Genomic DNA, 144179 nt, shown 5'->3' with positions numbered 1-144179 from the left:
ATTTCCAACAAATGTTGTCTAACCTGTTCCTTATATAAGCACTGCTGGCCTGGGTAGCTTCAGAAATTATTTGAAGTAATAGGAATAAAAATTACAGGTTTAGTGCATATGGGTTTAAATGATTGCATCAACTAAAACTGGTCCTACACTTCCTCAGGCTAAGTTATTTAGATTCTTGTTAAACTAATCTATCATTTGATCTGACTTCTTACCTGTCTTTATATTTTATTTTGGTGTTTGTCAGCAAATCAATTTAAAACTGAGAGGCACAGAGTAACAGCCAGAGGACTGTTCTGCTTCAGTAAAAGACATTTCTATAGAAAGATGCTCTCATGATGATATAGATTGTACTGAAGAATTTTTGCCATGCAGGTGTTTTGTTTTCCAAGCTGGTGTTGTAGGTCCAGGATATTTTCTTGATAAGACACAAGCAACTGAGAAATGCTATTTTGCATTTTGCAACTCTGCTTCTCCTGTCTGATTTTTTATCTCAAGGAATATTAGCATGCAAACACACCCAACTCAGTGTGTGAGTCATCTTATTGAAATGAAAGACATGACTCATTCAGGCCCATGCGACTGGTCCACACTGAGCAGGAGTTCTGAAGCTGGAGAGTAGGATACATTCAGCCATGAATCAGGAACCAAAATTATTCTGAGTTGCGAGCTCCTGAAAACTTGCCATAGTTATTTCTGAATTGCTCTTTGGGAGGGAGAAGCAAGACTTTTTTGAGAAGTCAATAGTAAGGACCATAACTCCAACGTACTTCTAAATGCCTATGCTGTTTAATTCTGTCAGCATTAATTTGAAGGCCCTTTGGTGGGGACTGCAGCGTTGACTACTTTATGTCAGGGCTAACCATTCTTTGGCCACAGCAGGCTGATTTTGTCACCAGAAATGCCTCCATCTTATTGGCAGTTTTCCTTGTCCTATGTTCCTTCACATCCACATGAAGTAAGATTGATACATACTACTTTTTAAGTCTTAGGATGGAAATCCAGCCTGTGTTCTTTTGCAGCTTGATTGATTAGGTGTTTACGTATAGGACTAGAAACTATTTATAGTCTTAGCCTCCCAGCTAAGTGCCATACAGTCACATTAAAAACACTCAATAATTTTATATACTATCAAAACCTCATTCTATTCAGAAAATTAACATGTTTCTTTTCATACATGTTTGTACATAAAATACATGGTTCATACCAAACAGATTTTGTTACAACTATATGTAGGACATGAACAAAAATTAAATTCATCAAGCAATGTGCTGAAATATTTACATTGAAGGGAAGATTCTGAGACGTTGCACTAGTATTAGTTGTTATATAAATAGTGACACACCTAAATCAAGTCCATTTCAGTAGAACTGTGAGGATTTATGATGACTTACATGTTATTCCTTAGAGTGTGCTAGCACAGAAGGAGCAAATGAGAAATCTAAACCGTCCTTTTGTATAAGGCAAAACCACAGCCATATACTTGGTATACCTATAGCTGCGTTCAGCTGTTTCAGTAATGGAAAACTTAAGCTAATTCATCTTAAAGACTCACGTGGGATTCTTCCTTGCAAATGGATATCCTTAGGTTGACAGAAGAAACTTCCGCCAATTTTTCATCCCATGAAATGACTGCTTTGTTGCCAAAAGACCCCATTAGTCCGGGGCCGTTGGTGTAATGCCTGAAGTCTGGAAGTACTGAAATTGCTCGTGAGGACTAGGCTAGCATTGTCAGGAAATGGTAAGCTACACAAGACAAAGCTTATTACATTCATAATGTCCTCCTGAAGTGCACAGTGCAAACATTAGATGCACCTCAAAATGCTAACCATGTAATTCCTTACTTCTACCAGGGTCACAAACTAGGAATCTACATTTTGGTGCAACAGAATACTTGAGGCAGGTCTTGGGAGCACTAACATTCAGAAGGTGTGCTTTCAAAATGAGTTTGAAGTATTATGAAAAAAGGTACAAAGCATGTCTAAGGAACAGGAAACTGTCTCAGTAAAGTAATTTATTGATGTTGTTTACACACAGATTCTTCTCCACTTAAAAGTGACTAAAAGGACTGGATTTAAAGATATGCCATGCTCAGGGCACTTTTCATGGGAGGGTTTTAGAAAAATGGAGATGATAGAATATCCTTAGTGTCATGTTTTCATCAGTTTCCATACATCTGTGTCTTTCTAGCAATATACTTTGATATTCTTCAACACACTATCACATTCCTTTTGATACATCTGCAATCCTAAATGTAAAAGCTATATCTATCTCCTTTTATATATATAAACCTTTCAAGTATACTAAACTAAGTTGCGAAGTGAAGAAAAATTCACTGCATTTTCACAATTTCCATGGCAAATCCTAACGGATTATGGATTGGAGGTCAGTTTCTCCTAATATTTTTGGATCAGTGATTTTTATGAAAGTATTTAACATTAAAGGTTAACTCAAAATCCAAGCAGCACAGTAATATTTGACTGAGTTTTACTATTGAGCTTTATCAAGCAGCTTTAAGGTTAGCTTAAAGTCAGCACTGAAGCAGAACATTGTGTTTGAGTTTGTGGGTTGGATAAACAAACATGTATTTAAGTTTACTGGTATAAACCAGGCCACTGATCTCATTTACAGCAGTCTAAGATCAGAAAGAAGCTCATGTATTTATTTTTTCATGTGGTCTTCATTTATAATTAGCTTTTACTTAGCAGCGTTTTAGCAGTCCTTTCCCATCTTTGTTGTTATTCCTTTATCTGAGAAACCACAATGTGGTAACTGCCAGCAGGCATTGAACGTAGCAGGGTTTTATGCCTCTGTAGAAGGATGAGGACTGAAAAAATCCCAGCTTCTAAAATCAATGGCAGAACCCTTGTCTGAGCCTTAATACTGTTGCTGCAACAAAGCACAATTATATCGGTCTACATGTTTACAGTCCTTGTTGTAGTATATCTCCTAAATTATTTATTTTTCTTGGTTTCCAGCCAGACTAACTGATGCATTACAAACCTCCTCCGAGGGAACATTCACATTTTACATTAAACACCTGTGAAAACATGGTTTGAAACCTAATTTTCCTCCTATTCTAATTGTTATGGCCCTAGCCTGAGGCAAAAGAGCATCTTAGGCCCCAGAAGTCAGAGTTGGGTAGGCAGCCTGACCTTCCTCTGAGAGGCAGATTATGACTGAGTGTAGAAAACTGTTCCCAATCTCTTCTTAATGGTCTCACCTCTTACGTGCTGGGACTGTGAAATGGAAACTCCACTTCTTGCCTGCTTTTTCTAGGCTCTGGTGTCTGCGCCGATACTCCAGCAGCTGAGATCAGGGACACAATGTGGTTGCAAGAGCAACAATCCATTAGGTTTGCAATAAAGATTTTGCCAAAGGCTTGGAGTGTCTTCTTTTTCTTTTGAAGGATTCAGTAGCCCTGAGCAGGCTTAGCGGGCACTTGGGAACTCATAAGAGCTCCTCCACATCAAACAGCTTAGGAGATAGACACAGAATACAAACAAAATGATCAGACAGGATAGTGAGGGCTGACAGGACTTAGAGAATGTAAGTGCTGACAGGAAAGCACATGAAAAAACTCTGTATGTTCTTTTCAGTCCCCTTGCCCCTCTCCCCTAGTCACAAGAGGTGCTGTAAACATAAATATGCCTTTTAGTACTACTTAAATGGAGTTATACAGGCGAAGGTACGAGACACGGGGTAGGGGACAGGGTCTGTGCATGAAGGAGCCTGTACCCTCCACCCACAAACCTTTTCTGCGCCTGAGGGCAGCTTTTCTATAACAAGGAGGAGCCTCTAATGCTTTAAGAGACAACCTTGCACACAGTAAATAAGATTAGTGTGTTTGCTAAATATGAATCCTGTGTGCAGAGCACATCTCTACAGGGCACACAGCTTGGGCAAGTAGGAGTCCAGGTGCATGGCAATTTGATCTTCTGAAAACAAACATTTGCAAATTGCACCTCTTACCAGGTTCAACAGAGCCAGGATAGCTGTGTTAAAAATATTTAGATGTGTTGAAACTATTTATTGACTTTGAGACTGACTTAAACTGCTCATACATTGATACCCAAAAGCATGTGTTTAAACTAAAGTTATTTAGTAAACCTGGTTTAAATGATATTGTTAGATAAAATCAGAAAAAGGTTTCCAAACCTGATCTTGCAAAGACATAGCAGCACATGGGTTTTAGTCATATAAGCAGATGCTTTGGTCTGCCCCCTTTTGACTGTATCTTGGGCAAAATTGTGCTTTCTGCAGCCAATAAAACCCAAAGGAATATTGGCAGATGGTTACATACAGCACTATGAAAGACACAGAAAAGTTATACATGTCACTGGTAGACATCTTGAGGCAAAGACATCCACAAAGCCTGAAAGCATCCAGAGAGTTCCATTGCTGTGCTCTACAGCTCATCTTTTCTTTAGTGCAGATATTTACCTGGATTTAGAGTTTGTGAAGGTGGTTGGTTGGGATTTTGAGCCATCTGTACCATTGCTGCTCAGTCTTCGTTATAACAGTTTCAACTTCAACAGTTTTCACTGGGCTAGAACGATTCTTTCAACTGTCAGGCTCGCCTGTACTTTGCAACCTCAAAACACTACATAAGCATTTTGTGTTGGATTTATTGCCTCCATCTGTCCCTTGAAGCATTTAAAATTACCTTTATAAAATACGCATACATTAAATCAAACACATTGTACATTTGAATTAATCTGCTTTAAAGTGCTTTCCAAGTCATCAGGCAAACCAGAAAATCTGCAAACCCAGCTGTAAACACATAACCACATCGGCAGCATATCAAAGATATACCAGGAAGATGTTCTCAGCCACAAAATACAGTCTTTCCCCATTATTCCTTCCAAAGTAACACAACTGGTTATGTGAACCATTGTAGCAACTTAGGTAGAGAATTTCTTCTTCATTAAAAAGCATCTCGAAAGCTTTCTCCAACATTGAACCTGCTGTCTTTATAAAACCCCTATGTAGTGTTTGTTTACTTGCTTGTTTGCTTCTTATGATCAGAAATAAGGCAGAAGGGTTAAGTTAAATGCAAAGGGAATTAGAGCCAAATCTGGGATTTGAAATAAATTTTTTTCTCTTATTATACCAATTCAGATTTTTGTGAGTTCTTTTTCCCTCTTAAAAATTTAAAGAAGATTGTGGGGTTTTTATAAAGTAAGTTTGTACAACAGGAAAAGTTCTCAAAAATTGCTTCATGTTTTTCACAGTTTCTTTAACATATTCTGAAATCACAGTTTCAGTATAGTTTGTATCCCCTCAGGAAATAACATGTTTTATTAATGTACAGACACCTCGTACAGCTCCAGGAAAACGTTATCTTTTGTCATTCTGTACAGCCCCACTAAACATTGTCCTTTCTTCCCCTTTTCCAGTCCATAGTAGTGGGAGGTTCACCTCTGTTTTTCTTCTTCTTCTGTCTCCTTTCTGGCATTCTGCCTGTGGCCATGGCACAGCAGGCGTATATTATTTCTCAAAGCGGTTAGACCCATTACTTCAGGCATGCATATCTCTTCAAATTAACTTCTCCAGGCCCCTGAGCAGCTGCTGCTGCTTTCTCACTTCAGTGCCAGATGGGCAGCAGGCACCAGTTCTGAGGCAGGACCAGCTGAGATGCCATTCCATCCTCAGAGCGGCAGTGCTGGTAAGTTCCTAGCTGGAAACTGGAGAAGCTAATAAGCTATATTTTTTTCATTAAAATTTACTTTCATTCTTCTTTATGTGTATTATTAATAATTATCTATAAGACAGGACTAATTTGGTGCCAAAGGAAATACTGAAGGAAGTATGAACATGTATGTATAATTCTTTCATGGGTTCTGAGTGCAACTCCACACCATTCCAGCACAAAATTTGCCTTAATCTGAAGTATTTCTAATTTTCTTTTTCACATGTTAAGGCCTTCCAGATTAGTCTCACATCTAGAAAGACATACTAGAGTATTAATTTTTTTTGCTGTGAAATAGTTACCTTATCCTTCAGTGCAGAAAGAAGACCAAGTTACACTGCTAAACCAAACATATTTCATTATTTCATTATATTCTCAAGCACACTATATGGTTTATAGGAACTAATGTGCTATTTGTTAGTTATGGGTGGAGTAAGACCATAGCACACTCTATTATGAGCCTCTCCATTCCACAATAGCTTATTGCAATAATAAAAAAGAGGCTGTGGTGCCTTTTTTTTCTTGACCTATGATATTATAGACATTTTCTGTAGCATATCTCTTGATCCAAGGTGCTTAAAGAGAACTGCCGGGTTCCTGCAAAAGCCTTTACTTCCTCACAAAGCAGATGTTGTAAACTGTTTTCTTCTAGATCGCCTTCATCGATTGCATCGCGGACACATGCTCCAGTAATGACAGAGATATAAATTCACTCTAGTGTGAATTCATGGGCAAACTGAACTTACTGTCCCTCAGGACTTGTATGGCCTTCAGGAGCACTGACATCAAATGTGCAGATACCCCAACCTGTGAAGACCCAGTTCAATACAGGTAACATCATTTATTTTGGTAATGTCAAGGAAATTTGTGTTACAAATGCAAACTACTTGTCTGGCTCATGCATGGTTAATTTGCTAATAGAGGTTGACAAGTATTGGGGAGGATCATGTCTGTCTTATGTGCATCCGTGGCATTAAACTGGTCTTGGAGATTTTTGGTTTGTACATTTGTTTTACAATAGCTATTATTATTTTTCCTGGATTTTTTTTTTTCTTTCTTTCTTGCATGGAGGTAGAAATGAAGTATAATGAAACAGTTCCTTGAAGAAATTGGAAAACTGGCAAGAAAACTGGATGTGAGGTGTTGAGCTCCTTTTGAGAGCAGAGATGAAGTATCTTGGGTCTGTGTAAGACCTTCAGTCTTTAGGATTTCTCTCTCTTGTTTGCCAGTTACTCCATCCTTTAAAATTTGTCATGAACTTTAAACTTTCAGCCCTTCAGATGTTTCATGTTACTTCAATACCTGCTACTCCTCCACTTGAGCATTTGGCCAAAACTTGCTGGGCAGAAAGCAAACTACATTTCTTAGGCAATACCTTTGGAGATGACTTCAGGATTAAGACAACTAATCATAAACTTGGTGTGTAGTGATAAAGTCAATCCCAATAGCTTCCCAAGAGGTACAGGAAGGTTTTTGCAAAGTTATCCTTTACAGACGTGCCAAGTACAGGAACAACTCATTACACTGGCATTTGGAATCCATGAAGCATTTATTTATTTCTACTTGTATTGATTTTTTATTAGCATTTTATTTAGCTAAGTTTTAGCAGCCCTTTCCTATCTTTGTTGTTATTCCTTTATCTCAGAAACCACCAATGTAATCCAGTTGCTCAGGCCTGATTTTCCCTTGGTAAACCCACACTGACTGCTCCAAATCAACTTCCTCATCAGAAGACTTTGTTTGCACTGTATATCTTTGATATAACATTCAGCAAATATTTAATCAGAGTATGCTTTTATTGCTGCTATGCCTTTCTCACCACATATTTGATGTTACAGTAGATATACCGTGAGCACTGAATGTCACCAATGAACACAAGCAGGGCTGGATCTAACCCTGATCCAGACCTGGGGACTGTGGTGTGTGTGAGGCTTCACACTGTGTGTCTGAACCCATGTACCACATTGGAAGAGGCTAAAGAAGGACAGACAGGGAGAGGGAGAAGGTTAAGGGCCCCATTGCCTGTCTCCGCTCCTTCTGCCACCTTGTCTCTTCCAGTAAATCCTAACCGCAGGGTATTCTCCTCTCAATAAGAACTATTTCTGTAAACAGATAAATTGAAGAAGAGAGATTAATACAAACTCTACACAACAAGAAGTTACATACCTGAACAGTCGATTTGATTCAACAGAGCATTGCAATAGATAAGTTGTCCTCTTTGAGGTCAGAGGTTTTGCATGAGCAGAAAAGCAGGGAAACACACAAGCAGTTGGGCTTACCTGGTCTTTGGTGTAACAGGAGGCTGCTTCAACAACAGAGGTAATAAAGTCTGCTGCAACCAATTACAAAGTTTCTAATTATGAAGGATTATTTAGGATTTTCCCCAAGGAGTTCTTTTTAAAGAGTACTGGAGATTATCTCTGAAGACCTCTTCTAACCTGTTGTACTTAAAAGCATTCCAGCTTCTCAGATGTGCCGCTCAAGGGAGCCCTTTCTATTTTATTGGAATCCACTAGAGAAAAATAAGCAACAGCCAAATCATAGAAAGGTTGGGTTTTATTACTTCACATTACAGCAATTTGCTGTTGCTAACCTCATTGGAAAATTGCAGGGAACTGAAGATGAGTGGATGAGCTGATGCACTGGGGAGTAGAATTGATTGATGGTAGGGAAATAATGAGAAGTCCCAGGGAAGCACATGGCAGAGAGAAACTTCAGCAAAAGGAGAGTTTTAAAGAGAAGCATTTTATTTTTCTTTTTTTTTCTTTTTTTCTTTCTTTTTTAAGTGATACATTTTGATCTCCACAACTTTGACTAGGTTATTTTCAGAGCACAGAAGGCCCTTATTCCTGCATTGAAGTGGAAAGGCTGCGCTTGCCACTGCTGGAAACAGCAGTAGGATTCACAGTTTACCCGGAGCTCCTAAGAAAGTAGGTTCACATATGTAGCCTGTATTTCCTTCTGACAATGTAAAACCAGCTGTTTTTAAGCTGTTTGTTAAGAAAAGTCTAGAGTAGGTCACCTGTGCTTGGAGAAAGCAGATGTATATCATGTACAACTGGACAATAAACTGCTCCTCTGCATGCCAGCATTTAGAGCAGAGCAAAGTAAAAAGCCCCAAAATATTTCCCCACCTGTTTCCTGCCCTCGCACAGGCTGTAATAGTCTCTGTGGTTTGGAAGCAAAACCGAAGAGGGAAGCTTTGATTTCAGAGCAGCACAACACGTTCAGTGTGGCTACAGGGTCTGCTGTGCCGTTGTCGTGCAGGAGAGCAAAAAGGTTTCCTTGCCATCATGAGACATTTGCAGATTTAAAATGTCTGTGGCAAAGATCACCACTTTGTGGTCTGGAACACCATCTATGCTTTACCATGAGCAGAAAAGAAGGAGGATCTGGTCAGCCGGGGGGACAAACTACAGGGCCAAGGGATTTCTCCTTTCTCAGAGCTCAAGCAAGACAAAAACATGGCAAGGGATGACGAAGACGCTTCATCCCTAGATCTCAGAGAGGAAAGGACAAGCATGCTGGGGCATTAGAAGGGGGAAGCCAGCCAGCCTGTAGCCGACCTTTGCTTTCAGGGGAACTCAGGAAGTGGGTGAACTTTCTGGTTCTTCCTCACTGCTGACGTATACAGACAGTACTGCAGTAAGACAAAATAGTCCTGTTTCAGTGCAGAGCAGACCAAAATTACTACTATACCGAGGTGACTTAAACTTACAGTTGAGTCTTATGCCTTCTCAAGAGACTGCACACAGGAGCTCTCTTGAAGGGTTTTTCAGAAGCCACGTCTTGGATGCTGCAAGTCCCTTGGCAACACTGCTGTCAACAAATAATCACAAAGTCACTTGACAGTGTACACAAAACTCTCTACTACGACAGCACATCCTAACACTGAAATATATCCCCCAAGATATGGAGATAACTTTTCTTTTAAAACTTGGCTGGAGGCTGCAAGGCAACTTTAGCAGTTCTGCAAGACAGCCTGTCCTGCTCGTGCAGCTCTAGAAAGGGGAAGCAATTGTAAAGGGATTATTCCCAGGGTTTACCTCAGACATCACTTTTCAGCCCAACTATGTAACTAAAAAAAAAAAGGAAAACGAGACGTGCATCATAATTAAGATGTTAATTATGTAATGAGACAGGCTAAAAATAAAACAGGAAATTATTCTTCCATTTTTACTTCCAGAGTTTTTATTAGCTAACCAACACAGGCCAGCTCCTGAAAAAGCACCTGTTTAACAATTGGACAAAAATCAACAGATAAATTTGAAGGCCATCTCCTCAGCAGCTCTCATGACAGACTGTCTTCAGCATTCAGTAAGACTCCTTTAAAAATGTTAAAAAGTCATTCTATCTAAAGATTTCATGTACCTTTTAGGAGAGAGTCAAAGTGAAACTCATCTGCCTAGAGCTGATGTGACCCTGCAATAATTTATAATGGCTGTCCTCATCTAACGTTCAGAATATCAGCATGCCAATCAGAGTTTCCCGGAGGGCATATTATTAATATTTTTTAAAAAGTCTTGGGTTTAGCTGTATTATATACGGTATGTCAAGGACTCATCCTCTATGGATCTCCCGCAGCCCAGCAACAGGGGGTCTTCTGAGACTGCAAAAGTGTCCACTGTGATTTGCTTCACCACATGGGAGGGAGGAGAGGGAGATGCTATTAACCATACAGAAAGAAGAGTAAATTACTCCAATTACAGTGGCTTCCATACGACAAACCCTGAGCCAGTTTCAGGCATGCAATCGGATGCTTAAGCTGCAGTGAATGGAGAAACACTCGCACTCCTCTCTCTGAAGTTCAGTCACTCCCTGAATTAGGCCAAGTTCCCTCGCAGGAAAAGCCCCAGGAAACAGCAGCTCTAATTGCATTGCCCAGAGAGATATTGACCATGGTGAGCAGAGACAACCATGAAAGAGACCTTTATACAAACCCTTAGTCTCTTGCCTGTCTCTAGAGATTTTTTAGAAAGCTTACCTGTTCTAAGTATTATAGGTTATACAGCTTTATACAGCCATCTTTAGTGCTAGGGATTGAAAAAAAATACGAATATTGAGAGAAAAGACCAGTGAGAGAAAGAGCAGTGAAATATAGCACATCCAAAAGAAGATGTGCTTGTGTTTGATTTAGATTCTGTTGCCATTTACATTTAAAATAATCTGATTAGTTCAGGTTATTCAGTACCTGGAATGTTCTCTTTACTGCTTGCCAAAAATAACCTATTAAGCCTCATTCTTTGTGATAAAGGACACCAGAAGGGGAAGCCATGAAGAAAAAGGCAGGAGTGTAGGCTCTGAGAAATACTCAAAATACTCAGCAGTGGGTTCATAACATTCCTAAGTCCACCTGAAGCCTACAACAAACCAGGATTTCTGGCCTATGAACATGAGAAACTTCAGGAACCGCTCGGCTGGGAATGATGGGCAGGACAGGTCTCACAGGAGTGCCAAGTGGTGGAGATGACTGGACCCTTGTTGTATCCATAGCAAGGGAGAAAGTGCAATTTTGCCACTTACTGAGTATGAAATTCTAAGTGAAACAGAGTGTCTTGATGCTGTTTCCCAGCTGGCAGAAGATGTTTCCATGCATAGTTCTGTTCATATTTACTGCTATGCCAACAAATGTGCATCAAATGCCTTTCCACTGCTGCTTTTTTTCTCAGAACTTCTGCCAAACATTACAATCAAATTTTTTTCAGTGCTTACAGACAGTTTGAGAGTCTCTAAACTGTAGTTCCTGTAATATACACACAAAAGCAAAAGAAAGAGAGGAATAAAAACCTCTTGCCTACTTTGATGGGAAAATTGTCTGTGCAACAAGGAAGTGTAAGTTCTTTTATTCTTTTATGTTTCAACAGCTGCGATACTCATGCTCTGCTAAACTCCAGTATTGCAAAAATGCAACAACTTCACTACAAGAGATTTTGCTGATGAATTGGAGTGCTACCCATCTAGTTCTGAAGCTGGCTTTTCCAAACCAGCGTGTACAACTCATTTTGTATCTGGGTGTAGAGATTCTTGCAGCCCCAACCACAGACTCCATCTTCCGCATGTAATGATCCTTCCTCATATTCTCTTCCTTATCTGATCAAGAATCACTTTAATCCTTCAAACTAAAGATGGAAATGTTAATTAGCACTAATCAGATTAATATATATGTTACAGTTACACAAAGGACTTGCCAGTGGAACCTGGGAAAGGAAGTGGGAAGGAAGTAGTGGGCAAGAGGAGAGGGTTTATTTGTGGAAACCACTTTATAAGTACCAAGGACACCTCTGGTTGCTCTTTCCAAAGTAAAAAAACAGAGCAAAGATTTGCATATGGACCCATCAGCCTGGCTGAAACCAGTACATTTGCCAAATAATTGGGCCATCTTGGGAAACTCTTTCACTGAGTAATACCCTCCATTATACCGTTGTTTTCTCGTGTGAGTTACTCAGTAGAGTGAGCAGAAGGAAAGGGTCATTGAGTGAAGGAGGGAGAAAATCTCCAAGAACAGGGAGAATCAAAGGCTGTTACACACTGTCCAAGTGCAAAAACTCTTTTGCTGCAAGGAGCACACAAAACTCAACCATTTCTTTCCAAATAACTGTCTTGTTCTGGCTGGATATTAAGAGAAATAATGGTAGAAGAGTTGTGGGGCAATGAAGCAGAGCAGAGCTGTGGCACCCAAACAAGACAATTTCAGACTTATGCAGGGAAGAGGGGAGGCTTGCGTTGGCATGGAGTTAACAAAAGATGGTGAGGTGATGTGAGCAGAGTAATAGGAAAACACTTTATCCCAACAATCCTGTTCCCACTAACACCATACATGCTATAGAATATAGAATATAGAATATAGAATATAGAGTATAGAGTATACAGTATATAGTATATTATATATTATAATGAATAGTCAGTCACTATCTTGATAATAAAAGATAACTGTCTTATCCTGTGGCTGTAATGTAAATGGAGAAGTGCTAACCCAACTGAAATTTGTGCAAGTGTCATCAGAGGCTAATCATACCCTTCTGTAAGGGTCTGTTTGAATTTGCTTATTTTGGAAACAAAGCAAAGCTTTAACTTCATTTGTTAAAACTGTATAGGCAGCAGAAGTAGCCAGTATTTTACTCTGCCTCATGACCTATTAGTAAAGTTCCCAGAATCAGCAGATTTCCAGACGCAGAAGTTTTAACTGGTGACAATACAAGGGACAGAAGTGACTTGTGGGTTGTGAGATTAAAATTAACACAGCATAGTTGCGTTCAGTCATCACTTACGATAGTACAGATCTAGATTAACATCAGTATTAAATTTTAATCAACAAGAGAATGAGAGATTAAAAGCACTTTACTTTTTCTGGAAAGACACAGAACAAAAAAAGTTAATATTACCTTTCCCATGAGATTTTACATCAGCAGAAGTGATGGGAGAATGTGGCTACTAATTCACCAGCCTTAGAATTAATTTCTAAACATTATTATTGTCTCCACTGAGATCCTCAAATTACTTTTGATATAATCATTCCAATTACTTCAAGCTGTGCAGCAATCAGAATTTGCAGGAAAATTCTGACTCTTTGAAAGTTGTGCTCATTCTGAATGCAAACAAAATCAACTTTTTATAGTTTCTTAGAACACAAGTTTGTGGAGAAGATGCCATTTCAGGAAATTTGAAATGCATTACCCTAAGATAATTAACGGGCAAAGAGCATTGAGGTTCAAACATAACCATTTTTTTTTCTGAAAAGGATCAAAATTAATCACACTGACATTGTTAAAATGCTTTTCAATTCTTTTCATCATAGAATTACATGAAAAGCAATGCATTTTTCAGATGGTTCAGTTTTTAATGAAGCTTCATTTCCCAAAGGAGAAATTTTCTTACAGTAAATTTCTTACCTTTTTATATTATCCATTGTTTTATATTCTCTGTTCATCTGAAATTCAACTATACAAATGCTGAAGACACTTGTACCATTAACACTACCACGTTTTCTAGGTATGAGTCTCTTACTCCATCTGCCAGTACAAAAGTGTATTACAACGTAGATGTTACAGCTCTATATGTGGTAATTTATGTACTTGTTTAAGGGTTAAATATTGTCACCAAACCAGACCAGTAAATGCTGCAAATCTACAGTGAACCCTTTAAATCTAGTTTTGTACATTTGAAGTGAGTGCTGGCTAAATGAAGCCGTTCTGCTTTTTAAGAGGTGATCAGAGAGAAATGAGTAGATTAGGAAAAGAAGCTTAGCTAAATAAATTAGAAGGGAGGAATAAGACTTGAAGTTGCAAAATACACAGAAAGTATCTCAATTAACAGGAAAAAGCTTTTTAAATAAGGAATGTACTTGGAGTGTGGTGAAAAAATTAATTGGTTCTCTTTAGTTTAATATGGAATTAGAGAGGATGGAATCGCAGTGCAGACCTGTTGTGTAATTTCCTTGTCTATTCTTACAAATGACGTGGATGGCGATTTGCTTTAGCTGGACGTCCATTTTCCCAAAGAAGAGGAAAAGAACTAAGAGATAATGCTCAGCTGTAGGTGCAGGCAGAACGCAGCAGGGCCAAAGGAGTCAAAGCAAAAGATTTGTGGGTGGGAAACTGTCAGAGGCAACCACTGACAAATATTTGCTAGGCTGGTTTGGGTAGATTCAGACCCAACATCTGTTCTGAAGGACAGGAAAGAAACAAGTGTAAAACAAATACCAACACAAGGATCAAGGCTTATTTGCCAGAGATTACAGGCATTTATTGCTGACCACACACGTGGAACTCTGACCTTTGGCAAGAAGATGTGATTAGGCAAGAGTACACATGTTGCAGCCAGTGTGGCTTTCCCACTGAAGGAGGATGGAAGAAGCAGCAGCAGCTGAAGTCCACTGAGGTCATAAGAGGAGACCCACACCTTCTGTCTGTACATGTGTCACCTGCAAAACAAGTAATACACGTTGTCCTCAGGAGGAGGAGAAGCTGCTCATCCTCTCTGCAGTGCTGGCACCTCACCAAGTCAGGGAGATCTGAGTAAGGGAGTAAGATCTGGCCACAGCCTCTCCAGCAAGACCAGGGTCTTCATCTTCTGCAGCCGCATCTTTGCCCTTAGTTTAGATAGTCCAGAGTTAGCGTAAGAGTCATTCCCAGACTCCCACGGGCAGTGATGATGTTCTGTTACTAAGGGCTGCTTTAGTGGCTTAAAAATGTCTTGCTGTCACTTACTTCCTCTTCAAGTGAGATCCACCTGATAAGTACTATGTTTACTCTTCAGTTGCCCGTATATTCCTCATTGTTGACAACATAAAGCAAGAAGGGGTGGTAAATCTTAACTGTTAGTTAAGGCTATGCGGAAATTCAAGAACTCTGCCTCAAGTGGCCAGTTTATTTCCACATGCAAGAGCCAAGGACCACAGCGCAGACCGTTTTAGTGTGAGCTACAGAATGTGAAAGGGTGGTTTATATAAGTCATCCACCAGGCATCCTTAATCCAGTGTGTGTGTTCCTCTGGTATGTGCCACCTCCCAGGCAGACCCCTGTTTTCCACATGTGTCTGCTGAGCAGATAGGCAAGATGGTCAGGACTGGGATGGTCAGGACCAGGATGGTCAGGACCAGGATGGCCCATACAACATTTTGCACAGTGTGAAGCAATGTGGTGTGTGGGAAGGAAACTGGCATGGGGATGGCATGACTGTAGAGGCAGCTGAGGGGAGAGACTCCTCTGGACCAAGGCCCTGGGGCTGAGGGTCTTGTCTGCTATAGATAAAAGAGAGAACAGCTGGCATCCTGCAAATGTTAAATAAATAAAAGGGAAAAAATACAGCTGCTGTACATCTCCATAAATTTTCTCACCCATACAAGGATTTCAGGCATTAAATACCCTCTCAGACAAGAAACTGGAATTGTCTAAGAATATTCATATCAACAAATCAAGTGCTGATTAAAGACAGATGGGGAGAGGATTAAATATGACACTTTTGTACATTTTCATGCATTGTATCCATAATAGATTTTCTTCTTATAATCACCAGAATTAAAGCTTCCTTCTCGTAATCTTATCTGACAATTCAATCACTTTCTACCTTGAGAAGAAGAATGAGGAACTGACAGCTTTGAGTTATTAAAGGTGATCTGGTTAAACACACAAGGAGAGCGGAGCATCCAACAGACCGTGGCAGCTCTGCAAACAGTGCACGCACGTGTTGTCATATGGCCAACGGGGAGGGTGCTCTCTCTGTAAGCACTTTCCCTGCTTTAATTTGTGGTTTGTAGAAGCTGTTTGATAGTCCATTAGTAGTTATCTCAGGTCACCATCCTGTTAACTGCTTTCATGGTTTAATCAAACACACCACAAATTACTACTAACCCTTGTTCACGCGCAAATTCTTATCTGTGAGGAAGGCTTAGTGTGAGCAACGCTCTTTGTGCAGATGGAGTTTGTACATCTACACATTGTTTTCCACAGCTCTGATCTAACCTGTTCGTATCCTTTCAATTGTAGAAATTTAAATGCAAAATGGAGGGAAAGAAAAGAATACAAGATGGGAACCAGATGTGACTGATAAACCTCTTTCCATGCACCACAGCTCCCTAAAGACTAAAAAAAAAAAAAAAAATTGATGAATGTCATGCAGAGGGGAATAGAAAACTAGATTTGCACAGCTTTGAATCTCTTGCTTTAATGACGTGGTAGGTAAGATTCAAAATTTCTAAAGCATTCAGTTTCAGAAACTCACTGGGAATGACAAAGCAAATAAAACAAAGTAGTTATGCTGTTGAAAGCACCTTCATGCTGTTCTGTTAGCTTACAATTCTGATTTTCATTTAAATGTAATAAGCTCAACATGAGTTAAAATGAATGTGGACACTATGTTTATACTTCAAAATATAAATTAGAGATTTATAAACTCTGTTTTCTAAAAAGGTAATATAAATTTCCTGTTCCTTTTACATTTTAAGGGAGAGTGATCTGAGTATTTGTCAATGTCATTTTAATGTATTACAACTTTTGTCAAATGCATTATTAACAAGTGTGTGTGATGATTTGCTTGTTTAGTTCAGAGCAAACACTTTAATGTGTAAGGTTGGAAATTTTATTCAAATGTTATTATCCTATTCAACCAGCTCTGGCTGAGAACCAGAAGAAGGCATGTTTGCTGAAACACACTATTCTAGCACTTTAATTAGGAGAGACTGGAGAAAATTCCCTAAGGGTTTTGGTTAGACAATATTAAGCTGTGGTATAAAAAATTAAATCTAAATTAACAGAGGAGCACTCCCTCTGTGGCAGATTAGAGTTCAGACATGAACTGCATGCCTGCAGCCTGGGTCATTTTGCTTGAAAGCTGAGAACAGTTTAGGTTTTGTATGCTTTTTACAGAAAAATTGCAAAAGATAAGAAGAGAAGAATAGCAGATTTCTTAGATTTAAGTTAACAGTAGGCTATTTAAAATAAAAATCTGAGAGCCATATGCTATTTAGAGACTTGATAGTGGGACCCATTGGAGGCCAAGGGGCACGGATGGCTCTGACCCCACTGCTGCTTCTGTCCTGGTTTCTGCAGTGCAGCCTGCGGCAGATGTGAGCACAGCAGTTCCTAAAGCTGGAGCCTGAGCTGTACCTGATCTGTAGATTAGTGGAGTTCAGCAAGCCCAGCTGTTAATCTCCTGCTTTTCAGGAACATGATATGTATAGTTATTTATGCTCACATTTATACTCATGAATGTAAAAGCAAATGTGAAGGGAACAAAAGGAAACCATTAAAGTAGAAAGAAATTGAGACTCGTGGGAACTCTGATTTCCAATTAGAAACACTGCACATCTATTACAATTTTAGCTCACAGAGGTTAATAGAAAATGAGATCAAAGGCAGCATGTGTTTACCAATGGTAGATCATGCCAGACTAAGCTTCTTTGATGTGCAAACACGTCTGAATAGGAAATGCAGATCTCATCTATCTGAACTTCAGGAAAATATTTGATGTGCTGCCACTTGGGACCATATCTGTTAGATGAATAAGAAAGAAACCCATAAAAGAACTGTAGAAGTGCCTGAGATTTGGAATGGGGCAGATGACAATCTGATTCTGCTGGAAGGAAAATTACTATGCTAGAAGGAGGTTAGCAGTAGAAATCCTTGAGGATTTGTGGTGGGTTTAGTCATCTTCTGTAACAGTACTTACACTGTTTCTCCTCCCAGCAAGGGTTCCTGAGGTTTTTGGGGTTCTTTTTGTTTGTTTTGTTTTGTGTTTTTTTTTTTTTTTGTTTTGGTTTTGTTTTGGTTTGGGTTTTTTTTTGTTTGTTTGTTTGGTTGTTCTTTTTAACCAGATGCCCCAGGGCTGCTCAGCAAACAAATGCAACTCTGCCCTGGACCCCAAGCTGTGTCACTCAGCTCGGGGGAGCCTGTGTCACAAGCCCTTTCCCTCCCTCCTGGGAAAGTCCTCACCTGGGCTGCAAGTGTTTGCTCCAGGGGGCCGTTGGTACCCCACAAGTGCAGGGATGGTGGTGCCTCCCATTTCCCTTGGGCATGGACACTTTCAGAAGAGCTCTGCAGGGCCACACAAACACCAGAAAACCTTTTGGACCTAAGTCCAATTGATAGCACTGCCAGGTCATCTTTCAGCTGCTAAAGAAAATAGTTTCCTGTGTTGGGTGTAAGCAAACAATGAACATAGAATGATAGCTTTCATTCGTAACCTTAAAATGTTATTTTTAATTGAAATTGCAGATGTGACAAAGCAGAAGACTGCTGTATCATTCAGGAGGAACTAGAGGACCTTTGAGCATGGAGTCACAGCAGTGTGATGAGCTTCCATCAAATATGTTGTAAGACCATGCCCTTTGAACCTACAATGAGATTTGTGTTACAGACTGGAAGTTTGTTATTCAGGGAGATAATGGACCAGTGGTTTATTTTCAAAGCAGCAAAGGTACCTAGAAGGTATTGTCTGAGCTACTTCTAGCAAAAAAGAGGAAACTTACTATGACATTTTCCTTGTGAGCTCCTTCTGGAAGATGGCATAAAACTCTTGTCCTTTGCTTTGGAAAAGAGAAGCAAACATGAACATGCAGAGAAGACAGACATGATGAGGGAACTAACAGCTTCTCTTAATGAGAGAAACACTAAAGAGTTTAACTTAGTCTAGCAAAATCAAGGCTGAAAGAAGGAGCAATTGTTCTATGTAAAGCTATCAAGACCAAACCTCAGGGAAGGAAAAAGCATTTTAGCTGACACAGCACAACATAAGAATAAACTGGCCATTAATATTTTGGGGCTGGAAAACAGGAAAAAAAAGTTAACTATCAAGGAATAGGGTTGTCTCCCAAAGAGGCAAATAAAACCAGATGCAATTTTAGGACAGCACCTAATCAGCAAATGGAAGGGCCACCTTGAACACTGCCATCCTGCAGCAGGGAAAAGAAGCCGTAAGACATTTCTAATTTGCAGCTGGACATAGAGAAGCCCAAGGGATACTAATTGCATGGCTGTAAGTAAAAATAGCTCTTCTCCTCTCACCAGGAGAGACTACTATCTAAGCACAGGCTATTAACGCTGGGATTGAAAGGCTAGTCCTACATCAACAAAAGCTGTTTCTTTGCTCTGGAGTTATAAGTGAAACTGGAATCAACTCTCCTTAGCTCCTATAGACCCACCTGCTACTGCTCCTCAGAACAAAGAAAGGCAACAAGAGCAAGAAGCCCACAATAAGAAACTGCTTAAGAGTGGCTGGACTACTGCTCGAGGGGGCATTTCATCTGTGCTGCCTTGGCTGTGGCTGATGACAAGTTGCTACACTTCTGATTAATTTCCAAGCCACAAAACACTACAAGCGTTGTGCAGACCACAAGATGGCACAGCTGTAGTGGCTATATAGAACTGGATATGGAAGGCTGGCATCAACAGAGTAAAAATAAAAATTAACATAGTATTTAATATCGTTTAGAGATGGGGGTAAATGAGCAAAAAATGTCCTGCTCTGGTGACAAAGCTCTTCTTTCTAATGAAGTGTTCTCTGGGCCTATAAACAACAGACAATGCTGAAATATTTTCAATAATCAACCGCTTATATGTTTAAAAACAAACACAAAAGAAACAATAAAAAATTTCAAAACAGAAAGAACTTTGGAACAAGGAACAAGTTTTGTCTGAGATGTAATAGAATCCTGTGACTTTAGATTATATTCAGTCAAGTGTTACAATGATTATGGAATAGTCTTTTAGTGCATTTTTTTTTAAGCTGGAAAATTCTTTAATACCAAGAAATTCTGTCCCACAGACATTCCATTTACAACCACTTTCAATTTTTGAGTAGCAAAGGAATTTGAGAATAATCCTTAATTAGTTTTCAGATACCAATGACCTTTTGGTAGCAGTCTTTTTATGAAGCAAGGCAATGAATGCACTCCATGAGTCAATGTTAGTAATGTTGATTTATGGGATTCAGATTCACTGCTCCAAATGACCCAGAAAGTATTATGGAAATTTACCCCGATAACTACTCTGGCAGTGTATCACAAGGAACTGGACAATATAGCTTTATTTTCTCCAGGATATTTGCTTTTATTATCCCTTAACTACTGAGGAGATGATTTGAGGTAAAGAGAAGCAGACATATATTGAGGACTGTGCAGGGAAGCAGAATTTCATTACGTTTATGTTGTGGGGTTTTTTAACAAAAAATGATTTCTGTCATTCACCAGTGAGTTCTGCCAATTGTCCTGCAGCTGTTCAGCATCCATCATAACAGAGTGAAGATCTGTGATTAAGATTTCTAGGAGTGTCTGCAACAAAAATATTAAATTTCCATCTGTTTATGTGCTGCCATATTCATCAAGAATTTTCACAGATTGATATGTGTCCATCAGAAATATCTGTATCTAGTCATCTAATCAATATCCAAAAAGGAATAAAATATTAACTTTATTAGTCAGGTCCTCCTGTAGAAAATCAGAATTCCTGATTAGCATCCAAGTGAAAAACTGGCATTTCCAAATTTGCTACATTTCATCCAGGGAAACTATTCTCTGACTTGGAGAGTGAGGAGATTCACAAAAGCCTGCATTTTTAAAAATGAGATCTGAAACTCTGATTAGCAAGTTTGGAGTTTGGGTTGACATCTTCCTTATTTCAAGTGGGAAATGCCTGTGTCTGTCCTTGCTGTGCTTGGTGTAATACTTATTAATACAAGTAAGTAAGAATTTAAGTCACTGATGTTCACTAATAATAATGAACATGATTTTCAAAACAACCTGAGGGATTTGAACACATAATGTTCTTCCCCCTCTAATTCTTCCCATACTTCTGTCATTATCGTCCCCTGCTGTATCGTGTCTACTTTAGGACTCAATCTGGCAAACACTGAATGCAGTTCCAAGATGCCCGTAATGATGTGGGGCGCTGAGTCTTCAGATTAAAATCTTTCCCGGGGAAAAAATGCACACTTAGAGCTCTCTAGAAAAAGAAAAGGAAACATAGAAGAGGAGACAAGAAGGAAAAGGAGAGAACAAGTGGTGACTGATGCCTACAGCTCTCGTGGTAACTGAAATGAAATGAGTCAACTTCTTATCTCCTGCTGTCACATCCTCTACTCACACCAGCAGCGTAGCTTCAGGAGGCTCTCCAGAGCTCAAAAGGCTGACACCAAAGAATACAATTATTCTTTTGTTGTCTTAATATAAACCAGCACAGAAACAGACCTAAGAAGAATAAGTGTCTATTTATTTTTTAACTGAGGGTAATATCTTTAAAATTTAAGAGAGAGGATAAATGTGCCATGTAGAAAACCCAGTCTTGCAATTCTCATTAATTTTAATGCGATTTGTACAATCAGTCCCTGAATGCTAAAAAAATGCCTCTCACAGTGAAACACATACAATGTCCCTTTTTTTAATCACATCCTTTGATGACTAAGTTTGTGTATTTTGGCCTTTGTAGAGAATATGCATGCTAAAATGCTGTTTACAGTTCCCTGTTACTATTGCAGTGAGTGAGCACATTTTGAGATCATATGCCTATCTGTAGAATTTTGTTTTCCTGCCCTGTCTGTATATACTGATGAGGTTCCTCCTGATCCTTCCCTTCTCCAGACTGAACAGTCCCAGCTTGCTCAGCCTCTTCAGGCCAGATGTGGCCCAGTCGCTACTGATGCACCACAGGGCATGATACAGGGACCAGTACTGTATAACATCTTCATAATTGACAAGGATGATGGGACAGGGTGCACCCCCAGCAAGTCTGCAGATAATTCAGGGATTCACGGCCTCCTAGGCACTCCAGTGCTACTAAATTATTTGTCTAGGACTCTACAGAAAGTCTGCAATGTGGCCAGGATTTTAACCAGAGAACTTCACATCCTAATTCCCCCCTCCTTTTTTGCATTTTGTTGCACTGTTCTCCTTAGCCTGGGACTGAACATGGTAACACCTGGGGAGCAAACAGAGTGCTTGTCACTTCAGGCTCTGGTAATACAAAGTTGCTAGAGATTTTTTTGAAATAAGATGGTTCCATATCTACTTTTTTTTGCAAGAATTCGGTCCTCCCAAGAAATTTTCTGAAAGTAAAATGGAGTATCAGCTATAATTGTAACAGTATGATTGCAAACATCAGTCTAAAAGACCTTGAAGAGCCCTTGGCTTTACTCCAGGTGAGAAGGCCCAGACGTGCCACCAGCACTGCCCATCGCAGGGAGAGGGGTTGCCCGCAGCAGACTCTGTGAGTGTGGCTTTAAGTGATGAAACCGCTGAGCTAGAATAAGGCAGGTGGCTGTTTCTGAGAGCAGAATTTCAACAACTGCCACAGGTTTTCAAACTAAAAAGCAAAGAAAAGAGCTGCCATCGTCACGTCATGGGATATGTATACTGCAGGAGCAGTAGCAGCCTGGGAATTGGAGAGAGAGAATTCTTCATTTCACAAAGTTTTGGAATAATACAATTTTTTCTAAAAAATATTTCCAATTTTCTCAAATCCAGCTATCAAAATGAGCTTGAGATACTCTTCTCAGATCCATGATCTTGTTATTGGATTCATGTAATTAAATCCCTGCTGTATATGAAGGATGATGGCCTACACCTAGGAAAATATTTGAATACCTAAGGCAGAGCTCAGGTGCCGAAGCTTTGCCAAACCTCAAAACCATGACTCCACGTCATATGTCTCAGACAGTCTCCCCCATTGCTGTACTCTCTGTGTGCATATGCACTTACTTCTGGCCCAGTTGTGATGCAGAAAGCCTTTGGCATTTTTCTCAGTGGCAGTCCTCAAACACTTTTTATAACAAAACTTGTTACTCTTAGGTTGGCATTGGTGGGATAGTACATATGCAGAGAAGAAACAGGAAACAGTGATTATTTACACATCCCGATAAGCCTGAAGCATTTGAATAAATTAACCAGAGTCCTAAAATTACTCTGTAGTCAATGGCTTCTTCAGAGCAAATCTAGACCAGGACCCTAAAGACAGGACTTAACTCTTTGGCGGAGCCTCACTCCCTTCTTCAGCTGTATGGAAAACTGTCTTCTCAGTTTTAAAAATATTTGACAAATAATTAGTGACTAAAGTTTTGCAATAAAAATAACCTTATAATCTCCGTTCTGAAGAGAAAAGGAGCTGTGGCATATGGACTGCTCAGGATCATTATTTATATCTGAGTCTGACAGGTACTGTGAACTGGACTTCTTTGGGTTTGGATTAAAAGTGAAATTATTTTTAGCTGCAGACTAACAATAGCAGTTTCCGTCTACCGTTTTTGTTTTTTTTGGGGGGGGAAATATTGCAAACACAAAGAATGAAAGTGCTTCTCTACTGTGCTGTTGCATTGTTATGCTTCTGATTTCTCTGTCATGTTTTGATCTCTTCCTTTATTCCTTTTCTTAGATCTGACTAAATGTCTGACTTCACCATCCAGCCACACAGCAGGCTTTTTCTCAACATGAGCCGTAGTCTCTGCTTGATGCCCCATTACAGTCATTTTATTATGCTACTTGCTTCCAAATGCTCCTGCAGGGCTGACCACAAACAAAATGTGCATAGGAGAGTTTGTGTGATATATTAATTATCATTACACATCTCATGCATTTCACATGTCCCTAAAAAGTTGTTCTAAAAGCTACAAAATTGCCTCACTCTACATATGTGAAAAAAATGTGTTCTACGTCCTGCAAGGAACAACTGATATTCCAGGTACAATGATGTGCATATAGTTTACTTAGACACTTCTAATGCACTGCTGTGCATTACTGGCCCAGAACTACGTAATCTTTACTGTGTTTATCTTTATAATGATACTGTTATATCCCAGGAGTTTTATGATCCTCCAACAGATGGAAAAGGGGCTGGGAAAGACACCGAGATTCATAGCTGCTGGTCTAAAGTCTTCTTGATATCCCAGGCCTGGCATTTCCCACTAACTGGGAACAGTCTGTCAAGGGCACCAAACTATTAAAAAAAATTAGGCTTGGGAACATACATGAAAACTGGATTGAATGAGTAGATTTTTGGTGATTTTTTTCCAAATATTTGTAGGAAGAACATACAAATAAACAAAAAGAACAAAATAACGTTCTGGTGCAAGCTGTATGGTTTCCTCCTGCAGGAGCTCTTACCAATGTGGAAGCCAGCATCTCCCTGAATTCCTCATGTGTCATTATGGCTTTACCTTTCTTTTCCTGGTGATTTAGAAAAGAGCTCCAATGCACACAGACTGCATCCAGGTTCAGCTGCTGATGAACATCCTACATCCCAGTTGCCTACACTGGATTGCTGTCGGAGTGCACTGTGGCTCCAGGGAAACCTGTCTCTGGGTTTCCTTTACACCAGAGTGGAGGGAAAGGGGGAGGGGAGCAAGGGGCATGAGGGAGGACTCAAGTCTTGTACCAGGAGGGATCAGGATGAGGATAAAGTGAATTCCCAGAGATGGCAACTTCAAGGTGTTTTTCATCCGATGAACTAGAGCTAGCCACGTACTCCTGCATAAGTGGTTGACCTGACGCTTTTCATCACTCCTTTTGAGATTCAGTACATGTATCCTTGCTTGTATCCTTCAGTATATCTATCCTTGCTGCCACTGGCACAGACACAACATGGAAGGGGACTCCCTTTTCCATCCTCACAATCCCATTCCTGGAAACACTGAGCTGTAAACATACTGGCTGCTTAGCTGGGTCAGGTTAGTCCATGTGCAAGACACAAAAGGAAAAGGAAGGTGAGCTCTAGCATCCTCTGTTACTGCTTCTATAACAAGCCATGGCCACACACATACTAACCCTGAAATTTCTCTGTTGTTACAGCCTAGTGATCTAGAAAAGTCAAGAGGGAGCAGCTCCTGAGTACTCAAACTGGAGCATGTTTTAGGGTTGACCTACAAATCACCAGACCAGATGTTCAAACCAAGATGAAACTACATGTTTTGAGAGCTGAAGAGAGACATGTTACTATGCTAACTCAACTCTTTTCATAGGTACCAATCCACTCCTACAGTCAAAAAATAGGACCATAAAGCAGATCCATTTCCTCAGCCAAGAGCAAACAGTACTTTTCACCACAGACTCATGGGGTACCCAAGCGTGGAAGCTGTTCTTCTGCTGGAAAGGTTATATTTTGACACAAGCATTATATAGTGCTTTTCCTGTCATTTAGGGGCAACACGTGTAGCTAACCATCATGGAATGATTTAGAAACTTGATTAGACAGTTAGGCAGCTTGCATTTCCTCAGTAAAAAGGAAGCTTTTCTGTCTATTTCAGCGCTGATGGCTCTTGTTGCACAGCCCACTGCACAGTGAGCGTAAGGTAGCACTGGCTGCCAGTTTTCACTTGTTTGTTTTTCCCAGATAAAAGGTCAAAATCATTAAATACTGACTGAACACTTCATTTCACATGAGCAAAGATGTTGGTACAGTAGGCTGCTTTCTAAATAAAAGTTTAATGATGTGACACAAGGCAAGAAAAAGAGCAAGCACTTTTAGGTTTATCCTCATCCACAGGCAGAACAACTTTATTTCTTGCAGGAGATCACAAGCAGCACAGTTCTGTGGCTGCAGAAGTGAGGGTATCACTGAGTGCCGACCTCTGCTGACCTCACCTGGGAATGTCACAAAAGCACCATCCTCCCTTGAAGGCAGCAAGTCCCGTACCCATACTCTCACATCACGGGGAACCACGCAGCCACATCCCCCTCTCCTCTGCCTCACAGCCTCTTGCTCAGAGTAAGAGGGAAAACACTGAATGATGAGGGAAGCTGGTAAAATTCAAAGCTTGCATCCTGTTCATGTTGTGAAAATTGAGATATTACTTCAGAAAATTTGAAAGTGGTATAAAAAGGTGTCACCAGTAAGTTACACATACTGTTTGCTCATCTGAACCTGAAAACTAAAGTCTCTAAAAGTGATCACTTAAATAGTACAGTCATATTTCTATGTCATGCAAAGGTGGTTTGCAGGTAACTTTTTAAATAATGGAAATAATTCTTCCTAGTACAATAAAAGGCTTATGACCTATTTTTGCTTCTTATGTTTCAAATTTTGCTCTAAAAATATCAGGATTACACTTTTTTTTTTCCTTACTGTTTTTAGGGAAGATTACTCTAGACAAAGTTAAAATATTCACAGTGAATGTTAAGACTAATCAATGGGGAAAGATAATGGTTCTTCAACCCACATATTTTCCTTCCAAGATAATAGTCGATCAATAAAGTTAAATATGTAAATTATTATTGTTGCTGTTAGTATAACAGTTAACAAAAACAAGTCCCTCTATAGTCTAAGGAAGTTTTTCCTTATTTCTACTCACCCTTCTGGCTCTTGAAACAACTTTTGGATTGTTTTCTTCTTTTGTCTCTCTGGAAAGAAATACATTCCAATACTTTCATCACAAAAATCTTTTAGTATTATTAAAAAGCTAAAATAGCCTGAGATGATTTTTCCATCTCTTTTTCAAACCATCTTTAAAAATTTCTCACCCTGTGAAATTCCTTTTCTTTCCTATTGGAAAATCTCCCCTCTCTCAGGTTTTCTGAAACGTGGAAAGGAAGGCAAAAGAAGCAGGAGCACCCACACACAGCAAGTCATGCCACAGCCAAGACTTTTCATACATTAAGGTGTTTTAAAGGAAAAACTTCCCTCTAATATTTGTCGTGGAGGATTGTATCGTCTATAATAATTTATAGTAATATATAATGTATAATATAGAATATTATTGTAATGTATAATCACAATGCCATGCACTGGTGGTGCGAGGCAGCAGAGCAAAGACAAAGCCCCTGTTACACGACGTCCATGCAATAACCTCTTGGCACGTGTCTGATATAGCACAGGGGTGGGAGTTTCCCTGAGAGCTGCTCTCCCACTCACCTTGGCATCCTCCTCCTCCCTGCCCTCACCCCAGAGCCCGCTCCTACCGCATCCTCCAGCCCCCCGCTCTCTCCCCTCCAGAAACACCAGCACTCCCATGTCCCCACAGTCCCTGATTTTTGGCCAGAACACCTGGAGGGGTATGTTATATTTAAGGACCTAATTTTCAACCCTGAGCCCTTTCGCAGAGCGCCGTTTATCATGGTGTCTGCACCAGCCATGTGGAAGTACAGTTACACCCCATCACCCCTCCGCACCGCTCGGACTTCAAAGCGTGTTCGGTCTCGGGCCTTGCGGTTCAAGAAGGGTCTCCCCAAGTGACCGTATTGAAGGGCAAAGCAGCCAAAATGATGATGAAAACGACGTGGCAGACTGCAAGAACCAAATTTCTTTCGTGGAGAGAAAGCAAGCCTCGCCGCGAACACACGGTAAAGATGCAACAAGGCGGCTGCAGAGCAGGACGGGACAAACTCCCCCAGCACCCTCGGGGGTGAGAAGCAGCAGCAGTAGCCTCTCCTCCCGCCTCCTCTAGGCGGCTTTTCCCGCGGCAGGCGAGGCGGGGCGTGCGGCTCGCCACCCCCCCGGCAAAGCCGCCAGCCCCGGGGCCGGAGGAGCGGTCGGTCCGCCCCCGCCATCCCCACCGCCTTTCCCGGCCTCGCAGCTCTGGGCAGGGACGGCAGCTGCGGCGGGCGGATGGCGGCGGAGCCGGGAGCGGGGCTGCGCATCTTCCGCGACGTGAGTACTGGCATCCGCTACACGAACCCTCCCGCCAGCAAAGGCGGACACTGCAAGCGGGCGGGAGGCGGGCGAAGGGAGAGGGGGCGTTTGTTTTGTTGTTTGTTTGTTTGTTTGTTTTTTGAGCCGTGATTTTCTCTCTGAGATGAAAGGGGTGAAGCCCAGCGAGGCTGTCAGCCTTTCCTTTTCCCTTTCCCTTTTCCCCTTCCCCTTCCCCTTTCATTTGTTTTTTTTTTAATTGTTTTTACCATTTAAAATGTTAATGAGGGGAATGAGTTTGCTTCCGATGGCGTGCATGTATGAGAAGACCAGGTTAGCAATTGGGGATGCTTAGGAGAGGCGCTGACTGATAACGCTGTCACTTTTGAAAAGACACTGCTTGGATTTTTATTTTTTTTTCTTTTTCTGGGCTTTTCTCTGGAGAGTGTCTGGGTCGATATCAGGGTGATGCTGAGCCCTTCAGCTCGGTAAGGGAGAGCCCAGCGAAGTGCCCTCCTGTGCACTTGACCATCCCACCCCTCAGGGCTGCTGTGCTTCAGCATCACCAAGGGCTCAGCATCTCACAAGATGCAGCTGTAAAGTTTTTTGTCTAAGCTTGCCTAGCAGAGCACTTATTGATCCAAGGCAAGTTCTGCATAAAAAACAGACTCCTGCTCAAAGATCTCCAAAATATCCTCTGTCTTGATGAGACCTACAAGTCTTCAGACTAACTCTACAACCAACTCTGATTTACTGCAGACAAACTCTTGTAACGGGGCTAGTCCACAATATCAGCTGGAAATAACATGTTCTGAATTAAAGCTTGTATTAAGGACTCTTTATCTAAATATCTTCTCTAATGTGCCCACATAAACTTCCCCAATATCTTCCCAAAATAATTTCAATCAGCCTCCAATGAAAGCCATATCTGTTCTTCTCCTGATTGCTCTAGGCTCCATGAGAAATCATTTAAATTAGACTCTCTGTTGACTTTTATAATATGCATTCAAGTGTACAATGAAAAATGCAGCTTTTTGGTCTTGCAAATTCCTCTTTTAAGGGAAACCAGACAATTACACGCATACCATACAAAGACAGAAGAGAAGCCCAGGTTGTCAGGAAAGAGATAAGACATTCAAATCGAGCCAGCTCTCCAGTTTAACTCAGCACACTGGGTTGGGAAACCGCAGATGGTCAGAATATCTGATAAATTGAATATCTGATAAACTGAAAACTTTTCATTTCACCCACTGTGAAAAATTTATTTCAAATGAAAATTATTGGTTTAATTTTCAGCAATTTCTTAAACCAGTATCAGGTTCATGTTTGTAGAAAAGCAGGTACCATTCACAAAACTGGTGAAAGGGAGGGAGAGGGGCTTCTGCCATATTCCTGCTCTTGCATTTGGAGGAAAACCTTAAATTCAAACCTAGTCTCTGTCTGATTCAAAGCAGGGACCGGACCCTTGGGGCCCTTCCTGCTGTGGGAGTACACTCATGTCATAACTGTTTGGGGGCGTGCAGCTCTCTGATAACCCCCCAGTGAAGTTCCTCCACCTTGTGTAAACATTAACTGCATATTAGACCGGGCAGCAAGAGACTGGCTGTAAGGCAACACAGAAAGGGCAGGCACTGAGGTCTCAGTCCCACTGCGAGCTGGGCAGAGATCTAATGAGAGCAATACCTGATTTCTAATGCAACCTCCTCCTGCTTTTGTGTCAAAGTCCCTATCAAGTGTCCAAGGGATTTTAACATTTCTGCAAGGTTTAAAAAAATAATTGATCTAAAATTAAAATAGTGATAATTAATAATTTTTAAAGATAAATTACTTATGCAGAAACTTTTGCCACCTTTGACTCATATTTATGGGGCACTTATAATTGACGGAAACTCCACTGCCAAGGCTAAGCAGCCGGTGCGGCTACTCCACACAGAATTCTTGCACAAGGTGTGGGCTGCGTCACCTGCTGTGGCTGCAACACACGGTGTGGCTCTGCATGGCCCCCTGCTACTCGTGGCACAGGTCACCAGTCATCTGTTAATATTGCTTGGGTCCAAGCTGGGCATATTTACCACCTCGCTGAAGCACATGTTGCTCTTTCCCTTCAGAGGTGCTAGCACATGTGCCACAGTGGGCAGCTCAGCCGTGCCCTTGCAAGATGAGGAGTGGGACATGCATCTCCCTGGGGACACCCACTGCTCCCTTTAATCAAGTGTAACTGGGCAGAAGAAAGCCTTTAGATCTCAGAGAATCATGTTTATCCACCCTCCCCAAATTTCACAAATCTCTCTGCTTCCAGCTGAAACTGCAAAACCTTTCAGCATGCTGGCTTTGCCCTCTCTATTAACATATAGTTACCAACTCCAAGGCAGCACCAAGTCCTATAGGCAGCATGGTGACAGGTACCTTGATAAGCAGGCTGTCTTTTCCTTCAGGTGACACAGAAAGAAAACAAGGCTACTTGCCAATGAGGTAGAAGAAAGACCAAAAACAGTTACCCAAAAAAAACCCACCAAACCTGACAGGAATCTGAGGCTGTATTTTACTTGTCTTTCCTTTGGTCTGCATTTAGTCTTTTAGTTCTCAGTAGGAGAAAATTTCCAATTTAAAAGTAAAAATTTAAAATGCCTAAACAGGCCAATCCTCACACTGAAAAATGAGTTGCAATATATGATCTATTTGGATATATAGCGAGGGAAGATGATATCTTACCAAGTTTATTTCATACTTTATGTGCTGTAAACTTGTTCCAATGCAAAGTTCAGCTTAGAGACTGTCAGTGAAGTCCTGGTTGTAAGTCACAATTTTGTTAGTTCCCTGCCAACCCCACCCAACAGAATACAGCCGTGAAGATGCTCCGACAGAGCTTGGCACCTGGATCCTTGCGTTTCTCATTTGGTTTCACTTCTAGGAGCAGAGCAGTTATGGCATGTGCTGGAGAAACTGTTGAAATACTACTGGCAGTTTGTCAAACGAGACAATATCTCCATTGCCTTCAGGTCTCAAAAATATTTGTGCCCATTTTGAAACTACTGATATTCATAGCAGCAATAGAAACTATATTTGGGAGATTTGCTTCCTTCCCTTCTCTAAATTTGTTTGTAGCATTGCCCAGATGACTCCCTGTTGCAGCTCAGGCTGACGTAATGATGGGGACTACACCTGGAAATGTAGCGGGATCACCAGGTGCACATATTGCACATATCTCATATGTCATGTGATGACCCATGGCTGGCACCTTGTCTGTGCCACCACAAAACTACCTCATCCTGAGAGCAAGGAGCTAGCAAAGAAACCGGAGGATATCTCCTCTGTCACTTCCACTCCTTGACCCTGATCCCTTCTCCAAAGTGTGGATGAATGTGGTGGTTCCTGTGGTGGGACTACAGCTGTGACAGGCGGACACGCCAGTGTGTCCCTGGCGGTAGACAGGGCCGGTGCCTCTGCATACAGACCTGGATGTGTTGGTGCTGTGTCCCCCGCTGATGGCAGGGCTGGGCCTGGAAGGCTCTGTCACCTCTTCTCATGGGATGCGTCCCCCAGGATCCTTTCCTGAGAATTTGCATGAAGTGTTACAGACTCTTGCTTATGTATTCAAGTAGCTTCTCCAGCAGGTACCGTTTACAGTGGGGAGACAAGGCAGACCTGCACACCCGGAGGGTAAGCTGGGGTCATGTACAGTCTTCATAGCACAGAAAGGATCTACAGCAGGCACCCCCACCCTGCCCTTGCCTTCCCAGATTATAAACCTCTATGCTTTCTCTCTTCTTTCTTCTGTATCTGCTTTCTACTTGTTGTCAGAACAATCCTCAAATTTGCTCCCACACATCTGATCTTGCTGCCTCCTACACTCAGTCTGATCCTTTCATGATGCCCGGCTCCTCTCCTGACTTATCCCTTTGCTTCCTCCCCCCATGCAAACCCTGAGTCTTTCTCACCATCTTAGATGCTCAGTGCATCCCCCCAGGTAACATCCTTGCTCTGCTTCTTTAAACCACATTTTTCAACCTCACATCCAGTATCATGGTAGCCATATGGTATCAGGTTTTGTGCCCAAACATCGTCCTTATAAGCCATGCACAAACTAGAAAATAAAGCTGGTTCTTATTATGCTCTTGGTTTTCTGTGCATACAGCACAGGAGGAGTTAAAGAAAGCAATACTCAGGGAAGGATGAACACACACTAGGGGCTGTTCAATTTTATACAGCCTTGTGAAAATATGATGTAGAGCTCAAACTACATATGCCCAGTAAATACAACACTGTGTGCTATTAACCCATACCAAACAAAAAAAACAAATAAACAAACAAAAACCCCAAACTAACAAACAAAAAACCCCACCACCACCAACAAAAAAGTGATTCTGTTCTCTCTCTCTTTTTGTTTAGATATTAAGAAGAGCAGACAAGAATGGTAAGGCTGGTCACGTGTCTTCCCCCTCCCTTTGGAAAAAAAAAATCCATCATTGATTCAGCATTTTAAGTCATGCTTTAAACATTCAAAAGAAAAACCAGCCATCCCTCATGCTATTTTATGTTTTCTACACATTCAATGTAATGTATTTTGTTGTGTGCTGATCCTCCCTGTGAGTTCCTTCCTTATGGGCAAATCTTGTGCTTTCACAATTTGGCATGTGTGTTTGATTTTCACTTTGGGTGCATGTGGGTGTTTTATTGGTAACATTATGTTCACAAGAAGCTTTGAAATACTTGTTGGTAGTTCCATTCTATTACTTTTTAGAAACACCATAGGCCATATCCAGCAATCAGACTTGTTTCTTACATTTTGCAGTTATGTATTTGTTCTGCTTGTCAGTAGGCAGAATAAAGCCTTAAATTCAACTCACGTATTTGAAACACAAAAGTCATAACTTTTTATTGTCTTCTTAACTGAAAGTTTTTCCTTCATGCTACTGAGTGATTTTCCTTCCACATTTATTTTTTGCCTTATTTAAATTCAGTAAGTTGGAGCATAGTACCGTAAGGCTTTACAAATACTCCCATTTTGGCCACAGCAGGGGAAGGTCCTTGCTGTAAGGACCACAAGTGTGTTCACTGGATTTTTTTGCTGTTACACATAGTCATGGTCTTGAACCTGACTTTAGCTCCTTTTCCCATCTCAGAACTGCTGCACAATTTTGGTCAAGTTACAATATCACTTTTGTGCCACATACCCCAGCAGAGAAATTAAGCCACTAGCATGTCCCTGCGTCACACAGAGTGAGAGATACAGTGTGCCTGAGGCTATGAAGAGCTTCTGTTACCATAAAAGTATTTATACATAACTCAGATAACCAGAGTTACATCTTTCAGGATGAGAAGGAAACACAAGCTCACAATTATTTAGCACTGTAATACTGAAGTATGGCAAGAAAGGAGATGCAACTTCTTGCAGAATCATGGGCCAGACTTGTGTCTTCTTCTGAAAGCACTGAACAGTGTCAAACCCACAGCTCAGACAGGTTTAACCCTGACAAGCAATTCCCACTCGATCTTCAGAAAACAGGTATTGTGCAGGTGTGATAGTGTACTCTCAGATAGCTGAAGGCAAAGGGATACCATCAAGAAAATCAAAAATGATAATAACTTTCAAGGAAGAACTATTGGACATAAAGGGGCTTCCATACACTTTGATGTTATAATATAACTGAGTCTACTAAATAACAGTTTACTGTTGCTGAGATGGCAATCCCACCCCATAGCCCACCTCTGGCAACTATTCCTGCCCCAGCTCATGTGCGGCAACTGGCACTTCCCACAGAACCATGGCAGGCTCCTTCAAAGAGCGCAGGGGCCACAAAATCCATCACTGAGAGGTGGTTGTTATGTCTCTCAGTCAACTTGCCAGTGGCTTGCAAGGGCAGGGATGGTGCAAGCTGAATCCCAAGGTAAGGGCTGGGATGGGAGGAGAAGGACCCTTCAGCAGTGCCCTACCAGCTTAATTACATGCCAACCACAGCCAATCTCCCCTGCAGACCTCCTTGCAGTGTTTGGAATAGATGTTTATGTGTCTACCCTGAAGATTGAGGTCGTCGTCTTTCCCGCAGAGCCAAAACGAGCCCCTGCAGCTTCAAGTCCCTGTCCTGTACTTGAACTCATGCTCTGTCCCATCCCTGGTGGATCCACAGTGGTTTGGTGGTCAGGAAGTCTTCCAGTCCTCATGGGGGTTACTCCACAGTTTATTACTGATACTTTGCTATTAAAACAGGGGAAACAACTTACTTGCTTGTTCCAGAGCAATATGAAGCCACATCGGCCCTAGAGACTTTGGTCACTGGAGTTCATACTTATATATGGATCCTTTACAACATGGTATTGCGAGGAAAGTGGCTAAGTTCAGTCGCTTTAGTTCTATTAATTTAAGGCCATGAACTTGAAATTATTTCAGCTCTTATGTGCTTAATTGTGTTTGCTCAACGATCAGCTGCCTGTGGGACTACCACTTTGCTAAGACAGCATTGCACAGTCTCATGCAACATTAATAAGTAACAGATCTGTTTTAAGGCTGGGAAGTTAAGTATCTTCTCAGAAAGGTTATTGGATATGTGAACACTTACCTAACATGTTTAAACTGTTGTCAACAGCAATTATTAGCTGACTAGGATACTTGGACTTTTAGTGTCACCTTTCTGTGCTACAGGAAACCAAATGTTGGCTTACAGTAACAAATACTTGATTACTGTCCGTGGCACGCTCCTGTTAACTCATGCACTTTCAATAGGACTCTCTCAGAGCGGTGAGATTAAATTTCCACCCAAAAAATTATCATCAAAAACCTTGCTAGATGCTTGACAGCAAGAAAAAATACATCCAAAAAAGTGGATCAAGCTGATGAATAGGAATATTATAGAATCATAGAATCATGGAATATGTTGGAAGGAATATGAAGGAAGACCTTCAAAGGTCACCTAGTCCAACCCCACTGCAATGAGCAGGGACATCTTCAGCTAGATCAGGTTGCTCAGAGCCCCGTCCAGCCTGGCCTTGAATGTTTCCAGGGATGGGGCGTCTACCACCTCTCCTGACAACCTGTTCCAGTATTTTTGCACCCTCATTGTAAAAAATTTCTTCCCCATTCTTTCTCCTGTCTCCATTAAAGGTGACAGCATTCTTACTATGATTGTAGGGACTGTGGGCTTTCATGTTAGCCTTCCACAACAAGGAAAGACAACTATTCTTGCAAAGACAAGATAAAATAAGAGATCAAAAGAGCCAAGAAATCCTGCTGAATTGCTGTCACTCAAAAATGCTAAAATGATTTATGACTGCTGGGTTTAACTGAGAAACTCCTTTAACAGTCATTTGCCTATTTGAAAGAAGCCATGCAAATCTTGTTTTTTTGGGGATGGTGGCTTCTTTCTTTGCCACCCCAAACACATATATCATTCTGTCACCCTCCTGTTTCTGGAAACATCAGTTGTGCACAGATTCCACAGGAGCATCAGCTTCATAAACTCTACCTATAGTTATTTCATGGCTGAGGAGATCCATTCTATTATGGAGCAGGTCCACACTCCTCCTGTAACTGGAAAGGTCGTGTGATTTTCTTAGAAGGTGAACAAAGCATAGGGAAGGAACATCACATTTCTAAGAAATATATGGTTCCTAATATTCACAAAAGCAACAGAAAACCCTAAGGGAAAATAAGGCAATTTCTTAAAGGTGAGATGTTGCACATTGACCTTTTTGGAAATGAGAAGTTTCAGGTTTGCATGTCAAAATGAAGTTTTGGCCAGGTTTACTTTACAAAACCCCACACATTCAAAGGAAACCTAATTTGGGAAGAAAAAAAAAAAAAAAAACAAAACAGAAAAAAAACCCAACAACTATAAGGAAAGCTCTTCATTTATTTCATTCCTTTTGCTATTTAAAACAAAACCAAACTCATTAAATTCCTGTCAAAAAGTAAAATCTTGTCCATAGCCAGCAGTGTCAAGAAATGTGGAAAACTGGAAAAGTCAAATGCAGTCTTTCCTAATCAAGTCAGTTTTTTACCTCACTCATCTCACAGGTGACAGTGGTTGCCCCACACACATGTGACTGCAGTACCTATATGTGCTTATCTTCCTGCATGACGTGTTTCTCTTGCTTTCCTATATGCTAAGAGGGACATGGGGTATCCCAGGGGCCTTGCAGAGATTTGCAAACAAATGAAACAGTATCAGTTGTTGGTACATGTCACCCTGGGGCCCTGCCTGACCATGCAGCTTTGACATGTGCCCTGGTAGTGTAGCCACATGATATAATTTCCCCCTGTTATCACAGGAATGGAAATTCAAATATAGACTATGTTGCAGAAGTGCAATCACAGTCTGACTGTCAAAATGGAGAAGAAAAAATTGTAATAATCTACTGAGAATGCAACTCTTGATCTTGCAAGAGTAACAGTTTTCCTTCAGCTGAGGGAAGGTGCTTCAGCCCTGATGGTTCAACACTGACCAGAATCAGAGAGTACCACAAAATAACTGGAGAGCAGTGTTCTGCCTTTGCCTGCATCAAGGTGGGGGTCATTTCTCTTCCCATCCTCCTGCGGAAGAAGAGGGCCCTTTTAGCAAAGCCCTTCTACTTTATCATCTCCATGTGCTTCAGATCTGTTCTCTTCTGATGGTGGAAACAAATTACCCCAAGCCTGGTGACTTGGCTGTGGGCTTGCCTGCCTGTGGGCTGCTGAGTGTATGCACCAGCACAAGAGCTACCCTTTAATGCATGAACCTTCTCTCGTGTTCTGGGAACATGGCATGTCCTAGCATTTAAAACTCTGCTTAGCACTTTTCAGCGTGGAAATAGCCACCCAGTCAAACCTGGAGGGAGGAGGGAGTGACTCCCAGCCATGTCCTCCAGAAGAAGGATCTTCTAGCTGTCTCTCTTCTCCACAAGTCTAGAACTGGTATTTGATTATGGCCTTGTTCCAAACTTACAGCTTCTGCTCTAATATGAGAGGTTTAGAAAAGATTGTTTGTGTATAGATGCTCTCATTGATTTGCAAATACAAGTCAGCTGTTATGAAAAAGCACTGGGTATAACTATACCTCAAACATCATTAAAGACCCTCAGAGGAAGATATTTGAGAACAACATAGGTAATACTGGCTATAGAAGCAGAGACTTAAAAAACAAACAAACAAACCAACCAACCAACCAACCAAACAAACAAACAAACAAACAAACAAACAAAAAACCCCACCGAACCTTAACCGTATTAACCATAAAGAACAGTACGCTGCAGGCAGTCAAGAATGACTGCAACCAAATGAGGGAAAAACTGAAAATTGACTAAACGAGAGAAAAAGCTCCAGAAATGGCCAAACCTGAATGACAAACACCCAGAGCAGACTAGCAGCAAAATGTTTTCAATGCCAAAACCAGCACATTTATGTCTGGTTTAAATTTTTTTCTGACATTTCAAACAAGCACTCACTGAAAGCCTTTTCTTCCCCTCTAAAAATAGATAATTTATAATGTTATTGAACTAGAATATGTAAAATGAAAAATACAGTCAGATGAGACTAATCTTCTCATTCTATCATATGTCTTCACTCAGCACCCTCTGATGTCCATGGTACAGCACAGGGATATCAATCACACTTTTAAATGTAGAATTCTAAAAATGAATAAGAAAGCATGATAATATATGCAGTAGCAAAATTGCTGTTGATTGCAATGATCTGGGGATTTCAGCCTAGCTCTAAAACCATGGGAACATTAGCCTGACAAAAAACTGTGGGTTACAAATAAAAGATTTTTTAAAATAAGGCAAGTGCAGCAGTAGCATCCTATCACTTCCACCAGTGTCAGTGACCAAAGCACTGACATACACATTTGACATACACATCTGAGCCACCCAAAAAGATTTCCACAGAGTAAACATAAAGCCATGGAGTTACATCCGCATGATGATCAAGAGGAAATCTCACAATGCTCACTCTGAAGTCAGTTTTGTTGTGATCAAAATAGGTGTTTACATATACATTGTTTATTGACAGGACCATTGCAGGGCAAACACTGACTTTGCAGGTGAGTCTTCTACCAGCTGCATCTACTCGTGTGTCTCCAGGTGAGCTGAAGACAGGGTGACCAGCTCTTGTATGGCCTTCCTTGAAAGAAACAGCTATGTGCAGGAATCCCTTGGGGAAGCTATCTGCACCATGTTACCCAGCAGCACCAGGTTTGAGCTGCCCATAGTGGCTGCATTTGAGCTATACATTTACTGGATGACTTTACCCAACATATATTCTGAATAGGAGCCAGACACAAATCTTCTGAACGGCAGTGTGGCTGATTTGAGCTCCCAAATTTTTCAATCGGTATTGGTAAAATGGATTTGTAAGGCAAAACCCTTGCCGCACAACCTCTAGGAACTCTTACCATGCTGCTGTTTGCTTACTGAGCATCTGGCTCCAATGCAGACACCACCCTGGCTCCTCTTTCAGAGCCCAGGCTCTGCCTGGGGTGGGATTCCCCATCCCATCTCCCTGTGTCCTTCAGGTGCTGCAGGGCTGGACTCTGCACTCCAGATTCCAAATGTCATTATTTCTATAAAGATAAAATGCCTATTTTTAAACCTAAGCCTTCTCCCTATTAGGCTAGTCCCCTTGGGACAACTTGGTTATGTGTGCTAAGTTTTTTCAGCATAATGGCTCAAAATCACTATTTCTGATTATGTTAGTACTTCGTACAGATCACAGTCAATGAAAGCTTAGTGCATTTGCTCAGAATCTTTAAAGCTTCAGCCTATGTCTTTGCTTTTTCTTATGCAACCCCTCATGCCTGGGACCTACTGGATATTATCAGCATACTCTTTGGCACACTGAAAATTATTATTTTGGCAGCTCTTCCTTGGTCTGATTCCAGCTTATGTGCTGTATGCCAATAAATCAATTTTTTTTCAACTTTTTGCATCTTGTTCAGTCTGCCCATGTCTGTTGTCATGTGTGTGTCCCCCACTACCTCGTTTTCTCTGTGTATAAGGCAATATCTTTTAGCACTCAAGTGCCCTGATCCAAACGTTTTACAGCAGGTATAGACTATCAGTCCCTTCCAAAAAGGCGAGTCACACAGCAGGTCCCCAGGAGTGGGTGAGCTGGGAGCAGGACCCACATTTACACAGCCTTCCCACTGTGGGACTGTGGCCTGAGTGAGGTGCTTTAAAGCTTTAACTTCTTCAAAGGCAGCCAGGTTTCAAAAAATCCATAATGGGCTGTCACAACTCCCACAAGGGATTTAGGAAGCCAGCTCCCATTGAGAACTGTTAGGATCTGGATGGGGTTGTTTTTTGGCCCTTGTCTTTCTCATGGCCAAAGTGACAGATCCATTTTGAGCACTGTCATTTCTTAGTCCCTGTTGTACCCTCCTGGGGCACAAATACTTTCTGCCACAGGGGATTTTTCTATTTGGTGGTTTCGCTTCTTGTTATCTCTTCTCCTTTTGCTAATTTTTGCCCTATAAGGGCAGAGAACTGTGCTCGTGGAGCCCCAGACCCTAAATAACCCAACTGTGCTGGCAGTGTGCATGTTGTCAGCCTGGAGGCAGGCTGGGCACCACTTGGTTGGGTCAGGACAGTGCCATAGGCTCTGCTTTCCAATCCCACCCCACCAAGGTGAACCCCAGGATGAGCTTTAGGCCAGTGGGGTTTTTCCTTCCAGTTGCCATAAACTCTTACATGTGGCTCCTCCAATTGCCATAAGCCCTAGGGCTGCCATTTGGCCATAGAAGCTCCATGTGATGTGGCTCCTGCTGTAAAAAGACTGCTTTGGTGTCCTCTGAGGAGCCCACAGGCATGTTTAGCTCCTGGGAAAGGCTCCCAGTCCTAACAAGAAGCCCAAAATAGGTGGGAGTGGAAGCTGTTTTGTTGCCCTCCAGCATTTACTGGCATCTCTGCAAGACATCCTGCTCCTGTGCATCACCGTAACTTCTTTCCCTGCCTGCAGACTCACTACTTGTCACCATCTTTGGGTATGTAGACTCCAAATATATATATGCCCTTGTTCATTATTTGCTTGGTATCTTTTTCCATTACTGAAGTAATCTTTCAGTGCAAAAAGAGAGTATGTGTGTGCCTTTCCTTCATCAGATATGCTGTTGTCTATTGAAGTCATAAACTATCCAAACTGTGTCCTGGAGATTACTCATGTTTCTGGAATGGACTGGCTGGGGGATATCACTTGGTTCTGTTTTACACATAAAAATATCTGTTCAGTAAAGAGGTGTATTTTACTTAAATAAATGTAAGAATGTAAATGTAACCCAAAGGAAGACTCTTCTAAAACACCATGTAAATATATTTCTAAGCTTGCAACCACTATGCAGGGAGATTCATTTTATTGTTTATAATTTTGTCTGCCAGTCAGGAGTGTTTTGGCTTCAAGGAGGACAGGCAACTGCACCTGTTTTTGAAGACATTCTGGTTTTGAAATATGTCAGAGAAGATACACAAAAGCAAGCAAGGTTTGCCAAACAGCTTCTTTGAGATAATGTTGCCAAGGCAAACACTGCTGCAGGTTGATTTATCTGAGGGATGCATGGCTTCAGAAAAGTTTGTCTTTTATGAGTCATCCACCCCCTATTACTTTGCCAGTGTCATGGATTGAAGCATCAATTATACAGGTTTCCACTCAGCTGCTCTGAAGCACTTAAACCAGACAGTATTTATCTGGGCACTCAGAGGGCAGTGAGGTGTGCCCCAGGGATGTGAGGCTGAGGATGTGTTATGCAGACTTTAAAATAAAACCTGTTCTTGATGCTTGAAGAAAAACTTGGTTAGGCATATGTGTCTGCAATTAAACAGCACAAGGAGCACTAGTTAGGGGTTGGGTCTGAGCTTCATCTGAGCACCGAGGAAGTGTATGGGTGGCCTGGGCCACCGGCAGCTGAGTCCCCAGCTGCACTAGCAAAACAGTTATACAAAATCAGAGAAATGCTCTGGAGAACCATAGCTTTTTTTTAGTAAATGCAACCATATGAAGTCTGTAAGTAAACAAATAGGTTCAAACCTCCTTGGGTTTTGCCAGCAACAAGCTCAGTGATGTGTCAGTCAATGTCATTGACATTCAAAATGTTACTGGGAATAAATAGCAAAAGGCAATGTCTGCTCTTGGATGATAAAATATAGAGAATAGTTAAAGTGTCCAATCTGGCTGTTGGCAGATCATTGATTTTCTGGATTGATGTAAAGCCAATGATCCTGAAGAACAGAGATAAATGGACAGATGTTTCAGGTTTTGTGTCATACCCAGGCTGTTCTATGAGTAAACTAGCTTCTTGAGTATAACTTGCACGTAGATCACGCTTCCCAGCAAAGGCTAAAGCTACAGAAGCAGTTTGATTAAACAATCGATTTTAGCTGTATGAGCCAAAGGAAGCTTAGCTGTGAAAAGAAGCTCCTTTCAACATGGTCAATATTTGATATTCCTTCTCTGTAACCAGTGCCAAATGGCAGATGTATTTAGATTCTTAATTAGGTAATCATGGCAGTTCTGCCAAAGAAAATTGCCTACCTTCAACCCAGTATTGTGCCATTTTGGTTTTTAGTTCTTGTATATCCTGACATTTAATTTTGATCATAATAATTATTATCTCCAGCTACAATCTGTCTTTTCATATTAAATGTTTCAAAATGTTTTTGCTGAATCAGACATTCAATTTGTCCAACTTTGAAAACTCTTGAAGATTATGTATTTGAAGCCATATAAATTATGAAATAAGAGCAAGTAAAAGAGTGAGGAACCTCCTCAGCTCTGTTTTTCAAATCTGTATGCTCTAGTAAAACACGTAGTTACAGGATTCAGATACTGCCTTTATAATAGATTTTTCACCACTCTGGAATTAGGCAGCAATATGTTGTAGATTTATCTGGTGCGTAGGACATCTTAGTCTTACCCTCCACAGTTGTTTAGTGGCCTGTCAGTGATTCAGTATGTTAATGAAGGAAGAGAAAGAGCCATGTGTACTTAAATTTAGTGCTACCCAAAACGGAGTTACAAAGTCTTAAGCTCTGAAAATATTTTCTATGCTTCATGCAAAGGCTCAGTCAGTTTAGCTAAATTATTACTTAACTACTATTTAACCATTCCAGCTTCTTCTAAGTAGAAGTAAGAGATGGATATTATTTCTCTGGCTTTTGTTTGCTGATTGTTAATCTCGCATTTGAAACTCATTCAGATACACTAGTCAGTGAGGAACAATTTGCCATAACTGTTTTCATGCAGTTATGGTTTTGCCTCATCCTGACCCACACACTTCTTCTGAAGTCATGTCTGTACACCAAAGAAAAGAGGACAGCTGTTCTTCAGGACAGAAGCAAATGTTAGCTGTTGCTGAGGGATCCCTGGCCAAATCTCAAGGACTTGTGTTGAACCAGCTTTCCATTTGTAAACTTCTTTCTTTAACTTTTTTAACACTGGTTGGTTTCTTGTATCACCTTCTACACAATGTCATTCAAAGCTCTGTCCAGGATCTAGTTCGTTTCAGCAACCAGAATTATCTTGCATTTCTTCCTTTAATGGATTCCTTGATGATTTATTCTGATGATCAGAGGCCAGAATTAAGAGAGTCTAATGCTCTTTGCAACTCAGAGTCCTACTTTCAAAACCAGACAATGACCTAAGTCAGCCACTGCTGTCACTGCTGTCACAGCCACCCTGTGGATGGGACAGGCTGTCCAAACTGTGACACATTTTATCCATTTCTGACATCACTAATCCAAAAAAACCAAACCAAACGAACAGAACACATAGAAAATCTGTAGTATAGCACCTTCTCTGGGATTTTGAGATATGCGTGAGCTGAGATACAAATACAATTACTACTTCAATAAAATGCTGTAGTATTTATTGAAATACCCTTTAGAAAGCACTCACAGTTGTCCAGTTTGATCTGACAAAAGGGGGGTAGAGCCTCAATTTGAAGTGGCTACATCCTGAAAATACCAGATGAATTAATCTCTGCCTAACACATCTCAGCTCAAGGATTCTGCCTCATATAGTCAAGGGCTTGCTATAATTAAACCTGAATTAAGAAACAGGTGAAACCAACTCAATTAAATAATGTATTAGAGATTGTAATAAGGACTCTCTCCTCTTGAATTAATGTGCATCCCATTATTGTTCTTCTAAATGCTATCATATGGTACTTCCCCTCCCTCTGAGTCCCATTAGTCCTGTAGACACTTCTTAACTACATGAACATGTTATTGATGATGATCAGGATGCATGTGGTGATGACTGATTTTGTCCCAAACATCAGAGAAGAGCAAATACTTAGAAAATAAAAAGTCAAATATCTTCATAGTTGGGCTTCACTGTATATTGCATGGCCTATTCAAACTCCATCTGAAAATCCATTTGAGGATTTTGATTGACATCTGATGTATGTCCAAAACAGTTTTTTCATTCCTAAATTTTGGTATAATTCTAGACAAATTACATGTTGGCAAATAGAAATTTATGATTTTCTACGGTAAGAAAATGAGCTGAAATTCTTTCCACTGGAGGAAGACACAAAGCTGTCTTCCTAGTCCATGAAAGTTGAACTTTTAAAAATTTATTTTGTAATTTCACACCAAACATAGAGCTTTTTGAGAAAGATATATTTTATAAAGAAAGAGAGAATCAAAATGCTGCAAACCAGTGCAGTGTATTGATTAGTGTCCTTAGAAGTGAGCTGCTATTGAGTTGTGCACTTGAGTCTGTCTCCCATGAGGAGGCAGGGAGCAGAGGAAAGAATGAGGAGAAAAAGAAAAGGGAAATAAAAGGATAGCTTTATATAGCTGAAGAAATTTTCACTCAACCAATGTGTTCCTTCAACAAATGTTTGGGTTTGCATTTTCCTGGATTTTCTCTGGCCCTCTCAGTCTCAGATCTTCCATGCAGAGGTGAGAACGTGGGCAGGGGAAGCATGGGGCATGACAGGGAGAAGCTGCTGTGAATGGGATCAGTACACAGTTGGGTTGTACTGATGTGTTTGTTGGTAGAGACTTACCCAATCCAAACTATCTTTGCTTGAAAGATGAGAATGAGGAAGAATACCAGGGTTGCTAGGCAAACTGAGAACTCTGATACAACATCTGATGCACTTAACATCATGTTCTTTATGTGTCTTGATCAAGTATGCAAAGTTTTTACATTTAGTGTGAAGAGCGGGGTTTTTAAATGGTTTCCTTTTCTACTGCATGAAGTAAACAAGCAAAACCATAAGTGAAACTAAGGCACTTTCCATTTCTTCATTGTTACAGATGATGGAAAACTGTCCTTTGATGAATTCAAAGCTTACTTTGCTGATGGAGTTCTGAGTGGAGAAGAACTGCATGAACTTTTTCATACAATTGATACACACAACACTGAGTAAGTGACTCCTTCTTACAATCAGAAGCTAGACTGTGTCAAATGTCTCTAAAGTGTAAAAGTGAAGACTTTCTAAACCTTGTAGAAATACCTGAATGTTCCAACAAATGTGATTTGGGTACCGAGAACACGGGGTGGAAATGGGATGCCTTCTGTGTTGCCCACCTATGACAGTAATGGGTCTGTGGCTTCCTTGAGGCTTGAATATAAGTACCTCAATTCTTGACATCTCTTCACTTGATTCACTACCTGAGATGTATACTTGGAGGAGATGTTGAGCAGGTAAAAAAAGTAAATGAGGGTGTGAAGAACCTCATATATTGCTTTCCACGTAGCCAAACATGTGCCATTGCATTTTCTCTTAAGGTAACTTTTCCCTATCTACAGTGATGAAGGTGGATTGAAAACTGGATGAATGGCCAGGCCCAGAGGTTGATGATCAGTGGCATGAGTCTAGTTGGAGGCCAGTAACTAATGTTGCACCCCAGAGGTCAATACTGGGTCCAGTCCTGCTCTGATCTCACGTTGCTGTAAATCAGGCATAGCCTCCCCAGAATCATCAGATTTAAGCTGTCACAAAATGGAAGTGTGGAATTGGACTCCTAATCCCAAGGCATCCAGTAAACCATCCTGCTTTGAATACTGCTGGTACTAGGATGCAACAGAGATATAGGTTTCCCAGATGTATCAGTCTCCTTAACAGACATCACAGGAGAAGCAGCAATATAAACAGGTTATCTCTTATCATAAGAAATGAAGAATAGGCAGTCATTATTTCCCTAATTTCCTATATTTCCCTAATTTGTCAAAAGTACTTATGTGCTATAAATTCAAAGCAGAAGGTTGCAGATTCTGCTAAATAAATAAGTACTGAGTACAGAAGAAATAAGTGTAACATTTTATTTTCCTCAGGTTTCTTAAAATCAGTGGCAAAGACTGGGAAACAAATAAGATCTTCAACAGATACAATGCATGCAGTCTACCTAATCCTAGCAAAATGAGTCACATGCTTCTTAGAACACCATGGGAATTGGCTTAGCAGATTAAGGGCCTTCACACAAATTTTTAACCCAGAGTCAAAGACTCATTTCAGAGCCAAAGACTCATTCATAGAGCTTTGGACTTCCTTGCATGTACCACATATTTGCATCAGAGTGGTTTTATTTTACCACGATTCCATTTGTCTGCATTTGTCAGGGAGCATCCTAATAAAGACAAATATCCTTGATGACTATGTAAGATTTCTAAAACAAATAGATAGGGGTTCTAAAGCTATTCTTTAATTTTTATTTGTAAACCTTTTTTAAAATTTGTAAAATATTTTTATTTGTCAATTTTTTATTATTTGTAAATATTTTTCCTCTTTAACACAGAATATCTAGACCTGAAAAACATGTAGAAAAGTGAAAATAACATTGCAGTTTCATTTCTGGGAGATAGGCACATCTGAAGAATAGGTGAGACTTTGCTGAATGCCACAGTTACTAGCTGAGAGCTGGTAATGAAACTGGCACAGCAGCCATCTGAGATAGATCATTCTCACTGTCCAGAAAAACTCCTGTCAAAAAGCAGGGCACGAAAGTCACAGAGAATATGTACTGTGAAGGAGCATATTTTTGTGTATTTAAGGGAACTGAACAGATAGAAGACAAAGAAAACCTACTAAATTACCTTTATCAATCAGAAGATAGGGTGCTTTCTTCTGACTAGTTGACATTTGTTATAGAGTAAAACCTACATATAGATAATAAGAAAACACGCTTAAAGCTTACATTTAAAACAGCAACAAGAAGCCTTTTTGAGTGGTTTTTCATGAAGTCTTTAACCCATAAAAGGCTTAGTGCCTGACTTTGCAGCTGAAAGCATTCTACACTGCTTGATGTTTAACAGATGCAAATACATTTTAAAGGCTTTCCCCTAGCACCTTTGAAAGCTTTTGAGAACCCTGTCATCAGGCAGGCAGCAAGATGGAGCATGCCAAATATCAGGTGGATATAGCAAAGAAAGACAGCTTGGACAGTATAATATAAATTACTTGTTAGTGTAACTTTCCAGCAAAAATCACATCAAGCAGATATAATAAGGAGGCAAAAACTTTACTCACTGGCATTTGCTGAAAAGGGCAGGTTATGTAAACTGTCTCAAATTAACCAGCTGGCTAAGAAAAGTAGAAAAATATTCATTGAACCCTGGGAAGTTTTGTAATGTAAGCATTAGGAGAATATGTGCATATCAAACAATCCCCAAACTACCTATTTTGTCATGTTTTCACTTGCAAATTACCCAAGGGAATGAAATTAAAATCATGGTTTGTGCCTATAATTCCCAAGTAGTTTATGGCTGTCTTTTATTGAGGGAGGGTGAAAAATTCTACTCAGTTGTGTATCTAGTAGGAGAAGATTTGCACAGATTATTTTGTCTCTCTTATCCATTTAAAATACAGACTCTGTCAAACTCTTGGCAAATCACTTATCTTCTCTCTGCTTCACTATTTTCAAAATGCAGACTGTAGTTCTCTATCCCAGAAATAAGTACTGAGATTACGCAGTGGTTTACACAACGCATAAATGCCTTCAACATATGGTGAGGCAAGCATGTCAGGATCCACTAGACCGTTTATTGGAGTAGGTCAAGATTTCACACCTAGGTTGTCACAAGAACAGACTTCGAGTTGTTTCCACCTGTGTTAAATCTTTTACCTCTGCCAGCATTGAAAACCTCACTGTCCATGTACATGAGTCTTTGTATCTCAAAACCTGAAGACGAAGCAGTTGAGGTGGCCTTGGGGTGATTTCCATGATCCACAAGCTCAGGAAATCTGATTTCCCTTCTCAGTTCTGCTGCATCAGTCTTTTAAAAAAATATTCAAACATAAAAGACACTGTCTCAACACTTTCAAGGGAACTAAATTAACCAGGTATTAAAAACCCTGCTAGATGGGTCCTAATGTCAGTATTGTTGAAGAGACATTTAGAAGATTATTAACTTTTAAAAAGACCAAGCGAAGCTAATGTAACATACCTGTAACAGAACAGAAGACTGCTAAAATTAGCAATTACCATTTTCAAGGTGATAGCAGGGGCAAATCACAGTGGGTTTAGCTTTCCAGTAGTTAAGGTTGTGTCTGCCTGACTATGTTGTCTGCACCTTGTAGGCAAGTGTTATCTTATTACAGAGTAAAAGAAGAAACAATTGGTACTGCAGTGACCATAATCATCAGGAAAACAGATTAGTAGGAAACAGTTACCACTGGATAAAGTTTCCAAAAGATAGGTGCAATAGGAGCTAATTGTGCCAGGATTAATTTATATGTAAAATTTCTCTAGATCCCAAAGCACAGGTTATTCATCCAGGACAGAACATTGCTTCTACTGAAAATTTGTATTAGCTAAGGATCTTTCCTCAGTAGATTTTTTTGACATATATTTTGCAATTTATGAATATGCTTATATGTAGACTGATTAATTTTTTCTTTCTATTTCATAAAATGTACACTATCTTTTTACAACATTTACAACATTAAATAAATACTGGTGAAGACACATCATACTAATTGATCGCCTGATTATTTTTAAAATTCCATTCCTTTTTTTCCTTTTGATACAGCCTGGAACAAATATATAAATTAATATACATTGGGTAAAAAGTAAATTAATAATGATGCTATCACTATCTAGACAACCAGATTAAGTGAAGTAGTGTGTTCATGCAAAAAGAAAGTATTTTTTCTCATAGTTTGGTACTGCTATGATGTTTTACCTTTAATGAAGGTGTTTTAATACATGAATTGTATTTGTAAGAGCTGGCAATCAAAATGATAAATTGTTAAAAGTTAGAAGTTGTGGAGGAGTCTTCTGTCCACTGAACCATAAGCCAATACAATAATTAGTTTTAAGGTCAACTACTGGATACACAGAGTTACACAGAAATTCCCCCCATGGGGAGAATACCTCACAGATGTTCACAAGAAACAAGAGGACATGCACCAATGGGCCACTGTGGTGACCCAGTGAATGTCAGTCTCCCAATTTTTAATCAAGGCAGGGAGATAATACCAAGAATTACATTATATTTTAAATTAATTTTAATGTTTTTCAGTGAAAGAAGCAACTTCTGATTATTCAGAGATACTGTGCTTCAAAAGCTACATAAAGAAACAGTAGACTGCTTTGATTAGACCATACAACTAGCATTCCTGATGCGTAATTAGCACAAGGTGACTGCTTTGGGGGGTGGCATAGAATACTTCCTTAAATGCAGTTTCCAGTATTGTCATTACCTCAGATTGAAGCTGAAAGCCAACTAGGCGTTTGAGTTCCACTGAAAGTCACTTCTATTTGGTCTTTCCAGGATCTCATTAAACTTTTGAGAAATCCCTGTGCAATCACTTACCATCAAACAGTATAAAGAAGCTGTTATGGAGGGTCCCCACTCAGACACCCTCACTCTGCCCGTGTAAGATAAGGCTTTGTGTGGATGCAGCAGGGATTAGGTCTGGGCTGTTACAACCAGGTCTCCAGGTTCTCCTTTCCTAGTATGCAGCACTTGGCACTTTCATCTCCTGCAAAGCAGTGTCTTGTATTTAAAGACTCTTAAAAAAATGAAACCATAGGCAAGAAATCAAGAGAAGTGATTATTAAAGAGTTAAGTTTCAACCTAGAGTTGTACAGTGGTCCCTCTCCTCTTATTCATAATGGTTTAAGTGTTTTGCAGATAGCCCAAAAATAGACATACTATAAGCACCTGGGCAACATCTTAAGATCTGTTGAAGGTATCGAGAGGACAAGGTAGATCCCCATAGTGTGTTGGGTGGGAGCCAAACCACCACAGCACAAGGTAGATCAACGTGAAGGCATGGCTGTGAGCAGGGAAGGAGCAAGAAGAAGAGCTCATCTTTCCCCCCTGACTTGACAGATATTTGACATGACATCTGTGTTACACACATGTAATGTCACAGTTGGCAGCTTGTCAGTTCTTGTCCTGAGCCCTCAAAAAAACCTCAATGCACTCTATGTGAAAGCTGATTTAATGTTTTCAGAGCTTTGTGAGGGTGAAAGAAGCCCAGTGTGGTTCCTCGCTCCTCTGTGTCCTCTCCCCAGCCTCATCTCCAAGCCACATAGTGCTCAATGAGGCTCTGCAGGGCTGGTGGGAGCAATGGGAAGGGTGTTGAAGGCAAATGCAGGTGATGCAAAAGCACAAGAAGTCTTTCCTAGGGCTGACAAGAAGAGTGACAACACACAGTTCACGGAGGATGCGGTCTGCAGGTTATAGCTGAAGTAATTCTGAACCTGAAGACCCACATGCTCTGCTGTCTTGGAGCATCCTCATTATTAACTCCTTGATCAAGTGAATGTGAAACACTGGCTTTGGTTGGGTAGCAATTTGTACTACCATGACAGAAGTGTAAATCACTAGACACAGCTCAAGGCAAAGGCTATCAGTGACTGATGCTCAAAGCCATCTGGAGATAAGAGAGGTGAGCTGGTGATGTTAACTACAAGAAACACTTTATGTTTTCAAAAATTGCAGGCTTTTACAAAGCAATATCTCTGAAGTTTAAGGCTGAAGAGAGGAGTAGAGTTGTCTCAGCCTTAAGTATTGTGTTTCTTAACATATTCTCCCAGGCACTATTTTTAGGAGCAGTTTGGAGCACAGAAGTGTTTTACACATTAAATAGGTAGAATCATCATTGAATGTAACTGGCTTTTTCTGACTTCCAACTTGAAAAATATTGAAACTTGAACGTGAAAAGACTGTTGTGGTGTTATTTCCATTGCTATTTCATTTGCTGGCCCTTTTAAATCACTGAATCATAATGTATATGCCAAACCCAAATCTGAAGATCACCTTCCTCCCATATTTGTGTCTAATCAGAACAAAAGTGGTGTTTTTATTGTTAACTTGGTATTTCAAGTACTTGAACAATGTGAACTACCTAGTTTGTATCTTCACATTTCTTTGAGCTCTCACCTGTTTTCTAAATCCAACGTGGGCACATGTTCAGTGCACCTGTCTGGGGGTTGTAATACTGCTGAAGAAACTATTAAAACTCCCAATTATCCCAACTCAGAAAACTAACTTGTGGTGCTAGTGTTTTCTAAACAATTAATATATTGCATAACCTGGACTTCATATCTGTCTTTACTGAATGCTTAGCAGCTTTCATGAAAGACAGTATTGCAGCACAGTTCAGCTTCAGAGGGAGTAGTTCTGCAGAAATATAGCTGTTTTGTTTAGATATGTTATTGCTCGAATAATGTGCTCAAAGTAGAGAAAAGTATCGGTAGCACAGATCTTTTTCTCCATGGAGAGAAGTATGCAAGAAAAGTTTGAAATTCATGGCTTATGGGATGAATGCTTTTATAGCTAATTTTCTTGGTAAATGTGCCCCTGCTTAATTTTAATGTCAACTCTGATGAGCCCATGTTTCAGCAGATCATGAATCCCTGACATGGTTAGCGGCTTAGTGAATAGGTTTTAGCAGTCATTGCAGATGTAAACCTCCCTTTTACTCCTATCTTTCTCTCTTCCCTCACTTCACTCATAACTTTCATGGAAATTGTTTTTCCGTAACAATATCCTCAGGGAAAAGGTGTCAGAAGATAATGAGAACATTTGGCAAAGTTACAAACTAAGAGATATACAGAGGATCTCAAGGGGATTCAGTCTGCAGTGCTGCTGGAGAGATGGTGTGATAAATGCTTCACTGATTACTGACTCATATGAGTCAGTGGGGAATCAGATTTGTTTTTCTCACTTTTCTCATTGGTAAAATGACGCCCTCAACCAGGACCTTAGTTACAAGGTAGGAGGGATGAGGCAGACCTTGAGTACAGGCAACCTCCCAAAGGCAAGGAGGTCTCATTAAGCCTTTGCCTGTAGCACAAACTAAAGAGGATAAACTATGCACAAACCAGAGATGAATTTGGTAAGGACCTGAGAGCCTTGGTCACCTGTAAAGCCAAGCTTATGGTGGGCATTTGGGGGAGTCTGTCATGCTGCATGTACCGCACACGTAGGGATGGGACTTGGCAGTATGGACAGACATCTAAACTTTCATGTGTATGTATTGGCAGAGGGTCTAAGGGCCCGCAATAGTCAATTAAGTCACCTAAGAAGTCACTGCTCACACAACCTTCAGCACTGTTCCCCAGGCATAAGGCCTTTAAGATGCTCCTACCTGAAACACCAGCCCTAGGTGGACAGAATGACACTGGAGAAGCAGCTGGGACATGGGTGGTGGCAGAAAGGCTAGAGTATCTGAAACAACACTAGATGCCTATCTTATATCCAATTACTCAGGCTCCTGCTAGCTAGTCCACTGAAAACCCCCCAGCTCCATTAAATACACTGGGGTTCATTTGCCTGGCAAGAGATTGGACACCCAGCACACGTATGGACATCTACGTTTAGGACTCAGCCCCAAAGCAACCCACCACCTTCCCACCTGCCCAGATCTTCATTAGCAGAGCCCTGGTTCCTCACTTGAGTCAAAAGAGAAACGTTGAGATCACCTGCCCTAATAGCAAACTCCAAAAGATGTTGATTTCATGCCTGAGAGCAAGAGGTTGTTTGGCATTATCCTTGCAATAGTGAGAACCCATCCGACTCCATTAGCCTGCAATCCAGTATTGTGCACTGCAACTAAAATGAAACACATCTTATACAGGACCACAGTGTTTCCTTCAGTAGTCTGCTTGTGAAGATAATAATGACAAATCTGCAGTGGTTTAACAGCCATGTAAGGATAGTAATTATCTCTGCCTTGGATGGTTTTCTTTTGTTTCAGCTGGAAGGCATGTTTTAGTCTCACGCTGTTGCTGATTTATCGCAGTTTAATACAAGTACAGAGGAAAAAATAATTAACTTCTAAGTACAATGAAGAAAAAAAATATATTATTAAAACCAGCATGAGATACAGACAGGGTCTTTACTTAGGTGAACTGTAGGTGAGTGAAAAGTGTTTTTTCTGAAAAGGAATTATTGAATGCAAAAAATGCAGGGGGAAAATAACACATTGGGTTTTGTCCATTTTTTAAAACTAGATCTTTTAGAGTAAATGAGAATTTCAGGCATATGGTGCAGCACTGCCATCAGAAAGGTGTGTTTGCTAGTATGTAAGAGATGTAATTGCAGCTATTGGCTTTAACTCTCAGACTTTTCAAGACAATAGCTACAGAAATCAGTTTGGAAATGAAGTACAGAGTAAAGGGCAAGATACAGGTCAGAATGAGCTGATTATACACTTTAGTATTTCATGACTGAGCACAAGTTCACCGAGAATGATTTATAGAGTCCTGATGCTAACAGATTCTCTGGTCACACAGACAGGCTGCAAATAGAGTTGCTTGGAAATTTTCCATATGAATGGTTATTTTTAATGGGAAATTCAGCTTTCTGCTGAAAAAAAATGAGAATCACACAGGGAAAATCAAATGGTAATGAGTAGTTTCAAATGCATTGACCTAAACGAAGCTGACCTAGAATGTTTCATTTTTTCAGAAGGTATTAATAACGTTGGTTTCCTAGCAGTGAGCTCATTGCTAATGGTAGGTATAGTCTGAGGACATAGTCCCTTCCATAATCTGGGTTTCCCAGAGAACCTCTGCAGTTTTATCATCTCTATCAATATGTGCACTTCCAAGGAGTTTAATAAACCAAAATAAACATTTTAATTTGCGTAACAATAATTAATTTAATCTCAGTTTCAAAAAAGTCAATTTACCTTTGCACAGTCTAAGTAACACTTAAACTGCTCAGTCTCAAATCATGTTTCTACTTAATGATAGGAGATACCAGCCTCAAACTTTCCTCCCTAAAATCAGATTTAGCAGAGATATGCACATGGGACCCAAAAAAGAATTGGTTCAAGCCTTTGGAATAAATCCTTCTGATATCTGAGAAAGAGGACAGATCTGAAGAAGAAAGCATTATCCTTTTCTAGATATGATAGTCCTGGCAATGAATTTCCTAAATTAGGTTGATTCATAAAGTCTCTCATAAACAGGGTGTTTCAAAAATGTGGACCAAATTTCAAAGCAGTATATTTCATGGTGGTAACACGTTACAATTACATAAAAATTTATGAATGGTTTAATGAGTTATGAAGTTTTAGAAACCTTTTTATAAATGCTCTGCGTTCCCCTCACCTGCTTTACAGACAACATGGAGACAATAGTTGAATTACATCACAATAGTCGCTAATGGTGGCACAAACATGGTTTTTGAAGTCTATCCACAAGAAAAAGTTGCAGGCTGTCGTGTCTGGGGATCATGGAGGCCAAGAATGTAGCGTCGAATCTTGGGGTCCCGTGCGATCTATCCAACGTTGAGGCAGTGTGTCATTGGGCCCATCTTTTTGAAATGCCCTGTAGTATTGGATTATTCAATAAAATAACTGCTTTAGATGCCAGAATCCATCCTTTATATATGATTCCTCTACTGAAGAGATGTCATTACTTCTTCTTGTGGTCCAGGGAATATACGCAGATCTTCTGCTGGTACTTTTGCCTAGAGGTGCCTTTTGTCCCAGAGAATGGTATGTGTCAGGTCAGCAATGGGGCTGTGGATTGGTGAATTCACACCAATGGACGGGTGGAATAGCTTTAACCTTCCCTCCTTCCTGGCTGACCCCAGCCCACAGCTGACTGTGGTGCAGAGAACAAGAGTGTGATCACAGCTGCTTTGCACCCCTACGTTTTGGGCCACTTCCAGAGGTACCACAAATAAGCACTTTTGCCGCAATCCACACAAGTGAATTTGCTGTCACTGAGCAACAGGTCTGATCAGCTTTGCAGTGATCAGGACTGCTCAGTGGGATATTTGTAACAGTCCTTTAAAAACAGCTCATGTTATTAGGTAGGGAACATTTTAGAAACAAAGTCAGACATGTAGAGGGACCGCATTTAGTAGTCAGAAAGCAAACTGAGAGATGAAGTTTAAAAAATGATCATGCTGACATGGCGTGAATGCATTTGACTGCACTGTGTGCTTATCAGGAGTGGAGCTGTGGTACCTGGATATGAGTCATCCAGCAAATATTGCAAATAACATGTTCAGCATTTTCAGATTACAAGTCTAATCCTAAGCATCCTTGGCATACGTACCCACTGAAATGATGAAGAGGTGCCCACTATAAACCTGAGTATTGAATTGCAGAAACGGCCCTCTGGTGTGCACATCACTCCTGCACTATTAAATATATTCCAACCTTCTTTAATTGCTGCTGTAACATCCAGCAGGGAGCTCAGTATTGTTTGTATACAGAAAAAGAATTTCTAGCTTTGTTCACGACTGTGTTTGAAGCAGCATATTATTACTGAAAGAATGAGATAATCAGTGACACAAAATTATAGTTTTACTGCCTAGAACAGCATCCCCTTCAAATAGGATGCCAAGAACAATGGAGCCTCAGAGGGTATTTATAATAGAGAAGGAAATACTATGAGTACTCTAGACTGAAATCCACGCTTTTTATGTCATTTCTATGCTCTGTCACAGGCTTCCTGAAAGCTGCTGCACAAATCACTTTGGACAACAATTTTCTTGTTCTTCAGGTGCCCAATTCTAACTGAAAATGAATTCAGAACCCAAATGCTTTTCCATTTTACGCATAGTCCATTTGCAGCTGCATCACTTCTGTCAATAGGACTAACAGCAATGTTCTGATGACAGAAATGCTGAATGCCTCTGAGCCCCTCCCTCCCTACATTGCTACAACACTGCTGAGGATACTGCAGAACAAGGACCAGAATGGATTTTAACATGACATTTGAAAAGAGAACATTAATTTGACTGGCTAACAATATGAAAGACTGTTTTAAACACAGTTATTAGGCTGTACGTTAAGAAATGCAGAAATGTCTTTTACAAAGAGAAGGCAGATGACGTAAAGAGGCACAAAATGCAGGGACAAAGAACAAAGAGTAGGCATCATAACAGCAAACTCCTGTCATTTAACATCATCATATTCTGTCACTGCTTTTTGATTCAGTCAATTTTCCAGCTTTCAGGGTTTCAGTTTGCATTCAAGGTGTGAACATCTGGACTGTTCCAAAAATTACTGCTGAACTGCAGAAGTGATTGGTCAGACATGATTGATCATTGATACCATAGTGATCTGTGGTGAACTGCCTTACGGAGTCACAGACACTTTTTCCCTTCACGTGGTTTGTTGACCTAAGAGTTAAGTGTCTCCGCTTCAGCAACAGTTCTTACAGACTATGAATTTCATTATACCTGCCACCAAGGTCATTGGAAAACATCAGATGCAAGTTCGTTTGCAGCCATCCGACTTGGTCTATTCAAAGATAAGGCCACCTTTAGTTAATAAAGGTTTAGGGAAAATCTCATTTACATCATCAATTAAAAGCAATCATAAGTTTTAATAGCCCTGAGTATGCAAGTTTGTGACAACCCAGGGTCCTGCAATTTCTGTCTATCTCTCTGATAAAATAAAAGCCAGATGTATGGAAGTTAGCACTGGTGAAAGTGACTTTAAGATAATACTGTGTCATCACTTTATTAAAAGGTCAATAAAAAAATCCCATTAAAAAGATAAGTGAAAAAAAATCCTAAGTGCAATCAGCCATTCAATATTCACCCCTCAGCAAAATTCAAAAAGGACACACATGCTTTTAAGTTTCTTTAATAATCAGTTTCTTCTTCTCCTTGGAAGAAAGTCAATATGCTAACTTTCAGAATTGAGCCGTAGGTCAAATGTTTCTTCTTTTGACTATTAAAGGCTCAGAAAATATTGCTTAAGAGAGAAAATACTGCTTAAGAGCTAATCAAGATGAAATCTGAAGTAAACAGTTTTGAATTGTATAGAATACTTGCATATATTTATGTATTAGTGTTGGCATGGGAATGTGGCAATACAGCTATACTTTTCACATCACTAGTTTTGCTGAAGTTAGTACTAGTGAAATGGTTTTGCATGGCCAAAAAGTCTTAGAAATTAGGTATGCTGATGGGCTATGTCTAGTTTTATCTTCCTACTGTACTGTGTCTCCCATGAAGGACTACTGCCTAGCCAGGATCACAAACAGGAGAAAGTTACTGCATTTTCCCTCATTTAGCATGGAGATCTGAGCTCTCTGAGCCATGCTGTCCAGCATCACAGCCACAGAAGAGGAGTACACGCAGAAAAGTGGGGAAAAAAAAACAATTTCTGGTGTTTAGATGGAGTTCTGCCAGCACTGGGACCAAATGCATAAAGCCTGAGGAGCAGTAACTCTGCACCATGCTGCACGAGGAACTTCAAAGATGGTTGTTGGTGAGAAGGAAGGTGCCAGTGGAAACATGATTGGGAAAGGAGGACACACCTGCAGCCAGTTCCAGAAAGGCTGCAGCACAGCTACAGCCACTGGCTTAGGACAAGCCTCCCTAAGCAGCAGAGCAAGACCAGCCAGGGCCAAGCACTCGCATCTCCTGCTACAGCCCAGGCAGGGGAGCTTCACGACCCAGTCAGGCTAATATTTTAGTTCTACTGTTTACCAATCCAACAAAAAACAGTATTGAGCTCACTAACCTTCTATATTCTTTGCTTTCCAGCAATCTTGACACAGAAGAGCTCTGTGGTAAGTTCCTTTTTGGTCAAGAACATATTCTATATCTGTGGGAGCCTTGCACAAGTGAACATGCCATGTGATTTTGTTGTTGTTGTTGTTTTTGTTTGGTTGGTGGGGTCTTTTTTTGTTTGTTTAGTCTTTGTAGCTCAAATACAAAGTAAATCTCATTGAAATAACTCCTGGGAAAATGCAGATGGCTTATAATCTTTTCAGACTCTGTGATCCATCACATGCAGAAATTACTTGGAAAATATTTTACCTAATCAGTACTTCTCTGAGCTTTAAAATTTGTTCTGATGTAAAGACAGATAACTTATTTTCCTTTCCTGTGAGATATTTTTTCTAGTTAATTCATCACTTTCAGAGGTACCAGTGTTTTAGCAATTTTGAAAGAGATTGTCATATTGGTACCCCAGTGGAGAAAAATTCATTACTTTCTTTCAACATGAGCCAGTGAAAACAGCAGTTTAACAAGTTTTATCATCCTTCATCAAAAAAAGCTCCTATGAGGCCTAGAATCTGGCCCAGTGACTCATTCCTGGAACCAATTCTGGGCTGTGAGTCTTTTCCCTAAAGCACTAAACCTTACAGCACCTTATTTCTGCTTGCAGCAGAAAACAATTCACAGAAAATTTCTGCAAGTCCTCCCACAAAATGTCAAAAAAAGAGTTATGGTTGAGGTAAAGATGGTAGCCTGATTAATTTTCCAATAGACAAGAATGTTGAAGACCTATAAAAACTGTAAATACTGCCAAGTTGAACACCAGCTCACTCACCCACAGAGTAACTCTAGCCATGGCCAAGAACCCACTGAGAGACACCTCAGCCTCTGGCTTACAAATATATGACAAGAGACTCAGCTGAAGTGAATTGGGCTATGATGACTTATGCTGGTTGAGAATCTGGTCAAAATTATGTAAGACTGGCCAAGGAAGACAGGTGTTTACTGCTGTTGATGTTGCACTGGAGACTTATAAGTTTGCTTAGCACCTGAGCCCTGCAGCTACCTCAGGCTGGCCAGAGGACTTGGTGGGGAGTCTCAGCCTAGTGCTGCCTCTATTTACTGTCTGTTTTGATTAAATATGGGCTGCTTCAGCTGTCTTTTAAATCTTCCATAGGTTGCCACTAGGGTGTTTCTCATCTGTCATACTGGTACAGAGTTCGCTTAACATATGTTGAAGCTAGTGATTATACAGCTCTTTTTGAGTTATCTTAGTTCTCAGAAATGAAGCTTCACTTCCAGGATACTAATTCACAGTATGTTTTCATTCTCAATAATTTCATTCAACCTCTCAGCAATAACGGGTTATGTCACAGGGCTCCTTAAACCTTATGCTTCCATTATTCCCCTGAGAAACTCACACTGGCATCTTAAAATCCTCAAAGTGTTGTTATTTTTTATTCTAAAAAGCTGCTATCTAATCTAGTTCTTCCTGTCTGCTATTTAGATGTTGTTTTTCATGCTCTTCCAGGTGATCTGCTATTTCAATGCCTTGTCTAACACAGTCTCTAGCTTTAATATAATTTTTGTTCTATGTTTTTTCCTTTCTGTGGCTTCTTTTACTTTGTTTTGCTGCACTGAACAAATGGGAACTCTGGTCATGGTTTCCCAGGTTTGCTTCCTCCTCTTGCTGTAATGCCTCTGACTGAATTATGCCCCCTGATTTTACATCAGATCTTTCTGTTAACATGTCCTTTCTTTGAGCAGCTATGCAAGGACATCCTGCAACTTATGCTATCGCCATGATTTTTATTAAAAGTATTTTGCATGGATAATATTTGTTGTAAACATAATCGCAGCATCTGGCACTAGAAGCTTATCTGAGCAACTCATGGTTTCTTTGCTTCTCAGAGAGAAACAACTGGTCTCAGCTGACCCCAACCCACAACAGCCCCCACTTGATCTTATCTCCAAGGGCTTTGCCAGAATTATTCATTTTTTTGTCAATGTAATCAGATTTACTACATACACAGGAAAATTTCATTTCATGCTAGTAACTGTAAAGTAGACCATTAAACTGAAAATCCAGTTAAGAAAGAAAAGATAGATATTTTGAAAATAGGTCTGTTTCAGCTCTCAACCTATATTTTATTTTTGGTCAATTTAACAACATATTTATTGAAAGAAAATGTTTTGAAATACTGATTTTGTTATTTTAAGTACTCCGGGAATGATTTTGATGGAAATAGTACAAAATTTTAAAATAAATTGTACTTTTCATTGTAACTCTTGCTAATTTTGTATATTTAAATCGAGAATAATACCATAACTGAATTCAGACTTGATAAAATTTCTATTTAATGAAACAATATTTTTCAGATCATTAATATGTAACATGGGTTTTCTTCTTCTTTTAGAATATTTTTCCCAGCACTTAGGAGAGTATGGAAATGTTCTGTCTGTCTTGGAAGACTTAAACATAACTGTACTGAAGGCAATGGACAAAACAAAGAAAGTAAGTAAAAACTCTGACATTTTCTTTACATTGTATGTTTTGTTTATTTGAACATGTATCCAATATTTTTCTTATCTAGATAAAGTTAGTAATTTGCAATTAAGTTCTTCCACATAATATATGTTTGCAGCAAAAGTCCAGTAGGAAAAGTCTTGTGAAAATGGTTGAGTATCAAAGCCATAACATTCTGTCTGCAAAGTATTACAATTTGGATATAATCAAAATTGTCTTTGAGAATGATCTGAAGAATGTTCTGCATATTGTCGTACCAATAGAGGGTTCCATGTCCCATGCCACATGTGGATAAGTATTATCAGCATATCAATATTTGAAAATAGACCAAATTTGAAAAAAATATTCCAAGTTTTCAAAGTAGAAAACATGTTAGTAAAATATGCTAATGACTTAAACTATATTAATGGTCTCTTCTCCCAAGTAGAAAGTGATAGGACAAGAGGAAATAGCCTCAGGTTGCACCAGGGAAGGTTTAGATTGGATATTAGGAAAAAAATCTTCACCGAAAGGGTTGTTGGGCATTGGAACAGGCTGCCCAGGGAAGTGGTGGAGTCACCATCCCTGGAGGGGTTTAAAAGATGTGTAGATGCAAGAGTGCAGTACTCACACATTTTACATAAACTGCCAAAATAAAAACCTGAAAGTTTAGCTTATTTATTTAGAGCTTGAGACAGTAAACTGAATGTCTGTCTGTTCATGCTGTGCATCTTCCACTCACAATGAAGTGAATGTGCACTGACTCAGTGCCTCACTGGGCTGCACACTGAAAAGCAACAGATTAGTTTATTCTAGCTATGCATACTTAAGGAAAAAAAATAACCATGTGCATAAACTACTGCTAAAGGGCAGGACATGTCATCTGATAACTACAGGAAGTAAACAGAACACAGCATTTAAGAATTACTTCAGGAGTTAATTACAGAGGAAGAGCTCCAGTAGACTAATCAGTTGTAAGAAGTAAGCATTGGCCTGACTAGGAAGTGCATAAGAAAATCTGGAATACTAATAAATGTTTCATTTGTCTGCTTGAAGAACACATTAAAACAAAACCAAACCAAACCACACTATTTCTTTGATTTTTGTTTTCCTGACTGAAGACAGAAGTTAAATGGGTTATCTTTCTTTCAAGAATATCACAATTGACTATTCCTTAGAGGTGGCAGAACTAAAGCAAGGCTAGCAATGGAAAAAAATACTTTTAATTCCAATTAGTAGATACACTGTGTGAACACAGTAAAAAAATTGTGTCCTCAAATATTCTAAAATAGAGCTCTCAGCCAAGGATATGCCCAGCAACTATGACTTTGTATAGAAATTAATTTCTCAGTTCAAACATGGGATTATTTTCAACAGGAACTGAGTTCTTAGGAAACAGATAAGTTATGTGACCTGACTACCTGATAAATCCTTGGAATGCAAATAACAAATTTCCGTCTTAAATAGTCTGAGCTGTATTGAAGTCTAAAATCTGGAATATATCCACCTAAAATCAGAGCTGTGAGTGCAGCAAAAGCTAGTTAGCATATTTAGATATCATGGATAAATGATGTTAATCATCAGTGACACACACTAGATGTGATGTAGCTCCTAGCTCTAGTTGACTCTCCAGCTCAAACAAGCAGGTGGTCAGAAATGAGTGGTCTGGTTATGAACAGCCACTGGCATGTATGCAGAGCGAGGCTTGGGTTTCCACTCCTAGTAGAGAATAAAACTTTGTCAGTGCCACCTAGTCCCTTGAATAGTCACTGAGTATTGGAAGCATTTATTACTGTCATGCAAGCCATCACCTAGTTGGAAAATTCATACATAGAAAAAAGAAAAAGCCCAGAATTGAAGACCTACGCTTTGAGAGCTACAAAGACATAGTGTATCTACAGCAGCTGGGACAGCTTCCCATGACCAGGACCAAATTTCCAAGGACCAAATTGTCCTATTAAAAACCAAAATTGAAAACTTCTCAGACTGAAGCTGAACTCCACTAAGCAGAGCATGGGGCTGATTATGGACCCAGTCCTGTGGGTTGCTGTGAGCCTTCGATCCCCTCTTACTTTTTGTGAATTTGGGAAAGCTCAGCGCTTCTAACTATCAGTCTTCTGCTAAACTTTCCCAGAGTGCATGCCACTACAGGTAGGCAGCTCATTCAGTCTTAAATATCTGGGGGCGTAAAAAAAGGAGCAATTGGCACTTCCTCCATTTTGTTTATCTAGTTAAGAGTCAGATAAACAAGGACCACTCAGTCCGTCCTATAGAAAGTCCCTGCTTTCCTACCAGTTCACGTTGCCCGTACTCAGTAGGCACTTTGCACAAGAGGCAGCTGTGAAATTGGAGCCCTAGTAGAATTGTTCAGCTTTGGTTTCCAAGGAAACCCCAGAGAAGGAAGATGTGTCGGTCTTCAACAAAAAGCTGAACAGTGGATCAGAATGTCTGAAAAATCTAAATACTTAATCTAGAAACCCTCCTTATTCCAGATATAAGTAGAACTAGACATTTTAAAAACCCTAAATGTAAGTTAATACACTTTGTTGTTGTTGTTGTGCCTTGATGTAAGTTTGACAATACCAAAGTGTGTGGCATTATTTGACTCATACCTAAATTTAGTACAAAAGTATGCTCTGAATCACTTTTGCACATGAAATAGATTTGACTCTTCATGTTGTCTTGTTTCAGTTTTGAAAATCACATGCATTAATGAACAAATACCTTGGGGTTTGTTTACAAATATTTCCAATCTGTTCAGTCTTTAGTCAGAAAGATCTCTCACCAAGAGCAACTGGAGTTTGCCTTGGCTATGGACTCCTGGTTTTAAATCAAGATCAACAAAATTGTACCCATCACTCCAAATTATTTCCACGTGTGGATATTTTTAACCCAACAAATTAGCAGATAGATGACTCCTGCAAGTTAATTGCAGCTTAATTTCTGTGTACTCTATTGCCCCCTGTGGTTTGAAAAGGTTGTCAGCACAGCTTTCCTGAACTGAGCTTTTCTCCAGTCTTCCAGTCCTGTGCTATCTGAAAGCGAAAATATCGAGATGGGAGAAAATGTACCAGTGTGTCAGCAGGTTCAAGACACTTGGAAATGAGCCTTCCTGTCATCACTCTGGGGCCAGATTCCTCCAGCCTGGGCAAACGAAATAGCACCTGGGAAGGTGGTGTAGGAATGGTTCATTCTCTGTCGCTTGAAGGGAAGGTGCAAAGCCAAAAATGTAGAGAAATATAGCAAAGAACATGTTTCAGCAGGGAAAAGACTGAGTTGCATTTGTAAGAATAATATTTTTAATATAAAAGACACCTCACCAGGGGATGCTGTGGAAGCTACAGCCCTTCTGTTTTGGTGTTCAACTTCTGTGTTTTATCCTCACACAACATATCTTAAGATTTTCAGAAGAACTTATGGCAATTTGATATTTGATCATTTCTCTCCTTAGGATGGAGAATCTGCATGAGTTGCTTATACAGGAGTGGTGGGGACATGTTATTCATTGGTGTCAATTGTTCTTGTACCTGCCAGGCTGATATTTTCCTGATCAAAGTACAAGCTCTGAGATAGTTTTGTTTATCTCACTGCTTCTTCATCTTGCACACAGGAAGCATTAAAAATTAAATACTCAGCAAAACTTCACAAACACATTGGAAGGCTTGTTTCCTTAAGCCTTCTTTCTCTGACATCTTTTACAGTAAAACACGGAAGCATATTTAATTAAAATATTTAATATTAACTTTTTTATTACCCAAATAAACATAACATTATCAGCAAGATGTATTACATTCCATAGCTTGCAGTTAAATATAAATAAAATGAAGTGAAACTTTGGAACCTGCAGCACAGAAAATAAAATCTGTCACTGAGTAATGATGTAGATAGATAAAAATAGACCAGGTTTTTAAAGATGCTTGACATTTTGGTTCTATTGACTTGTGAATACTGAAAATCAGAAACTTACAGACTAAAGAGCATATCTTCCTCACGCTATCAAGCCATAAAATTATTGCTATTTGTCAGCTATTCAGTAAGAACAAACTTTGCTCTATTGCTTTTATTTCTGGTATTGCAAATGTGACCTGCTGCTGATGATGAACTATTCTGTGCTCAGTAAACTAGCAAAAGCTCATTTAATCACCAAAAACATAGTTTTCCTATGAAATGAAGTTGGCAATATGGAAGTATTCAGGGATTTAAACAGGCATCTAGTGGTACTTTAGAAAACCTGGGGTATTCAGGGGTGTCCAAGATGTCTGCATAGGCCTGACAAATAGCCCACAGGACCTCCAGGAGATCCAGGGATAGGAGGAGACCCTCTTCTGGGGCAATGACTGGAAACAAGGTGGGTCACCGTAGGTCAGCAGATTCCTGCTTAGGTACTTGAATAGCTCTGAGGTCTCTGAAGGGTTTTTTTCCAGAGGAACCGTCTCACAGTGGTGGTTAAATAAATAAATTAATAATAATCATCATAGTATGAATAAGTTATAAAATGTTATAAAACATAAACTACTATATAGCAAAATAGGAAGAAGAGGCCAAGGGGACGAGGTTTGTTCAGCCTGGAGAAGAGGCTGAGAGGAGATTTAATTCTACTGTCTAAAGAAGGGTTATAGAGAAGACAAAAACACAAAGTCTTTTTCAGGGATGTATAGCAAAAGCATGAGAAGACAGATGGTATAATGTCCATCCTTGGAGATGTTCCAGTCTCATCTGACATGTCCCTCCCCAAGCGGCCTGAACCAGCTTTGAGGTCGGCTCTGCTCCGAACAGCGGGCTGGACTAGAAGACAGCCAGACACACTTTCCCACTAAGTTTGTGAAGCTCTTGCCTAAGCTCCCACCCATTCTGAGAAATTTCAAAGTTATTTTTTGTCCCAAACCAGTTTAGTTTGCTTGCCTCAAGTAATTGAACACAGGTATCTCCCTCCTTCCCCACCTCAAGGAGCTGCTCTTCTGATAAGTGCACCAGAGTGGTGTCAGGTCCCCCAAGGGGAGGGTATTGGAGCTGGTACCAGGGCTTGAGAAGATCAACAGAGTTGCTGAACCCATAGTAACCCTGAGATGTGGACTCCCTTAGGAAATACCTAAACCCCGCCTCCTCTGCCTTTATAAAAGGAGAAACTCTTCTGAACCTTTTAAGACAGCCATAAGCCAGTTTTAAAGACCACGGTGACCTTTTCTACAGGGAAATCACTAATTATGTGTATTTTCAGTTGCATTAATGGAAACTCAAATCTTAGCTGCTCACAAAGGTCACGCTTGTCTCTTGATGAGAGAGATGTGGAAAATTACCCACATTCATTCACAATCAGTAAAACTAACAAGCAGAATGATATGTTAACACAGGCTTAGTTCATCTGGACTGCCCAAAATGCTGTGCACTATAATGTATATGCTAATGAACGGTAATTTACAGCTAATGAAATTCAAGAAATAGGCCATTTTTCTTGTTTACATGCAGACACTATCAGTGGGTCCCATTACTACTTGGTGGTGCAGTAAATACAACACAAATGCTGGGCATGCCAGTTAAACTGATTCTACCATCACATGCACTTAATAAATTGATAGACGTTTTTCTTCATTCAGAATTAAAATTTTCTTTCTTCAAGCGAAATCTTGTACCAGTGTACCTTTAATAAAATGCAAATGAAGGCCCTTTTCTGTAGGAAGTAGAGTGGTGAAACAATAACAAAGCATGACTGGTAATTCGTCAGTGCTGAGAGCTGGAGTTGAAGTTTATGTTGAATTTTAATAGACAATATTTTTCCCTACAGGACTTAAATTGTAATAATGCTGACAATTTTTATATACTGAATACCTTCTTCCATGATCCTTGAAGAACTTCAGAAGGAAAGGTAGAAGTAGTTGTCTTTCAGCAGGCAGGAGTCAAAATTGCTCAACATTGCTGTAAGCCCAGAATTGCTAGCGTCAGAGACATCATTTTAAAAGAAATATTGAGTAACCATTTGCCCAACTGGGTGCATTAAGAGAGTTAAGTAGTTCCATATAGAAGAGTTGTAAACACCAATATTTGGGTAAAACACACATAAGGAAAAGTCTTTGATAATTCCAGACTCCAACAGATGATGTTAGCATCCTGCCTGCCTAGCCCATCTTTGCAAAAAAGCTCTGTGTACCTAATAACTCTAAGCTATATTTAAAGACCACAAGGACATTTTCCATAGGGAAGCCTTTAAATATAGAACTTATGAGACAACAGAACAGGAGAAAAAAAAAAAAAAAGCTAAATCCTGGTGCAATGCAGAAATCTCCGTAGTTCTGATGAAAAACACCATACCATGACTGTGAGCAGGAAGCTATATAGAGGTGTCTTTAGCATTTACTCTTTGGATACCCAGAATTTTAAAACACTTTGATTATCCCCCTCAAAAAACTTCCAACAAACAGTCAGTTCTGTCATGTTTCGTTCACTTATTTAAAAAAAAAAATGGCAAAAGCTAAAAAATAAAAACATACCCTGGATTTCCTTTGCAGGGCTTTATTTAGATGCCCATGCTACACAGATTTGCACATATTGTTCTAACATGCTACAGAGAATCAACATTTTTGGAAATTAAATGATCTCTGTCAGGTGCATCAAAGTTTTAAATCAGTTACAATAGACACAATTTAGAAGAAGAGGAAAAAAATCAACCTTCCTATTGCATAATAAGTTTTAGTAATCATAGTGGTTGCCATAAATATTATTTACAGGACTGGTATGAATCTCAGGTATTCATTCAAAAGACAAACACTCTCCCATGGATATCTGTTTCTAAAATGTATAAATAAGAAAGTATTTGTTGGAGAGTGGCTCATACCTGAATAATCCAAAGACAGAAGAAGTAAATATAGGACTATGAAGCTCCTGGCTACATAAGTAACTTCTAATGATTCATGAGTGGTTTAACATCTGAGACTTCTGCAGCAGAGATCTTCGAATAAGAACTAATTCAGTAACATGTATCTTGAAGAGATTGCTCTCATTTGAGAGCAAAATGCTTATAAAGCTATTATCTTACAATCTTTTATTTTACATTTAATTTTCAAAACATCACATATTTGTGCTCTGATTGCAAACACATACATGCAAAAATTCTGAGAGAAGGCATTTCGACTGTAATTCACATCAGGAACAACAGGGAAGAGCTAAAAAAAAATCCATATGCATTGCCAAAAATACTCAAATGGGTTCTCAGCTATAGTAGGAGGCAACACCATTCAAATATCACGTTTTCTTTAAAGCTTGGAGATAACAGACCAACATCTATCTTCAGATGTGGTGACTAGAGAAAACATTCATACAATGTGCCTCATATTTTATGAAACCCTTTCAGAAAGTATCGTACCCAAAGGCTTTCAAGATCAGCTGAGTGGGTTTTGTGCACACATACAGACTTAGAGCACACGAAAAATAGATACCAGGATGCTTTCATTAGAGTAAGAGCCTAAAAATTCATTCAGAGTTTAAGAGATGCAAGTCCATTTTCCTTCTCTGTTCCTAATGGGAGCTCTACACAGTAAGCAGAGGCTCTATCATCTCTATTACATTTATTAATGAGAAAACAAAAAAGAAGGTGTTTATATTATTGTGACCCCCCTCACACAGCATTACCTGCATGTCACCACAGAAGTGGGTTTTAGAGATCTGAGCTTTCCAGAGACATTAAAGTCAGCCCCATCCATGGAAATATGATTCATTTGTCCAAGAAGATGGCAGGCCTAAGAATTTATTTCTGAAATTATCTACACAAAATAGTCATATTTTTTAACATATAAAATGTATTTCAAATATCATTACACAAAGAACCACTACAGACTGCTAAATGTAGGTGCAAATTTTCTAATAACCAAGTGTCCTGGTTTCAGCTGGGATAAAGTTAATTTTTTTCCTAGTAGCTGGTATAGTGCTGTGTTTTGGATTTAGTATGAGAAGAATGTTGATAACATACTGACGTTTTGGTTGTTTCCAAGTGATATTTATACCGTGTCAAGGACTTTTCAGCAAGAAGGCTGCAGCTGCCCAAGAAGCTGGAAGGGGCCACAGCTTGGACAGATGACCCAAACTGGCCAAAGGGATATTCAGTACCATATGATGTCATGCTCAGTATATATTTTGGGGGAAAAAGATGGAAGTGGGGGGGTGGGAGTGATGGTGATTATCTTCCAAAGTAACCATTATGCATGATGGAGCCCAGCTTTCCTGGAGACGGTTAAACACCTGCCTGCCCATGGGAGTGGTGAATTAATTCCTTGTTTTGGTTTGCTTCTGTGTGTGGCTTTTGCTTCACTTATTAAACTGTCTTTATCTTAACCCATGAGTTTTCTCATTTTGACCCTTCTGATTCCCTCCCCCAGCCCCCTCGGGGTACGTGAGCAGCTGTGTGGTGCTTGGTTGTCAGCTGTGGTTAAACCACAACACCGAGCTCCAACTCCAACATTTAGATGCATTTCATGTAATTGTGAAATACATAAATTTGTGGTTCAAAAATAATTAAACAAATTAAAGGAACAAAAATCAGTCAAAGACTGTTAAAATCAGAAGGCAATCTCTCCAGCACAAGCAGTCCTTCAGCCAAACTGCTGGTGGAGTTTTCCAAACCTGCATCCCTAAGCACATGCCCTGCTTGAAGTCTATTCCCGTAATCACTGTCAGAGACAGGCCAGTGGGCTAGATAAACAGCTTTTCACAAGAGTAGATCTGAATAAAAACGTTAAATTCACTTCTGCAGTTGTCAGTCATTTATTGACTTTTCAATACTTAAGAAGTGATGTGGTACTGCCACCAACTGAACTTAAGAAATGCAAGGAAAAGGGTGGTTTTTTGAGTACAAACTATGTTGTGCCACTGTGTACCTGTCTCAGCCTGGATGGAATCAGTGTCTATAACTGGAAATTCAGAGGTCTTTTCATCCAGAAACATACAGGTTGCTTGTGTGGTCTGTATGCATAAGCACAAAACCATCCAATCTGCTTCCTTCCTGAATGAAGTCTGAATCTCATCTCACATAATTCTCACCAAGGAGGCAAATCCTTAGCTTATTTTTTTCTTGTAATTTTTAGGACTATCAGGAAGCTTCGGATTTGGAGCAGTTTGTAACTCGCTTTCTTTTGAAGGAAACACTGAACCAGCTTCAGTCCCTCCAGAGCTCCCTGGAGTGTGCCATGGAAACCACGGAGGAGCAGACTCGGCAGGAGAGGTGAGCGAACCTTCTGCCCAGCTGCAGTGACAGGGCTGAGGGGCTGGGTCACGGTGAACCTCCAACACCGTTTTACATTTCGTCCAGCAACCTGACCTAGGGAATAACGTGTTGCTGTTTATTCAGTCTTTAAGCTGAAGGGGTCAATGTTTAAAGTTCGTATTTCACTTTTTTAGCTGTTCTTGTCATCCTAGTTCCTCTGCAGAGATGCTATGAAACTCCTGTGACACTCCCAGACAGACACTGACCTTGAGCTTTCTCTCCTTGAAAGCTTTCTCTCCCTGGTTTATACCAGCTTAACCTTCTTATCCTCTTTTTGTTTGTTTTTTGTTTGTTTTTTTTGGTTGTTTTTTTACTTCTCTAATGACTAGCAACCTCAAAACAAATAATTAGTAACAGCGAAAATCTGGAAAATAATTCAGTGGTTTCAATAGGTATTTCTCCTTTTTTAATTCAAAGAGGAACATGCAAGCACATTCTTTTGAGAACAGGGCTGAGAGCTCTCCCACAGGTTTTACCTCATGAAGTCTCTCCTGTGTTTCTCTGTAGACAAGGCCCAACAAAACCAGAAGTGCTCTCAATTCAATGGCCAGGAAAACGCTCAGCTCGAAGGCTTCAAAGGAACAACAGCCTGTCGCCAAATAGCCCTCTTTTTAGCACAGGTACGGTATTTCACATTTTAAAGATATTTAAGATGCATACACACTCATCTAGAGAAAAAAAATGTATGTATCTTCCTCTCAAATGCTTAATTTATACGTGGTAACTAAGACACTGTATTGACAGAAATCAATCTTCAATATAATATAGAAGGTATTAGCTGAAACTGTAAAGAAAATAAACACATACACAGATCTGAACTGATAAAAAATAAATACCTTCTTGTGGGCCAAACCGTGATGTAATTTTGGGGCTGTGGGTTGATTCAACATTTCTTAGGTAATATTTGTAGCCTGCAGATAAGAATGAAAAGGTGAAGGCTATAACTTATACAGAACCAGGTTCTGTATAAGGAGGAGGAAAAAAGAGCTTTTCTTTAATATGATTTTTTTAAAAAATCGGAAAGAGCATTTCTTCTTTGGAAAACATGAGGGGGCACTTCAGTAAACAGGATTCTTTAGACACAGTGACATTAAACATGAGGTTGCAATGAAGACATCTTCAGACTTAGTGATGTCTTTCAGAATCAAAGCATGAAGATGACTAAAACACCAAAGTACATGGTGGGCCAAGCCCACTTCTTGACCGCTCATGCAGTTCTGACTGCTGGCAGCCAAGTGCTTACCTCTTCCTTTTTAACCCTTTTTTGAAGACCCTTCTGTCACTCACATTGATGACTCACTTTCTGCCACTCACCAAATGATGCTGTTCATTCAGCATAATGATGCAAGATTATGTTTGGTCCCCTGCTGTGAACTGCTGGTGTTCATAAGAAGGAAGGTCACACGGCCTTAATCACAGGATGTCCTGAGTCGGAAGGGACCCACAAGGAACATCGAGTCCAACTCCTGTCCCTACATATGACAACCCCACAGTTCACACCATGTGTCTGAGGGTGTTGTCCAGTCTCTTCTTGAACACTGTCAGGCTTGGGGCCGTGACACCTCCCTGGGGAGCCTGTTCCAGTGCTGCACCACCCTCTGGGTGAAGAACCTTTTCCTAATGTCCAACCTAAACCTCCCCTGGAACGTCTTCCTGCCATTCCCTTGGGTTCTGTCATTGGTCACTAAAGAGAAGAGTTTGGCATCTGCCCCTCCTCCTCCCCTTGTGAGGAAACTGTAGACCATGATGAGGTCTCCTCTCAGTCTTCTCTAAGCTGAACAAACCTGTTGCTGCACTCCTAATTGACACAGTTCAGAAGGAACCTATACGTATGCAAACTGTACCAAATACTCTTACTGTATTCATGTAATTTTAAAGAGCTAAAATCTTTCTACACAGCTATTCTAACAGCTAGCTAACAGCTGACTGCTTTCCTAGACAAGATCTGTGTCTTGGCACTTGGTCTTCCTCCTTACTGCCTGCTGCCCACATGCACAGTAACGCTGAAGATGTGAATACAAACTCAACACTCAAGCCTTTGTACTTGTTCAGGTGAAGCCACACTCTGCCTCCTGTAAATATCACACCTGTGGTATGTCCCCAGCATGAGGATTTGTCTGGTCAAGACACTGTCCAATGCCACAAGAACTCTCAGCTGAAAAATAAGCAGGTTAATTAATGTGCATATCAAGAGCATGTGTTGAAAAATCTTCCCTTTCGGATAAACAACCTTCCTCTCTCCTTAGAGCAATCACTTATGTACACATTCACATGGTGGGTGATGCCAGGAACTGCTTTCATAATGCTCCTATCTGTTTCCTTGAGTATTATCCTTTCCACCTAATAGATAATTTTCTTGAGACTTAAGCAAAGCAAAATTTTCCAGAGACTTGAGAGATTCTCAGAGATGCTTGTGGCTTTGTAGAACAACATTTTCTAGTTTCACCTTTTCTATATGACATTAGGTGATTATACAGTCACAAGTATGACTGCAGTAGAAATGGAGGGCTAGGAAGCCTTCTGACAGGGTCATGCCTTATCTGTATAAAGAGACAAAAAATAATTAACATCCAGTGTCTTTAGTCTTTCCTCTGCTGCTGAATTCCATGACTTGGGAGAAAAATAGACACAGGAAAGTTATTATGATGAAACATAATCAGTCTTGAGATGGTCAAAATTTGCAATCAGCACAAGCAAAAATTACACAGCTCAAAAACAGAATGTTATTCTAGAAAAATCTAGTATAGGAAGGATCAGTCCTAAGAATCATATTGCTGAAATTCACCAAGCATCTAGGAAGGCTGTTTGCTTGGAAAGGTAAAGAAGAATCATTAGCAAGGGACATCCAGTTAGTGTTATTAAATCAGCTATAGAGACCACTGCAAAATTATATACATAGTTAATGGACAGACATATGAAAACCCCTAAGCCAGGATATTGCAAATGACTTAACAAAGCTGAAAACCCCTCAGAGTGTAAGTATAAAAAAGAGGTGTTTCAGCTAAATGAACCTTTTCCGAACAAAGAGAAAGCCCTTTCTTCCCAATGCATGCGAGACAGGAGGCTCTTTCAGGAATCCCTCAATATCAGGTTCCTGAACGTGCCATGCCAAAAAACTAGGTCATTTAGCTGCACATGTACACACAACTAGTTCTTTTCTGCAGTTCCTAAGAATGTATTTTTTGAATCGTGAAGGAACATATACACTCCTAAAGTTCGAATAATCCTGGAATCCTGCTGGAAGCACCATGGCAGGACCCTAAGGACAGCGCCAGGCTGACCACAGCAATGTCCTTGGAGTCGGGGCCCTACAGCAGGTTTGCTGTCTCTCTGCAGGAGGAAGATCCCATCGCCTTGGCTGTGTTGGCCATGCCAGGATATTTAAGACAGTCTTGACTGTGATTCTTTCACCTTCACCAGGGGAAAGAGGAACTGCAGAAAAGACACTGCACATGGTCCCTCCATGGGGTGTACTTGAAAGGAATCCTAGAGACAGGCTTGCTTGCTCTTACTTTTATAGAAACTTTCACATAAAGAAGATTAAGAAATGGCAAACTGAGAAAAATATTAAGATAGAAAAAGCTTTAACGCACACACACATACACTGTCCCCCAGGATTATTTTGCATTTTGAGCAGAAGGCGCTCAGGTTATGAGCTGCTTCCATCTGCAGAGAAGAACATTCCTTTCTTCAGGTATCAGCACGATTTCAAAAGCACTGGCATTAATCTAGAATGTAGTTTTCACTCTGTATTTGATTTCTATTTGATCTTAAAAAGAAAGAAAACAATTCATATAGTGCTTTCTTTTAGTTACACCTAAATGAACATTGAACTAGCTGCAGTACAATCCTCAAGAAGCAAAATAAATTGTAAAGTAAGCTATTAATGAATATTTTTATAAAATAAATGAATACACTACGTTCCAGCATTTAGTAATATTTTATAAATGTTAATTATTTATATTTTTCAAAGGTTGGATTGAGGAAGACAGCCAGTGGATGACTCAGATAAACAGACTGCAAAAGCTGATTGACAGGCTGGAAAAGAAGGTATGTGTTTATTTTCACCTGCTTCTCCTCTCATTTTCAGTAAAGCAATCCTTAAACCACAAATGCTTTCAATGCCACAGTCCTTCCAATCGATAATGAGTGAAACTTCAATATTACCTAAGAGAGCTAACATTCATTAAATACCTACATATTCCTTTCACCATATTCTCTCCTATTTCATGAAAGCATGACATGATTTTCCCAAGCTCCTCTTTCCCCTTCGCATCACCACAGATCCAAAAGTTGCATTATTCTATGACTGGAGGATGTTACTGTACTTAGTTATGCTTGTTTTGGGGCACATGGGACAAGCCTCTCTTTTCACAGTCTGATTTTTCCTCTTCCTCTCCAAACTTTCCCACTAAAGCTTGACAGAAAGTTTTGTTTCTTCCTTCTGCATCAGAGAATACTAATTTCTTAAGACTGAAGCACTTCCTTAATAAGTACAGTTCATCCAAAAGCTGATGCAAATCCCATCATCCCGGCCGGGAGCCTCAGGAGCCGCTCCAGCTCAGGGACGGCACCGGCCCCAGAGCCCTGAGACCTCCTGCAGTTCCCACGCCAAAGCAGAGCCCTCCGGGAGTCCGACAAATGACCCGTCTGATCCAACGATGTTTCCCAGGGCTTCTAAAAACCCGAGTGCCATCTGTCTGTACGGAAAATATCTATTTCTTTTGTTTTCAATCAGGTTTATTGCTACACTAAGTTTTATAAGTAGGTTTATGTCTGTGTGAGGTGATTTTTTTTATTTTTGGAGAAGAAAGAAGAGCAGAAGAAAAAGTAAAGTATAAATTCCTGTGTCATTCTCTACATAAAGTGTCCCTATTGAAGGGCAGATGGACAATTTCAGATAGGCGCTAAGGGAGTGGCTGAATTCAGGGGATTTTGGGACTCAGAGTATTTCTTCCTCCTGGTCTAGTAGAGGCGAGGTTTTCGGTTGAAACTCTCTCAGATCCAGGAGCTGCTCCAGTCCCAGTGTGGCTGATGCTGCCCCTGCCTGCAGGTCAGTGCTCACCACGCGTGAGGCTCTGCATGTATCCCAGAGATGGGGATCCACGCACACCAGCATGGGTGTCTTTGCACCTGCAAACAGGCAGCACCTGCAGAAACACAAAAGTGCAACAGCCCGATCCTGTTCCTTCTTTCCAGCTGATCAGGATGAACATTCCCCTGTGAATGTTGTCATGGGCTTCAAGTCCACACAGTAGTTGTGGCTGGACCCACAGCCCTTGCTGAGGCATCAGCTCAGACCTTGGGTCCTGGCAGACAAGTGTCTCTTCCTTGCCCGCTAGTCCAACTTGAGTTCAGTAGAAAATTATATACCTAGAAAATAGTTAAGTAAGGGATTTAACAAGAAGACAGGCTAAATGGTGGTGATCTGGCACAGGGCTCAGCAAGACAAGCATGCTGACCTTTCTCTGCCATTGCTCCCTCCCAAATGAACAATCTGCTCCTAATTCTTTTCCCCTTTGGTCCCAGTTTCGGACCAAAATTTGATATTTCTGTGATCTCAGCCTTATGACTGATTAGCTGCATTATCAATAGTCACCCCAGCACTGCTGGCCTTGCAAGACTCTGTTCCCAAAATGGAGTCCAGTTCTCCCTTTGGTTATCCCTCAGGTCTGACAGTCTCTCGCATCACTTCTCCTTAACCGGCTGTGAAATCTGGCCATTCCTCGTGGCACTGTCTGTAAAACTTCTATCAGCTTCTCACTCTGCTCCTTACTATACTCAGCAGCTACTCATGATCTGCTCAGTGCATTAAGCCCCTGGCCAGGGCAGACTCATCCTCCTGCACACAGCAGCTTCCTCACAGAGGTCATTTCTGCATGAGAAAAGCAATTACACAGCAGTTGCCACGCCAATGACATTTTAGTAGCAACTTGATTTTTTCTGAATAGCTGTAAATTGTATTTTGAAATGTCCAAGCCCATAATGAAATGTAACTTTCTCTTTTAGTTCAGCTTTACTCCCAGTTCTGCTTCGGAAGCAGCAGCTCACTGGCCTCCCACAGTGACCTCCCAACGTGGACTGATGCCAAAAGCAGTTTAGGGAAACTTAACTTTTAAAAGAGTGTTACTGAAAAAAGAAACCTGGCATACACTAATAATGCAGTGCAAACATTACAGGAAGCAGCCAACCATTTTGTAGTATATAAACGTACAACAAGGGTGTTCTAAAATGACTCAATCTGCTACAGATGACAAAGAAACTCAATTTGAAAAGAGAAACAGTGTCAGGGCATAGACCTTCCATAATTATCTCCTTATCAATATAAAACTTGATTAATAAAACACAGCAATTAGACAAGCCTAGTTTTGCCAATAGACAGACTATACTCACTTTTGCCTAACTTTGCATTTCATTGACTTTGTATCTCACGGTCAGGTCTAACTGTGAGAGGTGAGAAGTCCACCATTTGTGCAGCTTCTCCAGGACCAACTCCTTTGGTTGGTCTTCCCTTGCACCTTCTTTCCGGCCTCTGTGAAGTAAAAAACCCAGATTACTAGGCACACAACTCAGAAATCATAAAACTTCTAGTTCAATAAAATATCCTAAGGTGTATTTAAAAGGCTGTGAGAATTCTTTTGTATTAACAACAGTTCTCCCAATTTTATTAGATTTTACACTTTATTGCAGGAGATCCCTGTGACCCATGTTTAAACAGCATCTAGCAAAACAGCATCTGGGTCATGACCGGGACAGGCATGTATTGCAAAAAGGATGTCAGTACCTCTTAGCAGTAGATCGTCAGTCCATCTACTCTGTTATGAAGTCAAGTCAAGAAAAGGCAAAGTCAAGAAAAAGCAAAACTGATTGCTCAAATGACCAGTGACTTCAAACTTAAATGAATTAAGCAGAAATATCAAGTGGTAGGTCAGCACTTCCCACCTGGGATGAGGCTGTTACTTGTATCATCTCTCGGCAGTAACTTCACCATTTTTAGCCCAGCCCATGTTCCAGGTTAACCCATCACGTTCAGCCAAGTGTTACACTTCAGCTGTCTTTCAGCAGCTATACTAAAACTCTTCTTTTTGACTTTGCCCTGAAACAGATTAGCAGGATCACACAATCACACTGAGAGGCAATTTCACAAGCTACCACTCCTCAGCTGAGCTGAGGTAGGACTGAGAAGGCGGCACAAAGCCTCGGCTCTGAGCTGCAGTCTTGGTCGGTTTTTATTTCATTTCCAGGTTGCACAATAAGTGTCTGGTCAAGCTCTCATCTCCACACTGGGCTCCTTCACTCATGCTCAACACTGAGTCAGTCAATGCATCTCCCTTATGAGGAAAGGCTGAGGGAGCTGGGTCTCTTTAGCTGGGAGGAGACTGAGGGGTGACCTCATTAATGTTTACAAATACGTAAAGGGTGAGTGTCAGGAGGATGGAGCCAGGCTCTTCTCGGTGACAACCAATGGTAGGACAAGGAGCAATGGGTACAACCTGGAACACAGGAGGTTCCACTTAAATTTGAGAAGAAACTTAATCACAGTGAGGGTGACAGAGCACTGGAACAGGCTGCCCGGGCAATTTGTGGAGTCTCCTTCTCTGGAGACATTCAAAACTCACCCAGACACATTCCTGTGTAACCTCATCTAGGTGTTCCTGCTCCAGCAGGGGCATTGGACTAGATGATCTTTTGAGGTCCCTTTCAGTCCCTGACATTCTGTGATTCTGTGATGCCCAAGCGCTCATTACACAGAACTGAGGACTGTGTGCCAGTGCTCACATGCTCCGAGGTCACAGCAGGCTGTCTGTGTAGATTTACTTCATGTGTGCAGTCCTGTCATGTCTAATGACATAATATTACTGAAGAACTTGTAGAAATTATTTTTAACTTCTTGAGGGGGCCAGCAAATCATCCCTTAGTAGTTCCTACTGGAAAACTAGCTGGTGAATGGTTGGTTTAGTGTTGTCTAACTCTTCTTCTATCTTCTGTCACAGGTGAATTTAACTATGAATTAATCCCATAAGTCATCCTTTTTCTTTTTATTTTTTTTTCCTGAAGTTCTGAAGTTATATATACTGGAAAAACTAGAATTAAGTTTACTCTAGTCATATACTGGAAAAACTAGAATTAAGTTCACTCTAGTCATCCCTTTCCTCTCTTTTTCCATACTTTTCCCCAGAAAAAAAAAATGCACTGGAAGGAACAGCCACAGGAATATGTATTTTTTCTCAGGTTTTTTATCTGCAGTGACAAATGAGCTGGGTGTTTCCTCCCCGCCTCTCCCCCATTTCATGCCCTTCTATTCACATTGTGCAGAAGAGGTTCAGCTGCACAGCGGTAACTGCGACTGGTGCTTGGCTCCTGCCGAGCTCTGCTGCTGGTGCAGGTTCCCTGTTCATTTGAATTCTGCCTGCACACCTCATTGGCTTCTCAGCGAGTACTGAATTTGTGTTAGCAAATCGCCTGCTACCTGAGGTTAATCAATCCCTACCCAGCTGCAAGTAGGTTTTTTTAATCTTTGTTACACAAGAATTGTTTGCAATGAGAAGCAAAGCACCACTAACGGTGCATTTTACTCCAGCTGCTTGTTGCAAAATTATCTGCTTCTTCTCAGGCATATGGATATTTTTTAGAATATCCGTATGGCACTGGGTTAGAGGGTACTGCGTGTGCCTAGCATGTAACTGATAATTTTGTGTGCATTACTATATGGTGTTTGTATGAATCACTGACTCATGAAGCGTGCAGCCAGTTGGCGTGTTAAGCAAGCACACTGCAGCCCCACAGATGCCTCTTCTTGCTGCTGCCCAGTCTGTCCTCAGAAACAAGTGCAGCAGTTCAGAAACCTGACTTGGAGCAGAGTGCACGTATTTTTCAATGCTGGAAAACAGTCCCTTGCAACTATCTCCCCCCCACCCCAAAAAGTTTCTGCTGTATAAAGGTTTTGGTGCCATAATCATAGCTGATAGTTCATCTCAGATTACCATCCTTGCTCATCTCTGTAGTCCACCTGACAATTTGAGAAGGTCTCTTCTGAAGGTCTTTTCTGAATTAAACCCAACATACATTTGTGAGCAAGCGGATTTGATACAAATGGAAGACTACCTGCTCAGCTTTATAACACAGAACTGCCTGTGTTGGATTTAATAATTTAAATGTGCAGGCTTCTGCAAATAATGCAATGCTTGTGTTTGGGTTACAACTAATAAAGAAGGGATTTAATTATAACTTCTGGAAATAGAATCTAGCTATTGGAATAGTTTGTTAAAAAGGTAAGAGCAGAGTGCAGCTGTATTCTATTCTCTTATATTTCTATTTTCTTTTCAACTGCCTGAAAGGACCTAAAACTTGAGCCATTTCAAGAGGAAGTGTTGGAAGAAAATGCAAAATCTGTAAGTGCTTTTCAAGATTATGATTTTTGACATTTGCTTTTCAATGTCAGGTAGTGAGACAGCAACTTCACCTGATCTCTTCTGTTAAAAAATAATAAATAAAGAACCACCATCTTCACTTTTTCCCAGTGGTAAGAATCCATTTTAGTCAGCAAAATATATTGTGCAAAATGACAACACAACAAAACTTAGAATATATGGGCAAAACGTTTATATTCATTTTTGCATTGTTTTCAAATGATACAGTGAGCCAAAAACTTCACTCACATAGAAGGAAAAGGTGTCATTAATAAGATTTACTGAATTTCGCTTCAGTGTTTATGTGCGTATATCTTCTCAGCTCCCAATCACCTGACGCTGCATGCATGCTTTAAATCCTAGTTGTACAGTCCCACAACTGCTATAGGAAGCCTTACCAGCAAAGATGGGAGAGTATCTAATGTTAAGCAGTAACCAATATTACAACTTACAAAACCAAAACCATAAACAGAAATAAACTTACTTTAATTAAGTTATATCCCAAGATCAAGATGCATTTTTCAAATACACTAGCATTCCTAAATTCAGGGCTTTGAACCTAACAAAATGCAAGTCAAATACACATGAAAAAATAATCATAATAGATGATCCATCAAGTTCCTTATTTCATTACAGGAGTTGTATTACATTTTTTCTTTTTTAAATGAGATTATACAATATTGCTAGACAGGCTGCTTGTGAAGAAGGGATAACCCACGAGATAACAGTATGAATAATCATGGCAGAAACAACTCAAAAACTGGTACAAGAGGTGAAGTTGTATTAATTAAGAAGCTCATAGACTTTCTTCAAATATTTCATTAGTAAAGTTGACAAGCTTGCATTAGCTAAACAATAATAATAATAATTTGGGATGAATAGGTCTCCTGTACTGCCCTGTGTTTCCATAGTCCTTTTTATAAAGATTACTCATTTTTTGCAGAAAGTTGGAGGAAAAAAACACTCTCTGTTTATCATTTAACATGGGCTACCTTAGGCATCTCATTCAGGTGTGAGTCAGAGCTCTAAAAGGTAAAAGACCACAAAAGCATCTCATCCAGTGTAACACTGCATCCGGTGCAGACTGTGGCAATATACTCTTGTCTCAAACCTCATGCCCACTTGCACCCAGGTTCATCCAAGGAAATGCGCTGACTTTATTACTGAACATTTCAAAGATCAAAATTTGCTTTGCAGTCTTCCGAAAAGACTCTCACATCCCGGCTTTGGATGTCTCTTGCTTTCTCTGGAGTGGGCACTCATTTTGGGTGTTTCCATTCTGTGCCTCAGCCTGCCTCAACATAAGAGCCACACTCAAGCATTTCTACTTCTCCAGAGTGCTAAAACAGGGACAGCAAACCTCGAAGGAACTTTTGTGGGTTTTCTTTGATGATTGTGGGTTTTATATGTTTATAATAGACTTTTCTGAGTTTATAGTACAAGGAATTCAGAGTATGATACAGCAGTAATATTGTCATGTTTTTGTATCAGCACATAATGATTGTTCAGCGTCAGATGTCTGTGACAGAAGAAGAAATTGAGGAATTCCGGCTTGCTCTGAAGCAGTACGTGGAATCTGCTTCTGCTCAGGGTGGCTGCTTGCAGTAAGTGCAACGTTATTGTCTTTGGTCCAAAGGAAGGAATGTAGTCTGATTTCTTGACTAACTATTAAGTGGAGCTGGATTATTTACGAAGAAAGAATCTGTAACATCTTCTTTCCTGGCTGGTTATGCATGTGTGTAAGACAGCTTTTCAAAGACAACTAAAACCAGAAAGACATGTCAAAGCAGGTGTGCAGACTTTAACTTGTATCACAATACGACAACACAGGCTATGCCAAAGATGCTAGACAATCTTTTAAGGCTTCTCAGTTCTGCAGCTCATCAATTCACAGCTTCTGGAAGCTGTGAATTGTCACTCCTTATTGGAAAACTCATTTGCGATCCTTCATTTGTGCTTACTTGGCAAGTGAGCAACTTATCAACTTGTTTGCCAGTGCTCTGCTCGGCAGCTTTCAGAATCTTCCCTTTAGGCTTTTTAAAATTTTCATTCATAATACAGAAGGGGAAAAATTAAAAAGCAAAATTGCCAATTAAATAGTGTATTTCTGCTTTGCTTCCGTTAGAACTAATAAAACATTAGAATAAAACAAAAGAATAAAGTTTAGTGAATAAATTTAGAATAAACATACTGGAGAAAGCTACTACTCTAAACACTACAGGCCATTACGAAATAAGTATTTGTATAATGCGTATACAATACAAGATCTTCCTATATATTCAAAGGCTTCAAAGTTTCCTTATCACACCCCTAGTTTATAAACCTTGTTGCTATGAGATTATCACACTTCAGATTCTATCAGTAGTGTTCACACACACCAGAAAAAGTAAATTAAGCTGGAAGTAGAGTAACCTTTTTTACAGTAGTTCACTTGTAAAGGCAGAGATGAGGAAAATAAAATTATATTGTCTGCCAAGAGCTGGAAAAAACATAGAAAAGAAGCCTCCCCGGCCACCTTCCAAAACTGAACATCCAGCAAAACACTCTAGTGGCTGGAAACTTGGCAGGGGAAAGAAATTACATGACTTCAGAATGCAACTTAAATGATGGCAAAACGTTTCTTTCCCACATTTACAGACATTTGGTAAATCTGTAATGCCACCTACCGGTTGCTTTTTACTGTAGCTGTCCATGGCAGACTTTTTTCCAACAGTTCTTGATATTTTTGCTATTTTACAATGTACTTCCACGTACAGCAGGAGAAAACCAATAAATCATATGACTTATTGCTTATTACAGTATGAGATATGATCTGAGACCAGTTTGCAAGCACATCAGTAATAGTAAGATCAGCAATCTCACACTTGGGTACTCATAGAAATACAGATATATATGTTTTGTGCTGTACATCTAAACACCAATTCGAGTACTGAAGTGCATTAAGCACCCTAAATGCTATAAAACTTTTATGTTCAGGAAAATAAATGGGATGGTTCTGTGCAAGTGATCAGCAGAAATTCCGTGGGTCATTTTTCACCCATGATAAATTATTAGCTGAGTACTATAAGTAAATAGTACCCAAGGGTATTATTTTAAAAGTGTATCTGCAGCAGACATCAGCCTGTCTGGTTTTATACTTCAGTAATGTTTGCTTTCAAAACAACTAAACTCTGTTGCTTTGATGCAGCTCTCATACAAAAGGATGACTTCTCACAGTGTAATTCTTCAATGAAACAGCACAAGTTACTCTATAAACTTCCATGAACTGTTCTACAATGTGCAATATGCTGTATTAGCTGATCATCCCTGAACCACAGTTGTTTGATCCATTTTCTGTATTATTGATTAGCAATTCTTTAGATAGATGACACTATTAGAGCGATATGAAAAATTAGTTTCATAGAGAAATTAATTGTAAGCACAGTAATATAAAATATTAATAAATTAAAAGCCATGAAAATTCTCCAAGAGTTCATTTGTTTGTTTGTTAAAAAAGCTCATATAATTTGCAGTATATGATCACTTATTTGATAAATTTATTATTTGGGTTGGTTTTTTGTTTGGTTTGGTTTTGTTGTTCAGAAATCACTGCATTTGGTTCCTACTCATAAGCAATTTGGAATAAGATATGTATGTCCAATAACTTTGTCATGTTTGATTAAATTAGTTCTGTCCTACAATTCTTAGTGTTTCCATACAGAAGCTTCCAAGTGATTCCCGCTTCATTGTTTATGAGTTCTGGAAGAACAGCAATGCCTGGAATAGGTAAGTTTTGGGGGTTTTGTTTGTTTGTTTGTTTGTTTTGGTAATACAGACAGTTTTGAAGTTTAGAAAGCAATTGTGCAGCAAGACTGAATATAAATTCCTTTAAATACTGCTAATGGATCTCTTGCTAATTATATCACAATCAATATTGCAGGGCAATACTTCAGATCCTAAAGACTAAAATATACTGAAACATATAAATAAAAATGCCAGAAAGACAAAGCTAACTTGAATAGCACATAAAAAGTCTGAAAGCAAATAGAGAAAGCAATGGCATCGGATGTTAGTTGATCAGAGCCAAAAGACTAGGGAAATGGCAATATTGCTACAGTTTAGTGACAGTGAAAGAAATAAAAGGAGCCCATGAGTGAGACAAGAGCGGTGCCATCCAGTAACACACCGAAGCATGCAGGCAGTCATGGGGAGCTCCTCCAAAGCTTCTCAAATCCACATCACTAAAACCCATCCAAAAGATTCCAAGGGTGTCTCTTTTGGGCCCAAAATAGAAGTTATAATGATTAAAAGGCCTGTCAGCTGAATTATAGCTTGCAGCAGGCAGATGGTTAAGAAATGGAGACAAAAATATTTTCTTTAACTACATTTACTATTATTAAAAAAAAAAAAAAACACCACACACACACAAAACCCAACCAACCAAAAGAAAACCAAACCAAAACAAAAGCAAAACTAAAAAAAGTGCAAAACAAAACAAAAAAAACCCAAACAAAACAAAACAAAAAACAACCACAAGAACCAACCAACGAACCCCTGTGGTCCTAAATCGGTAGACAGAAAACATTCCAAAGGAAGACGGAGAAATCTCTTGAAGCTGAGTTTCTTTCCTTTTGGACAAAACTTTCAGGAAGACTCAAGAACACTTGTAATGCATCAACACTACAGTGGGTCACAACCAAGAGATGAGCATCAGAGTCACAGTTAACTGTACAGAAAGAAACCTGTGTTTAATAGAATATGCAAGCGCCTCACAGCTTATCTGGTCTCCTCTGCCACTATCACCATTGCCGGAGTCTTAAAGCACAAAAATCTCTATTACAGCATCAATTGTAAAATTTCTGATGCTCATAAAAAAATTTAGCTGCTTTAAAAAACTTGGTATCTTCTTCTTTTTTACAATAATTTAGCCACCTTCAAATGAATTATAGCAAGACATTCCAAAGAAGTAATGTGGACTTCTTGAAAACTCCAGAGCTCATCACAACAATGCTGGTCCCTGGTAAATATCCATTTTTCACAATACTTTGTTTGTTCCATGTGAAGAGTTCTACTATATTAGTGTGTTCTATACGTAGGCCCACTCCATAGTATCACCCTTAATCAGATCTTCTTTAGCAAAGTATGGAGAAGAAGGGGGCTCCAAATGTTTTCATTTTAAGCACAGAAATGTACACTGCATCAGCAAGAATAATACCCACAGTGCTTTATCTTATATAGTACAAAGATACGCTAGCATATACTATTTAAGGAAATATCTAGAAGAAACAACACTATTTGTGAATAGTAAAATAGATTAAGATTTTCAGGCAAAAAAATGCTTACTGTGGAGGACTTCAATTTAATCATCTGACACAAATCTTAATTACTAATAATTGATATTTACTAACCAATTACTGCTATGCTATGTTGAAACAGGGAAAAAAAACAAACTGCTTTGAAAAAGCAAGCTGTTAATGATTCCAAATTACTATTTCTGACACAAACCAATGAGCCTGCAAAATCTTCTTAAAGAAATTATAGTTGAGAATGCAAGACGAAGCAAAGCAAACGTCACTCTCACATCTACAGAGGGAGGACAGCAACAATTTTATCTTGTGCAACACAAATCTACTACAATGAAACCCCATTTTCCCTTATGTCTGAGTACGGACTAAATTTAAAATAATAAAACCCCACCCAGTAGAAAAAAAAAAATTACATGGTTGTATACCCGAGCTTTCTCTTTAAAAGAAACCAGCCAAGACATTTTCAGACCTCATGAACCTGATCTGAACATGCAATTATATGCCAGGGATTCTTGCAGTATCAGGAGATTGCACTTAATGAACCAAGAACCCTTCACATTTTGTATCTTACTGAGAAATTGCTGGATATAAGACAAACTTGGCTGTAGAAAACAACACGGCCTTTTCCCAAACTACTTTGTGTCCAAGAGCTAGACCAGGTATGACCCAGGAGTGTTCCAGAGGTGCTTTACTCACAGGTAAAGTGCAATTAACATAACATAAAATAAAATGTAAACATCATTTATCAATGCCTAAATGTAGACATGTCTGAAATGGGATTCCAAATGCTCATTAAAGCATCCACTCTGCCTGCTAAGGAGGATTTCAGTCCGCAGCTCTCCATCCTGGCAGACAGTTGCCATAGAAACCACATTTCTCACTGTGCAGCCTTGCTGGGGTGGGGGTGGGCAAAGGGGAGTAACGTATTCACAGTTAGTTTTACAATTTTATCGATATTCTATAATTTAGAAGTCTGTGCAGACATTTGAACTTTTGTTTCATGGAAAGTACTTCCCATTTTTGAGCTATACAAATCATATTTGTATTTGAAAGACAGAAAATGTTCATGAAGTAAAAAATGATGGCTGCAATACTACCAGTACACTTTATGAAAGAATTTTAGACACCTTGAAGTGACACCAGTGTAAAATTAGGAAAAAAACCCCAACCTGTCTGCAACTAGCACAAGGATAGGCTCCATTTTAAAAACAAATTCACCCTAGCTCAGACACATCTACAGTTTTTTACACACCTGGTTAACTAAGAACTGAAACAATTCTAACTCGTAATCTGAATCTGATTCAAAGATTACAACCCTAAAATCTTCACTCAGCTGATTAATTAAAATTAATAAGGATACACTTACCTAAGAATGATTCAGAAAGACATGGGATTTCAGGAGTGTTAGATCCAATATTATCTTAAAGCAAATTCATTTGCCATCAGTTAGCAGGAACCACAGCCTATTATGATCACTTGCACACCTGTTAACTGCCCAATCCACCTGGCCAATCTACCAGGATGCCATGAAACACCCAGTATATCTTCAGTGAATCCCCAATCTTTATGTAAGATCTGGACTTGAGGACTCTGGAGAACCTTTTGCTGAAAAAATTTGAAGTTAGGGGAAAATCATTGAACGTTTATGACACTGTAATACATGAAAAAAACTGTTAAATTGGCAGGTTTGGGGTCAAAATTCATTAATCCACTGATGTGTCAGAGACTTCTAGGCTTTCATAGCTCAAATTCCAGTAAGATTCTTAAATCTTTTCAAGATTCTTCTTCAAGAATAACATTTTTCAGAAAAATGCCAAAAGTGGAAGGCTTTATGGACACATTCATAGAAACAAGTTGTGTTCATTAATTTAATCCTCAAACCGTAGTGCAAAACCTACTGAGCCTCGAACACTCCTGTGCTAAGGGGACTCAGCATCTCAGATACAGTCACAATTCCTTCCTTTCCTTCCTATCTCTCCATATATCTTGTTGTTCCTCTCTGCATAAGGTTCAGTTTGAAAAGGGCAAAGGTTAAGGGCTGTGGGGAAGAAGTATAAATGTCTATAATCTGGTGATTACAGATCTTCTTTGACAGAAATTACAAGTCCATCAGTTCTCTTACTTTTGGGGCAAAACACTCTTAATTCCTAGAGTTGTGCAAAAGGAACAGCACTAGGTTTGAATAACGTCACCAGGACAGAAATCCATTAAAGGCAGCATAACCCCCCAGGGGACACAGCACTCACCTGAAATATGGACAGACATAGTGGAACAGGAATGATGATTTATGTGGTTTGCTCTCTGGGATCTGGGCACTTAACTCTATGCAGTCACACCTATGACACATTAATGCTTCTCTGGATGTGATCAAAAAGAAAGAGAAATTCTTGTGCTAAAGCCACTGCCCCACCAGTTATACTCAGCTCTCCTAGTATTCTAAATATTCTTCTCATGCCTAGAGAAGTTTTGTCCTTGAAAGTATGCAGCTTTCAAATAAAGTAGTATTAGCTGCATATACAAATGAATTTTTCTTTATCTATGTTACAGCTATTTTATTTAGGATTTTTACAAGAGGTAGAAAAATAAATGCTGCTTGTGATAACAAGTAACTAAATAAATTCTCCTCTCTTTCAGCATCGTGGTGGGTCCTCAATAACAACTAGAAGCTGTGGTTCCAAGTAATGTTAATGTTGCCTTGTTTTTCATTACAATAACATTCATATTGCAGTGTACAGGTGTCCTGGGTTATGAATTTATGATGTGACTCTGTTGGTTATTATGGATGTGATCCTTTCTATTTTAAAATATGGATAACTGCACATTTATTGCCTTCTCTTATTGTGACTAATTCAGTGAAATGATGCATTCTAAAAGGTGACATAAGACAATTATGCTGAACTGTTTATTGAGTATATTCAGTCCAAACTGTCACAAAAAAGTGCATCTTGGCTGGTATGACTAAATATTTGTGCAAAGTTTTAGTCTTATGTTAATAAACAATTGATATTAATGCTGCTGTTTTCTCCTTTTACAGAAGAAACATATATGAACATGAACAAACATTTTCGTAAGTAACTTATGCTTCAAAGAAGCTTAAGTCATTAATTAGTAGAACAAACATAGGGACAACTCTTTGTGCTAATACAGAACTTCAGTCATACAGGAAATGTTTTGCCTATGACAGAACAAGGCAGTACCATTTTCTCTTCATCTGCACATGACCAAGGCATTTTAGCTTCCATTGTATCAATGGAGTTATGAGGCAAAATTAGTTGCCTAAACAAAGGCCCCGAGTAAATGTAGGGTATCCCAACTCCTTTTCCAGCTCCTAGCTGAGGACATGAGTTATCTACACATTGTGTGTCATTTTTAGCCTGGAAAAAGGAGGCTGAGGGGCTGACACCACTGTCTACAACTACCTGAAGGGAGGTTGTAGCATGGAGGATGTTGGTCTCTTCTCCCAAGTAGGAAACGATAGGACAAGAGGAAATGGCCTCAAGTTGTGCTAGGGGAGGTTTAGATTGGATATTAGGAAAAATTTCTTTACAGAAAGGGTTGTCAGACATTGGAACAGGTTGCCCAGGGAAGTGGTGGAGTCACCATCTCTGGAAGCGTTTAAAAGATGTGTACGTGGGGGAACATGGTTTAGTGGTGGACTTTGCAATTATGTTTAACGGCTGGACTGGATCTTAAAGGTCTTTTCCAACCCAAATGATTCTGTGGTTCTACTCTATTAATGCAAAGTGTAGACAGTTTTCTTGTTCTGATTCATGATGAGAGATTTCTCATTTTAGTGAAACTGTTAGTAATGAGAGACTTTGTACCTTGAAAGAAGGTACGTGTTCCCTAAATTTTAAGGAAAGTCTTGTGTCAAGACAGAGAATTCAAATTAAGAAAGCAAGCAAGTGACGTTTTGGGGAAAAAAGAAATTAAGCTAGAGGAGTACGTACCCTAAGACATCTGAGATTGGACACAGCCAATATTTGTTGTTCCATTACTACTGCTAAGGAAGGGAGGTGGGAGCAAGCAAAAAGCACCAGTCAAGTATTGGTTCAGACTTTATGGTCAGACAAACTATGTAGCTACGTAACACAGACAATTCAAGCACAAAATTCTGTCACAGCAAAATGTAGTATTATTTATTTTCACTGTCATTGTATTACCATCTCAGGCATTACAAATTAAAGGTTTGACTTTTAAAGTACTCAGGCAATTACAGGAAGAAACAGGCACTTCGGTAAGTTTCATGGGGTCCGACTTTGACCTGTAGGTACCCAAGTACCATCAAAAATATCAGAGATCTGCATCATATGTAGCTCCTTCATTGATGGATTTCCCATCTTCCAAACAACCTGTCACTTCTTGCCTATGTCCATAAAAGGGTTGCTCTTTTCCTGTAAGACAAACAAACCCTCAAATTACTTCAGTCATAAGAGGTAATTTAAGCCAAGTTTTCATGGGTCTGCTTATAACCCTTTTCTAATCCACATACATTTAACAATTTGGGTTTTTTTTTTAATTAATGCTAACAGTTCTACTTTCACTAATCTGAAAGCTTCCTGTCAGACTTTATTAACACAGTAATATCAGTTCAGTTGAAATCATTAGCTGTGTGTATGTAGGCCTGGTCTCCACATCTCAAAAACCTCAATGTCTTTCAGGACAAATACAACCCACAGCCCACTAACTTTAACAACAGACTTGTACAAGTCACTCTATGAAGATTTCTACATTTGAAAATATGACTTTTACACACAGATGGCTATATACTTCAGCAGTAACTTCAAAAATTCACAACTACAGAAATCTTAAGATGGGTAGGAACCTGAACACTCATTTCAGCAAACCGTTGACAACCACCAACTCTAAAATACAAGATCATTGACATGTTGTAGGATTGTCTGTTTGTCATTAGGAATTTACTTGGATGCCTCCTTTTGCCCCTTTTAAGCATCATTCATTTAATTTACACATGCATCTCATTGATCCCTCTGGTTTCTATACAGCAAAAGGAGTGACACAGGATCAGTCAACACACTGTAATTTTCCCATGTAACTAGAGAATCTGGTGCATGAGGGAAACTGAAGTGCAGAGGAAAGAGGATGAATAATGGAACAGTTGAACACCACTTGCTGTTCTGTTTAAGTAAATTAAGTAGTTTTGCATACTCCATTGAAAACAAGTCCTGAATAATGGTATCATCAGGATACGAACATTCTGCTATCATTTCTGGTACTGCTCTACTAAAAAGTACTCTCTTTAGATAACTTGTTATCAGGATGCCACAAGCAAAGCTGCACAGAAATCCAGCTCAGCACTTACCTTAGAGATTTCAGGAACAGTAACAGTCAGATATTTTCTCGCTATCATTATCAGCTATGCTACAGGATGTCCTTAATATTAGCCTATCTCTCCCACCCTTCTAGAAACCACAGAGGCTATGAGAAAGATTTTTTTATTTGTTTTTTCTTTTTAACTATTGGAAACATACAATAAAATCTGATGAGAGAGACACAGCTTTCACAGCCTCCCCAACCCAATTTTGTGTGTGTGTGTGTGTTTTTGTTGTTGTTTTGTTGTGGTTTTGTTGTTGTTTTTTTTACTGGGAGGGTCACCGAGCACTGCAACAAGTTGTGCAATCTCTCTGCAGAGAGGCTCTTAAGTCTTTGCCTGTGGAGATACTCAAGATGTGACTGGACATGATCCTGGACAACTTACACTAGTGCTTGGGCACTGGAGCTGGACTAGGTGATCTCCACAGGTCCCTTCCAAACTAAATGATTCTGGGAAAATTCATTAAAAGCTACCAAAAACATGCTTAGGAAAGAAAAACAAACAAACAAGCAAAAAAAAAAAAAAAACAACCCCAAAACAAGGTTGTAGATTATAACTGTCTCATCACTAACAGATTAGAAAGACACAGCATCTGGAAAACACTGTTCACAGCAAAACTAAAGCTGTTTGTACTTCTTCAAGGCCTTCCACTATTAATCAACTTGTTGTCTACTTCCGTGCAGAATGGTCGAACTCTGACAGCCTGTCTCAATAAGCATGGTGTCAAACAAAGAAGGCAATTTAACATGACAGACTGATGTCGCTGCACTGCAACAGAAGGGGCCTGAAATCATTGCCTTCTCTAGATATATTAGTTTGGAGTTTATCTTCACTTTTTCTTTGATTTCAGGTGCCTTCTCAGGTAACATGGCCAAGAATTATGGAATGGTTTTCCTTCAATCTACATTTTATAAGAAGTATTAAGAAAAATCCATTCCAGGCTCAATCTTTTTATGGGATATTGGGCTCAGACTATTCTCATTTGAGATAAACCCTCTCCTGGACAGAAAAATTGCTTATTCAGTGTCACTGTTTTAAGAGGAGCTATACGCCAATGAGCCCGACATTCTGAACAGAGGACTCTCCTACTTTCATATTGACTAATTAGTCCTGTATTTCACAAAAGTCTCACTAGTAATGCTTTCCAAGAAATGCAGCTAACTCAGAAGAGGAAATAATACAGGTCTTTGTCCCATAAAAATGTTTGTAGTTATTGGGGTTTTTTTCTTCTAATTCTGAAATGTGTTTTGTCACTGCTCATTCTTGACATTCAACATGTATTTTTCACACTAATATATGAGACCTGAAAGTAAGATCCATTAGTTGACAGGCCAAGTCAAGTCTAAGGCATTCCTGGGTAAGACTCAGCTTCTGTTCTATTCACAGGTTCCTATATTTATATTCCCATACAGAAAAACTTAACATCTTTGAGTGCTTCAATCTTTTTATAGAAAGTGAATTGCTGGGTAGGGTTCAATGTCCCACAAATAAAATATTTTTTTCAGTATATGGCAAAGGGATTTCTAACAAGGTTTCTACTTTAACTGAGCTCTTATAACATTTGTGGAAATACCAGTAATTTTTTCCTCCTCCTTGCCAATAAGGAAACTACTTATTGAAAAGCAAGCTGGTATATCCATGCTGACTTACAAAATACATCTTAAGACAGTCCGAAGAACTTATATGTTTAATTCATGTGAATACTCCTCCAAACTCCTAAAATACTGAAAATTCAATGCCTATACTAAAATTCGACACTAGAGCATAACAGTGGATAGTTTTATACTATATTAACAGCAAAACCTTTATTCTAGTCAAATCAGAAAAAAAAAAATACAGACTATCACTGACCAAGTCTCATACTTAAAACGTGGAACTAACTTCTGAATATGACTGGTAAGCTAATATCACCTTTATTTATTTATGAGACCAGTCTACATGCAATATCCTTTTCAATACCTTCTCCAAGATCACACAGCAAATTCACCAGCTTTTGCTTTCTTTTAATGTGAACATCCTTTAGCTTCCTACTCAACCATTTGTACTTTGTGCTTATGACACCGATAATGATAGCTAGGTGACGCACTGTTATTCTAATACAACATCCTGACTATTAAGGGTTTGTAATTTGCTCATCCCCTTTTGCAGCTGAATAAAATCAAAAAACTCACTGCTTTTTTATCTGTATGACAAATTAGCATATGCAGGTGGGGGCTCACATACATATGACTAACACAAAGCAAGGGAAAGATTTTAAGAGCAGGCATCACAAACAGTGAGATACTCTTATTCTAAAGACAAGACTATATATAACTGGATACACATCCTGCAGACACAGATCCTCCAGCCCCAAAACAAACTTTTAAAATACATGCAACCCATCTTGGCTTGCAGCAGTTTCTACTATCCTTGTTTCCCTCTACTCAAATTATTTGCAATTTAGCCATGTGTTGAGCCATTTTAGAGTTCATTCATCCACCAATTCCATTTCTGCAGGATTCCTCCTTTGCCTATGAACATAACCATGTGAAAGTGTATATGTGACCAAATGTGCCTCCCTTAGAAACTCAAGCTACAGGAAGGTGGGGAGGGGCGAGGACGGAATAAGAAATTTAAGAGTTGAAACTTCCCTGTCTACAGGCAGATTTTCAAAAAAGTGAAGCTTTCATATTGAGAACAAATGTAACAGAAAGATTTAAAAAGTAAGATCTGGGAAAACTGATTACTGTAATACACTACTTCAAATTTGTTCTTCTAAATGTAAATTTTTAAAAGTTTAAAACTGCCTCAAATTTTAGCCAACACAGTAGTCATCTGGACATACTTCTCCAGGATAGGAATCCTATTTCTAGAAGAACTAAACCCCAATGGCTTCAAAAGCAGCCTAGTAAGTAGCCTTGATTAGATATTATAATGTTTCTACCCAATAACATTTTTCCACACTTGGTGTGTGGAAGGCAAACCCTTAGCTTTTTTCTCTTAACATACAAAGTATTTGAGTATTTAATCTCAAAGGTTAAAGTGGCACTCCTTCACATTCACCATTAATTTCTATTCATTTCTACCAACAACACAGACCAGAGATAATGATAACACAAACTGCATTCAGCTCATTAATAGTTTTGTAGTGGACACTGATGAATGGACAACTTAAACACTGGCATCAGACTTTCACCAAGCTAGGAATTTATCATTATTGTTCTCTAATATTTTGAAAAGACAGAGATGGAAATCACATAGAACACCAAAGCTAAGTACTGTGGTTTCATAGTAAAAAGCTTTAATATGATTTCATACTGACTTTAGATTTGGAAATACACCTGATTTTCTTCCTGAAAACAAAGAAAAAACTTTTTTCCTTTGTATAGTACTTGCCATGGTAAAATGACAAATACTGACTGGGAAAGCTATGTACAAAAGTAACAAAGTTGAACTGCAATCTATCTTTTGAAGGTTTTATCAATTTGGCAGGCTAGTCTGAAGAAGAAGGTTTCCTATCAAATGGGTTGTCAAAAGCTCCATTATGTTTTTATAGCTCCACTTAAGATGAAAAATGCACTTACTGGCTTTTCAAGTACAATTGGATGATCAGGAAGAAACTCTGGCTTCTTCTGAGAGAGAGAAACACTTGAAAGTTTCAGAAGGAAGTCTCTGCTGTATTTGATCCTTTCTGTGAACATATAAAATTACTAAGTTCAGCACTGCTGTTTAAGGTATCAAGGTTGGAAATTCAGAGAACTGATTTCATTTCTTATAGAAGGGTAAAAATGCTGCATGTGGAATACAAAAAATCAATACCAAAACCAGCAGTCTGCCCTTCCATCAGGACAATTTGTAGTAAATTACAGAGCATTTCACTTTATCAAATTGACTTAGTAAATACTGAGGACTATTCCAAGCTCATTAGCGTTTGTTGTTTTAATACAAAAGAAGACAAAAAGTTAGAGTCCAACCTTACATGAAAGACAGACTCTGTATCTTATTCTAATTAACAGGAACACCACAAACTAGTCTTGAAAGCCTAGAAGAAAATCTATTTATAACTCACGCCAAAGTGGCACATGTTTCTACAGGATGAATAACAAAAGCCAACTGTCTTTTTTCTTGGAGCTATTAAGTTGATGCCTTTCAACAGGTAAAAGCAATTATCAGATCTCCTGCATGTAAAGTTGCAAACAGATTAATACCAATCAAGTAGTTGTGAAGGTTCAAAGGTTCAGGCTGGACAGGGCTCTGAGTAACATGATCTAGTTGAAGATGTCCCTGCTCACTGCAGGGGAGTTGGACCTTTGAAGGACCCTTCCAACCCAAACTATTCAATGATTCCATTCTAAGCTACCAAACCATGACAGAAACACTACTATGCTCTATGGGTGTTGAGTGACAGGCACTACAGAAAGAAAAGCACGTAGGGCAAACCTTAAGGACAGTGTTTACACAAGAACAAACTGTCCAGGACTAATCATAAAAGAAATTAAGTGATTTCTAACCATCAGAATACACATTTTTCAGAAGTACTGTAGTAAGAGTAGGAAAAGGAAGCCAACTACTAAATTCTTAAATTGAGTGCATACAGTAGTCTTAAAGATTGTATGCCCCTGCAACAGGCTAAAGGACACAACTCAGACCTGTACTTCTATACACAGAAGCAATTTACACAAAACTGGGATTTTGCGTGAAGAAATTTTTTTCATGCTTGGGGTTTGTTTTTTCTTGGGTTTTGTTGGTCCTTTTTTTAAGACTGGTACACCATTATATGCAAGCAAGTCTACCAGTGAGGGTTTCCCACCTCACCTATGGCCAGGTTCTACATTTTCTCTAGAGTCTGTGAAGAACAGGAAAATTTCATATTGCTCTCAAATTGAGGTACAGAAGGAATCCAAACTCTCAAAGCACTGGCTAACCAGAAAAAATAACATGCAGCACACATCTCTTCAAAGTTCAACTGTCCTCCATCCAGAAAATACAATTCTGACACAGACACTCATGCACTATTTTACCTTTTTTTGCTTCTGATTCATGCTGGTTTGGTTGACAGGGCATCATAGTTTGAGTTAAGATCTTCACTTCAGTCATTTCAGATAACTAAAATATGAGGGAAGAGTTAAAATATTTTTGTGATACATTTTACAAAATTAAGTTATGAAACTTGTTTCCTTTAAACTTATTAAAACAAGGATGTATGTTTCTTAGTTAAAAATAACAGTTGTAACAGTTTCAGTACTCAATTTTGCCTTCTCCCATTACCAAGATTTTGGACAATTAATACTATGTGTGCACAAAAAAAACCCCAAACAAACATCTGTTCATTTTTTCTACTCCTTGCAAGTGAATCACCATCTTCTTTACAGTATAACAACAGTTTGAAAAGAAAGTCTTGCACAAATTTAACTGTAGTCAGAACTGTATCTATTTATAACAGTTGATGCATCTCTAACTAGAAAGATGAAGGACCTGAAAAATAACTGCAGAAAACTGAAAATAGGAATAGTAGTAATTTAAAATGCCTGAGAAGTTTAATTTGACCCTGTAGAATGTTTGTTACTCTTGATACTCTTGATTACATACAATAAAGGAATTAAATGGCCTTCAAAGCAGTATAGGTAAGGACATTTGAGACAGCAATCTTTTAGAAAAAATTTTACAGTGCTACTGCTAGTTTTTTAAAAGAACACAATTACCTCCTCCTTTTCTCTTATCTCGCTGAGAACACAGGGAGAAGCTGCTACCCTGGGGAGTAATAAAAGCAGGAAGGACTCTCCTTAAAACTAAAAGAGAGATTTGGATTCTCTCACCTAGCAAAAGGTTTCATAAGCATCAATATCCAACATCTACAGTATAATGCCAAGTTCCCTTCAGCTGCCAAAGCCCTGTAGTGAGTGTTTTAGAAAGGAGGAAAACAGTTTACTCTCAACAATTTGTCTTGGCTCCCAAAAGGCTCCACAGGTTTCGCTAAAGAATTTTAACCTCATTCTGAGGCAGATTTGGGGGTGGAGAAGAGTAGGAAGAACTGAAAATTTTGGGAAGCATTTTTCAAAAGCAGACAGAGATGGCAGTTTACACTTTGTGTTGTAACTGCAGCACCAGCTTTCATGGTCTGCTAAGACCATGCTATTATGCTATTATGAATAGCATCTTATCCACCCTGCTTGCACTGCTATTTTCTGTGGTTGAAATTTAGTTATCTTTTCCTGATTTGTCTACAACTTCTGGGGAAAAAACTCTGAAAAATCTAGGTATTTCAGAGAATGAAGTTACCAGCCACACTGCTAATTCTAACTGCTTTGTGATGTTCAACTAGTCTTCACAAGTCTTGGCTCTTCAAAGGCTCTTTCCAAGTACAAACAAGGATTTAACAGATTCTCAAATCCACAAGTAAGACATGCATGATAAAGCAGAATTTACAGCAATGTGCCAGACAATATCATCACAATACTTTTAACACTTCTTTCTGCACCATCTCCCATCACATCATCCTGCCAACTGCTTTACAATACCAACAGTTCTATTATCCTTGGTTTTAAGTCCAAAATGTGACATCTGAGTATCACCACAATACTCATACATGTTTCTATCTGAAATCCATTCACAAAGAGGGAATCTATCCACAAAGAATATCCCTAGAGCAGTGCATGTATTTCTGAAGCTCAACATTATTTTTAAATCGTAGATAAGAAGTAATAAATGAAAACTCATAATGACTAATGGAGACTTTACAAGTCCCTCTACCTCAAATAGATCTGAGGTAGTGGACTCAACACTCTCCAGATCTTCTGAAAATTCTTTGTATACCATAAAGGAGTAAAAATTATTCTCTGCTTTAAATTATCCAGCTAGGGCACAGTGAGTATTCAGGCACTTTCACTCTGAACACCAGTTTCATGGAAATTCCCTAGAATACATGCTAATGTCTTAGATACGAGCACTACCACTGTGTTCATTATTAACAGTAGCTCTTTTGCACTTCCTCTAAGACTTAAGACTACAAGTTTCACACTCTAAGTTCCTCAGACAGTAGTCTTACAGTTCTTTAGATTACTCAGAGTTGAATCTAACACTGACCAGCACTCTTGATGTGCCATAATGATGATTCTTTTTCCCTGGAAGAAGTGTAATCAGCTTTAAGCATGCATACTAAATATCGCAGAGTAAAGCTGTTCAGAGAATTCGGTTGCCAGATCCTTCTTCAGTTCTTTCACTGCTTTAAGAACCTGGTTTGTCAGAGTTGGCTTTTTTTTTCTCCATTTCTAAAGCCTATTTTGTTTTTTAAAATCTATTTATAAGTTAGTGGCAAACACAATTTGCTTTACTTTTTAAAATCTTCACCATTCACCAAGCTTTCCAAAAAGTAACCTGTATTTCCTGTATCATAACTTATATAAACTTGAATATTTATTGTATCTTTAATAGACCACTGCTACATAAGACCATGAGTGGTATAAAAATTCTAACAAGTTGGTTTTCCTTTAGCAATACTAAGTGTTATTTCAACAGTTGTTCCTGTTTTCATCTTAGAGTGTTTATTGCTGTGATAATTTATCTTCCTATTTCTGTAAAAGGAGGAGGAAGAAAAGGGGATGAGGATAATTAAAGTTTTATGCTTGTATATACAGAGCACTCTTACTGTCTTGCCAAAAAGGCAATAAGATTTACATCACCTAAAATACAATTACAATTTAGAATAATATATTGTGCTTCAAGAACCTGTTCTTCAAAGAATGGGGAGCCAAATCAGGAGCCAAAAAGCAAATGGATAACAAAGCACAGGTTCCTCAGATTGTCACTAATGCTTTTTTAAACACACAGAATATTGGGAAAGATTCATTAAAAAGTGATAATATAAAACTTCGTATCATCAGATTCAGGTCTCTGTATCTTCAGAGCTAGCTACTGAATGTTCTTGCTTAGAAAAATGTTCTGTGAATTTGCTATGCCAGCCTCCAAGCCAATGCTGCCCATCAAGTGAAATCAACAAGTTCACAGAGTCCTAATGAGCTGGTATTTGCAGGTACCCATGAAACAGCTGATACTCAAAACCATCAAAAAACTTTCTCAGTATCCTATGCCAAAGGAAAAAAAAATAAAAAAATATATATATTTATATATATACACTAACCTCAAAGAAATGCAGTATCTAGCTACATGTAGCCTAATATAGACAAAACTGAGTACCACAGCATTACTGACCACCGACCTGTTCTAAAAGGGAATAGTTTGTTCTTCTAGACACCTTGTTCAACAGACAAGTCTAACTGTTGATTTCTCTATGTGTGATCAAGAATAGGTGGTCAACATCTTGATTTTTAAAAAAGTCAAAGATAGCTTCCAGAAGCTTCATACAATAAGAACTATGGGATTATTAGACCAACAATGACAACAAAATAAAAAACTTCCAATACGGTCTGAAGTACATTCAAATCAGTACCAACAGAAAAATCAAATTCAGACTACAAAACATTAAACATTCCACTTGGAACACCACAAACTTCATTCAACAGCTACAACCAGTTTCAAGTTTGAAACACACACTGTACCATGTCTAAAACCAAGTATTTCTGGCAATAAAACACTAGTGTGTTTCTGTTTTTTGGGGATGCTAAGGTCTATTTATTGTTCAGTCCAGCAGAGTCAATGAAAGAGAACTACAGAATGCACTGGTACTGTTTAAGAATCTAGTTTTGTCAAGTTTGCTGCCTCAAATGAATTCATGTGCTACCTGAGAAAGAAAAAAAAAATCTAATGTTATTCTTTACATATAATAAGCAAAGACTGAATATGTGTACTTTAAGTTTAAAATAGCTGTCTTAAATTCAATCAAGACTAAAGAAACGTCACACAGACTTTCATAAGACTCATAAATAAGTAATTCATTATATGTATTTTTCAGCTACTAGTGCATGCAAATATCAGGGAAAGGCATTCCTGAAACTCATACTTAACACTTCTAACATTGCTGGTTTATAGTGTACAGATTCAAGGACTCCCCGCTGGAAATACAGTTAACTTTTCCCTTGGTAACATAAGAGATCAGCTGACCTCCAATTTATAGCACTCTAGAACACACTTCATCAACTTTTGTCATCTACTGTTTACTCAGTACTCACCCAGTCAACCTTACGCTGCAAACATACTTCACTGTTGCTAGGTAATTCAGTCTCAAAGTTTAACGGAATGGCTGATGCCAGTGAAAATAAGAGAAAACATTAAGAAAAATATTTTAAATAGACTCCACATTTTTATTTTTTGATACTTGTCACAAGAACATTACTGAAATCCAACTGCAAATAGATTGTATGGGCATTTATTCACAACTGAAAAGCTCTAAATCATCGTAGCACCATTTTTCCATTTCTTCCATGAATTTTAAACAAGAAAAATTTTAGCATGTCACTTAACTTGTGTCCACATCATCACTGCTGTCACAGTTTCTCTGACCAACAAGAATTTCTAACTTAACAACAAGAGTGGTAATACTTCAATATCTAGAAGGCATACGAAGATTTAAAAACAAAACCAAAATATACACACCTGACATAAATACCACATGACTTCTTAGGCTTTTTGTTTGTTTAAAATTTGTATGAAGTCAAGATAAGAACGGTACGGTGCAACATATTTTACTGCAATAAAGCTTAACAATCTTGCTTAATAATCTTAAAGCTTATTAATCACCAAAGCTTAATAAACTTGCAATAAAGCTTAATAATCTGTCAAACTATGTCTATTTTATGTTTTCAGTAGCAGACACCAACTAACCCACTAACTAACTATCAGATTTTAGCACAGAGATGTGTAGTAAGATCAACTGAAGCATGGCAAAGCAAACTGTATGTTATCCATGCTACTCACCTTGTTTAGGAGACAGATGATGCACAGGTCGTGCTGGCTGAAGGGATTTACCAATTAACTTTTTAGGTTCCTTTAACATTTTGTAGCATCACACTTTAAAAAAGCAGCAGAAATCAATACACACCATTCAGTTTCACATACGGATATTAAGTGAGCAGAGCATTCTATGCGCAAGCCTAGCAACTCATTAGTTGCATTTGACAAGAAGAAATAACTGTTTTTTAGTATCTGAGGAGGAAAAAGAAGATAGGCCTAACACACAAGTTTTGTTAGGTGACAGAATATGCTGGCTAAAATCTGCATCAAGACAGAATCAGACATGTCCACTGAAAAATATTTTTTTTCCTTTATGCATATCTGTACACTTGGAGAAAGGAGATGGGGACGTGATGGAAATGAATCATAGAATTACAGAATGTCAGGGATTGGAAGGGACCTCGAAAGACCACCTCATCCAATGCCCCTGCTGGAGCAGGAACACCTAGATGAGGCTACACAGGACGGCATCCCTGCAAGTTTTGAATGTCTCCAGAGAAGACTCCACAACCTCCCTGGGCAGCCTGTTCCAGTGTTCTTTCACCCTCACTGTGAAGAAGTTTCTCCTCATATTTAAGTGGAATCTCCTGTGTTCCAGTTTATACCCACTGCCCCTTGTCGTATCATTGGTTGTCACCGAGAAGAGCCTGCTCCATGCTCGTGACACTCACGGTATACATATTTATAAACATTAATGAGGTCACCCCTCAGTCTCCTCCAAACTAAAGAGACCCAGCCCCCTCAGCCTTTCCTCATAAGGAAGATGCTCCACTCCCTTAATCATCTTTGTGGCTCTGCACTGGCCTCTCTCCAGCAGTTCCCTGTCCTCCTTGAACTGAGGGGCCCAGAACTGGACACAATATTCCAGATGGGGTCTCACCAGGGCAGAGTAGAGGGGAAGGAGAACCTCTCTTGACCTACTAACCAGCCCCCTTCTAATACACCCCAGGATGCCATTGGCCTTCCTGGCCACATGGGCACAGTGCTGGTTCATGGCCATCCTTGTTGTCCACCAGGACCCCCAGGTCCTTTTCCCCTACACTGCTCTCTAATAGTTCATTCCCCAACTTACACTGGAACCTGGGGTTGTTCCTGCCCAGATGCAAGACTCTACACTTGCCCTTGTTATATTTCATTAAATTTCCCCCCAACTCTCCAGCCTGTCCAACTACTTTCTAAGAGTTAATTTAATTCAACAAGGTTTTAATTAATTAACATCAGTGCATCCTTTGCAGTCTGCTGGCTGCACAGCATTTCCTTATATATACCTACATAAGCTTGCATAATTGTTTTTTAATATCTACTTAAGTGAATACAGTTTTGCATCTTCCCACTCAGGCTCCTATAGAAGCACCAAAAACTGCTACAGTGGTGCTGGGCTGACAGATCTCCCACTATAAGTAAACCAACAGTTGTAATATCTTAATTTGTGACATCTATATCTTAATTCTTCTCCTTCCCAAACGTATCTCCTTTGTCAACTGGAAGATTTCATGATTTGAAGGAATTGCAGCTTCTTTTAAAGAAAAAGAATAGCAGAAAAAACAACTGGCACAATAACAATAGTACTGAAATTCAATTTTCTCTAAGAGACTTTACAAGACAAGGTAAGAACTGTTGCAACAAAAAATATTCAAAGGAAACTTTATGACTTCAAGAGTTTATCCAGTTCCAGTATGGAACAAGAAAAGAGAAGTTAGGATATTTAAAATATGATCCAGTATCACTTCCCACTTTGCATTATGGAAAAAAAAATAATCTATTTACTACATTATAATATTCTGAACTTGAACACTGAACTTTTACTATATTCAAGTAACAGTTTTCCAACATAGAAACCAATTGTTAAATGATTACTGTCTGAATTAGAACAGTTGAGCTAAATGTAGGGAAAACGTTGTGGTTTGATTCCCTGTTTTTCCTACCTTCTCAACTTAAAATACCTTGAAAGCTGTAGTGAAAAGCAACAAGAAGAATTCCTGCAGATGAATGAACTGGGATTACTGACATAGACAACATATTTCACTATATCCAGATGAGGAATGTTTGTTTAAACCATCTTTATACTACATACTAAATTTCTGCATAAAGGAGTACAGTAATGTTACTTGCATCTGAAGATTAAAAAAAGGCAAGTTTTCCGTCATACCCTGATTGCAAATGATAGGCACATACTATTTTTAAAAACAGGAAAACCTGTTTAAGAGGCTGGCTAGCTTCTAGAACGCAGCACACCTGTACTTTTTAAAGCCTTCTGTCAATGAAAACAAGGTAACTTGCGGTGACAACACATTTTACTGCCCCCTCCCTTAATTTCCATGAGGAAGATGCCTAAGAAACCACATATATTCTCAAAGAATGCCAAAGAGAGAATACAAGAGGCAAGTTTGGGCACAGGTAAAGTCCAGTATAGTGTTGTAACAGCTCTATTTCCTCCTTTAATTTGAAGGAAGAGGCTAGAAAAGATCTCAAGAAGTTTTCCAGCCCGACCTTCTGGATTAATACAGTGTTCTAGCTGACTAATATCAAGAAAAGTAAAAAAATATTAGTTTTAATAGCCAAGAAACTAAATGCTTCCAGGAGAGACGACTGCTGCGGGGGCACCTCCTGCACCCCCAGACCTCCCCTTTACAAAGCCCAAGTTGCCTCTCGGAGTGCCTCCAGTGAGTGACCTGACACCAGCAGCCAGCCCTCTGCTGTGGCAACCAGGCCCGGCAGGATTTCTGTATGACTTTGAGTATCTTAACAAGCTGGACATTCACAGCAGACAGCTTACAAGGATACATCAGAAATGTTCTTTGGGAGGCCCTTTTCTGAACATATGAAAGAGAATTAACACATTTTTTGTGAAAAATGCCCTGATGCCAGCAGGCCCACGAACAACCAGAAACTGACCCTCTGCCCCTGCCACAGGCACAGCGGGGTTTCACTCGAGCCCCTCAGGGCCCACCACAACCCACACAAGCTCCTTCAGCCCCACCGGAGCCGCAGCCCCCGCCCGCTACCGAGCAGCCCGCGACGCCCTGACCCGGCCGGGCCGCCTCCCGGCCCCTCACCTCGCCGCTCGCCAGCCCCTCCCGCCTGCCTTTGGGCCGAGGGATCGCAGGTCAGCCCCAGCCCACCTCTAACCGCCTCCCCGGGCAGCGTCCCCGCTCCCCAACGGGCTCCCCGGCGCCGCTCCCCTCAGCGGCGGGCGGGCCCGGCGTGCGCGCGGCGCCTCGCGCCACAGCCGCGTGCCACGCGGGCTCGGTCGCCGCCGGCCGGTTAACGGTCGCGCCGCCGAACGTCCCTCAGCGGGGCTGCCCCCGCTTCTTCCCCACACCGGCTGCGTTCCGGGGCGGCAGTGCGGGCTCCAAGGGCGCCGTACGAGGCGTGGTGGTTTTTGTCGGCCCCGCCAAGGCAGCGGGAAAGGCGAGATGGAGGTGCTGCCGCCAGCTCCCTCGAGTGTCGGGGCTGAGACTGCAAATTAAAGGCGGTATCATTTGTGCAGTATGCCTTAGTTGATCCTTCCACACTTGCCTTCAAAGTTCTGCCTTTTCAGGTTGCTGAGTAGTTTGTGGTTATGTTTTTTGGGGAGGGTGCTTTTTGGTGTTTGGTTGTGGTTATGTATGTCTCAATAATGAAGTGTATGTTGCCTCTTTGTGCAGAGGTCAGCTCGGCCACCACCAGCGCCAACAGTTGGAAACCTGCTGGCTGAGGGAGAATCCTGGGGTCTGTATGAGAGAGTACATACGGCCAGTGCTCTTCCCTGAGGCATGGGTCCAGTGTCCTTGAGGGTGATTTCTGGTCTCAATGACTATAATGCCCAGGAAAAGTTGACTTCAGGAGTCAGCTTGCATCTGGGTGATTTACTGGCTGAAGAGAAAGCACTTCTCCACATACTTTTCCTCCCTACCTTTGTTGGTAGTTAATGAGATTTCCCCACTCCTGTGAAAACTAAGTTTATTAATCGTTAGAACTACTCTGTGCTACAAAGTATAGTAATGTTTTGTCAGGGCCTTACAGTGGAAATTAGGGAAAAAAAGTGACTTTTGAACACAGCCATGGGTCCTCCACAAGTAAGCTTGTCCAGAAGGAAAAGAAAAATCTACAGGCCTGGGGAAGCTGTCAGGTGTGGTTTGTGACTCAGAAAACTGACCTTGTCAACCTGCCCAGTTGCACCAACCAGCTACATGTGGATAAGGGACCAGAGAATGGCCACTGGCTTGTTGTTTATATAAGTGATGACATCTTGCATGTTTTGGAAGTTGAAATGTATTTCTTCTTACAACACATAATAAAAATAACAATGGATATGCCCCGCTAACTCCCAGAGGAGCAGACTAAAATTCCCTGATGTTAATTTGCTAGATTGCAGGTAGCCACCATACTTACATTACATCAGTATGCATTAATGAAAACTCCTTAACTTTTTTGTTAAATTTTGAGTTGTGTTTTTGTTTTGTTGTTTGTTTGTTGGGGGGGGGGGGCGTATGGTTGGTTGGTTGGTCTTGTGAGGGGTTTTTATGTGGGTTTTTTTTTTTGGTTTTGTAGCAGCTACTGACTCTGACTCCAGACGTTCATAATAGGTAGCTAAGATCAAGTATGCAACTTAGTTACAGAAATAGCAAGTACTTACATAATAGGTATTCAGTTGTTAATATGCAATGTTAAGATTTACAATCCTGATTTGTTATATATAAAGATGTTTTTGTTCCACCAAGCATTGTGGTTCTTCTTTGCTGCATTCTCTGTATTTTATTTTTCTTAAGTCATGTATGCAGAATTGAATACTGTCCCTGAAACAGAAGCTGATATATACATGTCATGCTCCTATAGTTTTATCTTATAACAGATAATCTTCCAGTTAGTTTCCAGAACTGTTCACGCATAGTGCACCATCACATTCTTTTTGCAGACACTGATGCAGTGCACCTGCACACTTGCTAACTCGCTTGCTGCCACTTAAAGACTCATTTGAAGTAATTTCTCCCAAGTGAATTAGTTTCTACTTGGACATATCATGTTTCTTCTGGCCCATCATCTATTCTCACAAGATTATCATGTAAAACAGCTACTCCCTTATTCATGTCAACCATTTCCCTTAGCAAAATCACACTAATTATCAATTATTAATATGTAAGTGCACATAAATATTAAATGTCTGCTGCTGCTCCAGAACAGTTACTGACAGGAAGGGCAATGGGGCAACCAAGATAAAGGTACAATTTTCACAGGGCTGTTGTGTTTTTTGAAAGAAGAGTACCAGGTGCTGCAAACCACATTTGCACAGGATCAACACAATCCTTTTTGTGGTTGACATCCAGAAATGGTGTCATGTACAGTGATGTGAAAGTACATACCCTTCTGGTATTTTTGCAGGTTTGTAGCATCCATATGCTAAGGACGAGTTAAAGAGCAAAAAACCTCACTCGGATATTTCATAGGGTCTGTAGACTGGGCTGCTGCTTTTAATATGTCAGGGAAGCAGAAGGGGCAGAAGCAGAAATAGGGCAAGCGGAAACAAATGGAGTGTGCCAGGTCTTTAGAGAGCTTGTTGCTCCTGGGCCTGCTGGATAGATGGAAATATTAGGGGTGGTAATGGCTGTTTTTTGCGGCACTGACCATCCCAGCAGGAATAGCTGTTGCTTCACACGCTGCCACCCATGAGCTGGCAATACCAGCAGCAGTAGTGAGGCCAGCCGTCCAGCAGGCAGAGGGAGCCCTGGACCATGGCCATTTTGCAGATCCCAGCAACCTGCTCTCTTCAACAACTTTGCCTGTGCCTGGAGAGAATCCTGCTTCTGATTGTCGGAAATTAAAACATAAGCTAATGTTTTTTCCTACTTTATCAGTTGTCTCCCGATTTGCCTGGTGCTGGTAATTACCCTACTGGAAATTTCTACTTCATTTGGTATTGTTTATGTTCTTACATTGCTTGGTGATAATCTAGAGTTCTCTCAGATACTTGATATGTACAGTAATTAATTTCAAAAGCTAATGACATGTCTAGCCAAGAGAGATTTATTATATATAGCAAAATATAAATATTACAGGTTTTATTGCTGTGGAAGAAAAATGCGTATCTATAGAAAAAACCCACACCCAAAGCAACTGGCTTTTTCTACTTAGCAAACTAATCAGATTTTTTTTTTTTTTAAACATATTGCTTGTGCTCCTAAAGGCTGTAGATTGCAGAAAGCCACACAGTTACACTTACTTCCTTTACTAAATATGGTTCAGGAAAGCATAAAACATTTATGGAAGACAGTATCAATATTGCACATGTAAAAATGAGCAATTGCGTATCTAAATGAGCGTGTAATTGTAATTGCACATGATTTTACCTTTGCAATGGATGGCACTTAATAGCAAAATAGTGGCTTTGTGCTGAAATGAAAGGACTCTTGGGTCAGCCTGCGGGCAGACTTGTAGATGCACATTTAAAAAGCCATTTTCAGTCTAATTTGTAATTCAGTTGTGCAGCCAAATATAATCAGCCTATTTGCATATGTAATTGTGTTTTATTTAGCAGTACTTTTTTTTTCTAAAGCCACCTTCAAAGTAATTTCATCAGAAAGCAAAAAAAAGCATTATTTCCAATGTTGTATCCTTTTATTAGTCAACAGAACAAACACTGAGAGACAAGAATATACGCGTAAATTCATATGTGTGCACGCTGAATATTTTAGTTGTACGTTGGTAAAGTGGCTACTTCAGCTAAATTAGTGACTTGTCCTGTGACGGCAGCATAGGGAAAGAATGCAAAACCTTTATTACCCCCTGCCTGTTCCTGAAGTTGAACTATTTACTATAGTGATGCTGTTCTTTCAACGGATTGGAGAATTCAGAATATTAATCATGTTCTTTCTGACTAGAGAAACTGTTGAATTAGAAGTAGGAAGCCGTTGCTGTATTTAGTGCTTACCACATGTAACTAAAAAGAGGTTTGAATATGATATGATCAGCATATAATACTGTACACATTAATGTATGGAAATATATTTTCTTCACAAACAAAACTTCTTTCACTTCTCCCAACTGTCATGCCTCTCTTGGATTAGGATTTTGTATTTTTATCTAAAATTAATTTTATGGGATCATTAACTATAACAGATTCTCAACATTTGTCTTCAAAATTTCTGTTTTCTGTGAACGTGGAGAAAAATCTTGACAACATGGCTCAAAGGCACCATACAAGTACCAAAAAAGACCCCAAATGACAAATGAAAAGAATCGTATAAATAAATACATAAAAGACATTAAATTAAACATTTGGGTTTTTGCAGAATAACTGCCTTGCTCATCTCTCATCCCTGAGAGACGGCAGTAGGGAGTTGGTTACTGGACCTAAACCGAACAGAGCATTCAGGATGTAGGAACTGAATATTCTCAATAGCCTCAGACACCAAACGTTGACATTTCAACTGACCTTATTTTGTAGGCTCTGAAAAACCACCTGCTTCATGAAGGGGATCCCGGAAGTGACTGTCTGGTGAATTAACAGGCAGAAACATCCATGGAACCTGTTGGCTCTGTTGTGTCATAGGGGTTTTACCTGGGTACCTGGGTCTGCTCTCACTGCCTGCACCAGCACAGGTGCTGTACCCTTCTCAGAGTTGCCCTTTTGGTTTTGGTGGGCTAAACTGTGCCTCTGTTGGAGGAACTGGCATATAAGGGCATGGCACACGTCCCATGCAGAGCTTTATTTTTCTGGGATTGCATTGGGTACTGGAAGAAGATGCTGTGGGATGGTTGATCCCTAGAGAAGGAAAACTGCTAGACTGCAGCTAACAGCTTGATGAACTAACTTTGTATATGAAGGAGGATATCAGGAAGTATCAAGATACCTACTCTTTGCTTATTTTTTGTATGAACAAAAGCATAAGAAAAAGAAGTTAGGAAAGATTTGTGGTCCTACGTTAATCAATATAAATTCATGCATATCCATCATTATCTAGAACAACAAAGTCTTATAATGTATGTACACATACACTTAATAGTAAACAGATTAAATAAACAAACCAACCACATACATTTCTTGTCTATTTTTATATGTGCACAGGAAAAGAGCCACATTTAATAGTTGATAATATCCTGGAAGAGCCAAGTTTGCTTTGGGAGACTGAAATTCTGAAATTGTGGCCTAATTAATTGATTGCAAGTTTTGCACTTTTATTTCTGGGTTTGGGCCAGAATTTCACCTGTTATTCGTATAGACTCCTTTACTCTGAATTCTAACGTGTAATATGTCTATCATAGCTGAATTACAAGACCTAAAAATCTTTATATATGCTGAAGTGACTCTGACTCTGAAATGAAACTGCAAGAGAAATCAGCTTATCCTCCACTAGACTGCAGAATTTTGCTTTCCAGTATTTCAGTCACGGGAATTGGGTTTAGTTCTTACACTGATTGAGATTGTTGTTATAGATTTTAATACCAGGAATACACAGAGTCTTATGACTAAGACATTGCTACATTTAGATACAGACTAAATCAGCATGATTCAGCAAATGCCACCACAACCTGTACTGATAAAGATACAGTAAAATAAAGCAGTTAGGACCAAGGGCATAACAGGAAAAAAAAAAAAAAAGACTAAAATTTGGAACGTGACATAAGGAAGCACATTAGCTGTGCAAAAGAGTAGTAATTTTAAAATTTGCATACATTAGAACTATGCATTCATGTTTCTCTGGATTGAGATAATAATCTGTTTATGTCATAGCTGTGGGGAAAATTTGTTTACAATTTTGGCTTACGTGCCAGGTAGGAAATATGATTTCAAGATAATAAAACTGTTGTGTTCAGCTGTGTGTATATACATATGAGGGTAAGAATGACCTAAATGAAAATTAATCCTGTGTAAATGAATCCATTGTCATGCACCCTGGAAAAACAGATTTGCTTTGTCACTTTGAATTTATTATTGTAAAATTACTGAATGCAAATTGCCAAATATTGGAACGGAATAATTCTGACCTCATTTAGGTTTTTCTAGGTTTGAGGTATAGCTGATTTATAAGCAATCAGAATAAAGTTTCCTACTTGTATTGTCATTTAAATTTTAATTTACTTCAAAAGAGAGTAATATTTCTATAGCTTTTAAGTTAGTGTCTGTCTTAAGTCAGTTCAGTGTTCTTCTTAGGGGTGTCAAACTCATTTTCACCACATTCGGCCGTTTGAAGGCAACCGCAAGGCTGATGTGGTCCCCGATGAAAATGAGTTTGACATCCCTGTGCTAAGTGGTTGTGTATATCTAGTAGCTTGTAACAATGAGCTATCAAGGCGGCAGTCAGTATAACTTCAGCACATATCTATCTTTCTGCTTTGCACCTATGTGTATACTGCAGAACAGATAATGTGTCATGTAATGTTCAACAGACTTTACAATGGTGGAAAAGGCCAGGGAAAACTTGTGCAGCTTCTTTGCAGTTCACACTCCCCATCCTTCTGAAAGCAGGACAGGGAAGAGGCAGCAGAAGAGCCTTAGTCTTGTCCTAAAACTGAGTCTGCAGCATATACCTACAGCACAGAGATCATCTGGTTGCTGTGTGTGCTGTTGAAGACAGTGAAAATAGAAGCAAGAACATCATTCCATGCTTCACTGTGTGGAACTGCAATCTCTTGCTGTGGAAACTAGGATGAGAGTATCAACATGGTGCACTCAAGTCACCTGAGAAATAGCAGTTAAGAGGAACAGAGAAGAAAGCCTCAAAGGTTGTAAATAAAAAAAAAAAAAAAAATATGGTTTGTAGGCAAGTATTTGACTTTTCATGCTTTTAACTGCCACTACAAATTAAAACAAAGATTTGTGAGAAACCTGAACTTTTCTGGGGTGGTCTCTTTCATAATGTATTAACTGCAGTTTCATCAACAAATGTAACTCATTTTTAGATTTATCTAATTTTTAATCCAAAGTTTTTAATTCGGCACAAAAGCACTGAGGGAGTATTCTCAGCCATTCTTTGCAGAAAACTATTCCTACTCTTCAGAAGTCAGTTTCAATGAGAAACAAAAGAGCTTGTTAGCTGCTGCAACCCGCTCTCCATCCCCCCACAACCAGGGGTAGATGTTTTGAAAGTTAAACACGGGTGTCATTATCCCATCCTGAACATTAAGCATGTGCTGCCCTGGGTTGGGAATTTGTTGTTCAGTCCGATGTCACTCCTGGAAATCATCTTCCAAGGACCCCAGTGGTCTCAGTCTCTTATCAGCAATAACATTTTTGCAGGATAAGTAAATCCTAACTTTTGATGTCGTGAATCCAAGCAAAGTTAGTAGTATAGCCGTCACTGAAACCATATTATAGATTGTTATACTAAACAGAAAATGCTATATCAGTCTAGTCAAAGAATATTAAAGAGAAAGAAATGGTTACATTCATTAAAGCATATGTTCCTCATCAAATTAGAAAATATTATAGGCTTAGAAGAATGACAGAGATTCCATAAATAATAATGAAATAGGAAACTCAGAATTCAGTTAGCTCACATAAATATCTCATTATATCAGCTCAGACCAAGTCTTTCCTTTAAGCTATTTAAGATTAGGATCTACTGTTACTTGAAAATTCCATTCAAGCCTTCTAGCTCAGCCAGCCTGTGTGCTTATGACTGTGAAACTAAAAGCAGATAATCCTAGTAGGGAAGTAAATTAAATTTCACCAATATAAATATATAAATTGTGAATGTTACCATTTTCTTCTTCCTCTGCCTACTCTCAAAAATAAAATCAGTATTAGTGATGGTCCAATACACCTAATGCTGCATTAAAAATACATAAGCTATTTTGAGCATAACAAGATTATGAATCGTGATCCTGTCTTTTCTGTCAGTTCTAGCAGGTTTTGCTCATCTGGCTGTGCTAGTGCCTGGCTGGTGTTAGAGCCGGGCTGCAGAGAAGGGCAGTGTCACACTCCAGGCAGTGCCACCCTGTCTGCATGTGACAGAAAACACGGCTTTTCCCACATGCAGTGAAGCATGACATTGGCTTCTCTGCACTCTTGACCTGCTCTGTCTTAATGCTAAAAGCACAGGAGAATTCAATAGTTCATTTGACAAAGCCTGAATGACAGGAGGCAACAATAGTTTTTCTATAATTCATCAGGTAGCAAACTATGGGAAGCTTTCATCTATCATCTCCCAAAAAGAGATATATCCCAAGCTTTCAGCTTGCATTTATAAAATAAAAAAAGATGTTTTTTTATAAAGCCAATGGCACTACATTTTTGTTTTAAACTAAATTGAAACAGAAGGTCTGCAGAGTGGTTTGTTCTGATTTAATGAAATTTGCTTAAAAATGTATTCAAACAGATTATGTTTTCTGCTTTTGCTTTAAAACAAAGATGAAGAAAACAGTTAGTGTCACTAATTTTACTTTCGTAATCAGGAAAAACCACTCGTTAGGCTTCCTGCCACAGATTTTAATACCAGGACTGTATTATTACTACATGATTTCTGTCTTTGCAAAGTAAATGACAGTATGTTTGTACATCTGAGGTTTTATTATCAGTAATAGCTGCTACGTTATAGTTTTCAAATTTGGAAAGAAAAACACATTTGTAAAGTTGTGTCTTCTTTTAACTATTAACAATCACAAAATGTGCTAATTTGCTGGAAATCTATCACTCGGTGAAGTCTATTGTGTATCACCTCCAATATTGGTGACAGGGCATTTTAAACAAAACTGGAAGTATTTTCAATAGAAATGCAGATTCTAATGATTTTTCAGGAAACCTACAGTATCTGTTCTCTTCAGCAAATGTAAATGAGACTTTAGTGTTTTTCTAATGAGAATAACATTCATTAATTTGGGGGCAGTTCTCATGTTAGCACTGTATAGGACAGTGGGTATACAGTGATGCTTTCAGTGATAAGTGTTTCATCAGCCAGAGCTCTGAGGAAAATCTATGCTATTTTGTAGCAGGCTTTGATTTTTTGTTCTGTTTTGTACTGTGCATGCATTTTGAACTATTTTGCTTAGCTCCTTTAGCTTTCTAGTGTCCAGTTTAGACAATCTAAATACAACATTAAATACAGCAACTTTTTAAGTGACACTTACCTGTTTATAGTTTAAAAAATGCAAAAAACTAAGATTGACCTTGTTTTAATAGTTATTGTTTCTTAGTTATTTTGGCCCTTGGGGGGTGGATTTAACTCTAAAGTTTATACTGGCTCCCCTTTTTCCTGGGACCCACAGGATGTCCCTGGGTGCTGTCAAGCTCACGGCATTTCTGCCAGGAGCTCCAGGGCCCTTGGTCACATAGCACAGTGCTGATGGATGGGACCTGTGGGGATGACAAGTGTGCTCTTCACCTCAGAGCGTCACTTCTTGCTTCTACGGGTCTTCCAGCTCCCATTACCTGATACAGGACTGACTGATGCAGACAGTGGTGATATCAAAGAGTAACTCCAGAAGACCAGCTCATAGCCCAGGTTCTATCCATCCTCATCCTTTTGCTGTGAAGTCAGGTAGATAATGATCGGGAGTCTCCAAACTTCGCCGTATTTCAGCTCCCTTTCACAGGAGAGTTGAAAACATGCCTGACATAATGCCAGCCGATCCTGCCAAACTGCTCCAAAGCATGGGCCAGGGACAGCTGGAATTTTCTGGCTGTGTGGTTTTATTTAAGCATAAACAAATAAACAATTTTCCCCTGCTCTCATTCCTGGAAAAACAGTACTATTTAAACTGAAACTGCACAGAAAATATGCCTGAGACAGCCACCTGGGATGGAAAATTTTGATCTAAAAGGTTAATATTTGACATTATAAGCATCAAAACAGAAATGAGACAATTAAAGCTCAGAGAATGGAAAACATTAGGCAAGTTAAATAATTTTTACAGCACACTTTCTAGTTCATTGACCTTACCATCAAAATAACAATAGTGTGCGTTTATGTTAAAAGGAATGTAAGGTAGTGTTTTCTCACTCCTTAATAAGAGAGGTACACAACCTACAAATAGCACTGTAGGCCCTTTCAGCCCTCTCCAACACTGATTAAGAGTTAGCTGGGTAATTTTGTTGGGGTTTTTTTTTTGGGGGGGGTGGAAATCAGAGAATGTCAGTTTGTCAGACGCAGATTTCTGGAGGAAACACTCCTAGGGTGGTTGCATTTTCAGTGAGATACAGCCAGAGAACTCTTGTGTAAACCTGCTGCTCTCCATGGGCTCGTCTGTTGGGTGTTCGGGGCAGCTGGCTCAGGGCGAGGGGCTCCAAGCTCGCGGAGCTTCCCAGGACACGTTACACCTTTCCAACTGATGTTCAGTAGAAATCCTGTTATTAAACATTAATTTCTTCAAGGTGCTTTATCTCTCCAAAATGGTTGGAAATGATGTTCAGTATGTTGTAAAGGCATTCCTTAAATAGGCAAGAATTCAAAGTATTTCAAAAGTTTAATTTGAGAAACTGACAGATAATACACACAGTAGTATGTTACAGATAAAAAAAAAATCCAAAGAAAAATATGATAATCACATTACAAGAATAAAGAGGACCCAAAATACTCCAGTAATACTACACAGGCAAAATGTTAGAGGCAGATAATATAAAAATCAAATTCTATACTTACTTCCTATCTAAGCAACTATGCTATTTTTTTAGACAAATTGAAAGTATGCCAAGAAAAATGTATTATATATGGATAAGAAACTTAATTAAGTAACAGTGAAAGTTTAGAGATGTTGCTTTGGAAATACTAGAAATTCAGTCTGAGCTTTCTGTGAAGTGCTGTATGTTGTTTGGCCTGGACCCCTAAGCCTGATAGCAACTTCTTTCTCATACAGTTTAACTTCAATCAGTCCTGAAATTCCATCAGCCACATCATTTTCCCTATGAAATATTGCCAGAAAAATAAGCAGCATGCCCTCAGAGGTGTTTTTCTAACCCCAGCCTCTTTGTCCCTCCCTCGTTTTTTTTTATAAATAGTAAGAAGCACACTTAAATTCAAGCAAGCTGGAACTATAACCATGTCATTACATATTAGTATTGAGCTTTGCAAAAGAGCTAGTATTGCATTTATTTTGAAATAAATTGTTGTTTCTCCATTACAAGATACACTGTTACTGGATAAAATCATAATATACATCTGTCCTTATGATCCTACACATCTCATCCAGTTTTATCTTTTAGCCATTATTTATAGGCAGCATTCTTAAACCCATTTGACAATCATTTTACTAAGTCATTGCAATGACACCAACTTATCATCTGGATCAGAAATTTCCATTCCATACTGTCATATCCGTTACTTTCACTCACAAGATTTAACCGAACACACTTCACACTCATAATCTGTTAAAAAGGAACCATAAAACCAGCTATATAGGTCTGGATGCAAAATCTGTTTAGTTCAATATCCTTTTTTTCCAAAAGCAGCCATAGTGAACGCCTATGGGTGAATATAAAAGCAGGGCAAGTGATACCGGGATACCACCCTGGTAGATGTCTCCAGCTTTCGGTGAAGTGTAACCTGATGAGTTGCTACATAATCAGGCTAACAAGTAGCTTCATTGTTCTAAAGTAAAAGCCCTTTTGCGGTTAAAGCTGTAGGAAACTGAGCCTGGATATTCTTTTCTTGTTGGCTCAAATAACCATAACAAAATCTTGCAAATAAATCGGATTAAGTTCCTCTCTCCTTCATGAACTTTTGTTCCTCTACCTGCTGCACAGCAACCATACCAATAAAATCACTGAAAGAAACTTGAAGAGAAACTTTTAAAGTTATTTTCAAGGGGGCTTTTTCCCCTCCTGGTCTCCTCCAGTACAGCTCTGCTGCCGAGCTGTGCTACAGGAATGGAAGGCAGAAGTATGGGGACATTTTAATCTATATGGCTACTGAGACACACGTTTTATAACTCCATTATGAAGAAAACAAGCTTTGGTATGAAAAGGGGTTTAATACAATGAGAGTTCAGCTTTTGAGCACCATGCAGTATACTAATTGGTACTATTAGAATTTTGTGTTGCAAGTAGTTGTGATACTCACTGATCTACTTCTCCACAACAAATCTTTTGAAAGGGAGGCTCAGTCCCTGTCATTGCAAAACTGAATCACAAATAAAAGGAAAATAAGTAGGAAACCAGGACTGGTTAATTTAAACCAGCCGTTCAGCTTGCTTGCAGTTTCTATCCTCTAGGAGTGAAATAGATGAAGTAAACAGCACAGTTACTTTACGAAAGTATTATATATTTCAAAATAGCTGGCATGTATTTGCCACATCCTCCCAGTCTGATAATCACTATCTTTGAATAATTTTACTGATGTGTTTCTCAGTTTTGCTTGGAAGGACGTTTCACAGATATTTTTAGAGGGCATTTTGCATTCAGTGCAGTATTTTTGCCCTGTCAGAAATGGCAGTTAGATTGATCTAACATGACAAACCATCTCTGCTGATACCCACCTATTTATTATTCAAGTTCTTATAGTTAGTTACAGGGATTTCCTAGCACTGGATACTAAGCTGCTGCCCTGGCTTCCCCTCTGTAAAGACATACACTGTTTGAAAGACCAGGAAAAAGCAAATTTACTAATCATCCATTTCTCAGCAATAACTACTAATGGCTCCAAAGTTGCTTCAGCATCTTCTCTAAGCACTTCATGGCAAATTTCTTATCAGGCTGATCTGAAACCTCTAGATTCCTACAACACATTACTTGTGACAAACATCTGGTAATCTAGTTTTCAGAAACACTACCCTCTACTTTTTATTTTTAAAAGACGACATATCCACAAGTATGAGGGCTACAAACAAAACCAGTAAAACACTCATCAGTTGGTTCATAATTAATAAACAAAACACAGTTTGAGGTCTGGAGTGTTTCCTAGTCAACAACACTGAGTTTATATAAAAACTCTTTGGTGAGGAGTGGAAGGAGAGTAGGAAAGGGGAAAGATAAAACCTGAAAGCACAGAAGCCCTTCACTGTGAATTCGGATGGCTCCTTCTCCCATCTAACACAAAAATAATACATCGATGAGAAGACTATTAAAAGCCAATGGAAGAAATGAGTGATTATAAAAGCTGAAAGTTCTTCTAGTGGCCAGTATGCACAGGACAGGATTTTTTTAAACTTAGAGAAGTTTAATGGATTGAGATGTCATCCAGCACACAACATCATGACTGCAAACAAGCCGGCTCCACAAACAGCCTGATCTATTCCAGCCACTGGTAGAGGCCCTGCAGATTCTACCATTAGTTTTGTTACATGGTTAAAATATCATGATTCTTATGTCCCCAGAAGTGGTTGAAAAGTCATGACACAATACATTGTGTATTTTATAGAAATAACTACAATGGTCCACTTTGCAAAAGAAAGCTGTAGCAAGTATCATGCTTTTATCCTGATCCATGCAAAAATAAATTACTTTGTCCACGCATCCTCCCTTCTGCTCAGAAGTGTTGAGAAGAAGCACAAGGTAGGAAATAAAATCCAGCTTAATGCAGGAGAAAAAAGTACACCTTCCTTTGATTCATGAATAGAACAGATGATTTTCTGTGCAGCCCCAGACTATTTCATTTCAGGATGCGAGGGCAGGCAGTATTTTGAAATACAAGACAACTGAAAAGAGTATTTCAAGGTTAAAAATGCAAAGGAGCACAGCAAATCCATACAGTGAAGGGATGTAAAGAGCATTAGGAAAGGAAGAGAGTATATTACTGTGTTCCCTCAATTAGCCATTGACTAAAACCACACAATCCCAACAGTGGTCTCATACCTTATTCACTTCCTCATTCTTGCCAACACACCAAGAAAACAGCAATTTGTTCTTGCTCTCTTATATTCCTGAGGCTGCCATTTGGCAAAAAGACAGAGCTTACCTCCGCTGCATAATACCTTTGTTGTTCCTGTATCATACTAGAAATTCTCCCATTTGTGTATTTTTATTTATAAATAAATAACAATATATATTAAGTTTGAATAATAATCTTTATTTCTTTATTAGTTTATTTGTAAAAGGTACATTGTCATCCTGAGCTACTGCTTTTATACATTTAGCGTCATACAAAGACAGATCATTTACAGTTTGATCATTTACATTTATTGTGCTCCAAAATCCTTATCTGAGTATCATTTTGTCCTAGCAGGAACATAGATAATTTAAATTACATGTATCCCTGAAACATCCACATTAATTTACCCATCTGACCCCATTATCTAAATTACTACAGTCATCTAAATTACTCAGGACATTCCTTCCGAATTTAGCAAAAACTTGTTTAAAACTATGAATATGGGCAGTGCAAGAACTGGTCCCTCAATCCTTTGTGAATACATCATTAGAAAAAGCTTTCTGTTTCCGTATTCTCTTGGCAAGTCAGTGCTAAATCGACTAGATGTATTTTAATGGAATGGTCCCAGTAATAGTTTACTCATTTCTTATTACAGCAGTTAACGTGAATTTACAGTGTCTCCCTTTGCAGTGACCAGTGCGCAGCTCTCCCGAACAGGGAAAATCTGACACGATCAGAGGAAAGTAGGAGGCAGCCCATCACCACCTTATTGTCACCTATGTGACACTGAAGTATTACGAAACAAGTCATATGAAATACTTCCCTTAGACCCTGTAAAGGAACTTGTACGAATAACCGGAGTTAAGTTCCATAATCCGAGCATGGCTGTCGTGATTTGCCAGTAAAAACAAAACAAAACCAAACCAAACACCGAAGTCCCAGGATCCTTGAGAAGAAAGCATTTATCCTAACTGAAATCCAATCCTGGATAAATGGAAATTTAATTGGACTACCAAAACAGCATCTCTCTACCTGAAAAATCTCAAAGCGTACAGTGTTTACAAATGTCTCTCTAGCAACAGTGTCAGTCTCTTAAAGTTCACTCATACCTGTCGTTTCCTGAATAAGGTCACTATGATCTTGGGCAAAAGATACAGTAAGCAGTTCAAGCAAAATGCTTATTGCTTAGGTTTTAAAGCAAGCCACTTTAATATAATTTTAGTTAAAATGTTAAGTACAAATGTGAAGCTACTGTAGAAACACTTATAAACACTCTTGCTTTTGAATTCTTACTGATCATCTACAAAAATGGCAGACTGATTTTAACATAACAAAAGAAATGTAAAACTTAATACTGTCTGTTGAAATAAAATTCAACACCTATAAAGACAGAGTTATGAACATGTAAACACAGCTTTAGTATTCAGAGCTCGGGAATCTAGCAGCAAAACAAACTATTTGCATATTATGTAGTGCAATGAACATTTGTTCTTGGAGACCCCCAGTCTTAAAACTACTTTGAACAGAATGGAATCCTTACAGGAAAGGTTTTAAAAGTGTCCAAGATGTCATATCCAGAATTACTAGATGTTCATCTGCTATAATCTAACAATTTCTCTATGCAAAACTGTGCTCCGGATAACTGACTTTAATGGCTCCCCAGTAGCAGGCTCGAATGAGGCAGATTAAACCTAAGAGATAAGCAATAGCCCAGGAAACATACGTTGCATGAAATCGCCTGGCGAAATCCTGTGTACCAACCTAAAAGGAGAAAACAAAAGCGTCAAACATACAGAACTATCTGCTTTTCAAGGAAGAGCAAATCACATTAAAAAGAAGCGTTTGGGCATCTTTTAGTCAGATATTTTATTAGTTTGATTTTACACAATCATAGGATAATTGAGCTGGGAAGGGACATCAGGAGGTCTCTAGTGCTACTTTCCTGATCAAAGCAGGGTCAACTCTAAGGTCATACCAGGTTGCTCAGGGTTTTAACTCAGCTGGGTTCCAAAAAGCTCCAAGGATGGAGGCTACAAAAACCTCTGGGCACACCCATGGTAAAACAGAAACATAATTTTCAAACTCGGTAAGGTTGTTTAAAAAAAAAGTCTGTTTTTATTTCTGGCTGTCACTGATTTTATTAGGAAAACTGGAAAATCCTTCATAACTCATTCAAGCTCACACATAAAAAATTATTCTGGTTATCATGCAAGTTAGAGGTGTAATGAGAATCACACATATGAATTAAACTGCAAGTATTTCCTCATACATGCTCTTTGAAACTGCTGGGTAGAAAGGTGGCTCCAGTAACCACTACCACATACTTCAAAGCAAAGCAAGCCAGGTGGTTATTACCCTGCTGCTCAGAAAACTACATGTCCCTTTTAATTTGTAAATAGCTTATTACCGGGTTTTACTCCTTATACCTTGTACAAATTACAAGTGTGTATACATGTTTCTAACTTTTGGAATCCCATTCACCCCCTGCAGTGGAACTCGCATTCCTGGCTATACAGCAGTATGTATTTCTGGAAACCTGGAAGTTTTGAGAGCTCTAGCAAAAGCCAGATGTTCCAAAATTCTACAGTGAAAACCCTTTTTCATAAAACTGAAGTTTTTACAGAGATGAAGAGTCAAAGTCAACATGAGGAAGAGCAAAGTGCAAGAACTTTTTTTTGTTTCAGAACATTTCATTTTTCTGGCTAACTTAGATGGTAAAGTCCATGGCTTTAATAGAGATTACAAAAACCACACAAACTTAGGAGGTTTTACTCAAATGCTGGTGAAAGAAGAACTGGTCGACCCAGGAATCTCCTTTGTACACGCACAGCCCTGCACACAGTTGCAAGTATATCATAGTATATCACTCACAGTTAATCCAACTCCAATGAAGATGCATATCATTCCAATTGTAATATATGCACAGCAGCGTCTCCGTGGCAGTGCACTTCCAACAGAAGAACTGTTAGAAAAGAAATGGTATTTTAAATTAACAAACAAAAAGCCCCACAACAAAAAAGCTCTCTCCATAAATAGTAACTGTTCAGTCTGAACGGGGTGGGGCGGGGAATAGAATGGCAATACACGTACACCATCTTAAGTTTATATAGTTGTAGGCAAAGTCTACAATTATACAAACCAGTAAGAGACACAGTCCACATTTTATTTAAAGGGGAACTACTGGTAAAGCTTATTCAGTGTCTAAAAATCTAGATGCTTACAACCAAGAGAGAGGTGCCACACCTACAGTTTGAGCGTGTCTACCTCCCATATCCACAGTGCACCCAGATCAGTATCTCAAATAACCTTTGGACTGCAAAACCTAAGCTTGCTTTGCAACTTCAGTGTAGGTTGTAAGACACTCTTTAGACTTTCAATACATCAATACATAGCTTTGATACATCTAATAATGCATTTAATGCATGTAAGTAAATGGAAATCAGATCTACCTTCCCTAAAATCTCATTACCAGTAATAACCTGCACCAACTATTTCCTGAAATAATTTGCTCAATACTGTTGAGTGGATAAACTCTTACCCCGTTTCTTGAAGATAAAAAATAAACTTTTAATCACAAAACACAAAAAATTTTTTGTGTTCAGCATTTCCAAAGATTGAAATTCTTTAGACACATTTACGTCAGCTTTAGTAACTTCAGAAATGTGATAAGTTCTTTTTACTTTCTTTTAGAGTTGTACCACAAGTTACATGAGCTGCACAAATCACTGCTGACAACCAAGGTAAATAAACCTCATGGAAATTCTGTCACTTATCACGTAGACTAGGAACTCCAAGACAGACAGCTTTGTTTCTACCAGCTGCATTAAGCTAACTATTACAGTGCTTCAGTCAAATACAATATAAAATGCAAATAAAGCCATACATTATTTACTACAGGTTAGAAAAATTATTCCAGAAGCTCAGTGTTGTTTAGCAAATACATCTTGAGTCACACATTTGCAATCACATACAGCTCTACTAATGAAGACAGGAACATGATTTAATTCCATTGAAACACAGTGAACATGCAGGTCAATTGAAAGGACTAGAGAGGCAGAGATGCCTTCATAAAACATGTACCATCTATCGTAGAGGTATTTTGGAAGCATCCTGAAGCCTGCTGCCATTAGCCAACTTCATCCCATCCTGGGAGATCAACACACCCTTGGAAATACTGGGTTGCTAGTTCTTCAAAAATGCAAGGGAAAATAATTTTCATCTCATGATAGTTCAACATACTCAGGACAAATATATGCAACAGAAGAAAGCACTGCTTAACTACTGAAGTAGCACATCTGTCATATGACTGACTAAATTTCTGGCTGCAGTTAATCAACCACATAGTAAGGCCTCATATGCTTAGCATGTGACTAGAATTTTTTAAGCATTCATCTTAGAAAGCCTTCAAATAGATTGGTTTAAGCAGCTTTACTCCAATATTACTTCGTTACAAGGAATTTCTAAAATTCTCCCACAAAAAAAAACACAAGCCACAGACCTGAAGCTAACATGCATACTCTGAGCTTCACCTTGCAAGGCAAGGGTTGAACACAGCGACCACTCAAAAGCCACCTGTTAGACATTTCCAGAAGAGGAAAGTCCCCAAACTGCCCTGATCATTAACTTCCCTGAGGAAATTGCTTCTTATCAAAAGCCTGTATGGTGAATACACATTTGGGATGGGATTGAGGGACTGGGGGGATATGATTAGCATGGGAGAATTCCCAGTTGGGGAAATAATCGTATCTTACCACCCTCTCACACCAGCCACTCGCACAAACTCCCCCTAAAGCCACCCTAAATACTTCCACAGCCACTCTATAAGAGTGATATCTCTGATAAAAAGATACATGTGGAAAAAAACAGCCAAACGCACACCAAACCAAACAGAAGTTTTATAAAAGGGGACAGGGAGGAGATGTCTCCAAAAGCTGAACTACTGAGCACTGAGCTTGCCAAACTGCCCTTAGGTTCCCTCATTTACAGGATTTCCTGGCTCTGTACTCCGAAAGTTAATTCAATTACAGAGCTGGATACCTTAAGATAAGCCGATAGAAATGTCACGTTCAATACACCTAAAACACACATGATATTTACTGCACTGTGCATTTCACAAAGAGACAAAGTTCATTTTGGGAAGGAGACCTTCACTGTCAGAGCTGTCTGACTTATGATCTTGTTTTTGTAATCATAATATTGCAGGTGGCATGTGTATTTTCCATACATATTTCTCTCAGGCTCTGTCCCCTTCTATTCAGTCAGAAAGGCTGGGGAAAAACCATCACCTCATATACCACAAAAAGGGAAATATAAATAATGTCTTAATTGAACTGCCTTTTTCTTTCCACAGAAAGCAAAGTTGAAATAAATATAGTAAGTTTCAATGGTCACATAACAGACCTGAGAATATTTAGCAATCCAAATAAATCTTGATTTATTTTTCACCTCCTAACAATGATATTAGCCACTGGGCCACTCTAAATAGTGAGGCTTCCCTCTACTCACCCCAAACTGCACATTAAAAACCTGAATTAACTTTGAATAAAGAAAGCTAAAACCCTGCCCTAAAAGCTACCAACTGCAGCAACTCCGACAAGCACATTCAGAAATATTAAAACTGGGATCAAAAGAACATTTTTAAATCACAGAAGCAGCTGTTTCCATTGTGGGACTGATGAGGGTGAACTCAACATCCCAAAGGCAGCGATTCCTTCTTTCTGAGCTGCTGCTAAAGAAGCAAAAGCACCTGCCAGACCTTTGGGCAGCGGCAGCAGATATAAAAGACACCAAAGCCAATTTAGCATCAGGTAGTAATTAGAAGAAGAGAAAACCAGCACAAGGGACATAGACTATTATAGGAGTAGCACAAGAAAGAATTCAGTATCTCTTCTGTACCAAATAATAGGAATTATTGCCAGAATTTCAGACACACTTCTGGAGAAGTTTTTAAGAGGAAGATCAAAATGCCAGTATTTTGAAGGTGAAATGCACTGGTGAATCGAACCTCCACAGTAATGCTGGGGTTCCAACATCTCTCTCTTTCCTGAAGGTCCTGCAGACTTTATGGTATGAAAAAATGTTATAAATTCATTAGGCTTCATCATTATGCCAGGCCTTAAAAATAAGTAGGTTCTGAAGAAAAAAAAAAAAAAAAAAAAAAGACATTTGGCACTCTGAAGTAAAACCTTGTACCATTCAATTTCCTTTCTAGTAAATGAAGTCATGATCCTCAAGTTCTAAATGTTTTAATAAATAATTAGGGAAAGAGAGCAGCAGACAAAAAACAGTTCCTGCTTCTACTGCCTCATTAAATGAGAAAAATACCAGAAGCCTTCCTTAAACTGCTCACTCTTTCGGGAAACAGGCTGATAAACATCTAGTATTTTGTAACACAAAAGAACACTGAAACAGTAAAAGAAACAGTTTCTCCCTCATTGCCTGGTGTCATCCTCTACACTATAAAATCATAGCATCATAGAATCATTTTGGTTGGAAGAGACCTTCAAGATCATAGAGTCCACCCATCACCTAACTCTGGCACTAAACCATGTCCCTAAGAAGTCTAAACGCCTTTTAAACACCTCCAGGGATGGTGACTCCACTGGTTCCCTGGGCAACCTGTTCCAATGCCTGACAACCCTTTCTGTGAAGAAAATGTTCCTGATATCCAATCTAAACCTCCCCTGGCACAACTTGAGGCCATTTCCTCTTGTCCTGTAACTTTTTACTTGGGAGAAGGGACCAACACCCTCCATGCTACAACCTCCTTTCAGGTAGTTGTAGACAGTGATAAGGTCTCCCCTCAGCCTCCTTTTCTCCAGGCTAAACAGCCCCAGTTCCCTCAGCTGCTCCTCACAAGACTTGTGCTCCAGATCCCTCACCAGCTTGCTTGCCCTAAATAAAACTTTATTGCAACAATTTCCTCATTAGCTATGTTTGTTGTCCCAATGCAGTAGGTAACATGCAACTAACTGCCTGTGTTAGGCAGGACAACCTCAGCAGCGCTTCTGCAAACAGCTTATACCTATACGGCCATGGCCAGGTTTGTAGCCCATTTCCAAAGAGATTTGGTCATTTACCAAATAAATGATTTTATTCTCTGCATCACAACTAATTTCCTATATTTCCCAAGTTATTTTTTTTAAAAATTACTCTTAGGGTGGGAGGGGAAGATGAGACACACACACAAAAAGTATGTCACAAAATAATAAATTTGTGACCACAATGGTAGCAGGTAGACGGGATTGAAAACAAACAAGATAACCAAGATCTTGTTTCCCCCGATATCCAGATATGAAAGGTTCCTTTGTTTATGAACTTTGAGGCACAATCGCTTTATTTTCCCTGAACATTTTTTTGTTATTGACCTTTTTGCGTAATAACTCCTAACTTTCCCTGCAGTTTTACAAGGCATTCTCATCTCCAAACTGGTGATCACAAACAAGCCGTTTGCAGTGATTGACCACACTTGTAAAAATGTTTCGAAAGAAAATAATGACAATTATTTGAGAATCTAAAAGTCTCAGCAGCTGTCTTCTTGAAAAGCCTACTGTAGCAGCAATTCAAGGTGCCTTTTGCCTCACTATCCTTTTTTTCAGTGACAATCATCAACTGAGTCAACAGAAGGAATGACTAGTTTTGCATGTGACTAGTCAGCTACTAATGAAAGAAGTTTTGCATTAATTAGCTGAAATAAAGAACCCCACATTCGCCTCTGACCATTTGGCTACAGGTGGGACGACACAAAGGGCTGATAGAACGCAGCAGGTCACTGCAGCTATTTATTCCATCATCACGATTCAAAGCTCTGCCTCACCCATGCTGTGCCCTAAATCCATGCATTAGAAGTGTTTATGCTGCTGGAAGTGCAAAACTCCTGACCATCGCATCCCAAACGTGGGAAGACACCAAGCAACTAATTCAAAGCTAAATTACAGTAGTCCATAGTTTGCATCCTCAGCCCAAGGACAAAAATGCCTGTTTCTTAAAATTTGTTTTGTATTCTGCAACTCAGTTGCCACAAAAGCTGTAATTTTCACAAATTGCACTGCAGAGATGCTCTGGTTTCATTACAAACAGATAGCATGCTTTGCACTTTAGAAAACAAAAATACTAAGAATCCTTGGGCTGTATTTTCAAATACAAGCAACATAGGTCAAAAGAAGACAGACCAAAAGATCACATGCTAATGAGTTTTGGACTGTTGCTTAGAGTGTGTTTTATTTGTTGTTGCTGTTATTGTTGGGTTTGGGTTTTTTTGTTTTGGTGTTTTAAGGTTAAACAGCAAATAATTTTGTACCTAAGGAGAGTAAAGAAAAAAGCTGTGATCAGCTATCAAGCATGACATGATAAAATATAAAACATAATTGCGGTTAGTTTAAAAACAAATCAAACCACATAACACCAACCCCTCCCCCCAGGACTGAGAAGACTGAATGCAATTACAGTCACTAAAAAACCAAACCAAACCAAAATCACAACAACAACTTACAAAGCAACATGTCACCAAGACCAGAGCAAACTAGAACATCCACTAGACTAGTCCACACCTGATCGGTTACACTCATGAGGTTAAACGTATCACTAGAAGTGACTTGTCTATCACATACCCCAGTAATAGATTTCAATCACTGCTGAAGGCCAGGCCATGCCAACATCTACAGTACGTTTATTCTAAGCCTTCTGCTTCCTAAAGGACTTGCCAGTTTTCCTACAACATGCAGCACACCTGTGGTTCTCCATTCCCAACAAAAAAAACACATTTCCTCCTTTAACTGGGAGTAGCACTTGACTATCAAAAGAAGAAAAATACTTAAATTAATCAGTAAGACACAAATATTACTTCAGACACTTCCGTAAGTCTTATTTCACACCTTGTGGTTGAGATTCCATACAAATTTAAGGTATGTTAGTTACGTAGCTTTTAACAGCACTTCAAACTAAGTATCCCAACCTCAGATAAGAAAGGCCAAACAAATACTCAAAAAAAAGTCCCAAAAAAAATCCAAAACATGAAACTGTCTTACAGCTCTTGTATTCTAATTTTTCTCCTTCTTATTGAAGTAACAGCAAATAAGTAGACAAGTTATTCCACAGTAATTAACAATGTACTACCTTGTTTATTGTTTAAGATGCTAAACAAGTCAGTTGTTGAGTGTATGAAATCAGTATAACCTCTTTCAAACTAAGACAAAATTACTTCTTCCTTTGACAATAAGGCAATTCACATCCTACATTTAAACATTGATTAAAAGTAGTAAAATTTCAAGGACGTAAGTTTAATTTTAGCAACTCATTCCTGCCTATTGTTAGCAGCTTATTTTTGCCTCTAGCAATTCAGACAGAGCATTTTAATAAATGCATGTTGATTTGTCAAAGCTACTGATTTGTGCATGAAAAATGGAGAATTCAGGTGCACGTAACATGCTCTTTAGCCTTGAAATTCAGATGAGCACAGCAAAATAATCAGCATGGTAGACATGTTTTACTCCAAAGACTTTCATGGCAGAAACACTGGCAACTTATCTCAAAATAAATTTCCCTTGCTTTCAGAGAACTTACATTTTTTTGCAGTGTGGGCACTTTGCTAGTGTGTTAAACCTCAGCTCCATCCACTGTAAAAAGAAAAAAATAAAAAGGTTGAAAAACTGGCATGAGAAAATGTTTGTTGTGTTGTACCATGCTAAATGTCACTGTGAAAACATTTTGCTTCTCAGGCTTTCTTTGACTTGTTTCTTGCTTTCTTCCGTAAATGGGATGCCCTTTTGTCAGTGGCAACACAGGATTGGGATTTCCATGTGAAAGTTTCCCATGCCTTGCCTTAGTATTACTAGATTTGCTTGACGTAATGTGGTTTCATCCACAGGCAGAGTGCGGGCAACATGGCAACATTAATAAAGTTTTTTTCTCTTACTTCCATAACTATGAACATACCCTGAATCAAAATAAATGTGTTTTCCTTGGCACAATTACAGATAGATACATTTTCCCATCTTTTCCCAACCCTTCTATCGCTCATGAAAACAGAGTTAAGTGTTCACAGAAAGGTTAAAAAATAAAGACATCTACTTTATAAAATGTAGGTTTTATATCAATAGAGAACATTATCAACTACTTTTATGACATTTTAAAAAGGCAGTATATAAACCCATAGATGCTACGGTCACAACCTTCCATGCACTGACTAAAACCTGTATGGGAAGCAGCCTCAGTAAAGATAATACCTTGAACTACCTGACCCAGAGGTTACACAGTCGTACACTTGTTTAAAACCAGCAGTTTTTGTTAGATTTGACTCTGTGATAATACAAGTATTAAACAAGCACTTTCCAACTATAGGGTAAGACTATTTTTCTTTGCTCTGAAAGCAGTTCTACTGCAATTGCAGCTCTTCTCTGCTGCCTTTCCCAACTGGAGGTAGTTAGCACATTAAATTAATTCCCCTCTCCCCTTGCCTCTTAATTTATGCAAAAGTCACCATGCAAATTGCTATCGCAGAAGAAGCTACACCACAGAGCACCAATGCCTCCGCTTGGATCTCCCTTATCTCTGTGAGAAATCAGAAGCCTACTGAATCCAGTAGTGTTGTTCTAACTGCTACAAACACCGATCAAAATCAGAGCCCATCCTTGCAGGGAAGGCAGAACCTACATACAGCACAGCACCATTTAAATGTCATGAATGAATTTATGATCTTATGTGCAAAGAAGGAGGATGTGGCTAGTAATGCCTTGCCAGTACAGGCAGGTTTTGCTGTGAGCAAGGTTCTGATCTGTAGTATTTAGAGTGCATTTTCCTGCCTCTCAAAAAGTCTTCTTCATTTTTATTTACTTCTAAAGAGGCTAATTCCCCACTAAGAAGAAATCCACCGTTGTTTGCCTGGTTCTGAAGTGTCCAGTTATAATACACTACCAGTTACATAGTTGTTCTTTAAATGTATTTGTTTACAAAGACTTGGTTAAACTGATTTAGCAGAGTTGTATTTTATCCCTTAATAAAGTGAAAGCCTCTGTTGGCACTCCCCACCTGAACAATGGGCTTTAGGAGCATTAATGCTACTTCCACATTCCTACCAGAGAACAAGTTAGCTATTTGCCTGCATCTCTGACAAAAACCACTCAGTTTCACTTAATTCTACACAGCAAAAGTGGGCTAAGGTGCAGTTGTCAGCACCAGGGATGTACACAGGCTTCTTCAGAGCTGTCTTTTCAGCTTTATAAACTGCAACTCCAGAAACAGAAGCAAATCTAAATCCTGGACTTATATTTTATGTATTTGTAATTCAACTTCACTCCTGTACACTAGTTTTATTCCAGGGCAGGCAACCTGATTTCTGGAGTTACTCATTAATGATCTTTCTAGGGTTTTATTGAAAGACTTCCAATTATTAGCTGTAATTATTGATGGATAAAATTCAAACCCATCTGAGCTCCAAATTTTGATGGAAAAAAAGTTCTGTTTTCATTGAGAGTTACCTGGAAATAAGAGGAACACTGTTATGATGCCTTCTGCACACATTGGAAATAATTGCAAAAAAAAAAAAGCAACAAGACCTTCAAACTACAAGAATTCAGATCACATTAGCACAGTAGGGAGAGGTTATTTTCACCCACATTCTAATTCTTGGAGTTCTGATGGGTTCAATGAGTAGTTTAAATAATGTTTTAAGCTGGTATTCTTACTCATACTTCAGAGTGCTTTTAAGTAACCTAATGTTGGTTCTTCTTGTTAAGAAAACTTGAGGTTACGATTACATGAAATTTAGCACTCTGTTGACAACACAAACTGTGTTTTTCCCATTGAAACAATACAATAAACAGTAGCCAGATCCCTGGTTACATGTACTGAAAGACAGATGAGTATTTCAGAGAGCTCTTAAATGTTTCAACTGTGGACAAAACCAGACATGCACCAAGGGAATTGCTAGAAAAATATGTCAAGCTTTCTTCTTAAGCCTACAATAGTTCTCAATGCATTCAAGACAAGACAGAGGAAAAAACAAAACAAACAAAAACACAAAAACACACAAAAAAAATCAAACAAACAAAACACCCCAAACAAACAAATAAGACACATATACATACACCTCTGTACATACAGCTGCACTTCTGCCAAAAAAAGCTTCCCCTCTGCTTCCCCTAGATCCTTTGGGAAAGCAAAAAAATACTTCAGCATTTACTAGTTTTCTAAAGAATTTAAAGGGTTTTCTATTCAGTTATTTTAGAAGAAATATTGCTCGTATTTGATTAGCTTTAAAAAAAACAGAGTTGACAGAGCACAACTGACAAACCGCAGCACTCAGCCCACAGCTGGTACTCACACAGCCAGGTCCTGGCTGTGTGTCCTCAAGGGTCTCTGACTGCAGGAGGATGGCAGGGGGGACAGGGACACCCCTCCCCTGCCTGCCACTGACAGCCACAATTCCTCCCAGAGACCCCTGGGAGAGGGGTGGCAGGGAATGACTCACTGCTGGCAGAAACGAACTGGGCTCAGCCACAGCCCAGCTCTCAAAAAGCCCAAACCAGGTCAGACTGCGATTCAGCAAGACAGTTGAACTCTCATCCTGCCCTCCTTTTATTTTCTACCACTTCTTCCACTTGTCTGAACTGCAAATCTGCCAGAAACCTTAACACAGAAAAGACTCCTATCCAGTTACCCGAGGGAAAAAAATAATCTGATGAACAAAATGTGAATAACTAGTGATAGTTCAGCTGCAGTATCACCTGAGTGCTCAGTCATCCTCCCAGCTGAGACACAGTAACTTGAAGGCACTCCATAGCATGGAGCACACTTTTAATAATTTATAAACAACACTCCCCACGTGTAGAGGCAGGGAAAGCACAGCCCATACTTATGCTTTTATATGGGAAAAGAGAAAAAAATAATCTTAGAAAGGTGGTGAACAAGTTAATACTCTTAAAAGAAGACAGAACAAGCAACTGACAATTCAGCTTTTTCACCGCAGGGATTCTAGTTTTGCTTGTCTATTTTATTTATTTTTTAACTGCCAAGTAAAGTAAAGGAGATACCTTACTGAGTTGCTGAGAGATGCATCTAGCGTTCCATATTTGCTTTACAGTGTGGAGATATCAAAAGACTCATAAAAAACCACCATCACAGAAGCTGAGTTTCCAGGCTGGCTAAAGCTCTTCTACTTTTTCGCTTCTCTGCTCACTCTCAAACCTCAAAAACTTTCCTGATTCTCCTTAACTGTATAATGTGAGAAAAAAAAGGTTTGTTTCTTGATAACTCAGCAGAATACAAGCTTCAAATTTCTAGTGATTTTGAAGGTTTCTTTTCAATGTACTGTGAAGTGGTAAATTGGTCTTACTGGCAGATCAGACTACAAAGTTCAAAATGATGCAGTTCCCTAAGAGCACCATCAGCTCTGAAATCACATGCAAATTCCAAATTAGAAAACTCAGCCTTTCTAGGCATAATCTGGTAGTTAAAGGAAAAAACAGTCTTTATGGTTTTGTTTGTTTGTTTTCCCCTTATGTTCACCTAAAAAGTTCATAGTGTAAACTACAAAATTAATTTGGGCTGCACTTACAAAAGGTAAATAAGGGATAAATAAAACCCCCATACTTACGAAAGCCATCAAAAATAGGCCAATCATTTAGCAATTATAATTTTACTTCATAACACTGACTCTCCCCCCCGAAAAAAATCCCAATCCAAAAATCACAGTAGAGATGGTCTTTTGTGTTAAGAGACCACATTAAAACTTAATACTGTAACTCTTTCACAGCGGTGCTTTTGCCTGTGCAGTTTTAAAGTGTGCTAAAAACCGTAATTGCATTACAAAATTAAATTATGACTCTGTATCAAACTGCAGTGTTCCTGCAGGTACTTAACAGTTTGTAACACGCTACTATATTTGAAAAAAAAAAAAAAAAAAAAAAAAACGAAAAACAACACAACAAAAAAAAAACAACCAAAAAGCTAAATGAAAAGGCAACTTTTACTAAAAGATTCCTGGTTTAGAGTATGTACTTGAGACAGCCTTTTTCTTTCATAGATCAGTAGTTTCCTGTTAGCAACATTATTCTGTATTGCATATGATGTTCTTACTAGTTAAGGTCACATATAGACTTGCATTTAAATAAAAAGCAAACAGAATACCCACTCCAGATATCTCCAGTTGTAGATTACTGTTCTTTTGCAAGGTCTATAATAGGAATATTTATATATATATATAATAGGAATATTTATATATTTTTAATACATAGGCAGAATTAGTAGATAGAGCATTTCTCAAGCATCTCTCTAATGGTTTCTCAGATAGTACATTACTTGTAAATTCAGTCAAATCACTAGTTTTCCTTTAAAAAAAAAAAAAGGGGGGGGGGTTAAGAGCCATCTCCTGTTCCCTGTATTCATCATCTACTATAGTAGTTAAACCATTATTGCACGCCTCACTGATCCATAAACCTGAAGTAAAGATTTGAAGGCACAAGTCCATTCCATTATAGAGCCCATCACAAGCACACACTTCTCTCACTGCTGATACAAGCTCACATTCAGTGCCATCCCCTAAGCTGCCTTTTTCCTTTCAGAAAATGCACTTGAGTATTCTCTGGCCTTTTTGTATCTTATGATCCTTTATTTCAGGGACATCCCACCACTCCGGTGACTCTGCAGGTCCTTCAGCTGTACCACTTGTCTCAGTCATTTCCCATAACTCACAAACATGACAAACTTTCTAGCAGGGCTAGATGATGAAGCTAAAACTAACCTACTCGTGTACTGCAGAGACTGTTCCCAAATCAAAATTTGTGTAGGGCAGCCCTTTATCCATGTAAAAGGCTGCAAACAGTTCAACTGAAGAAGAGTATTCTTATACTTCAAAAATGTGATCAACTGTCAGCCTCACATCTAAACCAGAATTTCCAGTTCTGTAACAGCTGACAGAAATGCTAACAACAAGTGCTGTAACAAACAGATTTCAGGGGTCTATACAGTAGCAGCAGAGCTGCTCTCTTAGCCACAGCAGAACACAACCATCACTGCGAGTCTCAGCAGAACCAGGAAGCCTACCTGCCTTTTCCTGCACCGTTTGCTCTCGCATCACTAAGCAGTAAGACTGACTACGGGTTTTATCCATGCATGCACAGAAAGATGGTTAAAAGTTTCCTTGAAATGCATGTAAAGATAACCAAATACAGACCATACGTCCATAGTGGTACAAGCACAGAAGCAGCTTTAGTTTCTCAATGATGCCATAGAGTGAGACAATAACCTCTTAAAAGTGCTTACAACAAATAGCTTGAGTGATAACACAGTGAGGTGAGAAGGAGAATCTGGTGCTTTACTTACAAGGAACGTATTTCCACAGTGCCCACATACCACTCTAGTTCCATCAGGTTGAACTGGCAAGGCAGGCTGAGCTGGCTGCTCTTCTGGGATCAGCATTACTGGACCAAGAGTAATGATGCGTCTACTGTGTTAAGAACATTAGATGTACATGTAATTAAGCTAGCAAAAGGGAAGGACGATGCCTTCAAGCAATTAGCTCAGTTACGACTGAATATCTTACACTTTTAAACTACGATCTGCTTTTTAAACAGATGATGGACCCAGTTTTGGTCTCTCTCCAAAGCATTTTCCTTTTCAGTTCTGCAAACATTCTCTTTCACTGTAAGATCAGCTATGCAAGCCAGAACCCTGTAGAGATCAAAGACTTGCCATCATACCGCAGAAACACTTCTCAGGAAAACAAAATCTTAATACTCAGACTGAGCAAGCCCATGAACTGGAATGTACATACCCATGTGCAACTTGTAGAAAAAGTAAGGACTCTTCCATAACCTAGTTCATCCTCCCAAGTCAGATACTCCTCCTTCCCACACTACTGACAACCATGTCAATAGGAGCAGCCTGTCCACATTTGTACAGTAAAAATTCCATTCAAATGGAGTGCATTAAAGAACAAAAACACCCCAGGTTGACTAAATGCTATCAATTCACAGGAAAAGTATGTGCTTTTATATTCAATGTGTTTCCAGTTTAATTATACAGTTTGTCTGTCCGAAATGACAGTACCCAAATTAATCAACCCAAAGAAGAATGAGGATCAGACTTCCTGACATGAAAAAAGTGAAGGTTAAAATGAAGTATTATTTAAATTGCACTGCATCTCTCCCCGTGTCTGACCACAATTGTATTCTGGATGCCTTCCCTTCAATCCGGAGCCTTCCATTTAGGGCATATTCACAACATTCTCCTTCAAAGTTTTTTCACTCTGAGAAAAATTTTTGAATGTTTTGAAGTTTTCCCAAACACTCGATTAGTTAAACAACGAAAAAAATCCCTCCCACTGAAGTCTCAAACTATGTTTCAAAACCAGAATAGCCAACAGACTGGTGACCTGGGCACTTGGTATGGTAGAGCTTCCATTCAAGTAGCTGCAGATCTAGCCTTTATCTCAGCTTCTCCTGTTAGAACTGCACCACCTACAATCAAGTTACTCCTACCACAGTGCGATCTTCAACACCCTAGGCCAAACAGTAACAATGCTCACTACAGCAATCGTGCTTATTCCTGTTATAACAAATGTGTAAACTAAAGTTGAATGCTGAGCAGAGATTGAACCCTCAGTGGGCCAAAGAAGGGAGATCAGGACTGACGCCACCCTACTGCTCCCTCTCCTGTTCCATTCTGAAGTCCCCACTCTGAACCAGGCAAAGTGAGCAACCCGTGTGTTTACAATAATTAAGTTTGCAAGAAATTAGGAATGTTCAATCCCAGAAACAATTTATTTTATTCTCTGTGGTCTTTATACCATTTTTTTCCTTATAATGTAGACAAAATGGGAAGCACACATGTGAGACTACCACTAAATACAATTTTTTTTCCTTTTCTGAAGTTAACCTTAAAAAAAATAAATTAAAAATAGACACTATCACAACCTGTCTCTGCAGTAATTCAGTAATGCTGTCCATGTACAGAGGCTCAGGCTTGAATCTCTTTTAGTTTTACATACTCAACACAAAGAGCACCGTTACTTTAATGAAAACTGTCTCAAGGCGCTTACAGTTTTTTATTCTTACCAGTTTGGTCTTGGACATCCTATTTTCCGAGATGTGTCCTTACAGATAAGGAGACAATTACATTGACATCTAACATACTTCTTCCCTGCAGGAGGGTTTTTGATTGGCTAAACAAGGAAAAAAAAATACACCAGAGAACACACATCAGAAGTCATAGCAATTCATATTTTTCCTCAACAGTATGACAAAGCGGAACAACTCCAGTGATAAGTTCTTGCTAACAGAGAACTGAAGTTCCTCTTACAGAGGAAACTTGAGAGTCAAGACAACATTGGAAGCTTTCTCTCTTTGCTCAGAGAAGGAAGTGCAGATTTCCTCACTAGAACAAAATGAGATTCTGCAAACTAATGGAAAAACCAAAAATTTTCAGCAATGAAGAATGCAAGACTTCAGCATAGTTATTTTTTAAAATATATGCTTAAGTAGTGGCATATTTTTTAAAAAACACTCAGAACATCAAGAAAGCCTCCATACCTGGTACTGAACAGTGAATGGACTTCAGTCTGTCTCTCAGTCACCAAGAGAATATGCTGAACTGTAGTCTTATTTTAAACTGCACTGAAATTCTCTTTTTCCAATCTGGGAGTCAAGTTTCTGGGTCCCTTCCATATAGCAAATCATAAGTCTCAAAAGCTATAAGATACTTTGTTTGGCCTGAAACATTATACATTGGCAGGGAAAGTGAGTATTAATGGCAAGTCCTCTACTCTCTCTTTTACCTGGAGAGAGGGAAAAAAAAAAAGTTTTGCTACAGATTTAAGGCTTCTTGTTTTCTGGAAATAACTTAAAAATCCTTTCCATAAAATACATAAAATAAATCCAGTCCAGTGTTTTTCATGTAAATGCCCCAGCAGCTGTGCAGTGCTGCAGTATCAGATCCCAAAACTGAAATTGGCGGGAAGGAAAAAAACAGAAGCAGGAGGCCAAAAGCTGAAGATTTGAATTAAGAAAAGGGGAGAAGGAGTAAAAATGTCTGTGATCACTGGAACATAACCTACAATTTCTGCATTTCAAAATTGCTGTGGTTTGCTAGCAAGCTAACAAATTGACTGAACAGTACTGCACGAGGAAAGCACACATCCAGGGAGAGGTGTGATTTAGTTATTTTGTTTCTTCCATTCTTTAACAATTCAATTCTTCATTTCTTTTCATCACAACAGCTTCACCCTTCTTTACAGAAGAATAATTACTTCAACAACATATTTGCCTTTTGTCCTCTGTCTCAGAAGGAAACAGCCACACCAGCAGCCAGCTGCGCTGGCAGGTCCTGGGCAGGGACAGCAGGAGGGACTCACCCTTCCTGCGTGAGGACATGAATTCTACCAACAACATACTTCAACCTCCCCCCACAAAAAGAAGAGGCTAAAAATCCATTTTACCGTAGCTTCATTGCAGACTGTGCACTTAACGACGTGTTGGTGTAGCTTGCCATCCAAATTGATGAGCGACTGGCACACGCGGCAGTTGATGACGGGAACGCCGCTGGCGTCGGGACTGGCGATGGCCGTGTACGGAGGAGGGAGCTCTGCTGCAAGAGACCACGAAATCTCAGTTGAAAACCAAACAGAGGATCCTAAAACACTATCAGCAAATGTAGCCTCTATCTAAGGAATACAGGAAAAAAAACAGAACAAAAGAAAATAAGAAAAAAAAAAGTTACTGATTAGTATAAACATAAGACAAATCTAAGTTTTTTTCCCCCTTCCGCACAGCTTCTGTGTACCTAAACATCAACCATAGCTGTACATAAAGCATACCAACAATACAAACACACCACACATAACTCCAGAAAAGTGGATCACAGAAAAGGCTGACCTATACAACTTTATTTTCAAAACAACTTGTTACATTCTTTAGAAAAGCAGGGGGAAAACCCCCAAGCAAAGCCGAAACCCACTAAAGATTAGTAGCCACCAGAGACTGATTTATGAAGAAAAGAGAAACAAAAACAAACAAACAACAATAAAACCCCCTCACAACACACAAGACACAGGCAAAAGAGCCATAACTGGCATTTACAAACATCTGGAGAAACTGAAACACAGTCACCCTTTTATTATACAGTATCAAATATTACAGGTAAAAATACAGAAAAGTTCTGTGAAGGAAACAAGTCTTGAATGAGAAGTGGCATAAACTGTGCTGCTTTTTCGAGTGCAACAGCAAATGTATGTTATCTTGAAGAAAAAAGATGAACTGAACACCCAGAGCTTCTGCTTTTAAGGGTTCCAAATATTTCTGTTGTCCAAGATCCAAAGCGCTGATGCACAAGGATGTTTTTAAGTCACTTAAGACACGCTAACACAATACAGCAGCCTCGGACCCCTGTGGAAGAGCAGATTTAGGCTTCACCAGTTCTGACCCCACTGCAAACAAACTGGGGAGGAAACACTCAAGATCCTCCTTGGTTGAAGAATCCATGGAATGAAAACAATTCAACACAGCAACCTCTTGCAAGCTTATTACCACAATTACTTGGTGTGTAGTAGCACCAGCTTTTATTTCATCAAGAAGTTCAGGGTTCTTCAGGTAAGCAAACAAGGAATAGGCATATTTAGCAGTTCATAGTTAACTTTCTTTAATACTAATAATTTGAAATTATTAGCCTTGGATTTCAGTAAATGATTTCATAATTACATCCAAGCAGCCAACAAAATCTTCTAGGAAGCAATGAGAGATCAACCTACTTTCACTTTGCAAACAGTGCTGAACAGAGCAGTGTCTGCTGGAGGGAAATCACAGACTGCTGTCAGGGCTGACAGGCCCAAGTATTAAATTTAAGCCTGTAAGAAAGCACTCATCACTCCTTCACTCTGTTTTAAAGTGAATGTCATAAGCTGGAGGGATATAAGAAACCCTGCCTGCCCTTCAGATCCAAAAATCATCATAAACCTTAGAAGCAGCATTGCTGTTCAGTGCTCGCTCTTGTTGCTATTTGGCCTACAAACGAGCCAGACCTGTACTTGGTTTTAACTCACAGAGGCAGTGGAAGGAAGTTGGACACCTGGAGCGTCTCAGAATCACATCCACGCATTTTAATTATTTCAGATGAGAAACAAAATTAACTTATATGCAGCAATGCAGTTCTGAAGTCAACATACAAACTGATGCTCTGTTACTTGAGCAACTGAACTTCACACCTTCAGCTCTGATATACTGGTTGTAGAAACCAACATCCTTAAAACACGTTAAGTAACTTAAGAGTGTTGTTCTGATTTTTCTGTTCCTGAGGAACTTTATTCTGAGAAAATACAGCATCCAGTCAAAAAATGTTTAAGGATAACAATATTTTTGCAGTCCTGTGACACCCTATTTTCAGTGTAAGACTGCCACAAGCAAGACAGGAGATATTACAAGAAATTAACAAACAAGAAAAACATACACAAAACAAAGCTCCAACATCCACATATTTTGGCAACTGGAAACAATCTCAAGCCTTACTTGATCACTGCAGAACCCGGGTTTGAGATTTGGATGATGGGAACAGCAGTGTCTGAGCTACAAGTGGCAAAGCCAAGGCTGCTGCAAGGGGCGTTTGGCCGTAAGCAGCTGTGAACTGCTCCTGCAGCAAGCAGCTGACACGCTGGCTGGCTACAAGAGGCAGCCATACAGTAAAACGCATGTCCAGCACACCCCATACCAAATTCTCTGTCAAGACACTCCTGCAGTTCAATCCCAGCTTTGAAGCTGCCTTTCTCAAAAGCAAAAATCATGTTACAGAACTTCTTTGCTTTGTCCTCTCCGTTTAAAGTGCAACTTCTTAATTCTATCGGCTAGACACCGGGCAGCTGTACTAAGGAAAGGCAAAAAGTATATTGAAGGGTATTAGAAAATAAAACAGAAAAAAAAGACACACAGCCCCCTCAGCCTTTCAGCTTTCCACAATCCTGGAATATTTTAAGAACTGACAACTATGCCCCCTCTAGACATTTATAATATCCTATACCCTACTTGCAAGAAGCAACTCTTAAGATTTGTAAAGTTGGTTAAATGAGGTGTGTGAGCACCTACAGACACCGCCAGCCACCTCTCAAGGCTCACACTGGAGCTGCTTGGCTTCCAGGTAAGCAGCTTCTCTGTTCCTGTTCTGCTGGCTCAGCAAATTTCAGATAGCAAGAGAATAATGGCTGCTTTTCAGAGTGGTGCTGCAGCAAATAACATTTGCTATGAAGCAGAAAGCCGGAGGTATCTTGGCACCACAACCTTCATACTTAAAGTGCATTTGGAGGATCTCCAAAACACAAACCAGCAAACCCACCAAAAATTAAGTTTAAAGAAAAGTATACTGGGGGCAGGGGGGGGAAGGGGATATGAAAAGGAAAATAAAGGCATTGTCTCAGAGTTCACAGTTCATTACCCCTTAATAAAAGGATTACAAAGCACATTAACATATGTATTTTGGTTTGGTTTGGGTTTTTTTGACGCCTTGAATTTCAGGCTAACATCTAAAAACAGCCCATAAAGGTCCATCATGTTGCATGTGACTGGATGGTGGGCAAGTGTCAGGTACACACCAAGAGTTTCAAGACACAATTAATGATAATATTGAATTTCCTGCTGCTGACATACAAGTTTACAGCTGTGTTATCAGTTTTTCTTTAAGGAAAAAGTCCAAGAGTAATTAGCTCAGAAAGATTAGCAGAGTGCCCTGCCATGCAGTATGTCTGACTAACCTATGATTCCCTTCTTACCCTCAAAGGATAGAGATGCTGCAGAAGATACCACATATTCAACCTTAGAAATTCCTTCCCTGGTATTTGGAAGGACAAAAACCACAAGGAACCACCTGCAGCTTACCTAGGTCAAACAGAAATAAGGTTGTTTTGGTTATTTGTTAAATAACCAAACATTTATGAATCAAAGGTTCTTAATCCTGACCTAGGAGGGGGTGGGTGAGGAAAAAATGTTAGTGATCTATGCCAGAGACAGGTAGTTAAGAACTGTGAAAGCCTGAACAACCCTCTGATCCCCTCACAAAAAGAGAAAAAAAGCGCTGAATAACTACCCTACTACAGGGAGCACAGCTGATGGTCCCTCCCTTTGTCTATGTGAGAAGTTTCTTAAACGCTGTGCCCTACTCCACATCTAGAATTTTTCTTGCTTCCATGATTAGGAACAGACACTGAGCCATTACCAGAATCCAACCACCCAGCAGCTCACATGGAGAGGGGTCAACTGGGTCTCCGCTGCAGCCCAACGAGGGAAGAGGAGCCTACTTTCAAATCACAGCCTCTCTTAATTTAAAGCTCAGAATGACATATTGGTCACAATAGATAATTACAGGGATAAATCTATTAATGTACATTCAGCTGGTAGTTTGGAGGGCAAAGGGCTTCTTCCTCCTTCCCCTGCAGCTCCACACCAGTCAAGTGACGTTAAGCAAGGAAGCTCTGCAGAAAGGGGGTTGGAAGCAAACCCTATCTGCCCACGAGAACGCTTCTTCCCTCTACAACTAGACTTGCGCTAGAGAGAGAGACAAAGACTGGCTGTTAGCTAAAAAGGAGGTTTAGCTTGCATAGATCCTTTCATTAAGGATAACTGACAGAGCAAGGAAACTAGAGCTACCTGCTTTATGTGACAGCTCTGCAAAATTTTGTTCGGCAGGTATCTTTTTGTAAGTTTTGTAGAGCCGTTTTCAAGTGCTACCTAGTATGCTTGCTTGCTCGCGGACCAATCAAACAAGATCCTCAACTTGCAAAGAGATGTCTGACATTTAAGAGAGCTCTATGGTTCCTCCTCATATTTGGGAACAAGCCTCTTATCTCAAGCATCACACCCTGCCAGCGGCGCAGAGCGAGTGAAAGCGAGTCACAGAGGTTGTCTGGAGGGGCAGCAGGACACAGCCACCAACTGAAGTGAGCATGAGGGGGCGAGCTCCTTCCCAGATCATGAGTTTCACCCTAGGTTCAAGAAAGAGCCACTGATCTGATGCATTTTCATTACTTTTTAAATCTACAAAGACCTTTTCAAAACCAGATTGAAACATACACAAAAGTAATAGGTACAGGATAAGGACTACTAAGAATTAAAAACATCAAATGACAGAATTTAAACTAAGGATTTCTGAATTTTTTTAAAGATACGAAACTTAAGGGATTATGCCAATCCTACACAATTTGACTGAAAAAGAACCAGTTGCTGTTTTTCAGGTCAATATTCCTTCGTGCAACTCAAATGAAAGTCAACAGTCAACACCAGCTACAGCAATAACTGAAATACATTTTGATAAAGGCAAAGAGGGCTGACTTTCCATGGGCTTAAATATTCAAAACAGAGACACATTCACTCATAGCATTCTAATTACATATATATGTAAAAGAACTATACAATTACATTAAAATCCTTAAGAAGGAGCCAACACACTGGAGCCTGTGAGATCAGGACTGTTATGTTTTAAAGGCTACTGCTAGTAAAACTTACTCTAATCTTAGCCTTGATTTCTTCAGCTTTCTACCCCCGGCTTGCTTTCTGCTCCATAACATTTAACTAGCAAAAAAAAGAAGCTATTAATATATTTTGTAAACCTCCTGATTTATATTTTCCAAGTTAATTTTTTTCACCTCCTTACTAAATATTCGGTATTGAACAACAAGACGATTTTCCAAGTCTGTCAGACAAAGTTAAAACCGTATTGTTAAGCAACAATTCCGGATCTGTAACTACAGCGTCTGACTTGCTTTAAAAATAAAGCCAAAACCAGCTATGGCCTTGAAACGTGTTTGCAAGGACATCCTAGTGGTTTTGGACTTCAACAACGACGCTGCACAGAGCTCCTTGCCTACTGAAAACTGACTGCTGATCAGCTGGCTTCCCTGGGGTAACGCACATCGATGGTCACTGGAGACGGAACGGGGACCTGCAGACTTCATTTCGCGCCTGCGTTTCGCCTCCACCCTGCAGCTGCTCCCTGCGCCGAGTTCGGCTGCTCGTAGTTAAGGATCTTTTACTTAATCCTGCTCCTAATTAATAGGGAAACCGAAGTCCAACAATTATCTTGCAAGCTCCAACATGCAGTGAGTTATAATAAGCCGACCGGTTCGGACTTGTTCTGCCACTGCAAACAATTACTTTTTTTTTCCCCTCTCTTAAGGAGCTCACCCCGGAGCACAGCGCACGGCCTACTCGACCCGGCGTTACCTGTTGTTCCCCTGTTCGTCCTCCCCACACCGGGGCTGGGCGAGGACTCCCCCGCGCCGGCGGCTTCCAGCCCGGCCCCGCAGTCACCCCCAGCACCGCCGCCCCCACCGACAAAGGCGGGGGAGCCCCCGCGCCGCCGTCACCGGGCGGAGGCGCCGCGTCCCCCCCGCGGCCGCAGGGGCCTGGCCCCCCCACCCCGAGCCCCTACGGGCCTGTCCGCCCCGCCCCGCCGCCCCCCTGCCCGGGACAGATCCGGGGGCGGCGGCTCGGCGGCACCGGGCAGCAGGGGGGTCGGCGGCGGCCTTACCTCGGGGGCTGCTGTCCGGCAAATAGGGCGGCGCGGTCGGGGTGACATTGCCGGAGCCGGGCGCGGAGAGCAGCGGGGAGCGCTCGTCCACCCCCTCGGCGGCCATGGCTGCGGCGCGAAGGGCCCTTCCCGCTGCCGGGCTCGAGGCGTGGGGCGGGGAGGCGGCCGGACCGGCAGCGCCGGGGAAGGAGCGCAGAGGAAGGGGCTGGGAATGAATGGGACCGGGGCGGGGAGGAGGGGCGGGGGCTGGGCTAACCGGACCTGCTTCCCTCCATCTCCCCGTCACGGGCTAATGAGCGGGGAGGGCCGGGCTTCCTCCGGCGGAGCAGGCGGGGGTGTGCTGCCGCCGCTGCGGGCCGGGCCGGCTGTGCCGGCGCCTCCCGGGCCGAAGAGCCGCCCTGCGGCCTGCCGCCAGCCGCAGCGCCGCCGGGGGAGGGTCCGCAGCGGGGAGGCGCGGCCCGGCCCGCCCCTCGCTGCCCCGGCAGGACGTGCGGGCTCCCTGCGCCCCGCCGTGCCTGGCGAGCCCCGAGCGGGAGGGACTCTCTGCCCGTCGGCGGTGGTCGTGGCACGGAGCGGTAAATCGAGGGCGGGTTCAGCAGGAAGGTGCGCAGAGGAGAAACAACATGCTTCTTTTCAATATTAAAAATAAAAAGAGTGGGTTTTATTTTTTAATTTTATTTTTCTGAAACGCTGCAGTTACAAAGATGAAGTGCTGTAGTTGATTTAACTGCTGCCAAGGGGCTGAGGATGCAGATTGGTGGTGAGGAACTCGACTCAGGCAATACCCACTGAGGTGTGAAAATGGTGGTAACCTTCAAGGGCGCTCTGAACGTGAGGAGATAAATCTACACGTTTTCAAATCTGCTGCTCAACCGAGAAGTCCCTCCCCTGGTGTCACTGAGCTCTCTGAGGACATAAGGATTTAATTTCCTTCTGCTAGACAGCCCATTCGGGCACCACCTGCAAGTCTCCGGCAAAGAGGGAAAACAGCCTTCCCCGGTGAATTTTTCAGCCTATATTGAGATAAGACAAATGTTTGTCACCCTTGTGTTGTGTCCATCCACTGTCTGTAGGTCAGAGGTTGCCAGGCTGCGTTGATACTGGAAGATAAGCAGTTACTTTGTGCAGGAGCAGACATGACTGCCAGGTGCCACCCAGCATCCCCACAGCATGGTTACCCAGAACCGTCACAGTTCTTGAAATGTGTTATGTGGAATATGTGCAGATATTTTCATAACAACTGGATAAAGATGAAATCATGGCCTGAGAGTTCATAAGCTGGTCATATTTCTTCTTTAATAATACATTTTATAAAATAAAATAGTATTTCTAGCATCATGGTGAAAATTTTCTGTGAGAGCTGTTTTTCACCAAAAAAAATTTGAATCTAGGAAATCAAACCATTCTCCAAAAACAAACTGATATATTTGAGAGACTATGAGAAATAATCAAAACTCTAACTTAAATGGAGGCCAATGTGTTTTATTTCTGTCATATATAAATTATTCACTTTCACTTTAACAACTATAATATGGAATTAATAAGCTACGGTAACATTGTGATGGCAAAACACGTTTTCCCGTATTAATCTTTCCATAAAAGAAAAAAAAGTTATTTTGAAGTAAATTTTGAAATATTGTTAATTCTTTCTTGTTTGGGACAAAGTTGCATTTTTGAACGTTGTTATTTCCTGCAGAAGTAAACTCTGAATTTGAGCAAGCTCTGATGTTACTGCGTAAGGAATAATATGCTACAAGGCAGCTGGTTGTGTTAAGCCAACTGTCTTCATCTTGCAAGAAACGCAGTGATGCCATGTGGAACTCTCTCAAGCTCAAATAAATACTTAAAAGCTTTTTTTGTGAGGAGTTTTAGGGCTCAAGGTGTTTTGTGCCCCAAGTCCTTCATCTTTATGAGGTACTGTGAGGCTGACCTTGGCAGGTCAAAAGTAGATAGTAAATATTACCAGCCAGGTGGTATCTTCAGGACATCTTCATCTCATGATTTTGCTATCACTTGCCCAGTTTTCAACAAGTACAGAGCCATAGGCTTTCTTTTTGAGTTCTAATGCAGGAACTGGTATTTGCAACCAGGTTTCTTTACCATTTCTCGCAGAAAAGTTTTTATATCTTGGTAAAGCTGACAAGTGGGCAGCACTGAACTCCACCAATGCCACATCTATCCTGCTGCAAGTAGAGCAAATTGTCTGTGTGGCACCTCCACCTCCACGGAACTGCTGTTCTGTGCCTCAGAAAAAGACTGAAAACCTTAAGATCACTCCCTGGGCCTGCAGAAAAGCCTATGTCACAGCTCACTTTGACAGCTCAAGCCTGCACATACCTCTGAGAATTATTGTTATTAAGTGTCCCAGCATGCTGACCTATCCTTGGAAATATGATTGTCATCTAAATAAGTACCATTCAGGATTTAAAAAAAAAATGCTTTCCTCCAGCCCCTGTGATTTGACCTGTCAGAATCTTTTAACTCCAATAGTCACCAGAGCTGCTAAATGGCAGAAATTAGGTCATAGTTCAATCATCTGCACCTGTTTTTCAGTATTTTGGGTCCATGCGTTTAAGGCAGCCAAAGGTCTACATGACTGTCCAACTCAAACATTGCAGCCTGGAGTGTAGATCTGTGTTAGCTGTGGGAGCCAAGGGAAGCCGGATGGACCCAGCTAGTAACAACAGAGGGTACCAAAAGGTGTTCTGTGGACCAAGACGATGCACTCAGCTGGAAACAAACCTTCTTTGGATGTTACTCAGGCTGTAAAGGGAATAATTTAGACATCGTATAGGGTCAAGCTGAAGAGAAGTTGGGCAGTGAGAACTTATACTTCCTGCTCTTCTTCCTCTGGACATAACTGCCTTATAGAATCATAGAATCATTTTGGTTGGAAGAGACCCTCAAGATCATCAAGTCCAACCATTAAGCTAACTCTGGTGCTAAACCATGTCCCTAAGAACCTCATCTACATGTCTTTTAAACACCTCCTGGGGTAGTGACTCCACCACTTCCCTGGGCAGCCTGTTCCAATGCCTGACAACCCTGTCCGTGATTTTTTTCCTAATATCCAATCTAAACCTCCCCTGGTGCAACTTGAGGCCATTTCCTCTTGTCCTATCACGTGCTACTTGGGAGAAGAGACCAACACCCTCCATGCTACAACCTCCTTTCAGGTAGTTGTAGAGAGCGATAAGGTCTCCCCTCTTATGACATATATTTAATTACACCTCTGTGCAGCTTTCCTTTACAAAAATCCTGCAAGCCTCAATCCATTGTGATAGGAGCTGTTCAAAGACACAGAGGAACACCCTGACACCCTGACCATTTAAAAGGTTAAAAAAAAAAAGGAAAAAGTATTCAGGGAAATCCTCCCATGATTTTAATTTGCAGAGGTATCCTGTATTGCAAGATCAAGTCTATAATGAGATAAAATTTTATACTGTACATAGTCTGAGAAACGTAATTACAATACTGTGTATAGTATGAAATGCAGGATGTAATAATTAGCACCAGTTATAAAAATAAATAAGTTTGTGTATGAGGTTTCAGGTAAGTTAATGTGACCTAATCTAATATCATAACTATGATACAGTATCCAGCATAGTAGTTGAGAGCATATTTTGACAGATGGGCAAGTCTTTTGAAAACATTTCTCACTTCTGTTTTTTGTGCCATGCCACAACCTAGCACAGACTCCTGACTTGGCATTGATATGAGCAATAATAGCCTCTGGAGTTGTTAGTATGCTGTCATGTTTAATTTTTTTTTTAATTTTAATACAAGTGTCTGACATTTGTTCACATGCAAAAGTACACAAGCACCATGAAAATGGGAATGTCATACAACTGCATATTTGTCTGTACTTGAGAAAGGGTTGATTCCTCTCCATACAGCAGAAATTAGATAGTAAGTCTACAGAGGACAGGAATTAACTACAAACTGCTTATGTGCAGAAGAGTTCTATCTCTAGTCCCATCAACACTGCTCATCCCATTACAGTCACCCTCCTACTGGCAAAGCACAGACAAAGAACATTATGTTACTCAGTGATGACTTGGGAGGTTGACAGCAGCTGATGCTGCACAAAGCGGAGGTTCCTGCAACCCACCCGTCCCCACCTGCAGGGCCACCAGCAGGAGAGCAGCACACCAGAGCAGCAGGATGGGTCGTGCTGCAGCCTCTGCTTGTTGCCACCCCTCTGTTCCCAAAAGCAATGGGTAGCATTTGACCAGTGACTTGACAAGTCTATTTTTGGTAACTTTTTATCCTGTATATTCTATTCCTGTCACTAAAGAGTGCTCATGCAAATGTATGTATGGAGGCTGCTGTTATAAAGCTGCAATTTACTGGATTGCATTAATTTTACTACAGTAGATTACGACAGACAGAAATTATCATGGTAAAGATGTTTTCATTTACACAAAGGGAGACTTCTCATTGCAATTCTTATAAAGCTTATTCTTGTTATCATCTTTTCCTGATTGCACATCTGTCATTTCTTTTACAGTCTTGGTGCTTTTCTAGTTAACCTTATTTTTAGAATAATGGAGGAATTTTTAGTCTCAATTCAGAAGCAGTTCACACTGGAAAATGTAATCTTGATTGGCAGGAAAACTGTTTATGGGTTTTAAATTTATTTTCAGCCCAGCTCCCTATCAGTGCATTACCATAACTGCTAAGCACCTTCTTGGTCATGTTGAAGACACCAGCTGCT

General features: G+C 39.7%; 3 protein-coding genes across 4 annotated transcripts; 1 reads left to right on the top strand and 2 right to left on the bottom strand.

Annotated features, from left to right (window-relative positions):
• Window positions 1–27708: 27708 nt before the first annotated feature.
• Window positions 27709–86039, top strand: NECAB1 (N-terminal EF-hand calcium binding protein 1; the record flags this gene model as incomplete). The annotated part of the gene is made up of 13 exons (XM_082046439.1): window positions 27709–27750; window positions 32119–32143; window positions 43957–44065; window positions 56621–56646; window positions 58996–59093; window positions 68156–68292; window positions 68842–68954; window positions 72308–72384; window positions 77673–77726; window positions 79236–79348; window positions 81432–81509; window positions 82652–82743; window positions 85664–86039. The coding sequence occupies 13 exons, from the start codon at window positions 27709–27711 to the stop codon at window positions 85690–85692; spliced, it is 993 nt and encodes a 330-aa protein (XP_081902565.1). The 3' UTR covers window positions 85693–86039.
• A 4796-nt stretch (window positions 86040–90835) lies between these two features.
• On the bottom strand, window positions 90836–98292 carry LOC309436791 (uncharacterized protein C8orf88; the record flags this gene model as incomplete). The annotated part of the gene is made up of 5 exons (XM_082046274.1): window positions 90836–90874; window positions 91928–92034; window positions 93365–93449; window positions 97469–97539; window positions 98214–98292. 5 exons carry the CDS (start codon window positions 98290–98292, stop codon window positions 90836–90838), a joined length of 381 nt encoding a protein of 126 aa, XP_081902400.1.
• A 16871-nt stretch (window positions 98293–115163) lies between these two features.
• PIP4P2 (phosphatidylinositol-4,5-bisphosphate 4-phosphatase 2) lies at window positions 115164–139924 on the bottom strand. 2 transcript variants are annotated; one of them, XM_082046245.1, is made up of 7 exons: window positions 139463–139924; window positions 133398–133622; window positions 132019–132125; window positions 130286–130409; window positions 124529–124581; window positions 117839–117929; window positions 115164–116728 (listed from the first exon to the last, which is right to left on the bottom strand). In XM_082046245.1, the coding sequence occupies exons 1-7, from the start codon at window positions 139508–139510 to the stop codon at window positions 116585–116587; spliced, it is 792 nt and encodes a 263-aa protein (XP_081902371.1). In that variant the 5' UTR covers window positions 139511–139924; the 3' UTR covers window positions 115164–116584. The 2 variants fall into 2 exon arrangements, with proteins under 2 accessions (XP_081902371.1, XP_081902372.1); XM_082046246.1 differs by having other exon boundaries at window positions 133398–133546; window positions 139463–139920.
• Between the last annotated feature and the right edge of the window lie 4255 nt (window positions 139925–144179).

The sequence above is a fragment of the Streptopelia decaocto genome (assembly GCF_964273445.1).
Source record: "Streptopelia decaocto genome assembly, chromosome: 2".
Taxonomy (NCBI): Eukaryota; Metazoa; Chordata; class Aves; order Columbiformes; family Columbidae; genus Streptopelia; species Streptopelia decaocto.
Note: the sequence above shows the minus strand (reverse complement) of the source record. Positions and strands in the feature narration are given on the sequence as shown.

Excerpts from the sequence above, each read along its gene's own strand:
- PIP4P2 (XM_082046245.1), bottom strand. The coding sequence starts at position 139,510 with ATGTCACCCCGACCGCGCCGCCCTATTTGCCGGACAGCAGCCCCCGAG. Across the intron at positions 133,623-139,462 it reads GCCGGACAGCAGCCCCCGAG|ATAGAGGCTACATTTGCTGA; the intron begins GTAAGGCCGCCG and ends TGTATTCCTTAG. Across the intron at positions 132,126-133,397 it reads CAGTCTGCAATGAAGCTACG|CCAATCAAAAACCCTCCTGC; the intron begins GTAAAATGGATT and ends TTCCTTGTTTAG.